This window comes from Glycine max, chromosome 10, assembly GCF_000004515.6.
Source record: "Glycine max cultivar Williams 82 chromosome 10, Glycine_max_v4.0, whole genome shotgun sequence".
Taxonomy (NCBI): domain Eukaryota; kingdom Viridiplantae; phylum Streptophyta; class Magnoliopsida; order Fabales; family Fabaceae; genus Glycine; species Glycine max.
In genome coordinates, this window is record NC_038246.2 from 25,925,296 (window position 1) to 26,069,474 (window position 144,179).

The 144,179-nt window shown below is 41.4% G+C and overlaps 1 protein-coding gene, 2 non-coding genes and 2 pseudogenes across 3 annotated transcripts; 2 read left to right on the forward strand and 3 right to left on the reverse strand.

Annotated features, from left to right (window-relative positions):
* The first annotated feature begins 30,403 nt into the window (after positions 1-30,403).
* Positions 30,404-66,360, forward strand: LOC100815174 (uncharacterized; annotated as a pseudogene).
* A 3,317-nt stretch (positions 66,361-69,677) lies between these two features.
* Positions 69,678-69,783, forward strand: LOC112998232 (small nucleolar RNA R71). Its single transcript, XR_003263271.1, has one exon. It is a non-coding gene; the product is annotated as a small nucleolar RNA R71 (small nucleolar RNA).
* An 11,795-nt stretch (positions 69,784-81,578) lies between these two features.
* Positions 81,579-82,325, reverse strand: LOC102664761 (uncharacterized). Its single transcript, XM_006589893.1, has one exon. It carries the CDS (start codon positions 82,323-82,325, stop codon positions 81,579-81,581), a length of 747 nt encoding a protein of 248 aa, XP_006589956.1.
* Positions 82,326-87,882: 5,557 nt separating this feature from the next.
* On the reverse strand, positions 87,883-87,989 carry LOC112998202 (small nucleolar RNA R71). The gene has a single exon (XR_003263242.1). It is a non-coding gene; the product is annotated as a small nucleolar RNA R71 (small nucleolar RNA).
* A 39,033-nt stretch (positions 87,990-127,022) lies between these two features.
* The window catches only part of LOC112998138 (uncharacterized), a 271,594-nt pseudogene continuing 254,437 nt past the window's right edge, over positions 127,023-144,179 (reverse strand).

Sequence of the window (144,179 nt, forward strand, 5' to 3'; positions counted from 1 at the left end):
TGCCCACTTTTTTGCCATTTCAATAATGGAAAATGTAGCCAATGTTGCCTTCTCTCTCTTGATATTATGTAATATAAAATTGTATTATTCTATGCAAATGAATTGGACAAATTTTTTCATTGGCATTTATACAAGAAGAAAAAAAAAGTAATGAATTGAACTCTTTTTTCTAAGTTAAAATTGACTTATATAGTAGCTTTTATTAAAATTGTCTCATCCAATTTTTTAAAAAAGTAACATTTATAAGTTAATTTAAACTTGTAAAAAACTTAATTTAAACTAAGATTTAAAAAACTTATTTCTTTTTGTGTTTGTGGTGGTGAAGACTAGAATCAGAAATGGAGTTTTCGTTTATGGTGAAAATATGAGATTCACTTGCAGTTGATATTTTTTACATGACATCATTTTTTTCTGTCAGAGTAGCAATCCTTTCAGAATCTAGCTTCAATCTGATATTTTGTAGATTTTTGGGATTCTTTTTTTGTTTTTTGTTCATATCCTATTTGTAGCATTTTCTTCAGTGTTCTATTTGGATCATGTACAGACTAAATTTAGAAGAAATGGAAAAAACAGCCAAAAAAGAAAAATAGGCAGGATTTTTAGTGAGACAATTACATCCTTTCATTATTTCCACTTCCATTTTCAAACCTTCTCTCTCTGAATTCCACTGCACAAAAAGTTGGATGAAGAATTTTCCTTGAGAAATCGACCACCCCATGTCCTTATCACCTTTGGTAAATAAATTTCCTTTTGAAAAGTTCTTATTTCTTAACTTTTTTCTACATTCCATGTGATGAAGAATTTGACAGTCTGTTTCTTCGGATGGGGACCATTTCACAAAACTCCAAGCTTTCCACAAGAATACAGAAAACCACCGCATAATTTGTTTTCATAATTATAGGACCTTATGATATTAGTGAATGACTATTTGATATATTTTTTTCGTACCTCTGACGTCTCTGACTATAATAAAAAATTAGTACCAAACTTAATTCTTTTATGTCTGAAGAGACCTCAACCAACCCTACAAACACAAGATAGTGTTCCACTACACACTACATTCAAAGACTATCCACAACTGGAATTCATATGAGGCTGCAAACTAGATTTAGAAACTTACATTTAGTGCAACCTGACTTGCAAGGTCATCATAGCTAGGATTTCTATTACCAGGTCGAAATAATATATATTCTCGTGGGACAGGATAAGGCACCAAGTTTATGGCAGCTTCCAAGAAAATGCAATAGCCTGTTACTCCAGGAGGGTTATTGTCATTAGAAACAAACTCCTTGTAGCTTACTCGGTTAGGAACTGCTATTATCAGTGGCTTTCCATTGTTGGGGAACACCCAACCTCTTGGTTTAGCTGCAGTTTCTCCAGGCCATATAACACCATACAGTTGCTGGCTGCTTGTTGAAGTGTTAACTGGTTTCTTATACAAAATTTCTGGAGTCACAACTGAGAGACCTGAGTAATTAGACCAATAACCAATTTTGCGCATTCCAGATCTTCCAATATTCAACATATCATATGCTGGATGATTTCTATTCCTTTCAATATCAAAGTGAGCTGTTCCAGTTAGACCAGAGAAATTGGTGCTCAAAATTGTCTCAAGAAACAAAGGGCCATCATCAAAAACACGAAGCAAATGTAAATGCAACATGCTTCCATTTGTTTCGAGCAACGTAGGGTCAAAGGAGAAAGACACAACACCACCTTTTTTGACAAAAGCATCAAGAGCCCGGGCTACTAACCAAACAGTTTCATATGCATACAATGCATAGGAATTGAAGCTTGGAGTGTCCTTGGTTTTTAGTCTCTGCATCCTTGAGAGAAAACTCTTCTTTTCATTAAGATAATTATCATAAAAAATAATAAATTTATCATGGTTAATAACATGTTATTAGATAATACAATTAAAAATCTGTTCATAGTGTATTCTAATAAAATTTATAAAGATAGAGTAAAAAAAATATTTATTCTAAGTAAACGTAGACACCAAAGAACAACTGATAAAAGAGGGGAGATAAATTACTCATAAATATGTACTAGTATAATATAGTATAAGAATGTGACAAATTAAATAAAAAATATTAGGTGGTTATATCGCAATTTGGAATATAAAGATATCAACATTCAACACTCAATCATAAAGTCTTTCATCTTTCATTTTCCAACTTTACTGTCAAAGATTGCTAGCCCTACAAAAGAAATATAAAAATTCAAAGAAAATAATGTTTTCAATGGACTAGGGATATCAATCTTTCTAGGCTTACAAAGAGAGACGCGACTTACACATTATTTTCTTGGCTATCTCAACGCCCTAAAAAATAGAGATTAAAATGTGGGGACTGGAGGTAGAAAGTTGGCTACCCTTAAATAACTACAACCTTTCTTTACCTAATGAAGCTTGGCAAATATTTTGGCTGTTGAAGACATCAATAGATTAGACAAAGACATTGAATAGTTTGCTAATTTATTTCTATCCATCATTTGAATAGTTTGCATTTGAAATCATATACAAGATCAACATTGAAAAGTAAACGTAATTTCTTTCCATTTTAAAATATATTTAAATTATCCTTATTTTACTTACAATGAACCTTGTCGCAACCTACCTTTCGGCGGGAGGGCGACGCGTGACTCGCGGGTGCGTGTTCCAAGAAAGGAATACGCGCGGAGTCGCCACCAACGTTTATTTGAGGAAAACGTCAAAAAAACTGGAAAAGAAGTGGTCTACAAATTTTAGGTGAGAGGTTCGGGAGTTGTATTTAAACACGGGGAAGGTATTAGCACCCCACACATCCATCACAAGGGACGGTAGCCTTTAATCAAATGAGCAAATATGACTTCAATTTATGTTTTTCCCCTTTTTATGTTCTTATGTCTTTTTATGCCTTTTTATATTTTTATCTTTTTGTGGTCGACAAGGGTGTTTCCCTTTGCTCCTACGTATTCCTCAATTGCGATGAGAAAATCAGACTTACGTAGTTCTTTTGTGAACAAAGCGTTTTGGTTAAGTTATTTTTTATCCTTTTTTTGCAAGATATGTTTTTATTGAATGAAAAGGTCATTTAAGGCGTTGGACCATTAGATAATCTTTCGATTCTTTTGAAAAGTGAGAAAACATTTAGGCATTGGACCATTAATGATTTCTTTATTTCTGAAAGAGGTAACAAAGTTACATATTGGTTTTAGGCATTTTAGAAATCTATACTTAACCAATAAAAGCGGAAAAGGCCATTTCAAGGCGTTGGACCTTTGAAAATGACTTTTTTTAGGCGATGACAAAAGTTTGGTTTATGAATTGATTTTAGCCTTAGCTTCACTTTGGTTATTAGTCGATTCGATTAGGAAAGTGAAATCCCAAAGAAAAAACGTCCGATTGATTTTTTTGATTTATTTTACTAAAAGATATTTTTGATTATTATATTATTATTTTACCTCTTTTTGGTTTCCAACGTGGTTACGGCATGACCAAACGGTTAGATTTCATTTTAACGGAAATTTATTTTATTTTTTGATTAGGCGAGAAAATGACTTAAGTAAATGACTAAAGCACGTCAAAAGGGGGTACGGAAAGTAAATGAAATGAAAATAAAAGTACGCGAAAACAAATGAGGACCACTAAGGGTACATAGAATAAATTGAAAAGTTTGATTTCGAGAACTTACTGGTTGAAGACCGAAGAACGACGAAGAACGAACGAAGAACGGTTGAAAATCTTCGCGAAATCACCCACGGAAACATTATGGAAACGTTACGGAAGCGCCTCGACATGGATTTTCTTCACGGAAACAATTTTTTTCACTAATTTCAAGTGATCTCGAATTACCAGGAGGGCTGAACATTTTTTCCCTTCACCTCTCCCCTTATTTATAGGAAAATAGGGGAGAAGCTTGCCACCCAGCTCGCCCAGGCGAGCTAGGTTGCTTCCTCCAGAAGCAACCGCCTTCTGGAGGAATATTCTGGAAGGCCCAAGTGGGCCTGGTTGCTATTTGCACCCCCATTTTTACTAAATACACCCCCTTGCTATTTTTTGGTGATTTTTTTCGTAACGTTATGAAACTTTACGAATTTCGTAACGATGCTTGTTTTCTTTTCGTAATGTTACGAAACCTTATGGATTACTTAATCATCCCTTTTTTTGCCTTCCGGAACGTTACGGAACTTTACGGATTGCGCACTAACACTTCCTTTTAATTTCCGGCATGTCACGGAACTTCACGGATTGTGCTACAATGCTTTTTTTTTTTACTTCTGGCATGTCACAGAACTTCATGAATTGCCTAACGATGGGTGCCAAGTACCTCGAAGTGGCCAAACGAGGGTTGCATCCCAACAACGGATGGTCCCCGGACGAAATTAGGGTATGAAAGTTGCCCCTATTTACTTGCCTTTTACTGGAGATAAAAGGGAACTAAAGATAAGACACTAATTTCGTTCGAGCGAAACACCATTCAGCCAGTGAACCTCCCTGCCAGCGGAACCTGCAAAAATTTGAAAATGATCAGTACCGACACATCATCCTGATACTGTCGAATTTGTTCCTCTCGGTTGATACAAGACGCAGAACGACCATAATTTGTCTCTGCGTTTTGTTGGAAACGATTGAGCCTAGGCAGCGAGATACAAAATGACCATAATTTGTCTCTGCGTGCCGCCGGACACGATCACCTCTGGATGGCGAAAAGGTGCGCGGAATAACCGTAATTTGTCTCCGCCCACCTCTTGACTTACTATTTTTGAATGACAAAGGGCGCAAGATTTGTCTCTGGGTGTTTATCACCCAACTTGCGAAATCTGAATGACAAAGGGCGCAGAATTTGTCTTTGCGCGTTTATCACCCGCCTCGCTGCTCCTGAATGATAAAGGGCGCAGAATCTTTCTCTGCGCTTTTACCCGCTCAGCTTATTGTTCCTGAATGATAAAGGGCGCAAAATCTGTCTCTGCGCGTTTCTCTGCGTGTTTACCCACTTAGCTTGTCGTTCCTGAATGATAAAGGGCGCATAATCTGTCTCTGCGCGTTTACCCACTCAGCTTGTTCCTGAATGATAAAGGGCGCAGAATCTGTCTCTGTGCGTTTACCCACTCAGCTTGTAATTCCTGAATGATAAAGGGTGCAGAATTTATCTCTGCGCGTTTACCCACTCAGCTTGCTGTTCCTGAATGATAAAAGGCGCAGAATCTGTCTCTACGCGTTTACCCACTCAGCTTGTCATTCATGAATGATAAAGGGTGCAGAATTCGTCTATGCGCGTTTACCACCCAACTTGCTATCATGCTTTGAGTGTTATAGATAGCAAAGGAAAGTTTTAATCGGATAACCACTCGGGTATCTCAGCATGTCACGTGACTCCAGTGTCAGTATGACAGAAATTGTCTGCGCAGAAGATGACGTAAATCTCCGCGTGTCAATGGGCTTGTTGGCCACGATTGACAAAGGGTGCAGAAGACGACATTAGTCTCTGCGTGCTATCATTCTTTGAGTCTTAGAGATAGCAAAAGAAAGTTTAAACGGATAACCACTCGGGTATCTCTGCATGTCACGTGACTCCAGTGTCAGTATGACAGAAATTGTCTGCGCGGAAGATGACGTAAATCTCCGCGTGTCAACAGGCTTATTGGCCGCGATTGACAACGGGTGTAGAAGACGACGTTAGTCTCTGCGTGCTATCATGCTTTGAGTCTTAGAGATAGCATAAGAAAGTTTAAACGGATAACCACTCGGGTATCTCCGCATGTCACGTGACTCGAGTGTCAGCATGACAGAAATTGTCTGTGCGGAAGATGACGTAAATCTCCACGTGTCAACGGGCTTGTTGGCCGCGATTGACAAATGGTGCAGAAGATGACGTTAGTCTCCGCGTGCTATCATGCTTTGAGTCTTAGAGATAGCAAAAGAAAGTTTAAACGGATAACCACTCGGGTATCTCCGCGTGTCACGTGACTCCAGTGTCAGTATGACTGAAATTGTCGGTGCGGAAGATGACGTAAATCTCCGCGTGTCAACGGGCTTGTTAGCCGCGATTGACAAAGGGTACAGAAGACGACGTTAGTCTCTGCGTGCTATCATGCTTTGAGTCTTAGAGATAGCAAAAGAAAGTTTAAAGGGATAACCACTCGGGTATCTCCGAATGTCAAGTGACTCCAGTGTCAGTATGACAGAAATTGTGGGGGCGACCGACAAAAGTGAGGCTCTTGCTCCTACGTATCCTCTATGAGGAACTCAGACCTACGTAGTTCTGGATAACTTATGAGACTAAAAATAGTCTCGGTGTTTTCTTCACTAAAATGCGAACATGCTTTAGTAAAGAGACAAAACTTCCAACTAATTAGAGCAGCATATGCTTTTCGGATGAAAAACAATGTGTCTACCGGGGAAGGGGAGTATGCTGATGAAATTTTCTCATAACCATAAATGAGACTTTGGATGTTAGCATTTTGTTTCTAAATGACCATTTAGAGGAAACACTGGGTTCAACAAAAATAGTAGAAAATCACTCAAAGTGTATCAATCTCACACAGGTAAGTGTTTCGTCCTAATTCCGAACCATAGATATGTCATAACTTGATTTTGCAAATCATTTCCTATCAAATCAAAGATTACATGCGTGATCATGGATCAATAGGACTTTTCTTGGGAATGGGTTCTTTTGGTGGGAAATTTGGCTCTGAATGTTTTTGGCCTTTTCCTTTTCTGTTTTTGTTTAGTGCGGGGCGAAAAAGTCGCTGACACACAGGATTTTGGTTGGCAATCAAAGGGAGAGGGCCACTTTAGGTCATGGTTTCCTTTCTTTTCATATTTACTTTGGTGATAACTCTGTATTTGTTCAGACATTGTCTGGTCCAAAGACCTTTCTGCATATTTCTTCTGTTTTCTTCCGATCCTTGGTCGGGAATTTTCTTTCTTTTTTGCTTTCTCCCACTTTTTGATTGGGAATTTTCTTTCTTTTTTGCTTTCTCCCACTCTTCGATTGGGAATTTTCTTCCTTTTTTGCTTTCTCCCTTTCTTTGATTGGGAATTTGCTTTTTTGTTTTCTTCCGAGGGCAAGGATTGACATTCTCACCCTGGGTCAAGGTTTATGGTAAGTTGGGATTTTGGCTCAAGGCTTGTAGAACGGCTGGACATGATATATGTCAGGGTTTGGCCATCGATTCTGGGATAAAGGGGATGCCCCACATTATTTCCATGATACACATGCAACAATGATGATTTGGAAATTGTATGCAAAACTAGTCATGCATGCACCTATGCAGACACTCAAGTGTCAAACTTTTATGGTCATGTGATGCTAGGGCTCAGGATTCATTTCCTCTATTTTAGTCAACCCAGTGTTTCCAAAATACGTTCTTTTATCAACCTGTGCATTCATCCGAGTCTACTTTGGGTGTTTGAAAAAAAATTTCACAGCATTTCTCCTTCAGGTGTATACACATTTTTTCAAAAAATGGTTATGATAAGTGAATTCTTTCAAAGAAAAGTTGGAAGTTATCTCTTTTCAAAAGCATGTTGGTTTTTAAGCTAGACAACTTATTTTTCTTTTTTCTCTTTTCCTTTTTATCATGTGTTTATTTCTTTTCCTTGTTTGTTTTTTGTTTTTTTCTTTTCATGAGGTATTTTGCTACCTAAACATGTGTATATTTTTGTGAGGCATTTTTGCTATATACATGCATATCCAAGGTATCTTGCTACCTAAACATACATATATATGTTTTGTGAGGTATTTTTGCTATATACATGCATATCCAAGGTATCTTGCTACCTAAACATACATATATATATTTTGTGAGATATCTTTGCTACATACATGCATATCCAAGGTATCTTGCTACCTAAACATACATATATATATTTTGTGAAGTATTTCTGCTACATACATGTATATCCAAGGTATCTTGCTACCTAAACATACATACATATATATATATATATATATATATATATATATATATATATATATATATATATTATGAAGTATTTTTGCTACATACATGCATATCTAGTATTTTCACTACCTAAACATACATATATATATTTTGTGAGGTATGACTACCTTTCGAGCTGGTGCTTGTTTTATTTAAATTCCTAGGATCATGAGCAACTAGGTGTGTCCTACTATGATTTGAGAAACAAAAGTGATCAAATAACAAGCAGAGATTTAAAAGGTACTAGGTTGCCTCCTAGTAGCGCTACTGTGGTGTCTCGCCCTGCGCTTGCCTGGGGGTGCAGTACTTCTTGACGAAAGCTCGATTAGTAGGGGGGCCTGATGACCTTGCTGGGGGCGACAGACACTCCGTAGAACTGATAGAGGCTCGTAATCAGAGGTGGCAACTCCAAGACCCTGTTGGACTTCTTCGGGTCCACTGGGTGTCTTGTGGGCACGATCCCTGCAAATAGTAAATGGCATTAGAAATCAGTTGAACCATATGCATACTTACCTATGTCGCGATGACATGACCTTGCTGGGGGGAATGGGCACCTTGTAGGACTGATAGAGGCCCGTAACGAAAGCTGGAGACCCTAGGGTCCTGTTGGACTTCTCCGGGTCCACTGGGTGTCTTGTGGGCACGATCCCTGCAAATAGTAAATGGCATTAGAAATCAGTTGAACCATATGCATACTTACCTATGTCATGATGGCGTGATCTTGCTGGGAGGAACGGGCATCCTGTAGGACTAACAGGGGCCCGTTGGACTTCTTTGGGTCAACTAGGTGTCTTGTGGGTGCGACCCCTACAAATAGTAGATGACATTAGAAATCAATTGGAGATAATGCATACCTACCTATGTCGGGATGGCACAGACCAACTGATACTTCCGCAGGGAGAGATCGGCATTACGGTCGCTGGGCAGAACGTTGCTAAGTAGCAACGTCGTCCATATCTGTGTAATAGTGGTCATGTTGGTACGCATGATCCGCACTCGTCTCTTTGCAGCGGCATGGGTGAAATCTTGCCCCGATATGCATAGTAGCTGCGTGATAGCCTCCCTCTCTGGTTATGCTTGCACAGTTGGTCGCCCTCCAATATCAGGGGGTGGCCCAGAAACTGATTAAAGGAAACTACTGGCCCCTTAACCGGGAACGCGAGTCTCGGTTAAGCATTTAAGGGCAGAGGACCTTAAATTATCTTAAGGTGTGGATATGGAGCCCACTGAAAGTGAGGACGCGTAGCCCTCTAAAGGCGGGGGCGTGCAGCCCTCTGAAGTTCAGGACGTGTTGCCTTTTGAAGGCGAGGGAGTGTATTCCTATGATGGCGAGGACGTGTAGTCCTCTAAAGGTGAGGGCGTGTTGCCCTCTAAGGGCGAGGGAGTGTAGCCCTTTGAAAAGGGGGACATGTAGTCCTCTGAAGCCGAAGGTATATGACTCTTTAAAGGCGAGGACGCGTAGTCCTCTGAAGGTAAGGACGTGTAGTCCTCTAAAGGTGAGGGCGTGAGGCCCTCTGAAGGCAAGGACGTGTAGTCCTCTGAAGGTGAGGGTACATGACCCTTTGAAGGCGAGGACGTGTAGTCCTCTGAAGGCGAAGGTACATGACCCTTTGAAGGCGAGGACGTGTAGTCCTCTGAAGGCGAGGGCGTGTGGCCCTCTGAAAACGAGGACGTGTAGTCCTCTGAAGGCGAGGACATGTAGTCCTCTGGAGGCGAGGATGTGTAGTCCTCCGAAGGCGAAGGTACATGACCCTTTGAAGGCGAGGATGTGTAGTCCTCTGGAGGCGAGGACGTGTAGTCCTCTGAAGGTGAGGAAGTGTAGTCCTCTGAGGGTGAGGGCGTGTAGCCCTTTGAAGGCAAGGACGTGTAGTCCTCTGAAGGAGAGAACATGTAGTCCTCTGGAGGCGAGGGCATATAGCCCTTTAAAGGCGACGACGTGCAATCCTCTGATGGCGATACGTACTAGTACCCAAGGGTCCAACCTTATGAGTAAGCAAGAGATCGACTCATCAAGAGGGCCAATCATCCCAAATTCACAAGATTTGGGCATTAGATGTAGGAAATCTATGCAGTTAACATGATTTTTAGGGATGCAGATGCATGCAACCTTTGTCGTGAAATTTGGTAAGTGCGGACTTCATATGAAACAATGCAATGTAATGGAAAGTTGTACAATGTTCATGACATTCTTTCCCTATTTTGTGATTTTGATTTTGATTTTTTTTTTGGAAAACATAGATTGATCGTCCTTTTGAAAGAGGTGATAATTCATGCAACCTTATCCTATCTTTTGTAAATCTTTCTGGGAACTCCTTCAGAGTGTATGTTCTATTTGATTTAGTCACTTGACCATTTTGGAGTGACGACAATGGAGCCATTTGATGTTTAACCAATCCATTGAAATTCTCGAGTTTGTCCCCCCCCCCATTTTTTTTTTGTTTAAAAACATCGACGGGTGAGAACTTTTGATCTGCCCCTAGGTTCGCTCGAGGCTCATGCATGGTGCCCCTCATTGCCCCAGTGTAAGGCTTTGAGGTACCAATTGTTATCTTTCATCATGACCTTGTAGTTGGGAACCTATTGGGTGAGAACTTCTAATCAGCCCCTAGGTTCACTTGAGGCTTATGCACGATGCCCCTCACTGCCCCAGTATAAGGCTTTGAGGTACCAATCGTTGTCTTTCGTCATGACCTTGTAGTAGGGAACCTATTGGGTTAGGACTTCTAATCTACCTCAAGGTTCACTTAAGGTTTATACATGGTGCCTTTCATTGCCCCAGTGTAGGGTTCTGAGGTATCCATCGTTGTTTTGTTTTCACAACCTTGTAGGAAGGAAGAATGAAAAAGGCGATTGATTCTCGCAAAAAAATTTTCAAGGACGAGAAATAGTATGAAGGATTTTTTCAGTTGACGGGTTAAGTCAAATGGCTCCTATTCTTGATAACTCATTTCTCTCTAAAAAAGAAAAAATTTCTGGAATGATAAGATGGGGTCACATGAATGTCTATATTTTTACTTGAAAACACAATCAATCAAATGCTTTTTTCTTTTTGAACTTTTCGGCTTTACTCGTTGTTTACGGCACCCCACCAATGTGCAGGACGAGTAATCTCTGATTGAATGGTCTTGGAAGTTAACACTCAAGAGCACAGGTCGCTTTGAGCAAACAAACTAATGGCTTACACTCACATTCCGGTGGAAGTCGAATAAGCAAAGATGTGTTTGTGAGAAGATGAGAGAGACAAGGATGTCAAATTCATCTATTTTATCATTGTAACTGTGGTTTATAAAACTTGAAAATCCTGATGAGTCATTTAGAGACATCTAACAGCAGCTTTCAAAATTGCCCCATGTGTGGTGTTTTTTTGTCAATGTTAGGATTCACAAGCGATTCTCCTCAAATTTCAGCCAGCCCGCATCAATTTAGACTTTGCACCTTACGCTTCAGGGTCATACAATGCTCAATGGAATGCTCTGGGGCTCCTCCATTATAAGCACACATTGCGTTCAAGTCGTATCCTCGGAAAAATGGAGGTTGAGGAAACCTAGCAGGGGTTATGGCTACCATTGCAGTATCAAGTAGATAATGGAGCAAGTTAGCATAGGACACCAGAATTGGGGTGAATTCTACAGGCTTTTTGCTGCAAAATTCCTTCCTTGGTTGGTGTTTTGGTTTGTGCTAAAGGTGGTGTTTAGCATTGGTTGTGTGGAAGGTGGGTTTTGTGGTTGATTTAGGGATGGCCTTTGTGGATAACTGGGTGGTAGATAAGGAGAGGGTTTGTTATTGGCTGAGTAATGACATTGTTGGGCTGGTGGGAAGTTTGGCCATGTACGAATGGCAGTTGCAACATGGGTTTCTCCTTCATTCTCACCCTCTTCATTTTCCCCAGTTTTCTCATTTGTTCAAGCAGGATGATTAAATTTTCCTCTTTTTAGACCCACTTCGATCCTTTCGCTGGCGAAGACCAAATCTGTAAAACTTGAAGGTGTGTAACCCACCATCTTTTCATGGTAGAACACTGGTAATGTGTCTACTATCACGGTTATCATCTCTTTTTCCATTATTGGGGTGCCACTTGGGCTGCCAGGTCTCTCCACCTTTGGGCGTATTCTTTGAAAGATTTGTGCCCCTTTTTGCACATGTTTTATAGTTGCATCCTATCCGGAGCCATAACAGAATTGTATTGATACTGCCTAATGAAGGCAACCATTAGGTCCTTCCAAGAATGGACTCGGGAAGGTTCCAAGTTAGTGTACCAAGTAGCAGCTACCCCAGTAAGACTTTGTTGGAAGAAATGTATCAGCAGTTCCTCATCTTTTGCGTATGCCCCCATCTTCTGACAACAATCTTTAGATGGTTCTTGGGGCAAGTAGCCCCCTTGTACTCGTCAAAGTCTGGCACCTTGAACTTGGAAATGACCATGTTTGGGTATTAGGAACAACTCTTCTAGGTTATCAAAGGCATAATCTTCACCTCCTTCAATGGCCCTAAGCCTTTCCTTTAGATGATCCACCTTTCCCATTTCCGCCATAGCATGAGGGTTTTTAATCGTTGTGGAATGCAAGAAGTGTGGTTGTGGGTGATACTGAGGGCCCTCCAAAGTGTTTTGCAGGGGTATACCACCAACTGCTTGCCCTTCAGTGGCATATCCGAGGCAAGGCTCGAAGTCGGCTAGATTGTGGTGGGGCATTCCATGTGTCTCTCCCATGGGAGTGGAGTTATTGACATTCTCATTGGGAGTGTACGCCACATTGGGTGGTGTATAGTTGGAAGGCAAGCCATATGGCGTGAAGGCATGCTTGTTTTGAATTTGTACATAATGGGGGCCGCTCGTACTTCCCAAATCTTTGCCCACCATATCTGAGGTTGGATGATTCATTTGGTTGAGATCAAATGGGGGCATCGGGTTCACCCTAGCAACAGCGCTGGTAGCGGCAACTGCAACTGCATTGGCTTCCATTATCTTCTTCATGCTCATCATGGCCTCCATCATTGTGGCCATTTTTCCTTTCAAGGCCTCCGTGTCAGCCTTCATTTGCTCTTGCACCTCCTTTACTTCACCCATTACTCTAGCTCTAGCACAGGTTCGGTAAGGGTGCCACAAAGCGTGTTTTTTCGGTTTGATAATAATGATTAAGTTCATTTCTTTTCAAGGAAATAATGCAATGAGCAATGCAACCAATGAAAAGGATGGATGTATGCGAATGATGCACATTTGAAGTATTACAAATTTTTACGCAAGACATGGGGTTGAATCAATTTAGATCTTCAATATGGTCCATGACATCTTTGTCAAGGTGAAAATGGAAGTAACAAGGACATCAATAGTCCTAAATGTGTTTGGCAGTAGACGAAGTAGTGATGTAACCCGATCCATCTTTTGCCCTAATTTTTTTGCAAGATGGTTACTTCCATGCTTCAACTTGACTTGATGAACCTTTTTTCATAAAAGCATGAGCTTGGTTCAACCCCATAATCCAAGGAATGACAATTCTGATCGCCAATACTTCAACAACATTTCATAGGGATGAATGACTCGGGCATACTTTAAGCTATGCATGGAAAATGTAATTATGAAATTGAGATGCCCGAGGAAACATCATTTCCTAGTTAACCATGCATTAGGTACCATGTTCAATCATTTTTTTTTAAGTGAAACGGGTTTATGATCCCAACATGGTTGGCTTATGGTACCGAACACATGCAACTAAGAATGCTTCATGAATTTTCATGCTTCCCCCCTCTTTTTTTGTAGAGGGAAATGCAAGGATCATGCATGAGCGAACATGAAAAGAAATGGTATGCAATTTGTAGATCAAAAAAGTTTGTTGAACGCATATGCATGATGATGCAATGACTCATGCAAAATGTGAGGCTAGAATATGATAACGGACAAATGCAGGAACGATATTATGATGCCATGAAGAGATGCTTATGCGATGCATGATATGAATGCATTTACGGACACGAGAGCCTGGAAAATTATCTCTTCTTACTTGCGCATTTGGGGGCACAATGCCCTATGTGTACAGTTCATAAGGTGATATGGACCTTCCGACTTCACGTGACAAAGGACAAGACCAACATACAATGCATGCTAGAGATAAAATGCGGGAGTGACCTGATTCACACTGATCTTTGGAGTAAAAACATGGGAAAAACTCATTTTATTCAGAAGGTTTATATCTAGTTAAGATCTGAGTGACAACACAAACTTCCAAGCGGTTTCTGATTATATGGGCCATTAAGTCTATCATATGTTGACAATAGCCGAGATGTCCGTGGATTTCCTCGGGGGCAGAGTAGGTGTCCGCCATTGCTTTGGCCTTGTCTACCAATCGGGGAAGTTCTTGACTCCCGTTCAAGGTATGAGCAAGTCAGTCCATCCACATTGTTGCCTCTTGATGTAGCGAGTCGATCACCCTTCCTCTAGCCTCCTTTTCCGCGTACACTTGGGCATACTCGTCCGCCACTCTATGTTCGTGGGCCGTGGCTAGATTTAGTTCTTCTTGGTATCTACTGACGATGGCTAGCATGTTGGTCTCTGTTTCGCATAACCGCTGAGACAAGTTTCTTTTGGACCTTGAGCAAACCTTCAACTCATCTTTCAAGATCAAACTGTCTACTCGTGATTGGTCCATTTCCTCTCTCCGGAGCTTAAGCTCGTTGTTGCTGCCCCACAGAGCCCCTCGGAATTTGTTCCGGCCGTGTTCTTCCCTACGAGCCCTTTTTGTCTCAAGGCCTTGGTGGTAGCTATATTTACATCTCTTAGTTCGGAATTCTCCTTTCGGATCTTCAGAGCTGCTGATTTGAACCTTTCTTTGATTGTTTGGGCTTGCTCAAGTTCTGCCCTAAGGGCCTGCACCTCTGCGTCTTCCTCCGATGCCTCAACTTCCTCTCTTTTAGCGGTTCTCAAACTTGGAAGCCAATCCAAACCTTGCACGTGGGCTTTTAACCACTTACGGTAGCCACCGATGGGCCCATTGTTATTGCCCCTGAGTTCTTCGTCCTTCTTTTGCACAACCTCCCATGCCTTGCGTACCTTCTGAAGTGTCTCCATGTTGGTCTTATTGAAACCTCGTGAAATGACAGGTGCGAGCTCTTCCTCTAGTGGTGCCCCTCTCATAGGGTAACCAAGTTGCCTTATAGCAAGAACGAGATTGTAACTGATGCAACCTCTCGTCCCCATCAAGGGAACATTCGGAAATCCTCCACACGAAATAAGAACTCTGGTTCTTCCTTCTTTCCATCGGGGGAACCAGTTGATAGACGCTCCTTCTTTGTTTGCTAAGAGTTGATCCCAATTTGCCCCTTCTTTCTCTGTGCATGAATGGTGGCTTTCTGGCGGGCAAGCATGCCTACCTCTTGGCGAAAAAGATGTGAAACTAACCATACATAAAGAGCTGGAGTACAACAAACAATCCTTGTATTGCTCTTTTCACATCTTCGATCGAAGGTGTCATATAGGTTGGCTAGCATAGCGACAACCGGGATTTCCTTGTGGTTATGATAGGCAAGAAAAGCGTCGATCGCTGCTAGGTCCACCAACCCATCCACATTCGGAAAGAGGACTCCTCCGGAAATCAACAATGCGAGAATATCTATGAATGGGGCCCACTCGCCTTTACCTGCCAAGATTCTTGCTTTTGCCTCCAAATATTTTCTCGGTATTCCAACCACTCCATTTTCGACTTGCTTCCTGTGGTCTAATTCCTGCGCCAAGATTTGGACTATCTTGGAAATTCTAGCTAATGAGGGATAGAACCCTGAGAAGAGGTATGGTTTCCTTCCCCCTAGAGGGCATCCTAGGATCTCTTCAAATTCTTCTACCATAGGTGATAGCTGGAAGTCCCCAAAGGTGAAGCACCTCAACGGCTGATCATAATACTGGGCAAGGGAGGCAATGGCCTCTGTGGAGACTTCTACCATGGCTAGGTCCCAGATTTTACTGTAATCTTTGAGAAAAGCTTGCCTCTGGAGCTGACCCATCAACTGCCCTAACTCTCTTAGACTGGTGATCCCTAGGCTCTTGACCTTGACTTGATAGAACCTCTTTTTAAGTGAAGGCATTTGACTTGATCCCATGTTTTACTAAAGTGAACAAAAATCGGTGCGAATTAAAACTCCGACATCTATCATGGGTGGAATGGATGAATGCATGAAAAAATGCATATAACACAGAGGCAATTTATGAATACGGGAGCCCGAGAAATTGTCTCCTTCTTAGATACAACGTCTTGGGGTAGCAAAGTGCCCGGCGTATGTATTTAAGAAGGTGACACGGACCCTCCGTTGGTTTGACAACGAGAGGGGATCACAACAGAATCCGTGCATGATGCATATGCGAAAGGCACAACACGGGGATGTACATAGTACGACAATATTCACAAACAAATAAGCAAAAGGGTACGTGACACTTATTCATGGCAGTGTGAAAATGGCACGCAATGTGTCCGCTTCGTGCCCCTATTCAAGGGACCTATATGGGAGAGAGCTAAAAGGGTTTTTAGTGATAATCCGCAAGGTGGTCATATCTCTCTTGATGGTCTCTAGAGGTATCATCCTCTTCAAAGAATAGACTGCAGCAGTAGGGACTACTAACAACAATATGTTTTCAAAGAGAAAAACTCTAGATGAGGGTTCACTGTAATCAAGCAAGTCGGAGACCTAGTATGATCACAGATTCACCTCCACTCCTTATGTTCCCATGAACCCGGGTATAGGGCCCTTTTTCAACTCACCGTGTGTGCAAATAGTGTTGGTGTTTGTGTGCATCAAATGAATAAATATTTACCTCATGCATACATTTTAAAATGCACTAAAGGCATCAAAGAGTTATATAAACAAGAACATAAGAAAAATAAAGGGAAACCAACAAAGGAGGATGTCATGATAAAACATTGCACAAGATTAAATGGCCTAACTCTAAAAAAAATAGTCCCCAGTGGAGTCGCCAACTATCGCAACCTACCCTTCGGCGAGAAGGTGATGCGTGACTCGCGAGTGCGTGTTCTAACAAAGGAATACGCGCGGAGTCGCCACCAACATTTATTTGAGGAAAACGTTGGAAAAACCGGAAAAGACGTGGTCTACAAATTTTAAGTGAGAGGTTCGGGAGTTGTATTTACGCACGGGGAAGGTATTAGCACCCCACACATCCGTCACAAGGGACGGTAGCCTTTAATCAAATGTGCAAATATGACTTCAATTTATGTTTTTCCCCTTTTTATGTTCTTATGTCTTTTTATGCCTTTTATATTTTTATCTTTTTGTGGTTGACAAGGGTGTTTCCCTTTGCTCCTACGTATTCCTCAATTGCGATGAGAAAATCAGATCTACGTAGTTCTTTTGTGAACAAAGCGTTTTGGCTAAGTTATTTTTTATCCTTTTTTTGCAAGATATATTTTTATTGAATGAAAAGATCATTTAAGGCATTGGACCATTAGATAATCTTTCAATTTTTTTGAAAAGTGAGAAAACAGTAAGGCATTGGACCATTAATGATTTCTTTATTTTTGAAAGAGGTAACAAAGTTACATATTGGTTTTTGGATTTTTAGAAATCTATACTTAACCAATAAAAGCGGAAAAGGCCATTTCAAGGCGTTGGACCTTTGAAAATGGCTTTTTTTAGGCGATGACAAAAGTTTGGTTTATGAATTGATTTTAGCTTTAGTTTTACTTTGGTTATTAGTCGATTCGATTAAGAAAGAGAAATCCCAAAGAAAAAACGTACGATTGATTTTTTTGATTTATTTTACTAAAAGATATTTTTTATTATTATATTATTATTTTACCTCTTTTTGGTTTCTAACGTGGTTATGGCATGACCGAACGGTCGAATTTCATTTTAACACCCACTTTTACTAAATTCACACGGGATTCCACGTGCCGCATGCTACTCGGGTCAGAGCGTAAGCTAGTGATGCTTTCGACCTGGTTGCTATTTGCACCCCCATTTTTACTAAATACACCCCTTGCTCTTTTTTGGTGATTTTTTCCGTAACGTTACGAAACTTTACAAATTTCATAACGATGCTTGTTTTCTTTCCGTAATGTTACGAAACCTTACGGATTACGTAATCATCCCTTTTTTTACGGAATATTACGGAACCTCACTTAATTATGCAACGATGCCTCCATTTGATTTCCAGTGTGTCACGGAAACTTACGGATTGTGCATCAATATTTTTTTGGTTTTTCGGCATGTCCTGGAATTTCACAAATTGCCTAATGATGGGTGCCAAGCACCTCACAAGGACCAAAGAAAGGTCGCATCCCAACAACGGATGGTCCCCGGACGAAATTAGGGTATGACAAACCTCTTTACTGGTTGTACTATTTCAAAAACCTTAAACATGATGCATTGTTATTTGAGTATCATTGATCCAGCTGATAGTTTCCCCCATTGATGGTACAGATTATATGTCATCATCACGACATTTGTATTAGTGTGTCCCATGTAACTGCATCCCCGTACTCGTTGTCGTTTACACTGAGCATCTTTCGAGGTATGTCTCTATTTTTAAAAATATTGTGATTGTAACATGTCGTTGTTCAAATATCGGTATTGTTTCATGTTACTAGTTAGTTGCATTATGAGTGAACCTTAGTTGCCCGTTCGAGATTCGATACACCGATTAATACAGATGGTTTGAATTAATCGATGTATTGATTCTTAAATTGTCCGTTTGGACAGTTTGGGATGACATGTTTTTATAGTTGAATCATACGTAGAGGTAAATCATCTTTTGAATGATTTGAACAAATTTCGGTATACTGCATTTCACATTGTTCTTCGGGTGCATATTTGACTGCGGTGATTGTTCACACATTCACCGCTTTCATCTCGTGTACCTGAAGACCAATGCGAAATGCTGCCGAAATTTCATCAAATCACTCAAAAGAGATTTTACCTGTACGTTTGATTCAACTATAAAAAATGTCATCTTGAATGGGATAGGGCCACACCTTTAATGCAAAAAAGTGAGTTTAGCATGCATGACAAATAACTTATTGATTGTCATGAATAGAAAAGACGAAACATGGATCGAAGTTGGATGAAAGCAAAACGCATCAGTGACGAGTATGAGAACGGGGTGGAACAATTTCTACAATTTACTCAACTTAATGCTGAAAGTTTGAGGGGCAATTATTTCTGCCCATGTGTTAAATGTCTTGATGGTAGATGACAGTCAGTTGATGAAATCCGATCACATCTGATATGTTACGACATTATTCAAAATTACACAAAATGGATATGGCATGGGGAATTGGCCGACATTCCAACTGTTTCTCAATATCAGTCGGTACACGAAGACAGCGGAGAGCGTATAGAGGAAATGATCCATGATCTTGGACAAGAGACTTTTGAGCAAGCGCATGCACCTCTGTATGATACAATAGAACGTTATTCCAAGATGCCATTGTATTCGGGGTGCACATCTTTTACGCGGTTGTCAGCAGTCTTAGCTTTGGTAAACTTGAAGGCAAGATTTGGGTGGAGTGATAAAAGCTTCACTGAATTGCTGGTGTTATTGAAGAACATGCTTCCTGAACATAACACTTTGCCGAAAAATCATTACAAGGCCAAAAAGATTTTGTGTCCAGTGGGAATGGAGTAGAAGAAGATTCATGCATGCCCTAATGATTGCATATTGTATAGAAATGAGTATGCAGAACTACGGCAATGCCCCACGTGTGGGGTATCACGATACAAAGTGCAGCATGACGAATTAACTGATGATGCAAGAACAAAAAATTGTCGTTCTGCCAAGGTGTGCTGGTATCTTCTAATAATACCAAGGTTTAAGCGATTGTTTGCTAATGCACATGATGCAAAAAGCCTTTCATGGCATTCAGTTGATAGAAAATGTGATGGATTACTGCGACATCCTGCTGATTCTCCACAGTGGAAGACAATTGATCGTTTGTATCCAGAGTTTGGGGACGAGCCAAGGAACCTAAGGCTTGCACTTGCTTCTAATGGAATGAATCCTTATGGTAGCTTAAGCAGCAACCACAGTTCGTGGCCTGTTTTACTAATGATTTACAACCTTCCCCCCTGGTTGTGCATTTTGCGTAAATACATTATCCTGTGTATGATGATCGTGGGTCCAAGGCAGCCAGCGAATGATATTGATGTGTATCTTGCGCCGTTAATTGAAGACTTGAAAAAATTATGGGAAGAAGGGGTAGATGTGTGGGATGCAACTCTGCAGCAGACATTCAGGTTATGCGCAATGGTGTTTGGTACAGTTAATGATTTTCCAGCATATGGAAATTTAAGTGGATACAGTGTGAAAGGGCATCATGCATGTCCTATCTGTGAGAAAAACACAAGCTTCATCCAACTTAAGCATGGAAAGAAGACAGTATACACCAGACACTGAAGATTTCTGAAAGCTTTTTACCCTTATCGACAATTGAAAAAAGCTTTTAATGGAAGTTAGGAGAATGAAGGCCCCCCGGAACCATTAACTGGAAACCAAGTTCATGATAGGGTAAAGGACATTGTAACCGTGTTTAGGAAGTCCCAGAAGAAGACATCATCTCCCAACAACATCTGGAAGAAACAGTCAATATTCTTTGATCTTCCATATTGGTCTGATCTACATGTGCGTCACTGTCTAGATGTTATGCATGTGGAGAAAAATGTTTGTGATAGTTTAATTGGTACTCTTCTTAACATACAAGCTTCATCCAACTTAAGCATGGAAAGAAGACAGTATACACCAGACACCGAAGATTTCTGAAAGCTTTTTACCCTTATCGACAATTGAAAAAAGCTTTTAATGGAAGTTAGGAGAATGAAGGCCCCCCGGAACCATTAACTGGAAACCAAGTTCATGATAGGGTAAAGGACATTGTAACCGTGTTTAGGAAGTCCCAGAAGAAGACATCATCTCCCAACAACATCTGGAAGAAACAGTCAATATTCTTTGATCTTCCATATTGGTCTGATCTACATGTGCGTCACTGTCTAGATGTTATGCATGTGGAGAAAAATGTTTGTGATAGTTTAATTGGTACTCTTCTTAACATTAAAGGGAAGACAAAGGATGGTTTGAAATGTTGTCAAGACTTAGTTGACATGGGAATACGAGAGCAGTTGCATCCCATATCACAAGGTCAGCGAACATATTTGCCCGCAGCATGCCACACAATGTCAACAGCAGAAAAAATAAGTTTTTGTCAATGTCTGCGGAATCTCAAAGTTCCACAAGGATACTCTTCAAATATCAAGAGCCTTGTCGCCCTCAATGATCTTAAGTTGGTTGGCTTGAAGTCTCATGATTGCCATGTCTTAATGCAACAATTATTGCCTGTTGCGATTCGCGGCATCTTGCCTGACAAAGTTAGGGTTGCCATAACCCGTTTGTGCTTTCTTTTTAATGCCATATGTAGCAAAGTCATTAATCCTCAACAATTGGATGACTTAGAGAATGAGGCTGCCATTGTCATTTTCCAGTTGGAGATGTATTTCCCACAATCATTTTTTGACATCATGGTTCACCTAATTGTTCATCTTGTGAGGGAAATTCGGTTGTGTGGTCCGGTTTTTTGCGGTGGATGTATCCAGTTGAACGCTACATGAAAGTGTTGAAGGGATATACCAAAAATCAATACCGACCAGAAGCTTCCATTGTAGAAAGGTATGTTGCTGAAGAAGCTATTGAGTTTTGTTCGCAGTACATGGAAACAGTTGAAGCTGTGGGGGTACCGAAAAGTCATCATGACCGGACACGAGGAGGTCAAGGGACACGAGGCTTCAATGTTGTTACCATGAGTAGACAAGATGTGTCACAAGCGCATTTATATATCTTGAATAACATACAGGAGGTCGTTCCATACATACAAACTCACAAACAATATCTGGCATCTATTAACCCAAAATTGAACATGATGAAATTGTTGCAAGAGCATAATAGAACTTTCATAAACTGGTTTAAAGAAACAATCATGAGTGATGACAATTCTTCCAAAACATTAAGATTGTTAGCTATTGGTCCGAATCTAAATGTCCCCACTTGGAAGGGGTATGACATAAACAATTATTCATTCTATACAAAGTCTCAAGATTATAAAAGTAGTGTGCAGAATAGTGGGGTGATTGTGGAGGCTCATTCTGAGCACTTTTCTAGAGCATCTGATAACAACCCAATTGAAGCCTCAATGCCTTACTTCGGAGTTATTGAAGAAATATGGGAGCTTGATTATAATCAATTCAGAGTGCTAGTATTTAAATGTAAATGGGTTAATGTAAATACCGGTGTTCATAGAGATGAAATGGGATTCACTTTAGTAGACCTTAACAAGGTAGGTTACAAGGAGGAACCATTCATTATGGCAGAACAAGCCAGGCAAGTGTTTTACATCCAAGATCCAAATGATTGTAGATTATCAGTGGTTCTACAAGGAAGGCCAATTGGTGTTAGGGAACAAATTCATGATGCATCCCTTGACATTTCTGAGACTCCTTATTTTTGCATAAAAATGCCTTCAATATGTGAACAAGTAGAGGTGGATGACGTACATGCGATTCGTCATGATCATGCTGAAGGTTTATGGGAGAACATTGCTCCTTAACTGCGTTGTATCAATGTAATGTTACAATATTATGTTATTTGTTATTGAGTTATATGTAACGTTCATATTTATTTTGTGTTGCATGCATGCTATTTTTAATCCTACCAAATTAATCAAATTTTTTTTCATTTGGACAACATCATGGTGACACCACGAAGGTCCCCTCCACAGTCAGATGATAATACGAAGCCACAACCTAAGAAGACAAGACAGAGCACACGTCTTAGAAGGCTGACTTTAAGAAGTTTAGATCAGCCTAGACCAACAGTTACTGTGGATCCTACAACTGGAAGAGCATCAGGCTAAGAGAAGTAAAAGTTCCACAGATTTTTAGGGGTCGTAGCTCGAGAAAAGATCCCGATTGTCCACAGCAATTGGAAAAATGTGCCGAAAACTCTAAAGGACATGGTATGGGGGGAAATTTTGGTAAGTCAACTTAACAGTTTGATGTATTGAAACATTATGTTTATTTTCGAAAAAATGTTTACATGCACTAAAATTGACCTGATGAATATTTAATGCAGGCAAAATTTGATATCCCTGAAGCCGAAAAGGCCAAGAAAAAGGTAATGTCCACAGTGGGCACTAGATGGAGGAAATTTAAGTCTTCACTAACCACTAAATATGTCTATGATGACACACAAGGCAAACAGATAGAAAATGCTTCAGTCAAATATGGTATGGATAAGCAAACTTGGGATAAATTTGTTGCAAGTCGCAAGACCCCAGATTGGCAGGTTACATGTTTGTTCAATGTAGTTTAAATATGTTTAGAAATGTACATTTATAACAATTAAATACATGCAAATAATATATGGTCAATGACAGGAAATTCAAAAAAAGGCACAGGACAGTAAAAAAAACAATGACTGCCCCCATGTACTATCTCAGGGGGGGGGGGGTATGACTTGCTTGAGAAAAAATTGTTAGATGAGAAAACAAAGCAAAAACAACTGGAGGCACTGTTGAATGAGAATCCATTGTTTGATCTCGAGGAGCCGCCATCTCCCATTAAAAGGCATGTGAAGTGGAAAATGGCTCGAACCAAACGTATGGCCAGATGACATCAAAGGCGACACGAGAAATTTCGGATATAATTATGAGTTGCAACATCATTATAATCAATTTGAAACAAATTTTTGTTTGCTTTATAATTACTACCTCATTAACTCTTTCAATATGTCGTGCTTCTTATAGGACTCGTTAGAAGAGCAGACGACACAGGGTAGTTTTGTTCCCTATGGTCGGGATGACATCTTGAATACGGCCATTGTCAAACCGGAACATCCAAGTCGAGTTCGTGCAGCGGGATCTGGTATGACCCTTACTCAATTTTATGGTAGGGCAACACGTACCTCAAGTAGTTCCTCAGCAACACTAATGCAGCAATAGTGGGTTGACATTATTGGAAACATAAAGGAACAAGTAAGGAATGAATATGAAGAACAACACAAGAGGAGTTTGGAGGAATTTAAGAAGGAGTTGTCCAGTCAGATCTTCATTTAGATGTGTCAGATGGGATCACAATACTCTCCCCTTATTGAGGTGGATTTCCAGGCATTGGCTGCACGTCTTAGCACTAAAGGAAGTAATGTTGAAACTGCTGATGTTGACCCATTAGGCGACAAAAATGTGAGTTTAAAACCCACTATGGGGTTATACGTGCAATGACAACATACTACGGTGTTGGTGGCCTTGGGGAAAATATGTGAGGGGGGGTCTTCCATTCACAATGTCACTTATGCTGATGATGTTGTAAGGGTGAGTGTTGACAAAGTTATAGAAGGTGACGCTGAAGTGCCCTTCCCGACATCAGAGATTCAATATGTCAAGCAGGCTCTTCAAACATTCATTGCATGGCCAACAAATCTTGTGAAAAAAGTGTCACATGAGGTAAATTTGGTGTTATTATATTTGCAGCAATACATGTTGACATGAATATATGTTAGTTTGTGACATTATGTAAATTGTTGTTTACATTACACATTTAGGAGTCCCATACTAGTCCAATGAAACTTCCTGAAATAGATGAAAGGGGGACGAATGATTTTGAAGATGATCCATTGCGTCAACTGATTAAGAGCCTATATTACATGTACGACACACCCGTTGAGTTGAAGTGGGATGGCAGGAAATTTGGGCTTCCAAATGTTGATGTGTAACACCCGTTGAGTTGAAGCAGGATACAAATGTTTGAACATATCTATACTACAGTTATGGATGTTGTAAGTAAATTTACTATAATTCATTGATAAGTAGTATTTTGTATGGTATGCATGAGTATCAATTTTTATGTATTTTTTATCAAAGCAGGTTTTTGGATGAGTGGAGCTCAACTTTGGGTCATGCTTCCGTGTATGGATTCCTTGAGCCACAATCGATACACGATGCAAAGGACCGACGTGCTGAATGTGAGCATTACTTACAGGCATGGCTCAAGGAATCTCAACGAGAGGTGTACCTAGGAGCTTACTTAAATCAATAAGTAATATTAATTCAAATGGTTATAAATAATGTTAAAGTTCTATGTACCTAATACTTGTTTCTTGTAGGGGCCATTGGCAACTGGTAGTACTGTGTCCTGTGACCAATGTTGTTGCATGGTTTTGTTCGTTACGTAAGAAGCCTGATACTCATATCAAAACTGCAATTAACAAGTAAAGTTTTGTATTGTCCCTCATATCATGCAGTGTAATATTTTTTGTCAACCATTTCTTATCTTCGTATAGACGTTGATCATGCTATTATTATAAGCAGTGCAATGAAGACAACAAACACAACTGCGAATGGTACAAATAATCAACCAACTCCTAAGTGGATTGAAGTCAAGGTTAGTGATGCAATTAATGATTATTTTCCAGTATTGATCTTCAAATGATAACCTCAATACAATTGTTAGATCGAATTGTTATTGATATTGAATGTAGAGCCATGTTCAAAGTGGAGGGTATGAGGGTGGCTACTACGTGATGCATTGGATGTGGAACATCGTCAGTGGGGGTTTAAAGAATGATTGGAGCATGGTAAGTTCGGTTTAACAACTTTAAACTACTATTTCAGTAGTATTTTGATTGATTTTACATGTTCATTAAATACACCCTTTGTATTCTTAATATTTTGTAGTGGTTTCTTGATGGAACGGCGTTAGACAATGAAACAATTACAACGATTCGGCAGAAATGGGCAGCATATTTTCTTAAAGTTCAAAGCAATCAATGTACAAAGTCTTAGTTGACATAGGAAATTTTTTGGTTATTGTGAACATTACAGAGACAAATGTCACTATATTGGCCTGTATTTATTTGGAAATATATTTATCAAACTTTGTGTTTTGTTGTCTCTACAAAATTTTTGGGCTGAGAGAATGGAACTTGTTCTTTTAATTTCTTGTGATTAAGGGAAGATGGAAGGATATCACTTAATGTTAGACCCTTAGGTTTTCATCGGACCTTTTGAAGTAAATCAGAATTATATTATTGACAGCTCTATGGATGACCCTTAGGTTTTCATGAATTACATTTTTGCTATACCGCTGATTCTTTTTTTTTTTAATCGGACAACAGACATAAAATTCACAAATTTGTAACTCCTGTACATGCTTATTCTATTTTTATTGTAAAGAAGCAATGCATCTTATTGGCAATGAGATGTCTTTGCCTTTATCAGATTTAGAGTGAATCATGGGGAGGACAGCTACACAAGTCTTCCAAAACCAATTGACTCTGGTCAAGAGTTGAGAGTGGGGATGTTGTTTGAGTTGTACAAAAAGTTTTTAGCTATTGTAGGGGAAATAGATGTTGACTACTTGAATGTAAATTACAATCATGGGGCAGCACTGAAGATGCTTTTTAGTTGTCTTACTGAGCTCTTCTTGTTTTTGGTAACACGGTGACAGAGCATGTTGAGAGGAAACCAGATGTGGCCTTTGATGCGGTGAGCATTTCAACTTTTACAGATTGTGACTTGTTTAAACCACTAGTGACTTGTTTAATTACGTAGCAGAAGTTCATTTTTTCTGTATGACAAATTATATATATTCAGTTGGGCTAACGTTATAATTTACTATCATTCAGGTTTCAAGTTGGGGTGCCTATAAAAAATGTGACATATAAGCAGTGTCATTTGCAGCAACACATACACATGAAGCTCAAGTTCAATTTGCTCTTCAACGACGACTTCCTGCATTGGTAGGAGTTCTTGCCTCAATTAGGCTTCCTTACCCATCAAGATCCTTTGTGTGAATGTGTATGACTAGTACGAAGGAGCTCTATGTCAATGAATTCTTACCGTTGGGGGAGGAAAGTTACTAGCGGGAAGTTCTGATATTTGTTGTGATTATCTTATTGCACCCTTTCTACTGGTTCCTATTCTCTTATAAATTTGATATTTGTTGTGATTATCTTATTGTACTTCAGGTTAGGATTCATAAGTTCCTGGAAAAGACTAGAAGTCACTAGAGTAAGAAAACAAACGCTGGTGGTGACGACAGTATGGATAATGATAAATAAAAAATAAGGAAACATGTAAATGGTTTGATTAGAAGAGGAAGACTGAAACATGTCCAGATGCTACTGAAAGAGGAAGAATCTGGCCCTTGGGGTCGTGATATCCAGGCTAAGGTTGGTGTTAATGTCTGAGTGTAATTATCTTTAACTTTATTTTTTAAACTGGAATCTAATGAGTGAACTCTATGAATCTATGCAGCTGGGAAGTCAATTAATAGAATTATTAATTGAAACAACATTTGTACACTCAACAGCTAATCAGTCTGCTGATACTCCACCTCATATTCGACCTGCATTCAGTCATGCATTTAAAGCCATATCAAAGAACCCAGAGTGAGGCTTCACCTTTTTTTAAAAAAAATAAATGAATATTATGATTGGTTCAATAGTTTAGGCCTTGATCCTTAGCAACTAAATGGCACTATCAGATTAGAGAAAGTAGTTATTGACTGCTTATCTGAATATTATGATACTAGGAATCAATAATTATTATTTTAGGGACTGCCTTGATGTGATGCTTATTTATAATTCTGCCCCCCGAGCCACCCACACACATGCATTCTGACAGACAAACAGATGCCACATGCCTTCAAAGTTCAAATGAGAAAGGTAGGGTAATTACAGATGAGAATTGCTAAGTAAGTGTTTTGTTTGTTATTCTTTTAGATCACAAAATATGGATGTTTTTAGTTTCTCTCCCCCTCAAGTAATCAAATATGATTTTCCTCTCCAGCTGCCACCTTTTGCTAGGGGAAGTACAAACTGCTCATCAGTGTTTTAATAAGAGCATGGAATCAGGTAGTGTTGTTTGTTTGGATCGAAGGGTTATAGTTGAAGCAGTTGAAGCTTTACAGAAGGCTCAGGCATTTCAATGATTTTCTTTTATGTCGATGGCAAAATTTTGATTACTGAATTTTGATGCAGTTTATTTATATACTGTCAACTTGTGTGTCAATGACCGTTTTTTTTTTGAACTTGTATTAATATCATTATCAGTCTTATATTACTACTTTAGCTATTAGTCTGTCAGGGGGCAATTAATCTTCAATTTTGCTATTCTACCTTGCTTCACTTGTGATGTGTGCATGCTTTTATAAGATGTCTAATAAATATTACTATGTTTTAACACGAAGTGGTCAAGTGTATAAATAATGCTGCTGAGCTATTAAAAGAGAGGACTTTTGATGCAGCTATTAATGCTTTAGAACTAGTTTCTAAGGCATTGTCAATAAGTTTATACTCAGAAAATTGCTTCAAATGAAAGCAGAGGCTCTATGTTTGGTATTTTCTATTCCAATTATTTGCTCCACTCATCTTTATGCATTTTTATTAATTTTTGTTGTTGTTTTTTTGCTTAATTAATTTGGATTAGGGAGAATAAAAGGTGCGTTTTATTATTGTAATGTCTTACAGCTACAAAAGTATGATGCAGCAATTCACCTTTGTGAACAGAGTCAGCATCTTGCAGAAACAAATTTTGTCTTGGCAAGCAATACAGCGAATTCTGATAGTTCCTTATGTGATAGTTACTCAAGTGTAAAATTATGGAGGTGGTCATTGAAAGTAACATGTTACTTTCATTTAGGAAGGCTTGAAGCATCACTTAATGTTCTTGAGAAATTACAGCAAGTTGTGTCTGTCACTGACAGCTAATTCAATTGATTACTAAGCAAGGATAATTTTTCATTTTCCATTTCAATCAAGATACATTTTCTTTTTTCAACTGCTAGGGATGCCTTACGATCAATTCAATTATGTAGGTGTGTGGTTGATAACATTGAAGACTTGCTAACATTAGCTTCTACAATACGGGAACTTATGAAGAACAAGGTAATTTCAAAATGCCCTAACTAGAGCGAGAAGACATGTAAAATGGAAAAAATTAGAAGCTAACCAATATTTTATTTATATAATGATTTAATTTAAATTAACAATATAAAGATTTAATTTCTTATTGTACACATTTTCCTTCACTTTAAATGAGTTAAATTCCCAACTCATAATGCTTGGTCATGTTTTAGATGATCTTTCTTTTGCCTAATTTGTCACGACAATTATTCAATGGGACAAGTATATATAAGAAAAAAAAAAGGCACGTGCCTAGTGGCTGTGTCTCTCCAGTTTTGGGAAATGTTGTTATTGATTGGATTAGATTAGATAAGGGCCTTCATATAGGACTATGTCTTCCCATAACATGTTTAAGCAATTGAGTCTACACTTAGTTATTCAACTATGCTTATAGAGTAAGATCTTAAATCCAATATAATTTATATGACGTATTTGTGAAGGGTAATAATATAATCATTTGTGAATGATTTCAATTTCATCTGAGTTTGTTTTTTTTTTTATGAGAACATTATGAAAAAAATTAATCAATGTAAGCCCAGTTGGAGATTTTTCTAACAAGATTCTCTTGTAGGCTTTCTTTTGTCTTTTAACGATTTCGAAACCCAGAGAAAGTAAGTACCACCCCCAACCCATTCCTTTGCTGCTTTCTGCTCTCACTGCAACTACCCTTGTTCCCACTCTTTGTTTTTTTTTTCCCTTTGCTTTTCCCTATATATATATAGTTACTGTTCTCACGGAACAACTTGGCAGAAACATTTTAACAACTTCATAACATATTTGGAAGATGGACTAATTATGATGACATATAGTCCTTTTATAAGTAATTTAAAATGATAATCCATCTATAGGTGATTTACTTGGTTTATGTAAATTATGTCTTGGAAAATTCTTGTTATTTTATCTTCATCACTAACTTTATACAATGTGAGAATTTAGGCAAATAATATAGCCGAGGCCTAAGGTCAAGCTTTATAATTAGTAGTGACCATACCCGAATATAGAGGTCAGTGAAATCTCACAAGTGCATATCTTTGTTCTCATGTGAAACACATTGTTTGGTCCTAGCTAGCTTTTCCCTTGCCATTTTCTACCTAGCCTTTCAGAGATCACATGTAGTGTTCCCTTCATTTCATTTGGTAGCAATTTGAAAGATATCACTCTTTGAAAATGAGGGTCCTCTGTTTTTTCACTTTTTGCTAACAATTAGCATACATACACGAGCTACAAGCTTAGTCAACTCAACTAAGATTACGCTATGCAAAAGCTGCAATGTGTCTAATGTCTATGCTCGAGCCAAAGCTTCTTATTAGAAACTTTTGTGAGGTTTATAGATACAATACAATTTACAAACGTTTGTATAGAATAAGTTACTTAAAGTACTAACACGTATCCTAATGTGATATCAATACTCCACCAATATGAATATGAGAAGTATCCAAGCCTTTAAAAAAAATAGAATCCTTGTGCTCCTTAGATAAGAGGCAAAGTGAACAGGATGAAGCATCTTGTATATAACTTTTGTAATGTGTTTCTAAATCAAAGAGACATTTAGATCGTGATCTTGATAATCCTAAACCATGCAAGTCTAGAAAGTCAATTAGTTCTAGTTCATTATTTTCTTGCAAGTACAGCAAGATCTCATTTTGTGGCATTGAAGACCATCTATCAGATGACTTTTATGATGCAGGACAAGATCGGCTGTTTATGCCTGTTGAGTGTTATGAGCAAAATCATTGTCTTGCTTCTCGTGAAGTCATCCTTTTGGACAGGTTTTTTTTTACAATTATTACTCTTAGTAGTAGAGTAGCAGACTAGTAGTAATGGTAGCATATGATACACTAATTTTCTTCCTAATGTATTTAGATTGTTTGTTATCTTCTAGAAAAATTGATGAAGAGTTGGATGCTGTTATGCTAGCTGCTCAGGCATTGGTTTATAATTTGAAGAAGTTAAATGGTTTAAACAGATATGGGAACTAGGATGGGGTTGATAACTTGCAGATGGCATCACTGCTTGCACTCTTTGTATCTGATCATTTTGGTGGCAGTGATAGAAGTGGTATTGTAGAAAGGACACGGAAATCTGTGTCCGGTTCAAACTATAATAAGCCTTTTGTCTGTACATGCTCAGCTGGAAGCAGCACCAGTATAAGTTCTCCCACTGAACCAGTTGCAAACACCATAGAAGATATCACTCTTTCGAAGATGTCGGAAAAATCTCTTGACTCTATAAAAAAAGGCGAAATATGATCATAATTCCAATTGGCTCTGTGCAGTATGGTGTATGTAGACATAGAGCTCTGCTTTTTAAGGTGATCATTTTATTTTGGTGACTTTAAGGTGATCGGTTACTATGTTCATGCTAAGTTTTGTGTTGTAGCTTTTCATTTTTTGCGCCTTATGATCTAATGCTAGTTGATTTGTTTTACAGTATTTATGTGATCACATGGTGCCACCAGTTCCTTGTGAGCTTGTCAGGGGTTACCTAGATTTTTCACCACATGCCTAGAATATCATTCTGATTAAGAGGGGTGCTACATGGGTTTGAATGCTGATTGATGCTTGTCGACCTCTTGATATAAGAGAAGAGAAAGATCCTGAATATTTTTGCAGGTATGTACGTCCTGAGTCAAAAGTGGATGTGTAACACCTTTTTCTTTTTGCAAAACACAGTTTGGCTTGGTATTTGTCGCAACGTGCCCTTTTGCAGGCGAGCGAAGGCGAGGCTCACGGGTGCGCTTTCCAAAGGAGGAAAGATGCGCGGAGTCGCCACCAACGTTTATTTGTGGAAAACGTAGGAAAAACCGAAGGAAACCGGTCAAAATGAAAATTCTAAGTTCGGGAGTTGTATTTACGCTTGGGAAGGTATTAGCACCTCTCACGTTTGTCTCAAAGGACAACAGCCTATTTTTTAGAATCGTGGAAATTGTATTACCTTAACTTTTATTTCTTTTTATTTTTTGAGGTCGACAAAAGCGGGGCTTTTGCTCCTACGTACCCTCCATCGAAGAGGAAATCAGACCTACGTAGTTCTTTGTTAAGAGTGAATGAAGCGATTCTTTTTACTTGAAGGGCGATCATTTTAAGGCGTTGGACCTTAAAAAATGATCCATTTTACTTGGTAAGCAACTGAAATGATAAACTTTCAAAACCCTATTTTTTGTGGACGAGCTTGACTAGGCGAGTTGATTTTAGCCTTAGTTTCACTTTAGTTATTAGTCAATTCAATTAAGAATGAGAAATCCCAAAGAGAAAACGTCCGATTGATTTTTCGCTTTATTTTACTAAAAGGTATTTTTTGATTATTATATTATTATTTTACCTCTTCTTTTTATTTCCAACGCGGTTACGGCACGACCGAAAGGTCGGAATTCATTTTAACCGAAATTAACGGATGATACAATTCAAACGATCGGTGGAAATTTATTTTATTTTTAGATTAGGCGAGAAATGACTTAAATAAATGACTTAAGCACGTCAAAAGGGGGTATAAAAAGCGAATGAAAACGAGAATAAAAATACATAAAACAAAATGTGGACCACCACGGGTACATAGAATGAATTGAAAAGCTCGGTTCGAGGTACTTACCCGTTGAAGACTGAAGAAAACGAAGAACGAATGATGAATGTTGAAGAACGGTCGAGAATCTTCGCGTAATTACTCACGGAAACGTTACGGAAGCGCCTCGGCTTGGATTTTCTTCACGAAAATAATTTTCCTCAGCAATTTCGAGAGAATGAGAAGTGCCAAGAAGGCTGAACCCCTTCTCCCTTCACTCCTCCCCCTATTTATAGCAAAATAGGGGATGAGCTTGCCACCCAGCTCGCCCAGGCGAGCAAGGTTGCTTCCTCCAGAAGCAACAGCCTTCTGGAGGAAGAATTTGGAAGGCCCAAGTGGGCCTGATTGCTATTTGTACCCCCCTTTTTACTAAATGCACCCCCTTCTACTTTTTTTTGGTAATTCTTTTCGGTAACGTTACGAAACTTTACGAATTTTGTAACGATACTTATTTTCCTTCCGCAAGGTTACGAATCCTTACGGATTATGTATTTACTCTTTTTTAGTTTTGAAGAAGTTACGCAAACTCACGGATTGCGAAAAACACCTCCTTTCGATTTCCGTCACATTACGGAATTTTCACGGATCGCGTAAGCCTGCTTCCTTTTGATTTTTGGCACATCTCGGGACTTCACATATTGTGCAACAAAGGGTGCCAAATATCTCGAAGCGGCCAATCAAAGGTTGTGTATCATCAAATTATAATCCTCGGACGAAATTAGGGTATGACAGTTGCCCCTCTTTACTTACCTCTCATCGGAGATAAGAGGAAAGCAAAGATAAGACACTGATTTCGTCCATCCTGCCCTTTCCGTGATGACGATTCTCGTCTCTACTCTTTCTTTTTTGCTGTACAACACAAAAAAAAATACAAACAACAACAAGAACAACGAATATAATATACATATACACATATACACATGTTTGGCGAAGGAACCGATCCGGAAAACAACAGAAGAACATATTTCCCAGTCACCAGAGGCTCCGCGCTTGATAATGGGGGACACATGAACAGTGCTAGGCAATGACATTCATGGGGCTCTGAAAAAGGTGGAGAATGGAGGATTGCCTTGAGGGTCCGCACTTAGGCAATCATGAAACATAGCTCCAAACTCGGAGGTGGAGGACACATGAACAGCGCTAGGCAATAACATTCATGGGGCTCTGAAAAAGAGGGAGAATGGAGGATTGCCTTGAGGGTCCGCACTTAGGCAATCATGAAACATAGCTCCAAACTCGAAGGTGGAGGACACATGAACAGCGCTAGGCAATAACATTCATGGGGCTTCGAAAAAAGGGGGAGAATGGAGGATTGCCTTGAGGGTCCGCACTTAGGCAATCATGAAACATAGCTCCAAACTCGAAGGTGGAGGACACATGAACAGCGCTAGGCAATAACATTCATGGGGCTTCGAAAAAAGGAGGAAAATGGAGGATTGCCTTGAGGGTCCGCACTTAGGCAATCATGAAACATAGCTCCAAACTCGAAGGTGGAGGACACATGAACAGCGCTAGGCAATAACATTCATGGGGCTTCGAAAAAAGGGGGAGAATGGAGGATTGCCTTGAGGGTCCGCACTTAGGCAATCATGAAACATAGCTCCAAACTCGAAAGTGGAGGACACATGAGCAACGCTAGGCAATAACATTCATGGGGTTTCGAAAAAGGGGGAGAATGGAGGATTGCCTTGAGGATTCGCACTTAGGCAATCATGAAGCATAGCTCCAAACTCGAAGGTGGAGGACACAGGAACAGCGCTTGGCAATAACATTCATGGGGCTCTGAAAAAAGGGGGAGAATGGAGGCTTGCCTTGAGGGTCCGCACTTAGGCAATCATGAAACATAGCTCCAAACTCGAAGGTGGAAGACACATGAACAGCGCTAGGCAATAACATTCATGGGGCTCCGAAAAAAGGGGGAGAATGGAGGATTGCCTTGAGGGTCCGCACTTAGGCAATCATGAAACATAGCTCCAAACTCGAAGGTGGAGGACACATGAACAACGCTAGGCAATAACATTCATGGGGCTCCGAAAAAAGGGGTTGGCAGGACCGAACGGTCCACCGGGTTTTTCCACCTGAAAGGCAAACATGCTTTTTGTAAAGAAAAATAAATCATTCGCAAGAGCACCATATCTTAGAGAAACAATATACTTGTGCCAAGGGTAATCTTCCTTGTAACCGAGAATGAAGGGCAGGATGTCAACTTTTAGCTTTTAAATGATCATGTAGGGGAAACATCGGGCTAAACGGAAAATAAATAACTCATAGTGTATAAAACTCACACAGGCAAGTGTTTTATCCTATTCCCAAACCATAACTGCACCATGACTCTATTTTGCACACGACTTCCTATCGAATCAAAGATCAAACGTACGATCACGGACCAATAGGATTTTCTCGAGGGTGGTGTTTTTGGAGAGGAAGCTGGGTGTTTCGGTCTTTTCCTCTTTGTTCAGGTGGGGTGGAATATCGCCAGTCGAGAATGACTTTGAATGGCAATTCAAAAGGAAGAGACACCACAAATGGGTTTTCCTTTGCCGACAGTCACTTATTTTTGCCGAAAATTTATCTAGTCTGAAGATTTTCCATTCCCTTTCTTTCATTGATCGAGAATTACTCTGTTTTCCTCCGATCTCTTCCATTTTCACTTCCTTTCGATCTTCGATCGAGAATCCTTCTTTTTCTTTCTTTTTTACTGTTCTTTTTCTTTCTTTTTTTTTCATTTCTTCCTTTTATTTCCACTTCCTCCTTTCCTTTCTTTGGGCAATCGGGTTTCAGCATTCTATTTGCTCTCCCTTGAGGAGATTCCGCTGTCCTTTGCTTTGGGGGAAAGGATGAGGATTCTTTTGATAGGCCAAGGTTCAAAAAAACGTCTAAGGTTGTGTTTCAATGGGGTCTTTTATCGTGGGAACCCAATCTTGATATCTGGGGCAAAACAAATTTGGGTGTCAAGGTGTCGGTCTCGGGTCAAACTCCTATATTACTCCACAAGGCACACGTGACAATGATGATTTGAAAACAACGTGCAAAATTAGTGATGGCTACAGCCAGGTGGGCACTCAAGCATCTCGTTTATGGCATTGTGATACTACGGTTGGGAATTTACACAAACAGACCCAACGTTTCCCAATTATGTTCTTTTATCAGTTCAATGAATTCATCCATCCTTATCTCGGTTATATTCCAGAAAATAAACTCTTAGCATCAGTCCCTTGTTTCCAGAAGATACGTTTGCTCTTTACGAATGATTTATACTTCTTAACTATAACATGTCGACCTTCGCGGTCTTTCTTTCTTTTTCCTTTTTGTTTCATTTTTATATTTTCACTAAATTATACACCCATGGCCCTCTACGAGGAAAACTTTTCTTTGTACATCTACATTCTTATACATGACAAAAAATTTTCTGTATACGCATGGGAACTCTTTCTCTTTACGTCACACGGTCTATATACAAACCCTATTTACATTCAAAGATCTTTTTCGTTTTTCTCCAACACACACCTATGGCTCATACAAAAGTTTCTTTATATACATTCGTTGCTCACACACACAAGAATTTCTCTCCACGCATCACTTACACACACAAAAACCTTCTATACACATTTTCCTTTTACATACATGTATATATACAAAAACATTTTTTCTTTTCCTTTATATATGACTTTTATTCACAACGCTTCTTTCTTTTTATTGGAATTTTTGGTTCATTTTATTTTTAGGACGACGTTCCTAAACGAAAAATTCTACGCGATTCCGGAATTTCAACAGACACTATTGACAACAACGAAGTAAGCACTAATGCAATAGTCCAAACAAAATATATGCACAAAACAAATGACAATCGCGACATCAAAAAACAAACGTTAGTCCCTCAAGTCATGTAAATGATAAAGGATGAAACATAAAAGAACATGAATCTGGGGATCCCACGGTCATGTGGCTCCGCATGCCACCGGTCTCTTGGGACACGGTAACAAAAAGTGGGGTGGTCGACAAAAGCAGGGCTTTTGCTCCTACGTATCCTCAATTTGTGATGAGGAACTCAGACCTACGCAGTTCTTGACAACTGTGAGACTAAAAATAGTCTCGGTGTTTTCTTCACCAAAATGCGAACATGCTTTAGTAAAGAGACAAAACTTCCAACTGATCAGAGCAACATATGCTTTTTGGATGAAAAACAATGTGTCTATCGGGGAAGGAGAGTATGCTGATGAAATTTTCTCATAACCGTAAATGAGATTTTGGATGTTAGCATTTCATTTCTAAATGACCATTTAGAGGAAACACTGGGTCCAACAAAGATAGGAAAAAATCACTCAAAGTGTATCAATCTCACACAGGTAAGTGTTTTATCCTAATTCCGAACCATAGATATGTCATGACTTGATTTTGCAAATCATTTCCTATCAAATCAAAGATTACATGCGTGATCATGGATCAATAGGACTTATTTTGGGAATTGGTTTTAGGTGGGGAATTTGGCTTTGAGTGTTTTTGCCTTTTCCTTTTCTGTTTTTGTTTAGTGCGTGGCGAGAAAGTCGCTAGCGCACAGGATTTTGGTTGGCAATCAAAGGGAGAGGGCCACTTTGGGTCGAGGTTTCCTTTCTTTTTTGTTTACTTGGTGAAATTCTGTATTGTTCAGATATTGTCTGGTTCGAAGACCTTTCTGCATATTTCTTCTGTTTTCTTCTGATCCTTGATCGAGAATTTTCCTTTCTTTTTTTTTTTTGCTTTCTCCCACTCTTTCATTGGGAATTTTCTTTCTGTTTTGTGTCTTCTCCCTTTCTTGGATTGGGAATTTTCCTTCTCTTTGTGTTTTCTTCCGAGGGTAAGGATTATGGTGAGTTAGGATTTTGGCTCAAGGCTTGTAGAACGGCTGGTCATGATACATGTCAGGATTTGGCCAGCGGTTCGGGGATAAAGGGGATGTCCCCACATTATTCCCATGATACACATGCAACAAATGATGATTAGGAAATTTTATGCAAAACTGGTCATGCATGCACCCATGTGGACACTCAAGCATCAAGTTTTTATGGTCATGTGACACTAGGGCTCAAGATTCATTTTCCCTATTTTAAGTCAACCCACTGTTTCCAAAATATGTTCTTTTATCAAATCATGCATTCATCCGAGTCCATTTTGGGCATTCGGAAAATTTTCACAGCATTCACTCTTCAGGTGTATACACATTTTTTTCAAAAACTGGTTAAGATCACTAAAATCTTTCAAAGAAAAGTTGGAAATTATCTTTTTCACAAGCATGTTGTTTTTTAGCTAGACAACTTTTATTTTTTTTTATTTTTTTTTCTTCCTTCTTATTCTTTTCTTGCTCACTCTCTTTTTGCTCTCTTTTTTTTCATGAGGTATTTTGCTACCTAAACATACGTATATTTTTGTGAGGTATTTTGCTATATACATGCGTGTCCAAGGTATCTTGCTACCTAAACATACATATATATGTTTTGTGAGATATTTTTGCTATATACATGCATATCCAAGGTATCTTGCTACCTAAACATACATATATATATTTTGTGAAGTATTTTTCCTACATACATGCATATCTAAACATACATATATATATTTTGTGAAGTATTTTTGTTTACATACATGCATATCTTAGGTATTTTCACTACCTAATCATACATATATATATTTTGTGAGGTATGACTACCTTCCGAGCTTGTGCTTGTTTTATTTAAATTCCTAGGATCATGAGCAACTAGGTGTGTCCTACTATGACTTGAGAAAAAAAAGTGATCAAATAACAAGTAGAGATTTAAAAGGTACTAGGTTGCCTCCTAGTAGCGCTTCTTTAACGTCTTGAGCTGGACGCATGATGGCTTGTCGGTCACGGACCTAGTACTTTCCTTACCTTTGACTTTGGACTTGTTCGCCTATTGGTCGGTCATGGGTCGTAAGCAACGCTCTAACCTTTTTGTGGATGTGCTGAGGTGAACTCTAGAGGTGATGGTGGTGCATCTGTTGCCTGCTGCCGGCCATCCCCAGGCTGATGTGGTGTTTCTCCCTACGCCTGCCTGGAGACGCAGTACTTCTTGATGAAAGCTCGATTAGTAGGGGGCCTGATGCCCTTGCTGGAGGTGACAGGCACTCCATAGAACTGACAAAGACCCATAATTAGAGCTTGACAACTCCAAGACCCTGCTAGACTTCTTCGGGTCCACTGGGTGTCTTGTAGGCGTGATCCCTGCAAACAATAGATGAAATCAGAAATCAGTTGAGCGATGTGCATACTTACCTATGATGACGTGACCTTGCCGGGGGGAACGGGCACCCTGTAGGACTACAGAGGCCCGTAACCAGAGTTGGAAACCCCAGGGCCCTGTTGGACTTCTCCGGGTCCACTGGGTGTCTTTGTGGGTGCGATTCCTGCAAACAATAAATGGTATCAGAAATCAGTTGAACCATCTGTATACTTACCTATGTCACGATGGCATGACCTCGCTGGGGGAACGGGCACCCGGTAGGACTGACAGAGGCCCGTAACCAGAGCTGGAAACCCCAGGGCCCTGTTGGACTTCTTTGGGTCCACTGGGTGTCTCGTGGGCGCGATCCCTGCAAACAATAGATGACATCAGAAATCAATTGAGCCATGTGCATACTTACCTATGTCATGACGGCACAGACCAACTGATACATCTGCAGGGGGAGATTGGCATTGTGGTCGCTGGGCAGAATGTTGCCAAATAGCAACGTCATCCACGTAAGGGTGGTCATGTTGGTGCGCATGGTCTGCACTCGTCTTTTTGTAGCGGCACGGGGGAAATCTTGCCCTGGTATGCATAGTAGATGCGTGATAGCCTCCCTCTCTGGATGTGCTCGCACAGTTGGTCGTCGTCAAATATCAGGGGGGTAGCCCAAGAACCGTTGAAAGGAAACCGTGGCCCCCGTAACCGGGAGCGCAAGTCTCGATTAAGCATCTAAGGGCAAAGGACCTTATATTCTTCTAAGGTGTGGATATGGAGCACACTGAAAATGAGGACGCGTAGCCCTCTAAAGGCGAGGGCGTGCAACCCTCTGCAGGCGAGGATGTGCAGTCCTCTGATGGCGAGGACATATGGTCCTCTAAAGGTGATAGGTACTAGTACTCAAGGGTCCACCTTTATGAGAAAACAAGAGATCAGCCCATCGAGAGGGCCGGTCATCCAACAGAGGCCCATCGATAGGTACTAGTACTCAAGGGTCCATCTATGCAGTTAACATGATATTTAGGGATGCAGACGCATGCAACCTTTTTTGTGAAATTTGGTAACGCTGACCTCATATGAAACAATGCAATGCAATGGAAAGTTGTACAATGTTCATGACATTCTTTCCCTATTTTGTGATTTTGATTTTGATTTAATTTTTTTTGGAAAACACAGATTGATTGTCCTTTTGAAAAAGGTGATAATTCATGCAACCTTATCCTATCTTTTGCAAATCTCTCTGGGAACTCCCTCAGAGTGTATATTCTGTTTGATTTAGTCACTTGACCATTTTGGAGTGACAACAATGGAGCCGTTTGACGTTTAATCAATCTATTGAAATTCCAGGGCTTGTCTCCCCCCTTTTTTTCTTGTTTAAAAACATCGACGGGTGAGAACTTTTGATCTGCCCCTATGTTCACCTGAGGCTCATGCACGATGCCCCTCATTGCCCCAGTGTAAGGCTTCGAGGTACCAATTGTTATCTTTCGCCATGACCTTGTAGCTGGGAACCTATTGGGTGAAAACTTCTAATCTGCCCCTAGGTTCGCTTGAGGTTTTTGCATGGTGCCTTTCGTTGCCCCAGTGTAAGGCTTTGAGGTACAATCGTTGTCTTTCGTCATGACCTTGTAGCAAGGAACCTGTCATACCCTAATTTCGTCCGGGGACCTTTGCTTGATGACATGCGACCTTTGTTTGGTCCTGGTAAGGTGCTTGGCACCCATCATTAGGCAATTTGTGAAATTCCGGGACATGCCGGAAAACAAAAAAAATATTGATGCACAATCCGTAAGGTTTCGTGACACCCCGGAAATCAAATGGAAGCATCGTTGCATAATTAGTGAGGTTCCGTAACATTCCATAAGTCAAAAAGGGGATGATTATGTAATCTGCAAGGTTCCGTAACATTACGGAAAGAAAACAAGTATCGTTACAAAATTCGTAAGTTTCCGTAACTTTACGAAAAAAGAATCACCAAAAAAAAGGCAGAGGGGGTGTACTTAGTAAAAATGGGGGTGCAAATAGCAACCAGGCCCACTTGGGCCCTTCAGAAGATTCCTCCAGAAGGCTGTTGCTTCTGGAGGAAGCAACCCTGCTCGCCTGGGAGAGCTGGGCGGCAAGCATCTCCCTTATTTTGCTATAAATAGGGGAGGAAGTGAGAAGGAAAGGGGTTCAGCCCCTGAGGCACTTCTCTCTCTTTCGAATTTGCTTGGAAAAATTATTTCCGTGAAGAAAATCTAAGCCGAGGCGCTTCCGAAACGTTTCCGTAACGTTTTCCGTGAAGAATTTCGCAAAGGTTTCGACCGTTCTTCGACGTTCTTCATTCGTTCTTCATCGTTCTTCGATCTTCAACGGGTAAGTACCTCGAACCAAGCTTTTCGATTCATTCTATGTACCCGTGGTGGTCCACATTGTGTCTCGTGTATTTTTATTCTCATTTCATTTACTTTTTATACCCCCTTTTGACGTGCTTAAGCCATTTTATTTAAGTCATTTCTCGCTTAACCTAAAAATAAAATAAATTTCCACCGATCATTTGAATTGTATTATCCGTTAACTTCGGTTAAAATGAATTCCGACCGTTCGGTCGTGCCGTAACCACGTTGGAAATAAAAAAAAAGAGGTAAAATAATAATATAATAATAAAAAAAGTATCTTTTAGTAAAATAAAGCGGAAAATCAATCGGACGTTTTTCTCTTTGGGATTTCCCATTCTTAATCGAATTGACTAATAACTAAGGTGAAACTAAGGCTAAAATCAACTCGCCTAGTCAAGCTCGTCCACAAAAATAGGTTTTGAATTTTATCATCTAAATTTCTTACTAAGTAAATGGATCATTTTCAAGGTCCAACGCCTTAAAATGATCACCTCTTGAGTAAAAAAAAGAATCACTTGATAAGAAAGAACTACGTAGGTCTGATTTCCTCATCCCAATTGAGGAATACGTAAGAGCAAAGGGAAACACCCTTGTCGACCACAAAAAGAGAAAAATATAAAAAGGGTATAAAGGATATAAAGACATAAAAAGGGAACATAAAAATCAAAGTCATGTTTGCACATTCGATTAAAGGCTGCTGTCCCTTGGGACGGACGTGTGGGGTGCTAATACCTTCCCCGTGCGTAAATACAACTCCCGAACCTTTCACTTAAAAGCTCGTAGATCGCGTCTTTCCCGGTTTTTCCGACGTTTTCCTCAAATAAACATTGGTGGCGACTCCGCGCGTATTCCTTTCGTGGAACACGCATCCCGCGAGTCTCGCGTCGCCCTCCCGCCGAAGGGTAGGTTGCGATAGTTGGCGACTCCACTGGGGACTGTTTTTAGAGAGTTAGGCCATTTAATCTTGTGCAATGTTTTTCCGTGACTTATCCCTTTGTTGGTTTCCCTTCATTATGTTCTTGTGTATATAAACTCTTTATTGCTTTTAGTGCGTTTTAAAATGTATGCATGAGGTAAATATTTATTCATTTGATGCACACAAACACCAACACTATTTGCACGCACTGTGAGTGGAAAAGGGCCCTATACCCGGGTTCATGGGAACATAAGGAGTGGAGGTGAATCTGTGATCATGCTAGGTCTCCGACTTGCTTGATTACAGTGAACCCTCATCTAGAGCTTTTCTCTTTGAAAACTTATTGTTGCTAGTAGTCCCTACTGCTGCAATATGTTCTTCGAAGAGGATAATACCTCTAGAAACCATTTAGAGAGATATGACTACCTTGGGGGGGTTATCGCTAAATGCCTAGTTAGTTCTCTCCCTTATAGGTCCCTTAAATAGGGGCACGGAGCAAACACGCTGCGTGCCATTTTTCACACTGCCATGCATAAGTATCATATACCCTTTTGCTTATGTTCAGTGAATATTGTCATACTATGTACATTCCTGCATTGCGTCTTTTGCATATGCATCGCATATGGGTTCTGTCTTGATCCCCTCTGTAAACAAACCAACGGAGGGTCCGTGTCACCTTCTTAAAAACGTATGTTGGGGCACTTTGCTACCCCTAGACGTTGTATCTAAGAAGGAGACAATTCCTCGGGCCCCCGCATTCTTAGATTGCATCTGTGTCATATGCATTCCTTCATGCATTCATCCATTCCACCCATGAGATATCGGAGTTTTGATTTGCACCAGCTTTTTGTCTCACTTTAGTAAGCATGGGAACAAATCAAACCGGCAAGAGGTTTTACCAAGTCAAGGTTAAAAGCCTAGATACCACCAGCATCAAGGAATTAGGGCGGTTTATGGAACCTCTCCAAATGCAAGCCTTCCGCAAGACTTACGGAAAGATCTTAGAGTTGACCATAGCAGAGGTATCCATAGAAGCCATTGCATCACTCACCCAATACTACGACTAGCCTTTGAGATGCTTCACATTCGGAGACTTCCAATTGGTACCAACCATTGAAGAATTTGAGGAAATTCTAGGATGTCCTCTCGGGGGAAGAAAACCATACCTTTCCTCCGGGTGTCTCCCCTCTTTGAGCAAAACTGCAACTGTGGTCAAGGATTCAGCAAGAGGTTTGGACCGCATAAAACAGACTCGGAACGGCATAGCGGGCCTACCACGGAGGTACCTAGAAGACAAGGCGAGGGGTATGGCCAATCAAGGAGATTGGGTCCCGTTTATGGATGTGTTAGCTTTGCTAATTTTTGGGGTCGTCCTCTTTCCAAACGTGGATGGTTTGGTGGACCTAGCAGCAATCGACACTTTCCTTGCATACCACCATAGCAAGGAAAGTCCGGTGGTAGCTGTCTTGGCAGATTTATTTGACACATTTGACCGAAGGTGCGAAAAGAGTAGCGCACGGATCATCTGTTGCTTGCCCGCCCTCTGTGTTTGGTTGGTTTCACACTTGTTCCAGCAAGACACAAGGCATCCATGTCCGCTCCTGAGCCATCGCCCGTGTACTGAAAAAAGGAGAATAGATTGGGACCAGCTTTTGGCCGGGATAGGAGGTAGAACAATCAATTGGTTCCCCCGATGGAAGGAAGGAAAGGAGGGAGTTCTTTTCTCATGTGGAGGGTACCCAAACATTCCGCTGATAGGAACGAGGGGTTGTATTAACTACAATCCCGCGCTCGCGATAAGACAACTAGGGTACCCCATGAGGGGAGCACCGATGGAAGAAAGCATGTCTCCTTTCCTTGTGAGGGATTTCGGCGCACAAAATTTCAAGGAAAAGACTACTTTCGTCACCCTGTGGGGGACGTTCTGTTACAAGGTGATGTCCTTTGGACTCAAGAATGCCGGGGCAACTTATCAACGGGCCATGGTAGCTTTGTTCCATGATATGATGCATCAAGAGATCGAGGTCTACGTGGACGACATAATTGCTAAATCTAAATCCGAGGAAGAGCACCTTGTCAACCTGCGGAAGTTGTTCGAAAGGCTTAAGAAATATCAATTAAGGTTGAACCCCGCTAAGTGTACCTTTGGGGTCAAATCAGGGAAATTGCTTGGTTTCATTGTAAGCCAGAAAGGGATAGAGGTAGACCCCGAAAAGGTGAAGGCTATCCTTGAGATGCCGGAACCCCGTACAGAGAGGCAAGTCCGAGGTTTCCTGGGACGCTTGAATTATATTGCCAGATTCATATCGCAGCTCACCGCCATTTGTGAGCCGTTGTTCAAGCTCTTACGCAAAAACCAAACTGATCGCTGGAATGAGGATTGCCAAGAAGCTTTTGGAAGGATCAAGAAGTGCCTTATGAATCCTCCCGTGCTTATGCCACCAGTACCTGGAAGGCCTCTCATTTTGTACATGACAATCTTGGACGAGTCAATGGGGTGTATGCTAGGGCAACATGACGAATCCGGAAAGAAAGAGCGCGCTGTTTACTACCTAAGTAAGAAGTTCACGACCTGTGAAATGAACTACTCCTTGCTCGAAAGAACGTGTTGTGCTTTAGTATGGGCATCCCATCGCCTAAGGCAGTACATGCTGAGCCATACTACCTGGTTGATATCCAAGATGGACCCGGTTAAGTACATCTTTGAAAAGCCAGCTCTCACGGGACGAATCGCCCGGTGGCAAGTCCTGCTATCCGAGTTTGATATAGTCTACGTCACCCAAAAGGCGATAAAAGGAAGCGCCTTAGCAGATTATTTGGCTCAACAGCCTCTTAACGACTATCAGCCCATGCATTCTGAATTCCCTGATGAGGACATCATGGCCTTGTTTGAGGAAAAATTGGACGAAGATCGGGACAAATGGACCGTATGGTTTGACGGAGCGTCAAACATTCTAGGCCATGGCATTGGGGCAGTATTGGTCTCTCCGGACAATCAATGTATACCTTTCACAGCCAGGCTAGGATTCAATTGCACCAACAACATGGCCGAATATGAAGCATGTGCCCTAGCCGTCCAGGTAGCGATTGACTCCAATGTCAAACTACTCAAGGTGTACGGCGACTCAGCGTTGGTAATCCATCAGCTGAGAGGGGAATGGGAAACTAGAGATCCCAATCTGATACCCTACAAAGCCTATATCAAGGAATTGGCTAAGACCTTCAATGAGATCTCCTTCCATCATGTTCCCCGCGAGGAAAATCAAATGGCGGATGCACTTGCTACTTTGGCGTCTATGTTCCAGCTAACGCCGCACGGGGATCTACCCTACATTGAATTTTGGTGTCGTGGCAAACCCGCGCATTGTTGCCAAGTAGAAGAGGAACGGGACGGAAAGCCTTGGTATTTCGACATCAAGCGATATGTCGTAAGCAAAGAATACCCGCCAGAGATTGCCGACAATGATAAGAGGACATTGAGAAGGTTGGCAGCCGGTTTCTTCATGAGCGGAAGCATACTGTATAAGAGAAATCACGACATGACACTCCTGCGGTGTGTGGATGCCAGGGAGGCAAATCACATGATCGAGGAAGTCCATGAGGGCTCGTTTGGAACACACGCCAACGGGCATGCTATGGCCAGGAAGATCCTAAGAGCAGGTTATTACTGGCTTACCATGGAAAGTGATTGTTGTGTCCATGTGAGGAAATGCCACAAATGTCAAGCGTTCGCAGATAATGTCAATGCCCCACCACATCCTCTGAATGTCATGTCCGCCCCTTGGCCTTTCTCCATGTGGGGAATAGATGTCATCGGGGCCATTGAGCCCAAGGCCTCGAATGGTCATCGCTTCATCCTCGTAGCAATAGATTATTTCACCAAGTGGGTCGAGGCGGCTTCCTACACCAATGTCACGAGGGGTGTAGTGGTCAGGTTCATTAAGAAAGAGATCATCTGCCGATATGGTTTGCCAAGGAAGATTATCACAGACAACGGCACCAACCTGAATAACAAGATGATGGGGGAAATGTGCGAGGAGTTTAAAATCCAGCATCACAATTCCACACCCTACCGGCCAAAGATGAATGGAGCCGTGGAAGCGGCCAATAAGAATATCAAAAAGATTATCCAAAAGATGACCGTGTCATACAGAGATTGGCACGAGATGCTCCCATTCGCGTTACACGGTTACCGAACTTCAGTACGAACGTCAACTGGGGCAACGCCGTTCTCATTGGTGTATGGGATGAAGGCTGTGTTACCGTTTCAGGTAGAAGTCCCGTCATTAAGGATCTTGGAAGAATCCGGATTAAAGGAATCAGAGTGGGCTCAAACGCACTATGACCAGCTCAACCTCATTGAGGGTAAGCGCTTAACAGCCATGAGTCATGGGTGTTTGTACCAGCAAAGAATGAAGAGTGCATTCGACAAGAAAGTACGCTTGCGCAAGTTCCATAAGGGAGACCTTGTCCTAAAGAAAATGTCCCATGCTGTCAAGGACAATCGAGGAAAATGGGCCCGAACTACGAAGGTCCTTTTGTTGTGAAGAGGGCTTTTCCGGAGGAGCCCTGGTGCTTACCAACATGGATGGCGAAGAGCTACCTTCACCCGTGAATTCTGATGTCGTCAAGCGATATTATGCTTAGAATCTGGGGCAATTAAGGATGACGCTGCATGTTCTTTATCTTTATGCGTTTTCTGGATTTCCCCCAGGGATTTCCTGTCTGCTGTATCTCTCGTTACAATCTTTCAAAGAAATGAACGTGGATTCGAGGCTTTAGTCCTCACGTTGGTCAAACCTTGCGTTGATTTGTGATCACCTGAGCCCTTCCGCTCAGTTCATAGGATGCCCCAAGCGCTTAATTAAAATTGAACCTAAACCAACTTTCACTAAAATTTGCTGCATTTGAAAACATTCATGCATACGCATACGCATGCATATTGTTGTGGTAAAACAAGGGCAGGATCATCTTGAGCTACCTTCTGGGTGGGGACCAAACATGGACAGCAGAAACCAATCAAGGTAAGACAATGACGCGGTCAAGATTGGCCATACCTGGTTGTTTATTACTTGCAGGTACTTAGGAACGGATGCAAGTGGGGATGGGGTCACGACCAACTGATCGTTGCCCTTTCTCTGCGCTAGACAAGCAGAGAACGTTGCTGTAAGGCAGCCCCGTATCCTTTGTATTCGCAGTTTTCTTTTACTATTTGTTTGTTTTAAAAATAAGTAATCAACGCCTAATTCTAACTTAAGTAAGTTCAAGTTAGGCAAGACGCTAATCCATGAGAAAGGAGGGGACATGGTTAATGTTCCCCTCAAAAAAAAAAAAGTGCAGGTTAGCTCGCTTGGGCGAGCTGAGCTTGCCTGGGCGAGCCACCTCTGCACCAAAATATAAAAGTGACGAAAGGGGGGGGGGGCGTTTTTGCATTCAAAAACTTCTTTTCCCCCCTTTCAAAAGCCATACCCACGGGATTTACGAGTTTGCAGCCCTAGGGTCATCATTTTTCGCATTTTTTGATTTCGTTTTGCGCTTTTCTTCATCACCAACAAGTAAGTATTCCATCCCTAATCTTTCTAGCTTTTCATTGGTGTATTTTGATCTCCTTTTGGTGCTCTAAAATGTGGGAATATGCTCAAATATGTGGGGCAATTTTGGTTTGTTTTCTTGCTTGATTGGGTTGAATTGGGGGTTTGTATGGGATGGCCCTAGGCCTATAATGCATTTTGAAGCAATGGGACATGCCACATTGTCCCCGTTCTCTTGCTGTTGATGCCTAAACGCGCGCCCACCAAGTGTTCGCTGAAATGCCTCGATGGCATTAGCGCGTGATTTTTGTAAGGAAACAACCCATGGGGCATTTTGGTTTGCACATATTTTCCATTTTTATGGGACATGCATTCATTTCCGAAAGGGCTAGAGTGATTGCCCCACATATATCCTAGGCCTAGGAACCAAAGTTTTATGCAAAAGAACACAAGAGGAGGTGCATATTGGGTAAAGTTACCCTTTTTGGCCAGCAATCAGCTATGGGCCACGCTACAATAATTTCCCTACGCCTAGATGGTTAGGAATTTTGCTCATCATAAATGTGTAGGTTTAGAATAGGTAGCAAAATACCTTTGGCAATTTACACTTTGGGTATGGTAGCAAAATACTTGGATGTATGTACATATAATTTTTGGTAGTCAAAATGTCTCACAAAAATATATAAATATGTTGCATGTTATGTAAAGAAAATACCTTACAAAAATACCTTTTAATTTGAATACAATTTTAGTCGGCAAAAGAAAATATACTTGAATTTGCATGCGGCTTTAGGTAGTAAAAAACACTTGAAAAAAGCATGAAATGTAGCACCTTATTGTGTAGATAGCCAAGATTCATCACAAAGTTTGTATATGCATAGGTATTAGAAATACCAGAATGTGCACGTGTGCAATTTTTGGTAGCCAGAATGCTTTGAGTATGCATGTATGTAAATTTAGCCAAGGAAATGCATGTGATGTAGGTAGCAAATACACCTTGGAAGTACATACAAATAATCTAGGTAACGAAGGTGCCTTGATTGTGCATGGGTGCATTTTTCTTAGTTAGAAGAATATCTTGTGGGAGTGAATGTTCGTAAGGAAATATGTGCATGAGTTTGCTCTAAATTTACATTGATGTTTGTGTTTATTGAAGGAGGTTGTACGCCATTTTTGTCTTAAGAGTAGCATTCCTTGGTAAAACTAACTTTCCAAATGTTTGCCTTCGCAGGAAATGGCCCCGAGGAAGCTTGCCTCAAAGAGGTCCAGGAAGGATAAGGCGGCCGAAGGGACTAGTTCCGCTCCTGAGTATGACAGTCACCGCTTTAGGAGCGCTGTACACCAGCAGCGCTTCGAGGCCATCAAGGGATGGTCGTTTCTCCAGGAGCGACGCATCCAGCTCAGGGACGACGAGTATACTGATTTCCAGGAGGAGATAGGGCGCCGGCGGTGGACATCACTGGTTACTCCCATGGCCAAGTTCGATCCGGAAATAGTCCTCGAATTTTATGCCAATGCTTGGCCAACAGAGGAGGGCGTGCATGACATGAGGTCCTGGGTAAGGGGTCAGTGGATCCCGTTCGATGTAGATGCTATTGGCCAGCTCCTGGGATATCCGTTAGTGCTAGAAGAGGGCCAGGAGTGCGAGTATGGCTAGAGGAGGAACCGGTCTGATGGGTTCGATGAGGAGGCCATCGCTCAGCTGCTATGTATACCGGGGCAGGGTTTTGCCCGGACTGCTACGGGGAGGCGAGTGCGAATCATGTGCACCAACATGACTACCCTGACTCAGATATGGATGACTTTGCTGCTCAGCAACATCCTGCCCACCGATCATAATTCTGACCTCCCCCTGCCGAAGTGTCAACTGGTGTACGCCATCCTGACGCGGATGAACATCCATGTGGCTCAGTTAATCGCTGATGCCATCTATATTTTTGCAGGTATGGCGCCTACTAGGCACCTTTTGGACCCAGATAAGTCCAACAGGGCCCTGGGATTTCCCGCACTGATCACAGGACTCTGCCAGTCGTTCGGAGTCCCCGTGGCACCTACCAAGGTGATCGGCCGTCCATCACCCGGGCTTTTATTGAGAAGTACTGCACCCAGAGACAGGCTCAGGGGGATGCTCCACAGGCGCGGGCGCGCCACCACCACCTCATCAGGCTGGCCTGGCTGGGTCATTCGACATGGAGCAGTATTTACGGCATTTGGTTCGCCAGCAGGCAGCCAACCACCGGGCACATGTGCAGACCCATGATTGTCTATACCAGATGAGCCTCAGCATGCAGAGCCAGGGCTTCACTTCTTTTTCATGCCCTACTCCAGACCAGTTTAGGGCAGAGGTCGCATGGCCCGGGGATTGGCCTGAGGCCCAAGCAGGAGAGGCGCCCCCGGAAGTTCCCGGCGATGGAGAGGAGGCCCACGAGGACGAGGAGATGACCGATTTGCTTGACTTCTTGGGAGGGAGTGGAGCTTCATGGCTGGGAGATCCCCGGATTCATGTTTTTCTTTCATATTTCTTTTATCATTTTTATGTTATGACTTGAAAGACTAATGTTTGTTTTTGTTGTTTCGATTGTCATTTGTACAGCGCATACATTTTTGTTTGGATTGTTGCGTTAGTGTTTATATCATTACTATCAATGATGTTTGAAATTCTGGAACCGTGTAGAGTTTTTCGTTTAGGAACATCATCCAAAAATAAATAAATAAATAATAATAAAACAAACAAAAATCATGATAAAAATAAAAATAAAAAAAAAATAAAAGAAGAGAGCAAGTAAGGGAAAAAAGAGAACAAGTAGGAAAAAGAGAGGAAAAAGGAAAAGGAAAATAAGTTGTTTAGCTGAAAAACCAACATGCTTTTGAAAAGAGATGACTTCCAACTTTTCTTTGAAAAAAAATCACTGATCATAACTAGTTTTTGAAAAAAATGTTCGTTACACCCGAAGGGTAAACGCTGTGAAGTTTCCCCGGACGCCCAAAATGGACTCGGATGAATGCACAAATGGATAAAAGAACATATTTTGGAAACATTGGGTTGACTAAAATAGAGGAAATGAATCCTGAGCCCTAGCATCACATGACCATAAAAATTTGACACTTGAGTGTCCACATAGGTGCATGCATGACCAGTTTTGCATAAAATTTCCAAATCATCATTTTTGCATTTGTGTCATGGAAATAATGTGGGGCATCCCTTTTTATCCTTGAACCAAACCAAACCCTGACATGTATCATGTCTAGCCATTCTACGAGCCTTGAGCCAAAATCCTAACTCACCATAAACCTTGACCCAAGGTGAGAATGTCAATCCTTACCTTCGGAAGCAAAAAAGAAGGAAAGGAAATTTCCAATCAAAGAGAAAGAAAAAAAGAGAGGAAAGGAAATTCCCAATCAAAGAGTGGGAGAAAGAAAAAAGAAAAGAAAGAAAAGTCCCAACCAAAGAATGGGAGAAAGTAAAAAGGAAGGAAAGAAAGTTCCTCATCAAAGAAACTAAAAGAAATGTGCAGAAAGGTCTTTTTGACCAGACAATATCTGAACAATACAGAATTGTCACCAAATGAACAAAAGAAATAAAAGGAAACCATGACCTAAAGTGGTCTTCTCCCTTTGATTACCAACCAAAATCCTGTGCGTCAGTGACTTGTTCGCCTCGCGCAAAACCAAAACAGGAAAGGAAAAGGCCAAAAACACGCAAAAGCCGAAAAACCCACCAAAAGAACCCATTCCCAAGGGAAGTCCTATTGATCCATGATCACGCATGTAATTTTTGATTTGATAGGAAATAATTTGCAAAGTTAAGTCATGACATATCTATGGTTCGGAATTAGGATAAAACACTTACCTGTGCGAGATTGATACACTTTGAGTGGATTTCTTCTATTTTTGTCGAACCCAGTGTTTCCTCTAAATGGTCATTTAGAAACGAAATGCTAACATCCAAAATCTCATTTATGGTTATGGGGGGGTTTCATCAGCAGACTCTCCTTCCCTGGTAGACGCATTGTTTTTCACTCAAAAAAGCATATGCTGCTCTAATCGGTTGGAATATTTGTCTCTTTGCTAAAGCATGTTTGCATTTTAGTGGAGACAACACCGAGACTTTTTCAAGTCTCACAAGTTATCCAGAACTACGTAGGTCTGAGTTCCTCGTTGGAGGATACGCAGGAGCAAGAGCCTCGCTTTTGTCGACCATACCGCTTTTTGTTACCATGACCCAAGAGCTGGTAACCCACGGAGACACCTTACAGTTATCCGCACCTCGTCATTCAGTGACCCCAAGTGTGATTGATGAGAAGAGGCCAATATGGTCATCTGCGCCCTTTCCGGAGATGTCAGCATCTTCCGGTGGAGACTTTTTCAAGTCTCACAAGTTATCTAGAACTACGTAGGTCTGAGTTCCTCATTGGAGGATACGTAGGAGCAAGAGCCTTGCTTTTTTCGGCCGCCCCACAATCTCTATCATACTGACCCTGAGGTCATGTAACATGCGGAGACAAAATTTGGTCATTCCGCACCCCTTTGCCATTCAGACACAGTCGTGTCCGGTGGCACGCAGAGACAAAATTTGGTCATTCTGCACCCTTTTGTCATCCAGAGGCGGCGGGCCTGATGACATGCGGAGACAAGATTTGGTCATTTCGCACCCCTTTGCCATTCAGACACAGTCGTGTCCGATGGCATGCAGAGACAAAATTTGGTCATTCTGCACCTTTTGTCATCCAGAGGCGGCGGGCCCGATGACATGCGGAGACAAGATTTGGTCATTCCGCACCCCTTTGCCATTCAGACACAGTCGTGTCCGATGGCACGCAGAGACAAAATTTGGTCATTCTGCACCCTTCGTCAATCGCGGCCGACAAGCCCGTTGACACGCGGAGATTTACATCATCTTCCGCACTCACAAGATCTGTCATACTGACTTTTGAGTCACGCTGACGGGCGGAAATACCCGAGTGGTTATCCGTATAAACATTCTTTTGCTATCTGTAAGACAGAACGCTTGATAGCATGCAGAGACTGACATCGTCTTCTGCACCTTTTGTTCCCTCGGGAACGACAAGTCATTTGCATGCGAAGATTTTATGGTCACCCGCGACTCTCGTCAATCGAGAGGAACGAAATTAGTGTCTTATCTTTACTTTCCTTTTATCTCCAATAAAAGACAAGTAAAGAGGGGCAACTGTCATACCCTAATTTCGTCCGGGGACCTTTGCTTGATGACATGCGACCTTTGTTTGGTCCTGGTAAGGTGCTTGGCACCCATCATTAGGCAATTTGTGAAATTCCGGGACATGTCGGAAAACAAAAAAAATATTGATGCACAATCCGTACGGTTCCGTGACACCCCGGAAATCAAATGGAAGCATCGTTGCATAATTAGTGAGGTTCCATAACATTTCGTAAGTCAAAAAGGGGATGATTATGTAATCTGCGAGGTTCCGTAACATTACGGAAAGAAAACAAGTATCGTTACGAAATTTGTAAGTTTCCGTAACTTTACAAAAAAAGAATCACCAAAAAAAAGGCAGAGAGGGTGTACTTAGTAAAAATGGGGGTGCAAATAGCAACCAGGCCCACTTGGGCCCTCCAGAAGATTTCTCGAGAAGGCTGTTGCTTCTGGAGGAAGCAACCCTGCTCGCCTGGGCGAGCTGGTCGGCAAGCATCTCCCCTATTTTGCTATAAATAGGGGAGGAAGTGAGAAGGAAAGGGGTTCAGCCCCTGAGGCACTTCTCTCTCTTTCGAATTTGCTTGGAAAAATTGTTTCCGTGAAGAAAATCTAAGCCGAGGCGCTTCCGAAACGTTTCCGTAACGTTTTCCGTGAAGAATTTCGCAAAGGTTTCGACCGTTCTTCGATGTTCTTCATTCGTTCTTCATCGTTCTTCGATCTTCAACGGGTAAGTACCTCGAACCAAGCTTTTCGATTCATTCTATGTACCCGTGGTGGTCCACATTGTGTCTCGTGTATTTTTATTCTCATTTCATTTACTTTTAATACCCCCTTTTGACGTGCTTAAGCCATTTTATTTAAGTCATTTCTCGCTTAACCTAAAAATAAAATAAATTTCCACCGATCATTTGAATTGTATTATCCGTTAACTTCGGTTAAAATGAATTTCGACCATTCGGTCGTGCCGTAACCACGTTGGAATTCAAAAAAAAGAGGTAAAATAATAATATAATAATCAAAAAAATATCTTTTAGTAAAATAAAGCGGAAAATCAATCGGACGTTTTTCTCTTTGGGATTTCCCATTCTTAATCGAATTGACTAATAACTAAGGTGAAACTAAGGCTAAAATCAACTCGCCTAGTCAAGCTCGTCCACAAAAATAGGTTTTGAATTTTATCATCTAAATTTCTTGCTAAGTAAATGGATCATTTTCAAGGTCCAACGCCTTAAAATGATCACCTCTTGAGTAAAAAAAGAATCACTTGATAAGAAAGAACTACGTAGGTCTGATTTCCTCATCGCAATTGAGGAATACGTAGGAGCAAAGGGAAACACCCTTGTCGACCACAAAAAGAGAAAAATATAAAAAGGGTATAAAGGATATAAAGACATAAAAAAGGAACATAAAAATCAAAGTCATGTTTGCACATTCGATTAAAGGCTGCCGTCCCTTGGGACGGACGTGTGGGGTGCTAATACCTTCCCCGTGCGTAAATACAACTCCCGAACCTTTCACTTAAAAGATCATAGATCGCGTCTTTCCCGGTTTTTCCGATGTTTTCCTCAAATAAACGTTGGTGGTGACTCCGTGCGTATTCCTTTCGTGGAACACGCATCCCGCGAGTCTCGCGTCGCCCTCCCGCGGAAGGGTAGGTTGCGACAGAACCTATTAGGTGAGAACTTCTAATCTGCCCCTAGGTTCGTTTGAGGTTTATGCATGGGGCCTTTCATTGCCCCAGTGTAGGGCTTTGAGGTACAATCGTTGTCTTTCGTCATGACCTTGTAGCAAGGAACCTATTAGGTGAGAACTTCTAATCTGCCCCTAGGTTTGTTTGAGGTTTATGCATAGGGCCTTTCATTGCCCCAGTGTAGGGCTTAGAGGTACCAATTGTTGTCTTGTTTTCACAACCTCGTAGTGAGGAAGAATGAAAGAAGCAGTTGATTCTTGCAAAAAGAATTTTCCAAGGACGAGAAATATTTGAAGGATTTTTCAGTTGATGGATTAAGTCAAATGACTCTTATGTAGAAGCAAGATGTTTTGATGTCTTGATGATGCTAAAGGATCAAGTGCTTCTAAGTTTTATTCAAGACAAGAATCCAAGAAAATGTATGATCAAGTTGATCTCTAGAATCTTTAGGAAGAAGTTTCCAAATTGAAAACAAACAAAAGGTTTGACCAAAGAATTCTATCATTTCAAATTGAGATTTGCTCTCTGGTAATCGATTACCAGCAGTTGAAAATGTTTATAATAGTCACTAGAAATTTGAATTCAAAATTTATAACGTGTAATTGATTACACATGGATGGTAATTGATTACCAGCAGCTTATTGAACGTTTTAATTCAAATTTTTAAAACCTGTAATCGATTACATAAGTCTTGTAATTGATTACCAGAGGGGATTTTCAGAAAATAATTGCCAAGAGTCACACTTATTCAAATGTTTTATGAATGACCATCAAAGGTGACTTGGAAACACGAACTTAAAGGGAGTTTTCATTGCCCAAACAGTTTTATCCTCTCAAAAGATTAAGAGTTTTTCTGAACTAAAATGTTTTACCCTCTCAAAAAGATTCCTTGGTCAACCACTTACATATTCAATAAGGAATTTTGATCGATCTTCATTGTATAATCTATCTCTTTTAAGAGAGATTTCTTCTTCTCTTCTTATTTCTAAAAAGGGATTAAGAGACCGTGGGTCTCTTGTTGTAGGGGATTCTTGAACAAAAGGAAAGGGTTGTCCCTGTGTGGTTCAGACTTTGTAGAAGGAATTTTTACAAAGAGAGTGGAAAATCTCAAGTGGGTTGCTTGAGGACTGGACGTAGGCATGGAAGTGGCCGAACCAGTATAAATCAAGTTTGCATTCCTCTCTTCCCTTAAACTTCTTTTATTTATTGCTATTTATCTTTTGCTTTAAAGAAGTTTATTTTGAATTGTCTTTTGAGTAATTCATGTTAAGGGTGCATTGTTAATCCAAAAAGAGAGAGTGAAAGTTTAATTGAGGAATAGTCTTCGTATCTTAATTCAAACCCTTTTTTTTCTTAAGGTAACTGAGGTCATTTGTCCAACATCCTATTCTTGATAACTCACTTCTCTCTAAAAGACAAACTTTCCGGAATGATAAAATGAGGTCACATGAATGTCTTGAAAATACAGTCAATCAAATGCTTTTTATTTTGAAACTTATTTGTTTTGAACTTTACTCGTTGTTTTACGGCACCCCCACCAACGTGCAGGACGAGTAATCTCTAATTGAATGGTCTTGGAAGTCCAAACTCAGGAGCACAGGTCGATTGAGCAAACAGACCAATGGCTTGCACCCACATTCCGGTGAAAGTTGAATAAGCAAAGATGTGTTTGTGAGAGGATGAGGGACAAAGATATCAACTTTATCCATTTTAACATTGTAACTGTGGTTTACAATAATGGTACAAACTTGAAAATCCTGATGAGTCATTTAGAGACATCTAACAACAACTTTCAAAATTGCCTCGTGTGTGGCATCTCTTGTCAATGTCAGGATTTACACACGATTCTCCTCAAATTTCAGCCAGCATCAATTAGACCTTGCACCTTACGCTTCAGAGCCCTACAATGCTCAATGGAACGCCCTGGGGCTTCTCCGTGACAAGCACGCGTTGCGTTCGAGTCGTATTCTCGGAGAAATGGAGGTTGATGAACCTTGGCTAGGGTTATGGCTACCATTGAATTATCAAGTAGATATGGGAGCAAGTCAGCATAGGACACTGGAATTGGGGTGAATTCTACAGGCTTTCTCGATGCAAAATTCATTTCTTGGTTGGTGCTCTTAGTTTGTGCTAAAGGTGGTGTTCGTCATTGGAAGTGCGGTAGACAGACTTTGTGGTTGATTTAGGGATGGCCTTTGTGGATAACTGGGCGGTGGGTAAGGAGAAGGTTTGTTATTGGCTGAGTAATGACATTGTTGGGTTGGTGGGAAACTTGGTCGTATAAGAATGGCAGTCACAGCATAGGTTTCTCCCTCCTTCTCATCCTCTTCACTTGCCCCAGTTTTTTTTGCATTTATCAAAGCAAAATGATCAGATTTGCCTCTTTTTAGACCCACTTCGATCATTTCGCCAACGAACACCAAATCCGCAAAGCTTGAAGAAGTGTAACCCACCATTTTCCATAGTAGAATACTGGTAATGTGTCTACTATCATTGTCATCATTTTTTCGTCATTGAGGTGCCACTGGAGTTGCCAGGTTCTCCACCTTTGGGCGTATTCTTTGAAAGATTTGTGCCCCCTTTTTGCACATGTTCTGTAGTTGCTTCCTATTCGAAGACATTATACTGACACTGCCTAACGAAGGCAACCACTAGGTCCTTCCAAGAATGGACTCGGGAAGGTTCCAAGTTAGTGTACCAGGTAACAGCTACCCCAGCAAGACTTTCTTGGAAGGAATGTATCAGTAATTCCTCATCTTTTGCGCATGCCCCCATCTTCCGATAATACATCTTTAGATGGTTCTTGGGGCAAGTAGTCCCCTTGTACTTGTCAAAGTCCAGCACCTTGAACTTGGGAGGGGTGATGATATTGGGTTCTAGGAACAACTTTTTTAGGTTAGCAAATGCATAATCTTCACCTTTTTCAATGGCCCTGAGCCTTTCCTCTAGATGATCCAACTTTCCCATTTCTGCCATAGCATGAGGGTTTTTACTTGTTGTGGAATGCAAGAGGTGTAGCTGGGGGTGATACTGAGGGCCTTCCGAAGTGTTTTCAAGGGGTATACCACCAACTGCTTGCCCTTCAGTGGCATATCCGAGCCAAGGCTCAAAGTCGGCTAGATTGTGATGGGGAATTTCATATGTCTCCCCCACGGTTTAAGAGACATGTGCATGATCAGCTTGGGGTTGCTGGCTCTCAATGGGTATAGGAGTGGAGTTATTGACATTCTTATTGGGAGTGTACGCCACATTGGGTGGCGTATAGTTGAGAGGAAAGCCACATGGCGGGAAGGCGTGCTCGTTTTGAATTTGCACATCATGGGGGCTGCCCATACTTCCCAAATCTTTGCCTACCATAGCTGAGGTTGGATGATTCATTTGGTTGAGGCCAGATGGGGGCATCAGATTCACCTTAGCAACAGTGCTGGTAGCGGTAACTGCAACTGCACTGGCTTCCATTATCTTCTTCATGATCATCATGGCCTCCATCATCATGGCCATTTGCTCTTTCGTGGCCTCCATGTCGGCCTTCATCTTCTCTTGTACCTCCTCTACTTCACCCATTACTCTAGCTCTATCACAGGTTCGGTGAGGGTGCCGTAAAGCGCGTTCTTTTTCTTTTTTATAACAATGATTAAGTTCTTTTTTTTTTCTTTTCAAGGAAAGAATGCAATGAACAATGCAACCAATGAAAAGCATGGATGTATGCGAATGATGCACAGTTGAAGTATTATGAATTTTTACACAGGATATGAGGTTGAATCAATTTAGATTTTCAACATGGTCCATGACATCTTCGTCAAGGTGAAACTGGAAGTAACAAGGACATCGACAGCCCTAAATGTGTTTGGCAGTAGACGAAGCAGCGATGTAACACGATCCATATTTTGCTCCAAATTTTTGCAAGATGGTTACTTCCATACTTCAACTTGACTCGATGAACCTTTCCGTAAAAGCAAGAGCTTGGTTCAACCCCATAACCCAGGGAATGACAATTTTGATCGCCAATACTTCATCAACATTTCATAGGGATGAAAGACTCAAGAATACGCTTGCTATGCATGGAAAATGTAATTATGAGATTGAGATGCCCGAAGAAACATCCTTTCTTAGTTAACCATGCATTAGGTACCATGTTCAATCATTTTGTTTTTTAAGTGAAATGGGTTTACGATCCCAACACAGTTGGCTCATGGTACCGAATATAATCAACTAAGAATGCAGCGTGAATTTTCGCGCTTTCTTTTTTGTTTTTGTCTTGCAGGGGAAAACGCAAGGGTCACGCATGAGCAAACATGAAAACAATTAGTATGCAATTTATAGATCAAAAAGTTTGTTGAACACATATGCATGATGATGCAATGACTCATGCAAAATGCGATGCTGGACTATGATAACGAACAAATGTAGGAACGATATGTTCATTATGATGCTGAAGAGATGTTTATGCGATGCATGATATGAATGCATTTACGGACACGAGAGCCCGAAAAATCATCTCTCCTTACTTGCGCATTTGGGGGCACAGTGCCCCATGTGTGCAGTTAAGAAGACGATATGGATCTTCCGACTTCCTACGACAAAAGACGAGACCCACATACAACGCCTATGTGACAGCATGATGCAGATGCGTAAAAGCGCAACAGGGGGATTTACACAACATGGCAATATCCACAAATAATTACAAGCAAAGGCGTACATGACATTTAGGACTATATGCATGGCAGTGTTTAAAATGGCACACAGCGTGTTTCCTCCGTGCCCCTATTTGGGAACCTATAGGACAATATCTAGGGGTCTCTAATAACTACTCCCCAACAATTCATAACTCACACGGCTGTTTTCTAGAGGTATCATCACTCAAGATAATAACATTGTGGCGGTATGGAATACCAGCGACAACATATTATAAAGAGAGAAAACTCTAGACGAGGTTTCACTATTATCAAGCAAGTCGGAGACCTAGCATGATCATAGATTCACCTCCACTCCTTAAATTCCCATGAACCCGAGTATAGGGCCCCTTTTTTCACTCAAACCCGTGGGTGCTTAGAATGCAGTGTAAAAAATGCGAAATAGACAACAGTTATTTACATTTTACACAGTTCAACCAATGCACACATGAAGTTTCACAAATCCACAATTCCTTAAAATAGGCCTAACTCACATAATAGTCCCCAGTGGAGTCGCCAACTGTCGCAACGTGCCCTTTTGCGGGCGAGCGAAGGCGAGGCTCACGGGTGTGCTTTCCAAAGGAGGAAAGATGCGCGGAGTCGCCACCAACGTTTATTTGTGGAAAACGTCGAAAAAACCGAAGGAAATGGGTCAAAATGAAAATTCTAAGTTCGGGAGTCGTATTTACGCTTGAGGAAGGTATTAGCACCTCTCACATTTGTCTCAAAGGACAACAGCCTATTTTTTAGAATCGAGGAAATTGTATTACCTTAACTTTTATTTCTTTTTATTTTTTGAGGTCAACAAAAGCAGGGCTTTTGCTCCTACATACCCTCCATCGAAGAGGAAATCAGACCTACGTAGTTCTTTGTTAAGAGTGAATCAAGCGATTCTTTTTACTTGAAGGGTGATCATTTTAAGGCGTTGGACCTTAAAAAATGATCCATTTTACTTGGTAAGCAACTGAAATGATAAACTTTCAAAACCCTATTTTTTGTGGACGAGCTTGACTAGGCGAGTTGATTTTAGCCTTAGTTTCACTTTAGTTATTAGTCAATTCAATTAAGAATGAGAAATCCCAAAGAGAAAACGTTCGATTGATTTTTCGCTTTATTTTACTAAAAGGTATTTTTTGATTATTATATTATTATTTTACCTCTTTTTTGATTTCCAACGTGGTTACGGCACGACCGAACGGTCGGAATTCATTTTAACCGAAATTAATGGATGATACAATTCAAACGATCGGTGGAAATTTATTTTATTTTTAGATTAGGCAAGAAATGACTTAAATAAATGACTTAAGCATGTCAAAAGGGGGTATAAAAAGCGAATGAAAACAAGAATAAAAATACATAAAACAAAATGTGGACCACCATGGGTACATAGAATGAATTGAAAAGCTCGGTTCGAGGTACTTACCCGTTGAAGACTGAAGAAAACGAAGAATGAACGATGAATGCTGAAGAACGGTCGAGAATCTTCGCGTAATTACTCACGGAAACATTACGGAAGCGCCTCGGCTTGGATTTTCTTCACGGAAATAATTTTCCTCAGCAATTTCGAGAGAATGAGAAGTGCCAAGAAGGCTGAACCCCTTCTCCCTTCACTCCTCCACCTATTTATAGCAAAATAGGGGAGGAGCTTGCCACCCAGCTCGCCCAGGCGAGCAAGGTTGCTTCCTCCAGAAGCAACAACCTTCTGGAGGAAGAATCTGGAAGGCCCAAGTGGGCCTGATTGCTATTTGTACCCCCCCTTTTACTAAATGCACCCCCCCTTTCTACTTTTTTTGGTAATTCTTTTCCGTAACGTTACGAAACTTTACGATTTTCGTAACGATACTTATTTTCCTTCCGCAAGGTTACGAATCCTTACGGATTATGTATTTACTCTTTTTTAGCTTTTGAAGAAGTTACAAAAACTCACGGATTGCGAAAAACACCTTCTTTCGATATCCGTCACATTACGAAATTTTCACGGATCGCGTAAGCCTGCTTCCTTTTGATTTTTGGCACGTCTCGGGACTTCACATATTGTGCAACAAAGGGTGCCAAATATCTCGAAGCGGCCAATCAAAGGTTGTGTATCATCAAATTATAATCCCCGGACGAAATTAGGGTATTATAGTATTGTATAATGTTGTCATATTTATATAGCTTTCACTTGAGTTGGCTATATTTAAGATTAATTTTATTTGTCAATTAAGTTTAGTTATTGTTGGTTCATGTTGAAAGATAACTTTTGGTATTAGTTCTATTCACAATCCTGTTATAAATTTAGTATATGTTAAATAATCATCAATCATTTGGCATTTTAAAACTTCAATTGATTTTGAAATTAAATTTTATATCATAATGTAGCATGTAAAGAATATTGGTTATGGTTAAAATTAGCAAACTGAAACCAGCAAACCTGGATCCAATTTTAGTTAAAATATTTATATAGTATCTTCATGGAGCCTAATCTTGTATAAATTAATGAATATCATAGATTTCTCCAAACTCATTCTTAGCCTCGGTGCATGTTTGGATAAGGTTTCAAGCATATTTATGAAAGTTGGCATCACATTTTGTAATTATTTTGAAAATATCTTTATGGAACCCTGTCTAGTATGAAACTAAATGAATATTAGTGACTTTGAATATCATAGTTTTGTACTGTTGGATAAGGTGTTTAGTCAACATTACAATTGCAATGATTAATAAAATTTGGACCCAAATGTTTATCTTTGGTACTTGGTTGGCAGTGGCAGAATTCTTCATGTTAATTAAAATTTCTTACTATGGATTTATTCATCGTTTGAGAACTTTATTTAAATTTGACTTCTGTGAAGTTATATGGGGTTATTGAGTGTCTGACGACTTGGATTCCAGGTACATACCTCTTAATCGAACCACAATTCCTATATCATCTATAGGAAGTCCAGGTCCTGATTATTCTTTTCCATCTCTCACTACATGTGATGAACTTGAGACAAAGGCTTCAACTACTTTAGTTAAATGCAAATTTGGATCAGTTGAGGCTGCAACAAAGGTTTGTAATTAAGCATTATGGTCATGACTTGTTCCACTTTCCTTTTGTTATTTAAATTGTTGTGATTATTTGGATATAATATAAATATAATATGGTGCACTTTACACATATCTTGTGTGGTATTGTAGGTGCGTACTTTGGAAGAGCAGGGGAGTTTGGCAGACAAAATTAAAAACTTCGAATATAATTGTTTGAGAGAAATTAGAATTCTTGGTGCTTTAAAACACCCTTGCATAGTGGAAATGTACGGACACCAAATTTCATGTCAATGGTTTGTCTCAGCTGATGGTAATCCTAAACACCGTGTATTAAGATCTGCAATTTTTATGGAGTATGTGGAAGGGGGCTCCTTAAAAGTAAGATTTTCTCTACATTTCTTTGATATTATTAACACATTTTTGGTTGATTTTATTTAAATTCACACTCTATTTTCTTGCAGAATTATCTGGAGAAGTTGTTAGAAGCTGGTGAAAAGCATGTTCCTGTGGAGTTGGCTTTGCATATCGCCAAAGATGTCTCATTTGCTTTGTCAGAGCTGCACTCAAAGCACATAATTCATCGTGACATAAAAAGTGAAAACATATTGTTTGATTTGGGTAGGAAGAGAGATGATGGAACTCCCACTGTGAAGCTCTATGATTTTGATAGTGCAGTGCCACTAAGATCAACTTTACATGTGTGTTGTATTGCTCATGCGGGAACACGTCCTCCTTGTATATGTGTTGGAACACCTCGGTGGATGGCTCCAAAGGTTATGCGGACTATGTATAAAAAAAATCCTATGGATTGGTAAGATCCTCTTTCTACTAATCAGCCATTTATTTTGAGTTTGAAATATATGAACAATGTCAATAATGGTGTTACTGACATTTAATTTTCAAAAGTTAAACTATAGGTCCTGGTCCTTTGATTTTGAAAACATCTGTGATGTTGGAAAAAGGTATTGTGTCTATGCATGCAAAATAATGGGAGGTAGTTCTCTATGATAAAGTCAAATATATATTGGAATAATGACTTCTCCCTTTCTTTCAGCAATTTCCTAGCTTTCTTCAACACTTTTCTTTTTCACTGTCCCTATTATTGTATTTCTCCATTTATCTCCCACCTATTCATGCACATAGTTGTGTACCCATTTTATGTAGTTATATTACATGCTGAGAAAAAAAAATGTAGGTATATTACATATGCTAATGGGTAGTGAACATAAACTTTGGCAAAATTAGAGGGAATGAAAGTGGGGACCCAGTCTTAGATTAGGAGGCGTTTAGTCTACAAAATCTTTTTTCTTCCCAGGAATCATGTTTCTTGGGAATGTCATATATATGTTTGGTATGTCTAAAATATTCCCTGGAATGAGAGACATAATTATTATAAAAAAAATTCCCCCTTCTTGATGGTAATTTGGAATTTCTATCCCCTCTCATGGGAAAGTCGTAGTGAAAAACATAATTAAAAAATGATTCCGGGGGAATGTTAGATTTTTATGAATGGTTTTTAAAATTATCATACAAAACATAGAAATTAACATTTTCAACTCAAGATTCCTTGGAAACTTAAAAGAATCCCTCTACCAAACACCTCCTTAGTTTCAAAATTGTTTTACAGTAATTTAGGTAAATTCATTATTCATTAAAGTACATGGCTGAAGTTGGATTATTTTGATTGTGCTTTTTAGATATTTTAATTTATGTGTTCGAGAAATTATTATGAGATTATCGGAGAGTAGATTAGTTTTATAAATAATTCGTTTTGATGTTACCAGCAGTGCATTCTTGAGTGTATTATTGATATATAATAATATCCTTGAAAGAGATACCTCAAAAGCAAATGATGTATATCTAACAGTATTCTTCACATGGATAACCAGTAAAACAAACTGATATTAATGGGGTTATAATTTGAAAAGTTGTCTTCTATTTTATTGATGTTACTATACTAGTATGTAAGCTGGTGCAATGCATGGGCCAATTTTTTGAAGAGAGTAACTAATTACTATTTTATTTTAGAACTGAATCATGTTCACAAAATGAAGACATAGTATTAGGAAATTTAAATGTTTTGTATATTCTATTGTTGAATAAAAACTATTTAAAAGAGAAAAAAACTAAAAATTTAGTTTTACATAATGTGAAAAGTTGTGTTTTAGGTTATTATACTGGAAAGATTAAGAGAACTGAGTTCATAAGATTTTCATTGTATGATACTATGATTTATGTGCTTTCCTGAGGATCTTGTGTGGGGCTAGCTTTGCTTCTCATTTGAACTTTATAGATAAATTTATTGTGTAATGTCTTCTTTTTGGATTCCCCTTTTATTCTAGTGTTCCAATCGCATCATGTGTTCCTTAGGACACTAAGTCACTAATTTGGATGGACATGTCATGTAATCCATAATTTGGAAGAGACCACAATTGCATTAGCTAAAATAATAAAAACATCAGTAATAATAAAATTATTTTAGGAATTTTGTTGTTTTGCTGCCTCTTAAAATTTAGCTAGTTTATCTTTGTAGTTAGTTCTAATTGCTGATGCATCCCCCCCCCCCCCCCGTTCTTGTTTTGGTTAGAGGTGCAAGTGCATATGTTGCTTCATGACTTTGGTCAATAATAGTTGTATAATTCGCCCCGAAACCAGATATAGTATCTTGGGTTGTAATTTATCTATCTTTATCTTGTGACAGGAAGCTAACATTTGGTTGTTTGGATGCTTGCTTTTGGAGATGCTGACTCTACAAATTTCATATTCTGGACTTTGAGATTCACACTTCCTTGATAGTCTGCTAGTATGGTCATCTTTTGTACCACTTTAGGTGTGCTTGTACTATTTGGGTTCATGTGCAACTCTAACCTACCTATTTTAATTAATTTTACTACAATGACCAATACAGATGGGTAAACGACCACAATTGACTGATGAACTGAGAGTATTGAGTTCAATGAATGGACCCACTATGATTCCATCCGGTGAAGAGCTGGAAAAATCATATGCTGGGGTAGACATGCTGAAATTCCTTGTTGATTTGTTTCATAAGTGCGTGGAACAAAATCTAAGCAAATATGTGTTCAGTTCAATCATAGTGCATGGACCCACTATGATTCCATTCATAATTTTTTTCCTTATCTATTTTAATTTAGAAATTTGTTTCAGCTCAATCGTGCTCCGTGGGTTATATGATAAAATTGGGCTCTAATTGGTCACTGAAAGTTGTGAGAAAGTGAATATTTCAAACTAATATGTGTTCCATACTTTAATTACGTTTGTCCTAAAATGAAACTCTGGTGGTTAGGATTTTGTTGTAAGAGTAATGATTGATCCAAAGGTGCTGGTTTAGTTCTGTTTTCTAGATTTTATTCTCTTAGATAAACAAAACTCTATGTTTTTCATGCCTCTTTGGTGGCTAATTTATTATAGATTATTCATTGGTCTTTTCTGGGGACCATTTGCTTGTGGTTTTTGCATGATTAATTTTGAAATTCTGTTGATCTATGATTTGGCTCTTGGTAGTGGTGGCCACTTTAAAGGCTCCATACCATCTTAGAAAGATAGTGTTTGAATATTTTCACATATGTGACTCTAGGCACCATGGTTTCTAAAATTGGATATGTGCTAAATTTTGCCGAGCCAGAGACTTTGCTTTCAGCTACTCTGATACATGTGGTTTGTAATATATAATTATATATAGGGATGCATGAGAGGCAATATGTGGCATGTCATGGGAGTGCCCAATGTTGTTGCTTCAAAGTTATCTTTGCTTACAAAGACAATCCCGGTTATAGCACGTGGCCTATTGAAACATGAGTCCAAAGTATCTGTCCTTCATTGTAGGTGATTTTGTGTTTTATCATTTTACTATTTTCATTTTGTGCCTAGTGCGGTTCTTATTATAACTTGTGAACCATTCCAAAAGTGTGTCATGAACTGAAGTCACATGTGTTGTGTAGTGTGAAGAAGCATGAAGCATATGATGCACCCATCTAATCCAAGGAAGAGTTAATTTTCCATGTTGGGTTTCGACAATTTGTTGGCTGGTACGATATTCAATCTGCAAGACTTTTTGGCATATAATGGATCTCTTTAGGGAAAAATATTTGGTAATTGCAATTTTTTTTTTGCAGGCCAATTTTCTCTAGCGAGTTCATAAATACAGACAAGAACAAGATGGAGAGGTTTCTCCATGTTGGGCATTTTTCAGTTGCTTCAATCTATGCACCAATTTTATTTCCTCCTCTTCCTATGATAATCCTAAAGAGAGATGGAGACAATGCTGCCCCTGCAGTGGCTGCTGTTGGCTCACTGAAAACTTTTGATAATCCTTAAGCGAGTTATTTTGACAGGGTATGTTTATTATTAACATTTTATGGTCTTTTTAATTGACATTTTTCAAATACCATTTCTGGGAAGAAATTCCAACATTTTATGATTGTTTATGAACATTGATGATTGAATTTATGTTTTGCTTATTTTAAGATTTTAAAATTATGTTGCGGTTATCCCCAAAGAGTGTTGAAACATAAAGCTTCTGTGAGACACATGTTTTATAATCCAGAGGATGTTAAATGGTTTGAGGTGAAAATACATTACCCAATGTCTAGATTCTTTAAATTATACTTATTGGATGGTATAGTGAAGTTTACTCCCTAAAAATTGTTTCACCCCTAATGAGATTTGTAATGTGGGTGGTGATTGCAGCCTGTTGAGCTTTTTTAAATAAATACAGTGAAAGATTCAAATCACATACATAACACATTTGAATGCCTGGAAACAGAGTACTCAAACAAAACATTTTGCAAATATTAGACTTTCAATGTTAAATCAGACGTAGCATTATAAGACGGTTATTATCAAATAACCAACCGTCTTTGAATGTCAAATCAGAAGGAGCATTCAAAGATGGTTATTATCAAATAACCGTCTTTGAATGTCGAATCAGACAAAACATTCAAAGACGGTTATTATCAAATAATCGTCTTTGATTGTCAAATCCGAAGGAGGATTCAAAGACGGTTATTACAAAATAACCGTCTTTGAATGTCAAATCATAAGGAGGATTCAACGATGGTTATTATTAAATAACCGTTTTTGAATGTCGAAGCAGATGCAACATTCAAAGATGGTTATTAGCAAATAACCGTCTTTGAATGTCGAAGCAGACGTCGCATTCAAAGATGGTTTTCAACTAATAACCGTCTTTGAATGATTATACTTTTCAAAGACGATTATTAAAATAACCGTCTTTAACGACACAATATACAACGACGATTGTAAACCGTCGTTAAAAGCCCTTATTAACCATCGTAAAAAGCCCATATTCGAGTAGTGTGGCTTAGCTCCATCCTCTAAAAGTATCTTATGCATGCAGGTAGGTGGGATAATACCAGGAATGGCTGCTAAAGTCCATCCAATGGCCTTCTTGTGCTTCTTGAGCACTAGCAACAACTTCTCCTCTTGCTCAGCAGCAAGGGAGGCAGAGATGATCACTGGAAATTTTTCCTTGTCTTCCAAGTAAGCATACTTGAGGTTTGCTGGTAAGGGCATCAACTCTAGTGTGGGTGGTGGCTGAACAGTGGGAGGAACCATGGTAAGAGAAGAAGAAGGTTCCTCAGCCTGTACCTTATAAAGCAAGTCAGAAGTATATGTACTTCCTGCAACATGGTTAGTGCATTCTGACTCTAAAAAATCAACATCAAGAGGTACAACACCCAGAAAATCAGAACCAGACTCAAATTCAGATTTATTCTCAACATAAAAATCAGATACAAGATCAAATTCGAACTCATATTCAGATTCAATGCATAAGGAATGACAAGTATGTAGATCAGATAAAAATGGATATTTCCTACCATGAAGAACAGAATCGAAATCAAACATATAATCATCAACAATCTGATCAATTATCTCAGCACGAAAAACAGAATGATCCTCAGATGGATGTTTCATGGCATTAAGAATGTTAAAATGAACAACAATATCACCCAAATTCCATAGACAATGTGCCAGCATCAACATCTATCTTGGTTCAGGCTGTTTTCATAAATGGCCTGCCTAAAATAATTTGAACTGAACCATGGGAAAATCCCTCTTCCATATTAAGAACATAAAAATCAACAGGAAAAATAAGTTCACCAACCCGAACCAGCACATCCTCTATGAAACCCGCGGGGTAAGCAACACTTCTATTTGCCAAATGAATCACCACATTTGTAGATTGCAAAGGTCCAAGGGATAAAGAATTGAAAATGGACAGAGGCATGACACTAACTGATGCTCCTAGATCTAGCATGGCATTCTCAAATTTACTGTTCCCAATAATGCAAGGTATACAGAAAGTACCTGGGTCCTTACATTTCTCAGGAATGTGAGGAACAAATTTACCTATCAATGCTAACACATTACTGCCCATGCTAATCCTTTCATTTCCTTTTAGCTTCCTTTTGTGGGTGCACTACTCCTTTAGAAACTTGGCATATCTTGGAATCTGCTTGATAGCATCTAGCAGAGGTATGTTCACCTCGACTTTTCTAAAGGTCTCCAAGATCTCCTTTTCTACTTCTTCCATCTTTTTGTTTGGAATGCTCTGGGTGGGAATAAAAGAGGGATATAAGGCTACGGTAAGTCATAATTACTAGAAGAAGGTCCACTTGCATGAAAATTTTTGTTACGAAGCTGTCTCTTTTGTGCAACTATCTCATCCTTTTTTTCAGGTGTAGAATGAAGCTTGACAAGTTCAGGTGTAGGTGCTGCTACTGGTGGAGACACTTGAATTTGGTTGCCAGACCTCAAGGTGATGGCACTCACATTTTTCGGATTATGCACAGTTTATGAAGGCAATTTGTTAGAATTTTGGGACTAAGCGTGATTCATCTGAGTAGCCATCTACCCCATCTAATTTGTCAGACTCTAAATGGAGGCTCTTGTCTCTTGTTGAAATTGCATATTATGGATGGTCATTTGCCTCACTAACTTTTCTAAGGAAGGTTGAGGAGGAGCCTCAGTTGCTTGTTGTCTTTGTTGTGACTGCTGTTGTTGTTGTTGCTATATTGGAGGAGGAACATATGGCTTGCTTGGACCAGCAACATTCTGAAAAGGAGGGACAGGCTGTTGTTGTTGTGGAGGACTTGTCCATCTCAGATTTGGATGATTCCTCCAACCTGGATTGTATCTATTGCTTGAAATGTCATAATTATTCTGTTGTTGTTGGTTTTGCTGCTGAGGAGGTCTATTATAAATGTTTGCAGCATAAGCTTCAGGTTGCTCATTGATTCCAGATTGCTGCAAAGAAGGACAGAGTATGGTGATCTGTAGAAGAACATAGACCACAGACTCTTGCAACAGGTATAGATTTCTGATTCATGGCAAGCTGAGTTACTAGGTTGACCAAGGCATCAAGTTTTCCTTCAAGCTTTTTATTTTCAGTAGATGAAGATGAATCTGTGGCCACCTCATGGACTCCTCTAAGAACAATAGCATCATTTCTTGCACTGAATTGTTGGGAGTTGGAAGTCATCTTCCCAATCAAATTCCTAGCTTCAGTAGGGGTCATATCACCTAGAGCTCCACCACTGGCAGCATCAATCATACTCCTCTCCATGTTGCTAAGTCCCTCATAGAAATATTGAAGAAGGAGTTGCTCAGAAATCTGGTGGCGAGGACAGCTTGCACACAATTCTTGAATCTTTCCCAATACTCATACAAGCTTTCTCCACTAAGTTGCTTGATGCCTGAAATGTCTTTTCTGGTGGTAGTGGTCCTAGATGCAGGGAAGAATTTCTCCAGGAACACCCTCTTAAGGTCATCCCAGCTAAAAATGGACTTGGGAGCAAGGTGGTATAGCCAATCTTTTGCCACTCCCTCTAGAGAATGAGGAAAAGCCTTTAGAAAGATATAATCTTCTTGGACATCAGGGGGCTTCATGGTGGAACAAACAATATGGAACTCCTTAAGATGCTTATGAGGATCTTCACCTGCAAGACCATGAAACTTGGATAGCAAATGTATTAGTCCAGTCTTGAGAACATATGGAACACCCTCATCAGGATATTGAATGCACAAGCTTTCATAAGTGAAATTAGGTGCAGCCATCTCCCTAAGAGTTCTCTCACGAGGTGGAGGTTGAGCCATGTTCTCAGTATGAAAATTAGTAGTGGAATGCTCAAAATCAGAATATTCAGAATCACCCTCAACAGAATGCTCAGAATGACCAGGATGCACACTATGCCTAACTAATCTATGAAAGGTTCTATCTATTTCAGGATCAAAGGGTTGTAAATCACCTGGATTGCCCCTAGTCTTGCACTATATGCAGCAAATCATGTATTTCTCAAACAAGCACCAGGGGTAAAAACGGGGTAAAACTAGGGGTAAAACTACAACTATACTCAAACGATATCCAAATGAGCTAAAAATTTGTGAGCAACACCCTAAAACATGTTGTTTCCCCTTGATTCACAAGCAAGTCTCTTATCCTAGGTTACGAGAATTTATCCTAAAACATGTTGTTTCCCCTTATTGAATTGAATTGCCAGAATCACTGCCACCCATGCTGACGACGAAGTCACACAGAAATGAAGGCATGATCAGAAAAAGAATACCTTGAAGGATCAAAGAAGGTGAATGAAGAAAAAAGGAATCATAAGCACACAAGGAAAGAAGATTTAAGAGGTAGGAAATCATAGTAACGGTGATCGAGGCCGTACCCGAATCAAATAAACATTAAAAATGTAGTATCTAGGAAGTGATCCCAGGTCGTCTCCCAACGCGCAATGGTCAACCAATCGTTCATAACAGATAGTAATATAACAGTAACGAATTAGGGGGGGTTTTTATTTTTGTAATTTAATCAGTGAGCAAATTTTAATTAGAAATTAACAAAATTAAAACATGTTGTTTCCCCTTGATTCACAAGCAAGTCTCTTATCCTAGGTTACGAGAATTTATCCTTAATTAGTTCTACCACTTAATCCAACCTTAAATTAAATTACTAAGTGAAAATTAACATAAGGCTATCATTATGTGATTAAGCAACACATACACGAATTAATCATGAACGAAACTGATCATTAAGCATGAACGTAAATTAAGCACAAAGACAATTAATCAAGCACTAAGCATGCATGGATTAATAGCAACAAATACAAAGTAATTGGTGAAGAGGAAAAACTGAGCAAAATTCAATAGTAATAAAAAAAACCTCAAAGAGAGTTGTGCTTGATCCTCAAGAGAAAACAACGATGGAGACTTAGCCTTCCATTAATCAGTAGAAAATGAAATTGCAGATTGAAGCAGAAAACAAAATTTTATTGCTATGTGAATAGTAAAAATTGGAATTGCAAAACCTAAAATTATTCTTTCTCCCAAAACAAAAAAGACTCCTAAAACTAAAACCTTGGTGCTGTTATATAGGTTCTCAGCACCAAAGCTTACAAATCTGTTTTAAGTCCAAGCTCATTAATAAAATAAAATATGGACAAGATAAGATAAGATTTGATAAAATAAAATCTAGATGAAATAAAATCTAGATAAGATAAGATAAGATAAAATCTAGATGAAATAATATCTAGATTAGATAAAATATAGATAAGATAAGATTTGGAAGAATAAAATTGTCTGCTCTCTTCAAGTCCAAGCCCAATTTCGGATTCAAGCCCAATTGCTTATAATTCTCCTGAAATTAAATTAAAAACACAAAATTAGTCCAGTAGGCCCAAATGATAAAATTACATAATTAATTTGAAAATTAAGGCTAATCAGTAATTAAAATGGTGACAAAAAGGGTTAAGAAATAGGAGAAAATGATGACACATCAAACAGTGACCTGAAATCAAGAAGATTTAAAGAGAAGGCGAACTCTTCGATAATTGATGCGAGCTAAAGTGGTGCCCTAAAATTTTACACCACAACCCACTCACCCATGCATCATGACTCTAGTACGTGCCCACTCCATGAGTTACACGATGCAAGAGTATTGCGCGTGCATCACACATGCCTACAACAACAGACAAAATGTAGCATCTTTCTTCAATGCAGCCTCCAACGATCAAAAAATGGCAGAGTTGTCAAATCCAAACTTCCCTCACTTGACACGTCAGACCTCGCCTGCAAACCCAAAAACATGTCCAACCCGGATAACCTGACAAAAGCATCTTGGACAATATTTATCCAGGCTCGGGGGCTCGACAAACTCGTCACCCTCCTACTTGTCAAGGCTACTACCTTGGACATCAGACAATCTTCAACACTAGATAACCTCTTTCGCACGCAAATTAGCCTAGAGCTTGAGGGGCTTATGTACTGTCCAGAGTCCACAAAATAAACAGATTATCTCTAACCTCTTAATTATTTGAATATATTGTAACCACTTTATCTCTTGGCAGGTATTCGATTATATACAAACTACACATTATCTGTAAGTACTAAATTATCTACTAGCATTTAACGCTAAGCTATATATTATCTCTAATTTTATCTATAAGCTACCGACTATTGTCTATAAGCCGATCATTATTTGCAAGGGCTATAACGGCCCCTACAAAAAAGGTCACACAGCTCCATTCCACTTCTATAAGTACCAGGTTCCTTCGAACCCTCTACAAACATCTCTAACACACATGCACACCTGCTTGCATACTCATGTATACATACTTTCTATCTTATTCTCCCAACTTATATAGTTACTCGAGCGTCGAAGTCCTTTATTTTGTAGGTTCCCCCTCTTTTTCTCCAATCAAAGGTCATTCTCAGCTGACATGCGAAGTCCAGGAGTCCACCTTAGCCACGTCCACCCTGCTGTGTGCTAACTCTGAATTTTGATAAGTACACCTTGCTTCACATAATAGCTCAAGGATATGAAAGATATATTCAAGTCAACCCCCTTCTCCAACTAACCTAAGTTGTGGGATAATAGCCTTTTCTCAATGCAGCATTCGTATTTAAAAAAAAATAATCTGGTGTAAAGTTTGTTTCCTCCAAACTCTTCAAATTATGAGTTGTGAAATGGTTTCTTTGGTCCTTTTACCAAAAAATCATCTTTGATTATTAGTTCATGTTGATCTTTTTATGGATTGATCTTGATTTTCTTTAGTTGGATGGTTGATTGGTGTTGATAAATCTTGATTTTCTCAAGTAGGATGTGACTTTGATGATGGTTTGTAAATCTCCAAATCTGATTTTGGATAGTCATTACTAGAAAAACAGGCTTCTACGATGCACATACGACATCGGTCGCTAGAAATTGTCTTAGAATGATAGGAGGTGGCATTTTTGTAATTATCATTTTGTAAACAATGAAAGTGGAACAAAAATCCTCTTAAATTAGAACATACAACGACAATGCTCAGTATCACCATCATAGAAATGATAAATCCACAATGTTTTCTACTAGCACCATCGTGGAATTCAAAGCCAATTAAATTAATGAAATCATGCCTATAGCTTAAGTCAGTTAGACAATGTCCCTATCGCCACACCATAGCTAACACATACATTCACAAACTTCCATTCCTTCCCGAAACTAACCTCACGTCTCCAGCACTCACTCTCTGTCGTATACCTCTATTTCAAAATCAGGCTGTCGAACAACGTCTTATGCCGCCATTTAGTTCAACATGACTATTGAAGGTTTGTTTTTAGGATCTCTTTATCGGGTCTAAGTTTAAATATTTATGGGGTTTTATGGGTTATGAAATGCTGAGGGCTGAATACACCATTTGAATGGGCTTGTTTAATGTACTTCCATTTCTTAATTTGAACTAATTCATGGTATTTCAGCCCTAGGTTTGCAAAACATGTAGTTGGTGTTGCAGTTTATACTCTGTTCATTTGTAACTAGAGCTCTTATTGTTCATTCCCTGGACAGGTAACATTATGAATTTAGATAGCACTATGTTCTTGTTCCTATTGGTGCATAAGACTGCTTCACTAAGACTTGATTTATACTCTGTTAAGCAGTCTTAGTTGTTTTTTGCGACTAGCGTTCATGCCTCAACAACCCGTGTCTCTTAATTTGATAATAGTCAACGTCCTTGGAGAATTATATATGAGTGCCTCTAATCACATTGCTAGTAATAGTGCTTTATTCTTCTCCACATCTTCTCCAAAATGTACACCTAATAAAATGAATGCTACCTTAATCTATTGATGATCAAGTTCCCTATTCCCTTTTATTTTGTAAAGAACCATTGTCTCATGTTGCCTATGGTTTAGGATGCACTTGTTTGGTTCATGAGGTTTCTCCAATTTTAGATAAGCTTATTGTTGAAATGTATTCTTGGATATTCTAGACTTCAAAAAGGATATAGTTGTAATTCTCTAGCCAATAAACGTACATGTTTGCAGATCTCACATTCTTGAAAACACTATATTTTTTCTCTTCTTTGAACAAGTCCCAATCTTATCGTCCAGTATTGTTTCTTGTATAGGGATAATCTAGGATGGCAACAAGTCATAATTTACTAGTTCAATTAAGGGAGAATAACACACATGATAGGTTCAAAAAATGTTTGTCACACATTTGATCATGTATCATGGCAACAAGTCATAATTGATATGTTAAACAATAGGGAAGAAAAACAACAGATGTTAATTAGGACCATTTCCATAAAATTGACTCATTACACCAATGACTTTAACAATGATGATTATAAAAGGTGCATGCATCTTGCATGTGAATCTAGTTTCCTGCTAATGCAATAATGCAAACAAGTATACATTTCGACTAAAGTGCTACCATGAAATGTTTATAAGGCAATTAAGAAAATGCAAGCTCACCAATTGCATCAAAAGTGGTTTTCCCATTGGAAAACCTTCCTAAAGGTCCACCAGGGAAGTCAATCCCATAAGTCAAGTAATCAGCCCTACCCAAAGATTGGAGCTGGTTGTTGTTCCCATTATCAACCAAAGAATCACCAAAAACGAAGTAGCATGGAGCTTGAGCCGCACCTTGAACACCACTCCACAAGCCAAGAGAAAAAACAACAACTATGAGTGCCAACATGCTTATTGTGAGATCCAAAGCTACCATTGGAGCAAGAAACAATGTGGCTTATTAGGGAGGGAGTGAATAATCTAGGTAGCTATGGAATATAGGGGCATGTGTGTGTGATTGAATGTGGAGGGTGTGACATGAGTAACAACATATATATAGCAGAGAGATAAGGCTCTATAGTACTCTATAGTGTAACTTTTACGGTCGGAAGTGTTGGTTAGGTGCATTAAATGGACGCGGATATAATATATGTGAGATTGAATGAAATGGCTCCATTACCAATTCCACCGTGCTACCCCTACCTCATTGATGAAATCTGATGACTGATGTGATCCAACTTTAATGTTGAGTTGTATGTTGCAGGGACAGAAATTTGAAGATTACACCGACTCGTTAATTAAACACTTAGGCATGGAATGACACTTTTATGTTTTTGTTTTGAGTTTAGATTAGGAATGTTAAATTTTCATGTTTAATTAGTACAAAAAAAATTTAAATTATTTTCAGGAATTTAACAATTGTGGAATGTAGGCGTAGTGGTACTTAGGAGTTCTTTCCCTTCTCGAGAAGAAAAATGTTGGTTGGCGATTGATTTATGTTATTAATATTGATCCAAAAGGAGAAGTTAATCTTCTTTATGTTAGACTAGTTTCCATAGGTTATACCCAAATCTATGGTCTTGACTATGGTGATAGTTTTTGTGTTGTGGCAAAAAAATGCTTTAGTAAGTCTTTTTGTTGCCATGTTGTCAATAAGTCATTGGCCACTACATTAGTTTGGCATAACAAATTGTATTTCTTCAACAAGAAGTTTAAGAATTTTATATAGAACTATCAACTGACTTTGTTGTTTAGGGGGACTTTGGATTGGTTTGCAAACTTTGATGTTCTCTTTATGGGGTCAAATAGTCCCCACGAGTTTGGTTTGGGAAGTTCAATTTTGTTGTTCAAAATGTTGGACTAAAACACTATGAAGCATGTAATTGAATCTTCTATTTCCTTACATCTCCCTTGCAAATGTGTTTGTCTTGTAGTTTATGTTGATGAGTGATGATATAGTTATCACGTGTAATGACCATATAGAAAATTCTTAGCAGAAAGAACACTTATTCAACCACTTGCAAACCAAATATCTTAGAAAATTAAGCACATTTCCATGGTATTAAGTGACTCAAACAAAGGATGGAATCGTCATTTCACAAAAGGATGTAAGCATTAGACATACTTAAAGAAGCGACTATCTTAAGAAATTAACATTGTTTACCCATTGATAGTCCCATGGATCCAAATCATAATTGTTGTCTAATCAAGAGCCTTATTCAAATCTTGAGATATCCAACATTGATTGGAAAATATAAGACCGACAAGAACCACTTGTGAGCTTATTTGGATCAAAGAATTCCTTTAAGGATTCAAGTTTTGTGACATCTAGCAGAGGAAGCAATATTGTGATTATGAAGCAGTCCTTCATCATCTTTTTCTTTGAGAAAAAGGTTCTGTTTGAAGAAATAATTATTGAATCTGCTAATTGTAATGGCCAAATTTTAGACATGTTGACAATCTTTAGGGACCTCAAACTCAATGTATTTCTTCTAAGCTTTCAAACATGCTAATTTTTTTTTTGGGGGGGGGGGGGGAAGTGTTGGAAACTGCAAAAAACCTATTGGAACTTGCTTTAGTTAAAGCTTAGCTTCATGTATAGTGCTTTAATTCATGTACTTAGTTCAAATCTACTGAGTCTCATTGCTAAAATCTCAAGTATCTTAGTTCAAATTTTTAACTCCTAAAATCTCAATGTCTCTATCATTATGACTTTTGTATTGCCCAATTACATCAATAGTTTTGACTACACTTAAGCTTTTATTTATATCTACATATGTTATAAAGGATTAAATGCTCTGCTGTAAGATACCATATTATTTTACAAACCACACTGCCGAAGACTTTGAGGTTTACAATTTTTTTCCTTATTTCTAGTTTTCAATTCTTAATAATTAGTTTTGGTTGTAGGTCTAAGTTTTGAAACTCAAACCTTAGGAAGTTAAGTCTTCATTAACGACCGATGTACTTCAGTGGATAGTTTTGTGTACAAATAAAACTTCCCTAATCGCACTCCTTGTTATTGTTTGTCAATATCTTTCCAGGTATGTATTTGTATGTTCAACATTTGTGATTAATACATGCTTGTTCATATATGCCTATTATTTTATATAACTAGTTATCATTGGGCATTGCTAGTAAACCTTAGTTTTCCATTTGAGATTCAATACAATGATTAATACATACAGTTTGCATTAATCGATGTATTGAATCTTGAATTGTTCGTTTGGAATGTTTGGGAAGACTCATTTTTTATAGTTGATTCATACATATGAGTTAATTGTCTTTTGTAAAATTTGAAAAAAATTTGGTATATTGCATTTTAATTTGTTTTCCGAGTGGATACTTGAATGTGGTGGATGATGACATGGCACCACTTTCATCTCGTGTACTTGGATACCTATGCGAAATGCTGCCGAAATTTCGTCAAATTTAACAAAAGGAAAAAAACTCATATGTATTAATCAATTATAAAAAATGTCTTCTTGAATGGTGTTGAAGAGTTCGTGCAATTTACTGAATGTAATGCACAATCTTTGTGTGGGAAATTCTTTTGTCCATATGTTAAATTTGAAAATGGGAGACGACAATCAGTAAATGACATAAGAGCTCATCTTATATGTAAGGGTATCATTCCGAATTACAAAAAATGGATATGGCATGGGGAACTACTAACCATGCCAACTGTCTCCGATGCTGACCTGGTTAATGTAGACATTGGACATGGTATAGAAGACATGATTCGTGATCTTGGGCAACACAATTTTCAACAAGCACATGCACCATTGTATGAAAAAATACAAAATGATTCAAACTAGCCTTTGTATTCGAGGTGCACAACTTTTACAAGGTTGTCATCAGCGTTAGCTTTTGTGAACATGAAGGCATGATTTGGGTGGAGTGACAAGAGCTTCACTAAATTGCTTGTGTTACTGGAAAAAAAATGTTTCTTGAAGATAACACGTTGCCAAAGAATCACTACGAGGAAAAGATTTTATGCCCAGTTGGAATGGAGTACCAAGAAATCCATGCATGCCTTAATGATTGCATTTTGTTCAGAAATGTGTGAGTGCCCCACATATGGGGTATCACGGTACAAAGTTAAGGAAGGCGAATGTAGTGATGAAGCAAGCACAAACACCAGTCGTCCAAAAAAGATCTGCTGGTATCTTCCAATAATACCAAGGTTTAAGCAATTGTTTGCTAATGCAGATGACCCAAAAAACCTTACATGGCATGCATATGGCAGAAAAACTAATGGAATTCTCTGACATCCAGCTGATTCTCCATAGTGGAAGACAATCGATCATTTGTATCCTAATTTTGGTGGCGAGCCAAGAAACCTTAGGCTTGGTCTTGCTTTGGATGGAATGAATCCATTTGGTAGCTTAAGCACTAACCACAGTTCATGGCCTATTTTGCTGATGATTTACAACCTCCCTCATTTGTTGTGCATAAAGCGAAAGTACATTATGCTTTGTATGATGATAGCTGGTCCAAGGCAGCCAGTGAATGATATTGATGTCTATCTTGCTCCCTTGATTGAAGACTTGAGAAAATTATGGGAATATGGGGTTGATGTGTGGGATGTGAATGTGCAGCAGACTTTCACCACCTTATGTGCTTTTGTTTTTTGTACCATTAATGACTTTCTAGCTTATGAAAATTTGAGTGGATATAGTGTAAAAGGACATCACGCATGTTCTATCTATTAGAAAATACAAGCATCATCCAACTTAAACATGGAAAGAAGACACTATATACGAGGCACCAAAGATTTCTCAAACCTTATCACCTGTATCGCTGATTAAAGAAAGCTTTTAATGGGAGTCAGGAAAATGAGACTATGCCAAAACCATTGACAGGAAAAGAAGTTTATGATTGGGTGAATGACATCACAACTGTCTTTGGGAAGACCCAAAAGAAAGCATCGTCTGAGCCAAACATATGGAAGAAAAGGTAAATATTCTTTGATCTTCCTTACTAGTCCAATCTTGATGTTAGACATTGTATTGATGTGATGCATGTGGAGAAAAATGTCTGTGATAGTTCAATTGGCACCCTTCTTAACATTAAAGGCAAGACAAAGGATGGTTTGAAGTGTCGTCAAGACCTGGTTGAAATGGGCATATGAGAGCAATTGCATCCAATATCACACGATCGGTGAACGTATATGCCCTCAGCCTGCCACACAATGTCCACAAAAGAAAAGAGAAGCTTTTGTGAGTGTCTACGGAGTCTAAAAGTCCCACAAGGATACTCTTCAAATATCAAGAGCCTTGTATCCGTCAATCATTTGAAATTGGTTGACTTGAAGTCTCATGATTGTCATGTGTTAATGCAACAACTATTGCATGTAGCGATTCACAATATCTTGCCTGACAAAGTTAGGGTCGCAATAACTCGTTTGTGCTTTGTTTTTAATGCTATCTCTAGCAAAGCCATTGACTCTTGACAATTGGATGATTTGGAGAATGAGGCTGCCATTGTCCTTTGTCAATTGGAGATGTATTTTCCTCCATCATTTTCTGACATTATGGTTCACTTAATTGTTCATTTGGTGAGGGAGATTCGATTGTGTGGTCCTATTTTTTTATGGTGGATGTATCCAGTTGAGTGATACATGAAGGTCTTAAAGGGTTATACCAAGAATCAATACCGACCAGAAGCTTCGATTGTTGAAAGGTACGTTGCTAAAGAATGTATTGAGTTTTGTTTGCAGTACATTGACACAGTTAAATCTGTCGGGATTCTTGAAAGTCATTATGACAAGACAGGTGGAGGTAAGGGTACACGAGGATACAATGTTGTCACAATGACTCGACAGGAGGTCTCACAAGTGCATCTATATGTATTAAACAACATAGCAGACATGATTCCGTACATAGAAGCTCACAAACAAATCCTCAGAGTTAGTCAACAAAAAATGAACATGATGAGGATGTTGCAAGAGCACAATAGAACTTTCTTTAACAGGTTTAGAGAATCAATCTTTGTTGATCACAGTGCTTCGAGAACATTAAGATTGTTAGTTGTTGGCCCATATCTCAATGTGCCGACATGAAAGGGATATGATATCAACAATTATTCCTTCTACACCAAGTCACAGGATGATAAAAGTAGCGTGCAGAACAGTGGGGTGAGTGTTCATGCTGATTCGGATCACTTTTGTAGTACATCATACAACAACCCGATTCAAGCGTCGATGCCTATTTGCATCTTGGTACTACTTGTTTTTGTGGATGTAAAATTTAACCAGCAAGTGCATCGGGTCGTCAAGTAAATAATTAAAACGGTGTGAACCGAGTATCGAACTCAGGGAACTTGTTTTACTTGGCAAAGCATCATTCAATAAATAGGCATTTGCGTAAAGAATTGATTATCATGAAGTAAAAAAAAGTAATTCTATTCTAAGTAAAAGCAGTAATTATGAGCAAGTGGGTGTGAAAACAGATATGTAAAAGCGTTGGGTCCTTGTACTAAGATACTTGATGCAATTAGGGTTTTTCTCTACTTGAAATTATTTTTGTGTTCTATGCTAAAGGCACAAATACCAAACACCGATGTCTCACGAGTTTGGCCTAATTCAAATTAATCTTCGTTCTCAGATGTCTCTTGTTGAACTTAGCCTAACAGAACAACATTACAATTACAGCATGATAAAAACTAAATTACTGCATTTCGTGTCCGACAGTTCGATAACCTAGCCCTGCCCTATACAGTTCTAAGGATGCAGTACATTTTCCAATGCTAAAGCTCCTAACCTTACACACAAATGGGTGATCAAGCCACAAGCATGCATAAGATAAGCACAGATAGAAACATTGAACACATAAAAACAACTTAAAATAGATAGTAATAATATTTACATCGAGCACTCAGCAGAATTTCCCAACAAAGGATTCTAGCCCTCCATTACAAGGGAGTACCTTTCACAAATAGGAGAAGGGTTTAAGAGAAAATACCAGATTACAAAGCAGTGGAGATGTCTCCTCCACCTCTAAGAACCTAGGAATCACTCCTAAAACTAAAATCTACCTAAAAGTTAGGACCTTTTTCTTCCTTGCTCAACTTTTCCTCAGTCTATTCAGACCTCATCTCTTCATTCTCTACAATTCAAGCTTAAAAAGGGATTTTTGTCCGCGAAGGCGCCATCTTCGCGCCATCTTCGCACTTAGCGCAAGTAAGTGAAATTTGGCTTAGCGGTATTCTCGTGCTAAGCGCAGAAGAGACAATCTTCTCGCTAAACGAGCTGATGACGCGCTGAGCACGTGATGACATGGCAGATTCTCTTCAATATTCATCTCACTCGCTAAGCGGCTGATGTCTCGCTTAGCGGTTGAGTCTCGCTAAGCGCACGGTCCAAGCTTAGCGAGACAACAGCTTTTGCACCATCTAACTCTTCAATACAAGCCTGCACTTCATCTTCCTCCTTCTTGGTCAGACATTCTACATGATTATTCAGTGCTTTTTCCAAAGGAGACTGTAGTACCATGGCAAGCTGCTAATTCTATCTCCCGTTCTACCTTCTTCACATCAAAATAGGCCTTCTGATCACTTGAGTGCTTCATTGCTTCAAATAAGTCGAATGAAATTTTCTGATCCTCCACACTCAGTTCTAACTTACCTTTCCCTATATCTATTACACAACTGGCGGTTGACATGAAAGGACGTTCCAAAATTATGGGGATTTCAATATCCCTCTCTATATCCATAACCACAAAATCTGTAGGGAAAGTAATATGTTTAACTCTGACCAAAACATCTTCTATCACTCCATACGGCCTGATGATGGAGCGATCAGCTAACTGCAGAGTCATTCTGGTTGGCATTATCTCTAGCTCTCCCATCCTTTGACACATAGTGAGCGGCATCAAATTTATGCTGGCTCCAAAATCAATAAGAGCCTTACCAACTGAGACTGCACCGATCGAGCATGGTATAGTGACACTGCTTGGATCTTTGTGCTTGGGTGGAAGGATGCGTTGAATCACAGCACTACAGTTTCCCTCCACTACAATTGTGTCACTGTGGATATACTTGCTCTTTCGGGTTAGCATATCCTTCAAAAATTTAGAGTAAAGTGGCATCTGTTGTAAGGCATCTCCGAAGGGCATGGTGATCTCTAGCTTCTTAAAGATGTCAAGAAAATGCGCAAGATGTCTTTCTTTGTCCTTCCTAGAAGGTACCAATGGATATGGCATTTCTTTCCCCTTAGATGGAGCTACCTCTTTCTTCTTTTCTCTGGACTGCTCACTCTTACTCTTTTTCTTTTCATCTTTTTTAGTTTTTTTCATTGTTTTCTTTTTCTTCTACTTTTTCTTTTTCTTTTTTTTTTCTCATCATTTATTTCATTCTCATTCTTGCTTATTGTATTCTCCTTCTCCTGGTCATCCTCTTCATCTTCAATCTCCTCAAGTTCACAAAAATTGTCCTCCGGTTCATATGCTAGTTCAGTTACCAGCTATTGTTTATCTCCATCCATTATCTTGTCCTTCTCTTCTTCAGCCATGGTTGCCATTTTTCCATGGGTCATCACAGCTTTACACTCTTCCTTTGGATTGTTTTATGTGTAGGCTCCAAATTTTGAGGAAGAGTGGTCAGCTATTTGTTTAGGTAACTATCCCACCTGGATCTCCAAATTTTTAATGGCTGACTCAGTACTCTTGTGATTTGACATTGAAACCTGCATGAATTGAGCAAGAGTCTCCTCCAACTTTGTTGTTCTCTCATAGAGGTTAGGTCCTTGCTGTGGCGGCCTATTTGATGGTCCACCCTGATCTTTATTGAATTGATTACCAGGGTAAGTCCTCCACTGATTTTGCTGCTAGTTGTAATGCTGGCCCTATTGGAATCCAGAAAATCCACCTGCATTAAAATTATGCCTTGGCTGGTTCCCCATATAATTAACTTCATGTGTTGATTCTTCAGTGGGAATACAACAGCCTAATTCATGAGCTCCACCATAAAGTGTGCAACCTGCAACCTGCAAAATAGAAGAAGGCGAAGGCTGACTAACATGTAATTGAGTTGCCAGCTTACTTAGTGTTTCTGTTAAAGTTTTGAGTTTCTTGGACAACAACTTATTCTACGCCAACAGAGCATCTTGTGATGAAAGCTCTAATAAACTCTTCTTGGTGGGATAGTGTGTTCTATCACGCAAGATAGCATGATCACTAGCAACCATATTCTCAATTAGTTCCATGGCTTCTTCAGGAGCTTTAAGCTTTAATGTACCCCCTGCAGAAGCATCTAAGAGCTGCTTAGATTATGGCCACAACCTGTCAATAAAAGTATTCAGCTGCATGGGCTTAGAGAATCCATGAGTAGGAGTTTTCCGTAGCAAGCTACGGAATCTTTCTAGTGCTTCACTCAAAGATTCATCCGGGAATTGGTGAAAGGAAGAGATGGCCAGCCTTTCCCTCTGCAGTCTTGGACTCTGGGAAATATTTCCTCAGAAACTTTTCCACATCTTCATCCCAAGTCCTCAAGCTATTACCTTTGAATGAATGCAGCCACCTCTTGGCTTCTCCAGATAGTGAAAATGAAAATAAGCTGAGCCTAACAACATCTTCTGGCACTCTAGCAATTCTGATTGTGTTACAAATTTCAATGTAAGTTGCTAGATGTGCATAAGGATCTTCATTGGGCAAACCATGAAATTGATTGCCCTGTACAAGCAGAATCAAAAAATATGGATATGTGATATTCTGAGCTTGAACCTCCGGCCGCGCAATACTAGTGAAAAATTACGGCACACTTGTACTTGAGTAGTCTTCAAGGGTTACTTGTCTAGGTTGCTCGTCAGACATTGTGTTGGCTTCAAGGAATGTTGTATCTGGAAAACTAGAAGATGACTCTGAAGACTGAGGTTCTTCAAGATTTGTTGTTGTTTCTATATCCTGCAAAAATTTCCTATGCCTTTATGCTCTGATCCTTCTACAAGTTGCTTCGATTTCCAAGTCTATTGGAATCAAATTGCCTGCAGAGGACTTTCTATGCATACACAACTAATCATAAACAGCAGTTAACCAATTCCGAAGAAAAATAAATTTTGTAGTAAAAAAATATTCACAAAAACAAAACAACGAATTAATGAATAAAGAATAAACACCTACAAATTGAACTAAACTTTTCCAAATAAAGAGAAGTTCCCCAGCAACGGTGCCAAAATACTTGTTCGCATCCTGGTACTACTTGTTTTTGTGGATGTGAAATCTAACCGGCAAGTGCACCTTCAAATTTTTCTCCTTTTTACATGGAACTGAAGTGAAATTTACATTAAATTCATATGGAAAGCTTCTACTGAGTAAATATAAAAACTAAACAAGAAATATTTACAATCCTACCAAAAAGAACCATAGATTGGGAGAAATATATACATTTTTGAAAACTTTTCTATACAAAAGTTAGTCATAAAAGACGACTAACAATGCCTTACTTTGGAGTAACTGAACAAATCTAGGAGCTTGATTACAGTGAATTTAGAGTGCCTGTTGTTAGTCGTCTTATACGTCTAACTTTTGTATAGAAAACTTTTACAAAATGTATATATTTTCTCCAATTTATGGTTCTTTTCCTAGGATTGTAAATTAATTTTTCTTTGTTTTTATTTGTACTCAGTAGAAGCCTTGTGTATGGAATTAATGTCAATTTCTCTTCAATTTCAGGCAAAAATGAGTTTTTTTGAAGAAGTGCTAAAGTTGATGTCTCGCCAAGCGAGCTCAATGCGCTTAGCAAGTGTCATCTGCTAAGTGAGGCATCAACGCGCTTAGCGGATATGAGGAATCTGGAAGGGAATCTGTCACGCAGGCACGCGCTTAGCGCGTCATCAGCTCGCTCAGCGAGTCTTTTGTCACCATCCAGGCTTAGCGCGAGTTTGGCGCTGAGCAAAAATTCACTTACTCGCGCTATGCGCGTCATCGAGGTCAGTGAGCCCTTTTTAAGTCTGGAATAGTTGGGCCGGAAAAAAGGGCGTTGAATAGCCGTCAGAGCTTGAAGAGTGAAATACACAGAGGCAAAGAACAGAGCAAAAAAACCAAGTTTTGATCTTTTAGGAAGATTTGTGAGTTTTTACGTGATTGTGAGATTCTTAGAGGTGGAGGAGACATCCCCACTCCTTTGTAAGCAAGCAATTTCTCTTAATTCCTCTTTTTCATTGTAAAAGGAGCTTCCATGCTATGGAAGGCTAAATCCTCAGTTGGGGATTCTTGCTGAGTAATCGATGCAAATTCTTTCCCTATCTAATTAAGCTTGTTTTATGTGTTCATTGTTTCTATCAGTACTTTATTATTGCATGTTGATGTGTCATTATTTTCTCCTATTTCTTACCCCTTTCTGTCACCATTTTAATTACTGATTACCCTTAATTGTCAAATTAATTACGCAGTTTAATCATTTGGGCCTACTTAACTAATTATGTGTTTTAATTTAATTTCAGAAGAATTATAAGCAATTGAGCTTGGATCCGGAATTGGGCTGAACCGGCTTGGACTTGAAGAAAGCATACAATTTTATTTGTCATCCAGTTTTATTTTATTTCATTTTTGGGCTGTATTTTTGTAATTGGGCCACCAGACCTTATTGGGCCCGATAATCAGATTTGTAAGCTTTGGGGCCTAATGACCTTTAGTGAGCCCAGTTGCTAGGGTTTTAGGTGGCCGATTACTGTTCACGTAGAGGGAGATATTGTAGGGTTTAATTTTTTAGTTTTCCGTGTTATTGTTCACGCGCATGGTATTGTTCATGTAGCAACTCCATTTTTGTTTTCTGCTTCAAATTCCAGTTTCGTTTTCTACTTTTAATGCTAGTTTCGTTTTCATTTCTGTCTTCTAATTTCAGTTCTTTTTTTGCGTTTGATTTCTTATTTGTTTCTGCATTTCGTTTCCAATTGCAATTTCATTTTTGGTTTCTATTGTAGATTCATTTTCATTTATGTGTTGCAATTAGTTTCCAGTTGTTGTGTTTCATTTCTGCTGTTAATGGAAGGTTGAATCTCTAGTGTTGTTTTCTCTTAAGGATTAAGCATAGCTCTCTTTGAGGTTGTTATTAATATTATATTCTGGTCATTTTTCCCCTTCACCAATTATTCTGTATTTGTTGCTGATATTAATCCATGCATGCTTATTGCTTGATTAATTGTCTCTATGCTTAATTAACATTCATGCTTAATGGATATGTGAGAGGAATTAATTGGTGTATGTTGCTCAATCACATGATGACAGCCTTGTGTTAATTTTCGCTTAGTAAATTAATTTCAGGTTGGATTAAGTGGTTGAACTAATTAGGGATAAATTGTCGTAACCTAGGATAAGAGACTTGCTTTTGAATCAAGGGAAAACATGTTTTAGTTCTGTTATTTTTTTAATTCAAGTTTGCTGCTGTTTAAATTACAAAAACAAACAACCCCCCCCCCCCCCCATTTCGTTACTCTTTTATTATTATATGTTATGAATGTTTGTTTGATCATTGCTCACTGGGAGACGACCTAGGATCACTTCCTAGATACTGCATTTTAATGTTTATTTGATTCGGGTATGGCCCCGATCAAATTTAGCGCCGTTGTCGGGGAGTAGTGGTCCAAAGGTTCATAATTATGTTTTTGTGTCTTTGTGTTTGTTTCTGTGTGTAGTTCTGTTGTTTAGTGTTGTTTGTGTGTTTCAGTTGTGTAGTGTTCTATTTTGTTTTTCAGTCTTGTCCCCTGTTCAGAGGTGAAAAATGATGTGAATAGTGTTATGAATAGTGTCAGATTTTTCTAATTAATTGGCGATTTTTGTTTTGATAGCTAGAGTTGTTATTTTTGGCTGATTTTTTGTGTGGTAGTTTTTTTTGATCCATATTTTGTGTGAAAAATACCAGAAGCACCTGGTGTGGCTGAATTTGTGAGATACAAAAAATTTGGGAACTTGTTTTTAGCAAAACTCAATATGACCATAACTTTTGTTCCGGTTATCAGAATGACTATTATATATGCATTTAGGATAGAAAAAAATTTCCCATGCAGCCCCAATCGGCTAGTGCCGGTTGCAGTACTCAGCGCTTAAGAAATCAGTTGTTTACTAAGTTTTTTTTTTAAAAGTATTATTGTCCTATTTTTCTAAACTTTTCTTAGGCAGTTTTATAGTTATACTTTGAATTTTTGTCTGAAAATTTTTGTGCTATCTTTTCATGATTTTAGGGTGTTGCTCACAAATTTTTAGCTCATTTGGATATCGTTTGAGTATAGTTGTAGTTTTACCCCTAGTTTTACCCTGTTTTTACCCCTGGTGCATCTTGATCATTTTGAGCATTCTGAGCATTCCATGCATTTAGTGCATTCCGAGCATTCTGTTGCTGGTGATTCTGAACATTCTAATTTTGAGCATTCGGCTGCTAATTTTCATACTGAGAACATGGCTCAATCTCCACCTCGTGAGAGGACTCTTAGGGAGATGGTTGCACTTGACTTCACTTATGAAAGCTTGTGCATTCAATATCTTGATGAGAATGTTCCAAATGTTCTCAAGACTGGACTAATACATTTGCTGCCCAAGTTTCATGGTCTTGCAGGTGAAGATCCTCATAAGCATCTTAAGGAGTTCCATATTGTCTGTTCCACCATAAAGCCCCCTGATGTCCAGGAAGATCATATCTTTCTAAAGGCTTTTCCTCATGCTCTGGAGGGAGTGGCGAAAGATTGGTTGTACTACCTTGCTCCCAGGTCCATTACCAGCTGGGATGACCTTAAGAGAGTGTTCTTGGAGAAATTCTTCCCTTTATACTGCCATCAGAAAAGACATTTCAGGCATCAGGCAACTTAGTGGAGAAAGCTTGTATGAGTACTGGGAAAGATTCAAGAAATTATGTGCAAGTTGTCCTCACCACCAGATTTCTGAGCAACTCCTTCTGCAATATTTCTATGAGGGACTTAGCAACCTAGAGAGGAGTATGATTGATGCTGCCAGTGGTGGAGCTCTTGGTGATATGACTCTAGTTGAGGCTAGGAATCTGATTGAGAAGATGGCTTCCAACTCCCAACAATTCAGTGCAAGAAATGATGCTATTGTCCTTAGAGGAGTCCATGATGGCCACGGATTCATCGTCATCTGCTGAAAATAAGAAGCTTGAGGGAAAACTTGATGCCTTGGTCAACCTAGTAACTCAGCTTGCCATAAATTAGAAATCTGCATCTGCACCTATTACTGTTGCAAGAGTCTGTGGTCTATGTTCTTCTGCTAATCACCATGCAGATCTCTGTCCTTCTTTGCAGCAATTTGGAGTCAATGAGCAACCTGAAGCCTATGCTGCAAACATTTATAATAGACCCCCTCAACAACAAAACCAACAACAGCAGAATAATTATGATCTTTCAAGCAATAGATACAATCCAGGTTGGAGGAATCATCCAAATCTGAGATGGGCAAATCCTCCACAACAACAATAGCAGCAACAATAGCCTGTCCCTCCTTTCCAGAATGTTGTTGGTCCAAGCATGCCATATGTTCCTCCTCCAATGCAAAAACAACAACAAAGACAACAAGCAACTGAGGCCCCTTCTCAACCTTCCTTAGAGGAGTTAGTGAGGAAAATGACCATCCAGAATATGCAATTTCAGCAAGAGACAAGAGCCTTCATTCAGAGTCTGACAAATCAAATGGGGCAAATGGCTACTCAGTTGAACCAAGCTTAGTCCCAAAATTCTGACAAATTGCCTTCACAAACGGTGCAGAATCTGAAAAATGTGAGTGCCATCACCTTGAGGTTTGGAAAGCAAATTGAAGTGCCTCCATTGGTAGCAGCACCTGCACCTGAACCAATCAAGCTTCATTCCACACCTGAAAAAGAGGATGAGCTAGCTGCACAAAAGAGAAAGCTTCCTGATCATGAGGGAGCTAACAAAAATTTTCATGCAGGTGGACCTTCTTCTAGTAGTTCTGACTTGCAGCAGCCTCTTATCCCTCTTCCATTTCCACCTAGAGCAATTCCAAACAAAAAGATGGAAGAAGTGGATAAGGAGATCTTGGAGACCTTTAGGAAAGTAGAGGTGAACATACCTCTGCTAGATGCCATCAAGCAAATTCCAAGATATGCCAAGTTTCTAAAGGAGTTGTCCACCCACAAAAGGAGGCTCAAGGGAAATGAAAGGATTAGCATGGGTGTTGTAAATTTGAATTTGAGTCTGGTTCTGATTTTCTGGGTGTTGTACCTCTTGATGTTGATTTTTTAGAGTCAGAATGCACTAACCATGTTGCAAGAAGTACATATACTTCTGACTTTCTTTATGAGGTACAGGCTGAGGAACCCTCCTTTTCTTCTACTACCCTAGTTCCTTCCACTGTTCAGCCACCACCCACACCAGAGTTGAAGCCCTTACCAGTAAACCTCAAGTATGCTTACTTGGAGGACAAGGAAAAATTTCCATTGATCATCTTTGCCTCCCTTGCTGCTGAGCAAGAGGAGAAGTTGTTGCTAGTGCTCAAGAAGCACAAGAAAGCCATTGGATGGACTTTAGCAGACATTCCTGGTATTAGCCCATCTACCTTCATGCATAGGATACTTTTAGAGGATAGAGTTAAGCCAGTGAGGCAGCCACATCGGTAACTCAACCCCATCATTCTAGATGTGGTGAAAAAGAAGGTGACTAAGCTTTGGCAAGCTAGAATCATTTACCCCATTTCTGACAGCCAGTGGGTGAGTCCAGTCCAAGTGGTTCCTAAGAAGACAGGCCTCTCAGTGATCAAGAATGAGAGGGATGAGCTTATCCCCACAAGAGTGCAGAATAGTTGGCGAGTCTGCATTGATTATAGGAGGCTGAACCAGACAACCAGAAAAAATCATTTTCCCCTGCCATTCATTGATCAAATGCTTGAGCGCTTGGCAGGTAAGTCTCATTACTATTTTCTTGATGGTTTTTCTGGCTATTTACAAATTCATATTGCTCCTGAGGATCAAGAAAAGACCACATTCACCTGTCCCTTTGGCACTTTTGCCTATAGGAGGATGCCCTTTGGCCTATGCAACGCCCTTGGTACCTTCCAGTGGTGTATGCTTAGCATTTTTAGTGACTTTTTAGAGAGTTGCATAGAGGTGTTTATGGATGATTTTACTGTTTATGGATCCTCTTTTGATGCATGTTTGGATAGTCTAGATAGAGTTCTTAATAGATGCATTGAAACTAACCTTGTTCTGAATTTTGAAAAATGTCACTTCATGGTAGAACAAGGTATAGTTTTAGGGCATATCATTTCCAGTAGGGGCATAGAGGTAGACCCTGCAAAGATAGTTGTTATTTCACAATTGCCTTACCCCTTTTGCGTGCAAGAGGTTCATTTTTTTCTTGGACATGCAGGGTTTTATAGGCGCTTTATCAAGGACTTTAGTAAAATGGCCCTTCCACTATCCAATCTGCTACAAAAAGAGGTGGAGTTTGATTTTGATGACTGGTGCAAAGAGGCTTTTGATTGCCTCAAGCATGTGTTGACTACCACCCCTATCATTCAGGCACCTGATTGGACAGCTCTATTTGAGCTGATGTGCGATGCATCCAATTATGCATTGGGGGTTGTCCTTGCTCAAAAGATTGACAAGCTGCCTCAGGTGATCTACTATGCCACCAGAACTTTGGATGCTGCCCAAGCAAATTACACTACCACAGAGAAGGAGCTATTAGTGATAGTTTTTGCTCTTGAGAAATTTTGTTCATATTTGCTTGGTACTCGTGTTATTGTTTATACTGACCATGCAGCTCTGAGGTACCTGTTGAAGAAGGCTGAATCAAACCCTAGATTGATCAGCTGGATGCTTTGGCTCCAAGAGTTCTATTTGGAGATCCGTGATCGGAGTGCTGTGCAGAACCTCGTGGCTGACCACCTGAGTAGGATTGAGCGTGCGTCTGAGGACTCACTCATTCAGGATGATTTTTCGGATGACCATTTGTACATTCTGTATAATATTTTTTATTTCTTCCTCACTCCTTGGTTTGCTAATATTTTGAATTATTTGGTTGCTTTTGTTTTTCCTCCCTTAGCATCTAAAGCTCAAACTGATAAAATTAAAAGTGATTCTAAGCATTATATTTGGGATGACCCTTATTTGTGGAAGTTGTGCAGTGACCAAGTTATTAGGAGATGCATTCCAGACCATGAGATTGACTCGGTCCTGCATTTCTGTCATTCTTCCGCACCAAGTGGACATCTTGGCATACAGAGGACAACTTGCAAGGTGCTTGACTGCGGTTTCTATTGGCCCACCATCTTCAAGGATGCATGGAGAATCTGTAGCACTTGTGAGCCTTGTCAGAGAACAGGCGGCTCACTTTCATAGAGACAGCAAATGCCTCAACAACCCATGTTGTTCTTTGAGGTGTTTGATGTCTGGGGTATAGACTTTATGGGGCCTTTCCCTGTCTCTTTTGGTTTTGTTTATATTCTCCTTGCTATTGATTATGTTTCAAAATGGGTGGAAGCCAAAGCCACCAGAACTAACGATGCTAAGGTTGTTGTGGATTTTCTTAAATCTAATCTGTTTTGTTGGTTTGGAGTCCCTAGAGCCATCATTAGTGATCAAGGCACCAATTTTTGTAACAGATCCATGTATGCCTTGCTAAAAAAGTATGGGGTCGTGCACATAATTTCCACACCTTACCACCCCCAAACTAATGGGCAGGCTGAGATTTCAAACAGGGAGATAAAAAGGATCTTGGAGAAGATTGTGCAACCGAACAGAAAGGATTGGAGCACCAGGCTGGATTATGCTCTTTGGGTGCATAGGACTGCCTACAGAGCACCCATAGGAATGTCTCCTTATCGGGTTTTCTTTGGCAAGGCATGTCATCTTCATGTAGAGATAGAGCACATAGCCTACTGGGCTGTAAAGACCTACAACTTCTCTATTGATCAGGCTAGAGAGGAAAGGAAGTTGCAACTAAGTGAGCTAGATGAGATCCGTTTAGAAGCCTATGAGAATTCCAAATTTTACAAGGAGAAGACCAAGAAGTTCCATGACAGCTTGATAGCTAAGAAGGACTTTGTGGATGGACAAAAAGTTTTATTGTATAACTCTAGACTCGGACTCATGAGTGGTAAGTTGAGGTCAAAGTGGATTGGTCCTTTTGTGGTGACTAATGTTTTTCCTTATGGTACAGTTGAGATCAAAAGTGAATCCACAAATAAGAGCTTCAAGGTCAATGGACACCGGCTGAATCCATTCCTCACAAATCCTTCCTTGGTGGATGTAGTGGTGGAGGATACCTCCTTACTTCACCCTACTTCTCTTCTGCCATGACTTAGGGACTTTTCTTTTTCTGTCTCCTTCTTTACTTTTATTGCACTTGTCCAAATTTATTGATTGTTCTGATTGCTCTTGATCTTATAATTGTGCTACATTGAGGACAATGTGTTGTTTAAGTGTGGGGGGGAGATTGTTCTTTGTTTGGGGTTTTCTAGGTTAATTTTGTTATTTTGGTTTTATGTTTAGTGTACAACATTGCATGTTTCTCTTTGAATTCTAGGTTATGTACAGGTAATGGGTAATTGTTTTTGAAATAAGAGTTTCGTGGCATTTTGTGAATTGAAATCCTTGTTTTTCTCTACATGTCAAGTTAGTTTTGAAAGGTTGAATTGAAAGTGATAGATTTACCATTGGTGAGATTTGAGCCATCATCATCTATTTTATTCGGTGTGTTTTGCCCCATTGATTGCCTGCACAATAGCCTTGGCTTGACTCTTGTTCATACTTTTTGGTTCACATGCATGTTGGGATATGATTTAGGCATTTTGTTCTTATAAGCCTCTAGCCAAATGAGCCTACCTTGAATTAATTCCTTTGATAGCCCCTTTAAGTCTATGTTCCCCTTTCCTTGTTTTGAAGCTCATTACAAGCCTTAAGTGAAAAACCATGATCTCACCCTACCCTTAAGGAATTTTGGAGCTTTGGAATTATTTTGGGAATAAGTGTGGGGGGGTATGTTTCATTGGAAGATGTTTTTTTTTTGCCATGCTTGATGATGTATTTTTGTCATGCTTGATGTATATACATATATTGCCTAATTGTTGCTTTATTTTTCAAATATTCAAAATGCTTTTGTCGCAACGTGCCCTTTTGCGGGCGGGCGACGCGTGACTCGCGGGATGCGTGTTCCACGAAAGGAATACGCGCGGAGTCGCCACCAACGTTTATTTGAGGAAAACGTCGGAAAAACCGAAGGAAAACCGGTCAAAAATGAAAATTCTAAGTTCGGGAGTTGTATTTACGCTTGAGGAAGGTATTAGCACCTCTCATGTTTGTCTCAAAGGACAACAGCCTTTAATCGAATGTGCAAACATGACTTTGATTTTTATGTTCCCTTTTATGTCCTTATATCCTTTATATTTTTTTTCTCTTTTTGTGGTCGACAAGGGTGTTCCCCTTTGCTCCTACGTATTCCTCAATTGTGATGGGGAAATCAGACCTACGTAGTTCTTGTCTATGCGTGAATCAAGTGATTCTTTTTTACTTGAAAGGTGATCATTTTAAGGCGTTGGACCTTGAAAAATGATCCATTTTACTTAGTAAGAAACAGAAATGATAAACTTTCAAAATCCTATTTTTGTGGACGAGCTTGACTAGGTGAATCGGTTTTAGCCTTAGTTTCACTTTAGTTATTTAGTCAATTCAATTAAGAATGAGAAATCCCAAAGAGAAATCGTCCGATTGATTTTTCGCTTTATTTTACTAAAAGGTATTTTTTTTATTATTATATTATTATTTACCTCTTTTTTTGATTTCCAACGTGGTTGCGGCACGACCGATCGGTCGGAATTCATTTCAACCAAAATTAACGGATGATACAATTCAAACGATCGGTGGAAATTTATTTTATTTTTAGATTAAGCGAGAAATGACTTAAATAAATGGCTTAAGCACGTCAAAAGGGGTATAAAAAGTAAATGAAAACGAGAATAAAAATACATGAAACCAAATGTGGACCACCACGGGTACATAGAATGAATTAAAAAGCTTGGTTTGAGGTACTTACCCGTTGAAGACTGAAGAACGAATGAAGAACGTCGAAGAACGGTCGAAAACCTTCGCGAAATCACTCACGGAAACGTTACGGAAGCGCCTCGGCTTGGATTTTCTTCACGGAACTAATTTTCTTCAGCTATTTCGAGAAAGAGAGAAGTGCCTAAGGGGCCGAACCCTTTTCTACTTCACTTCTCCCCCTATTTATAGAAAATTGGGGGAGAAGCTTGCCACCCAGCTCGCCCAGGCGAGCAAGGTTGCTTCCTCCAGAAGCAACAGCCTTCTGGAGGAATCTTCTGGAGGGCCCAAGTGGGCCTGGTTGCTATTTGCACCCCCATTTTTACTAAACACACCCCTGCCCTTTTTTTGGTGATTCTTTTTTCGTAAAGTTAAGGAAACTTACGACTTTCGTAACGATACTTGTTTTCTTTCCGTAATGTTATGGAACCTTGCGGATTACATAATCATCCCCTTTTTAACTTACGGAATGTTACGGAACCTCACTATTTGTGCAACGATGCTTCCTTTTGATTTCCGGTGTGTCACGGAACCTTACGGATTGTGCATCAATATTTTCTTTTGATTTTCGGCACGTCACGGAATTTTCACAAATCGCCTAATGATGGGTGCCAAGCACCTCAAAATGACCAAACACAAGTTGCATGCCACCAAGCAAAGGTCCCCGGACGAAATTAGGGTATGACAGTTGCCCCTCTTTACTTGTCTTTTATTGGAGATAAAAGGGAAGTAAAGATAAGACACTAATTTCGTTCCTCTCGGTTGATGAGAGTCGCGGGTGACCATAAAATCCCCGCATGCAAATGACTTGTTGTCCCCGGGGGAACAAAGGGTGCAGAAGACGATGTCAGTCTCTGCATGCTATCAGGCTTTTCGTCTTACAGATAGCGAAGAGGAATGTTTATACGGATAACCACTCGGGTATTTCCGCCCGTCAGCATGACTCAAAAGTCAGTATGACAGATCTTGTGAGCACGGAAGATGACGTAAATCTCCGCGTGTCAATGGGTTTGTCGGCCTCGATTGACGAAGGGCGCAGAAGACGATGTTAGTCTCCGCATGTTGTCAGGCTTTTCGTCTTACAAACAGCAAAAAAGAATGTTTATACGGATAACCACTCGGGTATTTCCGCCCGTCAGCGTGACTCAAATGTCAGTATGACAGATCTTGTGAGCGCGGAAGATGACGTAAATCTCCGCGTGTCAATGGGCTTGTCGGCCGCGATTGACGAAGGGCGCAAAAGACGACGTTAGTCTCTGCATGCTGTCAGGCTTTTCGTCTTACAGACAGCAAAAAAGAATGTTTATACGGATAACCACTCGGGTATTTCCGCCCGTCAGCGTGACTCAAATGTCAGTATGACAGATCTTGTGAGCGCGAAAGATGACGTAAATCTCCGCGTGTCAATGGGCTTGTCGGCCGCGATTGACGAAGGGCGCAGAAGACGACGTTAGTCTCTGCGTGCTATCAGGCTTTTCGTCTTACAGATAGCACAAAAAGTTTTGAAAGTGCGGACAACCACTTGGGTATCTCCGCATGTCACGTGACTCTAGTGTCAGCATGACAGAACTTGTGAAAGTGGCCGACAAAAGCGAGGCTCTTGCTCCTACGTATCCTCCAATGAGGAACACAGACCTATGTAGTTCTTGATAACTTGTGAGACTTGAAAAAGTCTCCACCGGAAGATGCTGACATCTCCGGAAAGGGCGCAGATGACCACATTGGCCTCTGCTCGTCAATCACACTTGGGGTCACTGAATGACGAGGTGCGGATAACCGTAAGGTGTCTCCGCGGGCTACCAGCTCTTGGGTCATGGTAACAAAAAGCGGTGTGGTCGACAAAAGCAAGGCTTTTGCTCCTACGTATCCTCAAATGAGGAACTCAGACCTACGTAGTTCTGGATAACTTGTGAGACTTGAAAAAGTCTCGGTGTTTTCTCCACTAAAATGCAAACATGCTTTAGCAAAGAGACAAATATTCCAACTGATTAGAGCAGCATATGCCTTTTTGAGTGAAAAACAATGCGTCTACCGGGGAAGGAGAGTCTGCTGATGAAACCCCCCCATAACCATAAATGAGATTTTGGATGTTAGCATTTCATTTCTAAATGACCATTTAGAGGAAACACTGGGTTCAACAAAAAAATAGAAGAAAATCACTCAGAGTGTATCAACCTCGCACAGGTAAGTGTTTCATCCTAATTCCTGTCATACCCTAATTTCGTCCGGGAACCTTTGCTCGATGACATGCGACCATTCTTTGGTCCTTGTGAGGTGCTTGGCACCCATCATTAGGCAATTTATGAAATTCCAGGACATGCCGAAAAACCAAAAAAAATATTGATGCACAATCCGTAAGTTTCCGTGATACACCGGAAATCAAAAGGAAGCATCGTTGCATAATTAAGTGAGGTTCCGTAACATTCCGTAAGTCAAAAAGGGGATGATTATGTAATCCGCAAGGTTCCGTAACATTACGGAAAGAAAACAAGTATCGTTACGAAATTCGTAAGTTTCCGTAACTTTACGAAAAAAGAATCACCAAAAAACAGCAGAGGGGGTGTATTTAGTAAAAATGGGGGTGCAAATAGCACCCAGGCCCACTTGGGCCCTCCAGAAGATTCCTCCAGAAGGCGGTTGCTTCTGGAGGAAGCAACCCTGCTCGCCTGGGCGAGCTGAGCTCGCCTGGGCGAGCTGGGCGGCAACCACCTCCCCTATTTTGCTATAAATAGGGGAGGAAATGAAGAAGGAAGGGATCCCAGCCCTTTAGGCACTTCTCTCTCTTTGGAAATTGCTTGGAAAAATTGTTTCCGTGAAGAAAATCTAAGCCGAGGCGCTTCCGAAACGTTTCCGTAACGTTTTCCGTGAGGAATCTCGCAAAGGTTTGAACCGTTCTTCGACGTTCTTCATCCGTTCTTCATCGTTCTTCGATCTTCAACGGGTAAGTACCTCGAACCAAGCTTTTCGATTCATTCTATGTGCCCGTAGTGGTCCACATTGTGTTTCGCGCATTTTGATTCTCGTTTTGTTTACTTTTTATACCCCCTGTTGACGTGCTTAAGCCATTTTACTTAAGTCGTTTCTCGCTTAACTTAAAAATAAAATCAATTTCCACCGAACGTTTGAATTATATTATCCATTAACTTCGGTTAAAATCAATTCCGACCGTTCGGTCGTGCCGTAACCACGTTGGAAATCAAAAAGAGGTAAAAAATAATATAATAAATTAAAAAATATCTTTTTAGTGGAATAAAGCGGAAAATCAATCGGACGTTTTTCTCTTTGGGATTTCTCATTCTTAATCGAATTGATTAATAACTAAAGTGAAACTAAGGCTAAAATCAACTCGCCTAGTCAAGCTCGTCCACAAAAAAAGGCTTTTGAAAGTTCGTCATTTCAAATTCCTCACTAAGTAAAATGGATCGTTTTTAAGGTCCAACGCCTTAAAATGATCACCTCTTAAAATAAAAAAGAATCACTTGATAAGAAAGAACTACGTAGGTCTGATTTTCTCATCCCAAATTGAGGAATACGTAGGAGCAAAGGGAAACACCCTTGTCGACCACAAAAAAAGGAAAAATATAAAAAGGGTATAAAGGATATAAGAACATAAAAGGGAACATAAAAATCAAAGTCATGTTTGCACATTCGATTAAAGGCTGCCGTCCCTTGGGACGGGCGTGTGGGGTGCTAATACCTTCCCCGTGCGTAAATACAACTCCCGAACCTTTCACTAAAAAGTTCGTAGATCTCGTCTTTTCCGGTTTTTCCGACGTTTTCCTCAAATAAACGTTGGTGGCAACTCCGCGCGTATTCCTTTCGTGGAACACGCATCCGGCGAGTCACGCGTCGCCCTCCCGCCGAAGGGTAGGTTGCGACAGTTGGCGACTCCACTGGGGACTGTTTTTTAGAGAGTTAGGCCATTTAATCTTGTGCAATGTTTTGTCATGACTTACCCCTTTGTTGGTTTCCTTTCATTATGTTCTAATGTATATAAACTATTTGTTGCTTTTAGTATGTTTAGAATGTATGCATGAGGTAAATATTTATTCATTTAATGCACACAAACACTAACACTATTTGCACACACTGTGAGTGAAAAAGGGCCCTATACCCGGGTTCATGGGAACATAAGGAGTGGAGGTGAATCTGTGATCATGCTAGGTCTCCGACTTGCTTGATTACAGTGAACCCTCATCTAGAGCTTTTCTCTTTGAAAACTTATTGTTGCTAGTAGTCCCTACTGCTGCAATATGTTCTTCAAAGGGGATGATACCTCTAGAAACCATCAAGAGAGATATAACTACCTTGGGGTTTATTGCTAAAAGCCTAGTTAGTTCTCTCCCTTATAGGTCCTTTAAATAGGGGCACGGAGCAAACACGCTGCGTGCCATTTTTCACACTGCCATGCATGAGTATCATATACCCTTTTGCTTATGTTCGGTAAATATTGTCATACTGTGTACATTCCCGCATTGTGTCTTTTGCATAGGCATTGCATATGGGTTCTGTCTTGATCCCTACTGTAAACAAACCAACGGAGGGTCCGTGTCGCCTTCTTAAAAACGTGCGTTGGGGCATTTTGCTACCCCTAGACGTCGTATCTAAGAAGGAGACAAATTCCCCGGACCCCCGCATTCCTAGATTGCATCTGTGTCATATGCATTCCATCATGCATTCATCCATTCCACCCATGAGATATCGGAGTTTTGATTTGCACCAGCTTTTATCTCACTTTAGTAAACATGGGAACAAATCAAACCGGCAAGAGGTTCTACCAAGTCAAGGTCAAAAGCCCAGATACCACCAGCATCAAGGAATTAGGGCGGTTGTTGGAACCCCTCCAAATGCAAGCCTTCCGCAAGACTTACGGAAAAATCTTAGAATTGACCATAGCAGAGGTGTCCATAGAAGCCATTGCATCACTTACCCAATACTACGACCAGCCCTTGAGATGCTTCACATTCGGGGACTTCCAATTAGTACCAACCATTGAAGAATTTGAGGAAATTCTAGGATGTCCTCTCGGGGGAAGGAAACCATATCTTTCCTCCGGATGTCTCCCCTCCTTGAGCAGAATTGCAACTGTGGTCAAGGATTCCGCAAGAGGTTTGGACCGCATAAAACAGACTCGGAACGGCATAGCGGGCCTACCACGGAAGTACCTAGAAGACAAGGCAAAGGGTATGGCCAATCAAGGAGACTGGGTCCCGTTTATGGATGTGTTAGCTTTGCTAATTTTCGGGGTTGTCCTCTTTCCAAATGTGGATGGTTTGGTAGACCTAGCAGCAATCGACGCTTTCCTTGCCTACCACCATAGCAAGGAAAGTCCGGTGGTAGCTGTCTTGGCAGATCTGTTCGACACATTCGACCGAAGGTGCGAAAAGAGTAGCACACGGATCATCTGTTGCTTACCCGCCCTCTGTGTTTGGTTGGTTTCGCACTTGTTCCAACAAGACACAAGACATCCGTGTCCGCTCCTGAGCCATCGCTCGTGTACTGAAAAGAGGAGAATAGATTGGGACCAGCTCTTGGCCGGGATAGGAGGTAGAACAATCAGTTGGTTCCCCCGATGGAAGGAAGGAAAAGAAGGAGTCCTTTTCTCATGTGGAGGATACCCAAACATTCCGCTGGTAGGAACGAGGGGTTGTATTAACTACAATCCCACGCTCGCTATAAGACAACTAGGGTACCCCATGAGGGGAGCACCGACAGAAGAAAGCATGTCTCCTTTCCTTGTGAGGGATCTCGGTGCACAAGGTTCCGAGACTATACAAAGAATCCATAAGGCATGGGAAACCCCGTTAAGGAAAGATAAAGAGCTTAGAGGCGTTCGTAATGGCATCATTGGTGGGTACCACGAATGGCTGAAAGTTCGCATACGAGGTTTAGATTGGCTCGCCAAGTTAAAAGTCGTCAGCGAAGAGAATTTTGAAGCACCGGAAGAGGACGAGGAAGTCCAAGCTCTCAAAAGCGAGTTAGGAAAGGCAAAACTCGCCAAGAAGAAGTTCAAGTTGGCTGCTACACACGTTCGGAAGGAGTGTGCCGGGTTACGGGAAGAGAATGCAATTACCGCAAGAGCCCTTGAACGAGAGACCAAGAGGGCTCGCAAGGAAGAGTATGGCCGGAACAAATTTCGCGGAGCTCTATGGGGTAGCAATAGTGAACTCAAGTTGCGAAGGGAAGAAAGGGACCAGTCGCGAGCACATAGCATGGTTCTGAAAGAGGAGTTGATTGCTTGTTCAAGGTCCAAAAGAAGCTTGTCTCAGCGTTTATGCGAGACAGAGACCAACATGTTAGCTATCATCGCCAAGTACGAAGAAGAGTTGGGTCTAGCCACGGCCCACGAGCATAGAATCGCGGATGAGTATGCCCAAGTATATGCGGAAAAAGAGGCTAGAGGAAGGGTGATCGACTCTTTACACCAAGAGGCAACCATGTGGATGGATCGGTTTGCTCTTACCTTGAACGGGAGTCAAGAACTTCCCCGATTGTTAGCCAAGGCCAAGGCGATGGCAGACACCTACTCCGCCCCCGAAGAGATTCATGGGCTTCTCGGCTATTGTCAGCATATGATAGACTTAATGGCCCACATAATTAGAAATCGTTAAGAAACTTGTATGGTCTCTCAGACCTTGACTAGATATGATTTCTTTTTTTATAAAATGAGTTGGTCCCATGTTTCTACTCCAAAAAGCTTGTGCAAATCAAATCACTCCTACATCTCATCTCTAGCATGCATTTTCTTTCTTTACCCACTCCTCACGTTTGGTTTTTTAGGGAAAACACCATAACTAAACGCGCCGCAAGGGATCCCTATCGCACCAGATCCAAATCTAGAACGATGGGTGATCAAGAGGAGACACAGGAACAGATGAAAGCCGACATGTCGGCTCTGAAAGAACAAATGGCCTCCATGATGGAGGCCATGTTAGGTATGAAGCAGCTCATGGAGAAGAACGCGGCCACCGCCGCCGCTGTCAGTTCGGCTGCCGAAGCAGACCCGACTCCCTTGGCAACTACGCACCATTCTCCCTCAAACATAGTAGGACGGGGAAGGGACGCACTGGGGCACGATGGCAGCCCTCACCTGGGATACAACCGAGCGGCTTACCCTTATGGATTGCCGCCCAACTATTCACCACCCATCTTGCAAGAAGATGCGGGCCACATTGCTTCTCCCGTCCATGGAAAAGAGCCTCCTCAGCAGCCCGACGAAGCCCATAAAGACCCTCAAGATTATGCTCGGAGGGAGGTCGAGTTTTATCCCCCGATCCCCGAAGGGCCGGCACCAGGCACGTTGTCCCAACCCAACATCGCAGCATCGCCAATAGTTTTGTCTATGGAAGAGCCGCCCCCGGCAACTGAAGAAAGGAGGAAGCTCGATCTCCTTGAGGAAAGATTGAGGGCTGTGGAAGGATTTGGGGACTATCCGTTTGCAGACATGACGGATCTTTGCTTAGTACCCGATGTTGTTATTCCCCCAAAGTTCAAAGTGCCGGACTTCGACAAGTATAAAGGGACGACTTGTCCCAAAAACCATCTCAAGATGTACTGCCGTAAGATGGGCGCTCATTCTAAAGATGAAAAGCTGTTGATACACTTCTTTCAGGATAGCTTGGCCGGAGCTGCGGTAGTGTGGTACACTAATTTGGAAGCTTCCCGTATCCGTACTTGGAAGGATCTGATTACCGCCTTCCTAAGGCAGTATCAGTACAATTCTGATATGGCTCCTGACCGTACTCAACTGCAGAATATGTTTAAGAAAGAGGGTGAAACCTTTAAAGAATATGCGCAGCGATGGAGGGATTTGGCGGCACAAGTAGCTCCTCCCATGGTTGAGAGAGAGATGATCACCATGATGGTAGACACTCTGCCAGTGTTCTACTATGAGAAGTTAGTAGGTTACATGCCGTCCAGCTTTGCGGATCTGGTGTTTGCCGGGGAAAGAATCGAGGTGGGATTGAAGAGAGGAAAGTTTGATTACGTTTCCTCCACAAACGTGAACGCCAAAAGAATCGGGGCAACAGGGGCAAAAAGGAAGGAAGGAGATGCCCATGCCGTCTCTTCAACACCCGCATGGGTCAAACCCCAGCAAACACCTCATGGTACCCATCAGTACGCGCAACATCATCCAAGCTTCTCGGCTCATGCTGGGAACGCCTCTAGCTCAACACCCGTGCAGCCTAAAGCACCCACCCAGAGGGAAGCTCCCCAAGTTCCAACTCCGAACGCGACTCGACCAGCCGGTAATTCCAACACGACAAGGAACGGCCCTCCGAGGCCGTTGCCGGAATTCACCCCGCTCCCAATGACGTACGAAGATCTTCTACCATCCCTCATCGCCAATCATTTGGCCGTGGTAACTCCCGGAAGGGTCTTCGAACCCCCTTTCCCGAGGTGGTATGACCCTAATGCAACTTGCAAGTACCATGGGGGTGCCCCGGGGCATTCCATCGAAAAATGCTTGGCCCTTAAATACAAGGTCCAACATCTAATGGATGCCGGATGGCTGACTTTCCAAGAGGATCGGCCCAATGTGAGGACCAACCCGCTCGCCAATCATGGAGGGGGGGCAGTTAATGCAATTGAATCCGATAGGCCCCACAGGTCTAAACCGTTGAGAGATGTGGCAACCCCTAGGAGGTTTATCTTTGAGGCCCTACAGAAGGGAGGTGTAATTCCCCATAGTGGGTGTAAGGAGGATTCCTGTTTGCTACATCCCGGCGAGATGCATGACATGGAGACGTGTTTGGAAGTAGAGGAATTGTTACAACGGATGATAGACCAAGGTCGACTAGAAGTCGGCATTAAAGGAAAAGAAGAGCCGCATATATGCATGCAATCTACGGAGGGGAGCGGTATTGCGAAGCCCAAACCCTTGGTGATATACTTCACTAAAAGTGCAGCCTCGCAAAAGCCCGGGCACCCCTTAATGGCCAAACCTGTTCCTTTCCCGTATCAAAATAGTCACGCGGTCCCGTGGAGATATACACCTCCGGGGAAGAAGGAAGAAGAAGTCACTGACGTCAGCTCGCTGTCAGCTAAAGTAACAAATATCACGGGGCTGAGCGGTGTGACCCGTAGTGGTCGTGTGTTCGCACCTCCGGACCTACCAGTCCAACCCGCCGACGTCAAAGGAAAAGGAAAAGTGGTGGAGGAACAAGATGGCAAAGCACCCCACGCTTCGAGTAAAGATATGCCGGCAAAGGGGCCCCCAGAGAAAAGGGATGGTAGAAAGGAGGTGTCGCTAGAAGAAGCCAGCGAGTTCCTTCGGATAATTCAGCAGAGCGAATTCAAGGTTATCGAACAGCTCAACAAAACCCCGGCTAGGGTCTCGCTGCTAGAGTTACTCATGAGCTCCGAGCCTCATCGGGCTCTGCTAGTAAAAGTGCTGAACGAGGCTCACGTGGCCCAAGATATTTCGGTAGAAGGTTTCGGAGGGCTGGTCAACAATATCACTGCCAACAACTATCTTGCCTTCGCCGAAGAAGAAATCCCCGCCGAGGGGAGAGGGCATAATAAGGCTTTACACGTATCAGTCAAGTGTATGGACCATATCGTGGCCAAGGTACTCATCGATAATGGTTCCAGTTTAAACGTGATGCCTAAGAGCACTTTGGACAAGTTACCATTCAATGCTTCCCATTTAAAACCAAGTTCAATGGTGGTTCGGGCCTTCGACGGCACTCGCCGAGAGGTTAGGGGAGAGATCGATCTCCCAGTACAAATAGGCCCTCACACCTGTCAAGTCACTTTCCAGATAATGGACATTAACCCCCCCTACAGCTGCCTGTTGGGGCGCCCGTGGATCCACTCAGTGGGAGTTGTGCCTTCTACACTCCACCAAAAGCTGAAATTCGTAGTGGAGGGGCACTTGGTCATCGTATCAGGCGAGGAAGATATCTTGGTAAGCTGCCCATCCTCCATGCCTTATGTGGAAGCCGCAGAAGAATCGTTAGAAACCGCTTTCCAGTCTTTTGAGGTGGTCAGCATTTCCTCCGTGGACTCCCTCTTTGGGCAACCTTGTCTGTCCGATGCGGCGGTAATGATGGCCCGAGTTATGTTGGGGAACGGTTATGAACCCGGGATGGGTTTAGGCAAAGACAATGGCGGCATAACTAGCCTGATAAAAACCCAAGGAAATCATGGGAAATATGGTTTAGGCTATAAGCCCACTCAGGCGGACATGAAAAGAAGCACCGCGGGAAGGAAGGACAGTGGTCAGAGCTCGCGTTGGAGACAAGAAAGTGAAGGAAGCCCGCCCTGCCACATAAGTAGAAGCTTTATAAGTGCGGGTCTGGGAGACGAAGGTCAAGTGTTCGCGATATGTGAAGATGATGTTCCAAGTACTTCGGATTTGGTCCGACCATGCCCTCCTGATTTCCAGCTGGGAAATTGGCGGGTGGAGGAACGCCCCGGCATTTACACAACAAGCATAATGTAAACCTTTACGGTTTTAAAAGCTCTATAGTTGGGCCTAGGCTTTAGAGTTTTCATTTTGTTAAGGCTTTGTGTCTTTTGTCTTTGAATTTATAATACAAGGATCTTTCTTCATCTGTTCCTGGTCTCTACCCATTCTCATTCATTTGCATGTTTACTTCTTTTTCTGAAACGGCAGATCCGATGACGAGTCCCCCGAAGGTACTAATACCTGGGACCCGTCTATCAATTTCGAGCAAGAAACGAACCAAACGGAAGATGAAGGAGATGAGGAGGTGGGACTTCCTTCGGAACTAGAAAGGATGGTTGCCCATGAGGACCAAGAAATGGGGCCTCATCAAGAAGAAACAGAGCTAGTAGACTTGGGAATTGGCAGTGGAAAGAGGGAAGTAAAGATAGGTGCAGGCATTACCGCACCTATCCGTGAAGAATTAATAACCCTGCTAAAAGACTACCAAGACATCTTTGCTTGGTCATACCAAGATATGCCCGGTTTGAGTTCTGACATTGTGCAGCACCGATTGCCTCTGAATCCCGGGTGTTCCCCAGTAAAACAGAAATTGAGGAGGATGAAACCCGAAACGTCCTTGAAGATAAAAGAAGAAGTGAAGAAGCAGTTTGACGCTGGATTTCTGGCCGTCGCTCGGTATCCAGAATGGGTTGCCAACATCGTACCAGTTCCTAAAAAGGGTGGGAAAGTACGAATGTGTGTAGATTACCGGGACCTGAATCGGGCCAGTCCCAAGGACAATTTTCCGTTACCACACATCGATATCCTCGTAGATAACACGGCCAATTTCGCTTTATTTTCCTTCATGGATGGTTTCTCTGGTTACAATCAGATAAAGATGGCACCCGAGGATATGGAAAAGACTACTTTCGTCACCCTGTGGGGAACGTTCTGTTACAAGGTGATGTCCTTTGGACTCAAGAACGCCGGGGCAACTTATCAACGGGCCATGGTAGCTTTGTTCCATGATATGATGCATCAAGAGATCGAGGTCTACGTGGACGACATAATTGCTAAATCTAAATCTGAGGAAGAACACCTTGTCAACCTGCGGAAGTTATTCGAAAGGCTTAAGAAATATCAATTAAGGTTGAACCCCGCTAAGTGCACCTTTGGGGTCAAATCAGGGAAATTGCTTGGTTTCGTTGTAAGCCAGAAAGGGATAGAGGTAGACCCCGAAAAAGTGAAGGCTATCCTTGAGATGCCGGAACCCCGTACAGAGAGGCAAGTCCGAGGCTTCCTGGGGCGCTTGAATTATATTGCCAGATTCATATCGCAGCTCACAGCCATTTGTGAGCCGTTGTTTAAACTCTTGCGCAAAAACCAAACTGATCGGTGGAATGAGGATTGCCAAGAGGCTTTTGGAAAGATCAAAAAGTGCCTAATGAATCCTCCTGTGCTTATGCCACCAGTACCTGGAAGGCCTCTCATTTTGTACATGACAATCTTGGACGAGTCAATGGGGTGTATGCTGGGGCAGCATGACGAATCCGGGAAGAAAGAGCGCGCTGTTTACTACCTAAGTAAGAAGTTCACGACCTGTGAGATGAATTACTCCTTGCTCGAAAGAACGTGTTGTGCTTTAGTATGGGCGTCCCATCGCCTAAGGCAGTACATGCTGAGCCATACTACCTGGTTGATATCCAAAATGGACCCGGTTAAGTACATCTTTGAAAAGCCAGCTCTCACAGGACGAATCGCCCGGTGGCAAGTCTTGCTATCTGAGTTTGATATAGTCTACGTCACCCAAAAGGCGATAAAAGGAAGCGCTTTGGCAGATTATTTGGCTCAACAGCCTCTTAACGACTACCAGCCCATGCATCCGGAATTCCCGGATGAGGACATCATGGCCTTGTTCGAGGAAAAGTTGGACGAAGATCGGGACAAATGGACTGTATGGTTTGACGGAGCGTCAAACATTCTAGGTCATGGCGTTGGGGCAGTGTTGATCTCTCCGGACAATCAATGTGTACCTTTCACAGCCAGGCTAGGATTCGACTGCACCAACAACATGGCCGAATATGAAGCATGTGCCCTAGCCGTCCAGGCAGCAATTGACTCCGATGTCAAACTACTCAAGGTGTACGGCGACTCAGCGTTGGTAATCCATCAGCTGAGAGGAGAATGGGAAACTAGAGATCCCAAGCTGATACCCTACAAAGCCTACATCAAGGAGTTGGCTGAGACTTTCGAGGAGATCTCCTTCCATCATGTTCCCCGCGAGGAAAATCAAATGGCGGATGCACTTGCTACATTGGCATCTATGTTCCAGCTAACACCGCACGGGGACCTACCCTACATTGAATTTCAGTGTCGTGGCAAACCCGCACATTGTTGCCAGGTGGAAGAGGAACGGGACGGAAAGCCCTGGTATTACGACATCAAGCGGTATGTCGAACGCAAAGAATACCCGCCAGGGATTGCCGACAACGATAAAAGGACATTGAGGAGGTTGGCAGCCAGTTTCTTCATGAGCGGAGGCACACTGTATAAGAGAAATCACGACATGACACTCCTGCGATGTGTGGATGCCAAGGAGGCAAATCACATGATCGAAGAAGTCCATGAGGGCTCGTTTGGAACACACGCCAACGGGCATGCTATGGCCAGGAAGATCTTAAGAGCAGGTTATTACTGGCTTACCATGGAAAGTGATTGTTGTGTCCATGTGAGGAAGTGCCACAAATGTCAAGCATTCGCAGATAATGTCAATGCCCCACCACATCCTCTGAATGTCATGTCCGCCCCTTGGCCTTTCTCCATGTGGGGAATAGATGTCATCGGGGCCATTGAGCCCAAGGCCTCGAATGGTCATCGCTTCATCCTCGTAGCGATAGATTATTTCACCAAATGGGTCGAGGCGGCTTCATATACCAATGTCACGAGGAATGTGGTGGTCAGGTTCATTAAGAAGGAGATTATCTGCCGATATGGTTTGCCAAGGAAGATTATCACGGACAACGGCACCAACCTGAATAACAAGATGATGGGGGAAATGTGCGAGGAGTTCAAAATCCAGCATCACAATTCCACACCCTACCGGCCAAAGATGAATGGAGCCGTGGAAGCAGCCAATAAGAATATCAAAAAGATTATCCAAAAGATGACCGTGTCATACAAGGATTGGCACGAGATGCTCCCGTTCGCGTTACACGGTTACCGGACTTCAGTGCGAACGTCAACTGGGGCAACGCCATTCTCATTGGTATATGGGATGGAGGCGGTGTTACCGTTTGAGGTAGAAGTCCCGTCATTAAGGATTTTGGCAGAATCCGGGTTAAAGGAATCAGAGTGGGCTCAAACACGCTACGATCAGCTCAACCTCATTGAGGGTAAGCGCTTAACGGCCATGAGTCATGGGCGCTTATACCAGCAAAGAATGAAGAGTGCATTCGATAAGAAAGTACGCTTACGCAAGTTCCATGAGGGAGACCTCGTGCTAAAGAAAATGTCCCATGCTGTCAAGGACCATCGAGGGAAATGGGCCCCGAACTACGAAGGGCCTTTTGTCGTGAAGAGGGCTTTTTCCGGAGGAGCTTTGGTGCTTACCAACATGGATGGCGAAGAGCTACCTTCACCCGTGAACTCTGATGTCGTCAAACAATATTATGCTTAGAAGCTGGGGCAATTAAGGGTGTCGCTGCATGTTCTCTATCTTTATGCATTTTCTAGATTTCCCCCCGGGGATTTCCGGTCCGTTGTATCTCTTGTTACGATCTTTCAAAGAAATGAACATGGATTTGAGGCTTTTAGTCCTCGCGTCACCTTGCGTTAATTTGTGATCGCCTGAGCCCTTCCGCTCAGTTCATGGGATCCCCCAAGCGCTTAATTAGAATTGAACCTGAACCAACTTTCCCTAAATTTTCTGCGTTTGAAAACATTCATGCATGCGCATACGCATACGCATGTATATTGTTGTGGTAAAACAGGGGCAGGATCACCTTGGGCTACCTTCTGGAGTGAAGACAAAACATGAATGGCAGAAACCAGTCAAGGTAGGGTAATGATGCGGCCAAGATTGGCCATACCTGGTTGTTTATTACTTGCAGGTACTTAAGGATGAACGCAAGCGGGGATGGGGTCACGACCGACCGATCGTTGCTCTTCTCTGTGCGAAACAAGCAGGGAATGTCGCTGCAAGGCAGCCCCGTATCCTTTCTATTTTGTAGCTCTCTTTTACTATTTGTTTGTTTTAAAAAGGAAAAGAGTAATAATAAGATAAGTAATCAACGCCTGATTCTAACCTAAGTAAGTTCAAGTTAGGCAAAATGCTAATCCATGAGAAGGGAGGGGACATGGTCAATGTTCCCCTCAAAAAAAAAAAAAAAAAAAAAAAAAAAGTGCAGGTTAGCTCGCCTGGGCGAGCTGGGCTCGCCTGGGCGAGCCACCTCTGCACCAAAATATAAAAATGACGAAGGGGGGGACGTTTTTTTCATTCAAAAACTTCCCCCCCTCGTTCAAAAAAGAAAGCTCACGGGACTCACGGGTTTTGCAGCCCTTAGGTCACTTGTTTTTGCGTTTTTGATTCCGTTTTTGCTCTATTATTCGTCTCCAACAAGTAAGTACCTCATTCTTGGGCTTTCTAGCTTTCCATTGATGTATTTTGGCGCTCTAAATTGCATGTGTTTGCTAAGAAACGTGAGGGATTTATCCTCAAATTGTTGCTTGTTTTTGTTTGAATTGAGGGGTTGTAAGGGATGGCCTTGGCCTAGGGTGTATTCTGAAGTAATGGCGCATGCCACATTGTCCCCATTCTCTTGATATTCATGCCTAAACATGCGCCCACCAAGTGCTCGGTGAAATGCCTCAACGACATATGAGCATGGTTTTGTGAGCTTTGGGTTGTGGGACTGTTTTATATGTATAGGGACAGCATGAAGGATTTAAAATGAGTGCCCGAATGCAATTCTAGGCCTAGGAACCCAAGCTTTTAATTTCAATACAAGAAAGCATGACTTACGCCTAGGAATCTAAGTTTTGGTTTTGAATGAAAAAAGGCATGAATATTAGGACATGTTTGAGAGGTTGTTATTAGAATTTAAATTTGGCTGCCCCATGAGGAATACCTTGCACCTAGGTAGCATGGAAAATACCTTTCAACGGTATGTATATATGTAAATATATATAGCATGGAAATGCCTTGCAAAATGTTGAATAAAATGCCTTGCAGAAAGTTGAATAAAATGCCTTGCATAATGTGAATATATATAGCATGAAGTGCCTTACAAAGTGTTGGATGGGTAGCGTAAAAGTGTTTTTCAAAATATGTGTATTTGTGAGTAGGTAATAAAAGAAACCTTCCAAAAAATGTGTATATATATATAGGATGTAGCATGAAAAGGTTTGTCAAAAAAAAAAAAAAAAAAAAAAAAAAAAAAAAAAAAAAAAAAAAAATGTACATGGATAGGTGTCGTAAAATGCTTCACACAAAATTTTTATGTGTGCAAATACGTATGTGTCATAAAATAGCACGACCCCAATATGGTTATTTTTTAAAGTGCATGTTGACACTCGTGCCATGAGAAGTATTGTTTGGTCCTTGTTTGTAATGATTGTTATATTTCTTGAAAACTAACTTTCCAAATGTTTGCCTTCGCAGGAATGGCCCCGAGGAAGCTTGCCTCAAAGAGGTCCAGGAAGGACAAGGCGGCCGAAGGAACTAGTTCCGCCCCGGAGTACGACAGTCACCGCTTTAGGAGCGTTGTACACCAGCAGCGCTTCGAAGCCATCAAGGGATGGTCGTTTCTCCGGGAGCGACGCGTCCAGCTCAGGGACGACGAGTATACTGATTTCCAAGAGGAGATAGGGCGCCGGCGGTGGGCACCACTGGTTACTCCCATGGCCAAGTTTGATCCGGAAATAGTCCTTGAGTTTTACGCCAATGCTTGGCCAACAGAGGAAGGTGTGCGTGACATGAGATCCTGGGTTAGGGGTCAGTGGATCCCGTTCGATGCCGACGCTATCAGCCAGCTCCTGGGATATCCGATGGTATTGGAAGAGGGCCAGGAATGCGAGTATGGCCAGAGGAGGAACCGGTCTGATGGGTTCGATGAGGAGGCCATCGCCCAGCTGTTATGTATACCGGGGCAGGATTTTGCCCGGACTGCTGCAGGGAGACGAGTGCGAATCATGCGCACCAATATGACCACCCTGACCCAGATATGGATGACGTTGCTCCTCAGCAACATCCTGCCCACCGATCATAATTCCGACCTCCCCATGCCTAAGTGCCAGCTGGTGTACGCCATCCTGACACGGATGAGCATCCATGTGGCTCAGTTGATCGCTGATGCCATATATATTTTTGCAGGTATGGCGCCCACTAGGCACCCTTTGGACCCAGATAAGTCCAACAGGGCCCTGGGATTCCCCGCACTGATCACAGGACTCTGCCAGTCGTTCGGAGTCCCCGTTGCACCTACCAAGGTGATTCGGCCGCCCATCACCCGGGCTTTTATTGAGAAGTACTGTACCCAGAGACAGGCTCAGGGTGATGCTCCACAGGCCGCAGGCGCGCCCCCACCACCTCATCAGGCTGGCCAGGCTGGGGCATTTGACATAGAGCAGTATTTACGGCATTTGGTTCGCCAGCAGGCGGCCAACCACCGAGCACATGTACGGACCCATGATTGTCTGTACCAGATGAGCCTTAGCATGCAGAGCCAGGGCTTCGCTCCCTTTTCATGCCCTACTCCAGACCAGTTCAGGGCAGAAGTTGCATGGCCCGGAGATTGGCCCGAGGCCCAAGCAGGAGAGGCACCCCCAGAAGCTCCCGGCGATGGAGAAGAAGCCCACGAGGATGAGGAGATGGCTGATTTGCTTGACTTCTTGGGAGGGAGTGGAGACACGTGACTGGGAGATCCCCAGATTCATGTTTTCTTTCATATTTCTTTTGTCATTTTTTTATTCTATGTTATTGTTTTGACTTGAGAGACTAACGTTTGTTTTTGTTGTTTCGATTGTCATTTTGTACAGAGCATACATTTTGTTTAGATTGGTGCGTTAGTATTTATATATCATTACTATCGATGATGTTTGAAATTCTGGAACCGTGTAGAGTTCTTCGTTTAGGAACATCGTCCAAAGTATATATGTAAAATAAACAAAAAAAAAATCATGATAAAAGTAAAAATAGAAAAGGAAAGAAAATAAAATAGAAAAGGAAAGAAAATGAAATAGAAAAGAAAAGAAAGTGATAAGAAAAAAAGAGAAGGCAAGTAAGGAAAAAGGTGGAAAAAGAGAAAATAAGTTGTCTAGCTAAAAAACCAACATGCTTTTGAAAAGAGACGATTTCCAACTTTTCTTTGAAAAAAGTTCATTGATCATAACCAATTCTTGGAAAATGTGTCTACACCTGAAGGGTGAATGCTGTGAAATTTCCCCGGACGCCCGAAATGGACTCGGATGAATGCACAAATTGATAAAAGAACATATTTTGGAAACATTGGGTTGATTAAAATAGAGGAAATGAATCCTGAGCCCTAGCATCACATGACCATAAAAGTTTGACACTTGAGGGTCCGCATAGGTGCATGCATGACCAGTTTCGCATAAAGTTTCCAAATCATCATTTTTGCATTTGTGTCATGGAAATAATGTGGGGCATCCCTTTTATCCTTGAACCAAACCAAACCCTGACATGTATCATGTCTAGCCATTCTACAAACCTTGATCCAAAATCATGACTCGCTATAATCCTTACCCTCGAAAGCAAAAAGAAAAGAAAGGAAATTCCCAATCAAAGAGCGGGAGAAAGCAAAAAGAAAAGAAAGGAAATTCCCAATCAAAGAGCGGGAGAAAGCAAAAAGAAAAGAAAGGAAATTCCCAATCAAAGAGTGGGGGAAAGCAAAAAGAAAAGAAAGAAAATTCCCAACCAAAGAATGGGAGAAAGTAAAAAGGAAGGAAAGAAAGTTCTTGATCAAAGCAACTAGAAGAAATGTGCAGAAAGGTCTTTTGACCAGACAATATCTGAACAATACAGAATTGTCACCAAATGAACAAAAAAGAAGGAAAGGAAACCACGACCTAAAATGGTCTTCTCCCTTTGATTACCAACCAAAATCCCGTGCGCTAGCGACCCTTTTTCTCGCTCCGCACTAAACAAAAAAAAACAGAAAAAGGAAAAGCTAGAAAAATCAAAAGCCAAAAACACACAAAAGCCGAAAGAAGAAACCACCAAAAGAACCCATTCCCAAGGGAAGCCCTATTGATCCATGATCACGCGTGTAATTTTTGATTTGATAGGAAATAATTTGCAAAGTCAAGTCATGACATATCTATGGTTCGGAAGTAGGATGAAACACTTACCTGTGCGAGATTGATACACTTTGAGTGGATTTCTTCTATTTTTGTCGAACCCAGTGTTTCCTCTAAATGGTCATTTAGAAACGAAATGCTAACATCCAAGATCTCATTTATGGTTATGGGGGATCCCATCAGTAGACTCTCCTTCCCTGGTAGAAGCATTGTTTGTCACTCAAATCATATGCTGCTCTAAATCAGTTGGAATATTTGTCTCTTTGCTAAAGCATGTTTGCATTTTAGTGGAGAAAACACCGAGACTTTTTCAAGTCTCACAAGTTATCCAGAACTACGTAGGTCTGAGTTCCTCATTGGAGGATACGTAGGAGCAAGAGCTTTGCTTTTGTCGGCCGCCCCATAAATCTTTGTCATACTGACCCTGAGGTCATGTGACGTACACCCTTTTGTCATCCAGAGGCGGCGGGCCCGATGACAAGCAGAGACCAAGTTTGGTCATTCTGCACACATGATACGCGGAGATACCTTACGGTTATCCGCCCCCCCTTTGCCATTCAGGCACAGTCGTGTCCGTTGGCAAGCAGAGACCAAGTTTGGTCATTCTGCACACATGATACGCGGAGATACCTTACGGTTATCCGCCCCCCCTTTGCCATTCAGACACAGTCGTGTCCGTTGGCAAGCAGAGACCAAGTTTGGTCATTCTGCACACATGATACGCGGAGATACCTTACGGTTATCCGCCCCCCCTTTGCCATTCAGACACAGTCGTGTCCGTTGGCAAGCAGAGACCAAGTTTGGTCATTCTGCACACATGATACGCGGAGATACCTTACGGTTATCCGCCCCCCCTTTGCCATTCAGACACAGTCGTGTCCGTTGGCAAGCAGAGACCAAGTTTGGTCATTCTGCACACATGATACGCGGAGATACCTTACGGTTATCCGCGATAATAATGAATATTATGTCCTTCGTGTCCGTTGGCAAGCAGAGACCAAGTTTGGTCATTCTGCACACATGATACGCGGAGATACCTTACGGTTATCCGCCCCCCCTTTGCCATTCAGGCACAGTCGTGTCCGTTGGCAAGCAGAGACCAAGTTTGGTCATTCTGCACACATGATACGCGGAGATACCTTACGGTTATCCGCCCCCCCTTTGCCATTCAGACACAGTCGTGTCCGTTGGCAAGCAGAGACCAAGTTTGGTCATTCTGCACACATGATACGCGGAGATACCTTACGGTTATCCGCCCCCCCTTTGCCATTCAGACACAGTGGTGTCCGTTGGCAAGCAGAGACCAAGTTTGGTCATTCTGCACACATGATACGCGGAGATACCTTACAGTTATCCGCCCCCCTTTGCCATTCAGACACAGTCGTGTCCGTTGGCAAGCAGAGACCAAGTTTGGTCATTCTGCACACATGATACGCGGAGATACCTTACGGTTATCCGCCCCCCTTTGCCATTCAGACACAGTCGTGTCCGTTGGCAAGCAGAGACCAAGTTTGGTCATTCTGCACACATGATACGCGGAGATACCTTACGGTTATCCGCCCCCCCTTTGCCATTCAGACACAGTCGTGTCCGTTGGCAAGCAGAGACCAAGTTTGGTCATTCTGCACACATGATACGCGGAGATACCTTACGGTTATCCGCCCCCCCTTTGCCATTCAGGCACAGTCGTGTCCGTTGGCAAGCAGAGACCAAGTTTGGTCATTCTGCACACATGATACGCGGAGATACCTTACGGTTATCCGCCCCCCCTTTGCCATTCAGACACAGTCGTGTCCGTTGGCAAGCAGAGACCAAGTTTGGTCATTCTGCACACATGATACGCGGAGATACCTTACGGTTATCCGCCCCCCCTTTGCCATTCAGACACAGTCGTGTCCGTTGGCAAGCAGAGACCAAGTTTGGTCATTCTGCACACATGATACGCGGAGATACCTTACGGTTATCCGCCCCCCCTTTGCCATTCAGACACAGTCGTGTCCGTTGGCAAGCAGAGACCAAGTTTGGTCATTCTGCACACATGATACGCGGAGATACCTTACGGTTATCCGCCCCCCTTTGCCATTCAGACACAGTCGTGTCCGTTGGCAAGCAGAGACCAAGTTTGGTCATTCTGCACACATGATACGCGGAGATACCTTACGGTTATCCGCCCCCCTTTGCCATTCAGACACAGTCGTGTCCGTTGGCAAGCAGAGACCAAGTTTGGTCATTCTGCACACATGATACGCGGAGATACCTTACGGTTATCCGCCCCCCCTTTGCCATTCAGACACAGTCGTGTCCGTTGGCAAGCAGAGACCAAGTTTGGTCATTCTGCACACATGATACGCGGAGATACCTTATGGTTATTCGCACCCATTCTTTTGCTATCTGTAAGACAGAACGCTTGATAGCATGCAGGGGCTGACACAGTCTTCTGCACCTTTTGTTCCTCCGGGAACAACAAAGTCATTTACATGCGGAAATTTCATGGTCGCCCGCGATTCTCGTCAACCGAGAGGAGCGAAATTAGTGTCATACACTGATTTTCGGGGACCTTTGCTTGATGACATGTGACCATTCTTTGGTCCTTGTGAGGTGCTTGGTACCCATCATTAGGCAATTTGTGAAATTCTGGGAACAACAAGTCATTTGCATGTGGAGAGTTTATGGTCACCCGCGACTCTCGTCAAAACGAGAGGGACGAAATTAGTGTCTTATCTTTACTTTTCTTTTATCTCCAATAAAAGACAAGTAAAGAGGGGCAACTGTCATACCCTAATTTCGTCCGGGAACCTTTGCTCGATGACATGCGACCATTCTTTGGTCCTTGTGAGGTGCTTGGCACCCATCATTAGGCAATTTATGAAATTCCAGGACATGCCGAAAAACCAAAAAAAATATTGATGCACAATCCGTAAGTTTCCGTGATACACCGGAAATCAAAAGGAAGCATCGTTGCATAATTAAGTGAGGTTCCGTAACATTCCGTAAGTCAAAAAGGGGATGATTATGTAATCCGCAAGGTTCCGTAACATTACGGAAAGAAAACAAGTATCGTTACGAAATTCGTAAGTTTCCGTAACTTTACGAAAAAAGAATCACCAAAAAACAGCAGAGGGGGTGTATTTAGTAAAAATGGGGGTGCAAATAGCACCCAGGCCCACTTGGGCCCTCCAGAAGATTCCTCCAGAAGGCGGTTGCTTCTGGAGGAAGCAACCCTGCTCGCCTGGGCGAGCTGGGCGGCAACCACCTCCCCTATTTTGCTATAAATAGGGGAGGAAATGAAGAAGGAAGGGATCCCAGCCCTTTAGGCACTTCTCTCTCTTTGGAAATTGCTTGGAAAAATTGTTTCCGTGAAGAAAATCTAAGCCGAGGCGCTTCCGAAACGTTTCCGTAACGTTTTCCGTGAGGAATCTCGCAAAGGTTTGAACCGTTCTTCGACGTTCTTCATCCGTTCTTCATCGTTCTTCGATCTTCAACGGGTAAGTACCTCGAACCAAGCTTTTCGATTCATTCTATGTGCCCGTAGTGGTCCACATTGTGTTTCGCGCATTTTGATTCTCGTTTTGTTTACTTTTTATACCCCCTGTTGACGTGCTTAAGCCATTTTACTTAAGTCGTTTCTCGCTTAACTTAAAAATAAAATCAATTTCCACCGAACGTTTGAATTATATTATCCATTAACTTCGGTTAAAATCAATTCCGACCGTTCGGTCGTGCCGTAACCACGTTGGAAATCAAAAAGAGGTAAAAAATAATATAATAAATTAAAAAATATCTTTTTAGTGGAATAAAGCGGAAAATCAATCGGACGTTTTTCTCTTTGGGATTTCTCATTCTTAATCGAATTGATTAATAACTAAAGTGAAACTAAGGCTAAAATCAACTCGCCTAGTCAAGCTCGTCCACAAAAAAAGGCTTTTGAAAGTTCGTCATTTCAAATTCCTCACTAAGTAAAATGGATCGTTTTTAAGGTCCAACGCCTTAAAATGATCACCTCTTAAAATAAAAAAGAATCACTTGATAAGAAAGAACTACGTAGGTCTGATTTTCTCATCCCAAATTGAGGAATACGTAGGAGCAAAGGGAAACACCCTTGTCGACCACAAAAAAAGGAAAAATATAAAAAGGGTATAAAGGATATAAGAACATAAAAGGGAACATAAAAATCAAAGTCATGTTTGCACATTCGATTAAAGGCTGCCGTCCCTTGGGACGGGCGTGTGGGGTGCTAATACCTTCCCCGTGCGTAAATACAACTCCCGAACCTTTCACTAAAAAGTTCGTAGATCTCGTCTTTTCCGGTTTTTCCGACGTTTTCCTCAAATAAACGTTGGTGGCGACTCCGCGCGTATTCCTTTCGTGGAACACGCATCCCGCGAGCCTCGCGTCGCCCTCCCGCCGAAGGGTAGGTTGCGACAATTCCGAACCATAGATATGCCACGACTTGACTTTGTGAATTATTTCCTATCAAATCAAAGATTACATGTGTGATCATGGATCAATAGGACTTCCCTTGGAAATGGGTTCTTTTGGTGGGTTTTTTCGGCTTTTGATTGATTTGATTTTTTCTTTTTTGGCCCCTTTTTTTTTGGCTTTTTTCCTTTTCTGTTTTGGTTTAGTGCGGGGCGAAAAAGTCGCTAGCGCATAAGATTTTGGTTGGCAATTAAAGGGAGAAGACCACTTTAGGTCGTGGTTTCCTTTCCTTCTTTTTGTTCATTTGGTGACAATTCTGCATTGTTCAGATATTGTCCGGTCCAAAGACCTTTCTGCATATTTCTTCTGTTTTCTTTCGATCCTTGATCAGGAGCTTTCTTTCCTTCTTCTTCTTTTTTTTTTTTTACTTTCTCCCATTCTTTGATGGGGAATTTTCTTTCTTTTCTTTTTGATTTCTCTTTGATTGGAAATCTTCCTTCTTTTCTTTTTTGCTTTCTCTTTCATTGGAAATTTTCCTTCTTTTCTTTTTTTGCTTCCGAGGGTAAGGATTGACATTCTCACCCTGGGTCAAGGTTTATGGTGAGTCAGGATTTTGGCTCACGGTTTGTATAATGGCTAGACATGATACATGTCAGGGTTTGGTTTGGTTCAAGGATAAAAAGGGATGCCCCACATTATTTCCATGACACAAATGCAAAAATGATGATTTGGAAACTTTATGCAAAACTGGTCATGCATGCACCTATGCGGACACTCAAGCGTCAAACTTTTATGGTCATGTGATGCTAGGGCTCAGGATTCATTTCCTCTATTTTAGTCAACCCAATGTTTCCAAAATATGTTCTTTTATCAATTTGTGCATTCATCCGAGTCCATTTTGGGTACTCGGGAAAATTTCACAGCATTCACCCTTCAGGTGTACACACATTTTTTTTTCCCAAACACTAGCTATGATCAGCGAATTTGTTTTCAAAGAAGAGTTGGAAGTCATCTCTTTTCAAAAGCATGTTGGTTTTTCAGCTAGACAACTTTTTTTTCTTTTTTTCTTTTTCCCCTTTTTTTTTCTTACTTGCTCTCTCTTTTTTTTTATTTTTATCATGATTTTTGTTTGTTTTATTTTTTGGACGATGTTCCTAAACGAAGAACTCTACACGGTTCCAGAACTTCAAATAAACATCATCGATAATAATGATATAAGCATTAACGCAACAATCCAAACAAAAATGTATGCGCTGTACAAAAGACAATCGAAACAACAAAAACAAACATTAGTCTCTCAAGTCAAAAAAAAAATAACATAACATAAAAATGATAAAAGAAATATGAAAGAAAACATGAATCTGGGGATCTCCCAGTCATGTAGCTCCACTCCCTCCCAAGAAGTCAAGCAAATCGGCCATCTCCTCGTCCTCGTGGGCCTCCTCTCCACCGTCGGGAGCCTCTGGGGGTGCCTCTCCTGCTTGGGCCTCGGGCCAATCCCCGGGCCATGCGACCTCTACCCTGAACTGGTCTGGAGTAGGGCATGAAAAAGAAGCAAAGCCCTGGCCCTGCATGCTGAGGCTCAGCTGGTACAGACAATCATGGGTTTGTACATGTGCCCGGTGGTTGGCCGCCTGCTGGCGAACCAAATGCCGTAAATACTGCTCCATGTCAAACGACCCAGCCGGGCCAGCCTGATGAGGTGGTGCTGGCGCGCCTGTGGCCTGTGGAGCATTACCCTGAGCCTGTCTCTGGGTGCAGTACTTCTCAATAAAAGCCCGGGTGATGGGCGGCCGAATCACCTTGGTAGGTGCCACGGGGACTCCGAACGACTGGCAGAGTCCTGTGATCAGTGCGGGAAATCCCAAGGCCCTGTTGGACGTATCTGGGTCCAAAGGGTGCCTGGTCGGCGCCATACCTGCAAATAGATAAATGGCATCAGCGATCAACTGAGCCACGTGAATACTCATCCGTGTCAGGATGGCGTACACTAGCTGACACTTCGGTAGAGGGAGGTCGGAATTATGATCGCTGGGCAGGATGTTGCTGAGGAGCAACGTCATCCATATCTGGGTCAGGGTGGTCATGTTGGTGCGCATGATTCGCACTCGCCTCCCTGCAGCAGTCCGGGCAAAATCCTGCCCCGGTATACACAGCAACTGGGCGATGGCCTCCTCATCAAAACAATCGGACCGGTTCCTCCTCTGGCCATACTCGCACTCCTGGCCCTCTTCCAGCACTAAAGGATATCCCAGGAACTGGTTGATAACATCTGCATCGAACGGGATCCACTGACCCCACACCCAGGATCTCATATCGCGCACGCCCTCCTCCGTAGGCCAAGCATTGGCATAAAATTCGAGGACTATGTCTTGGTCGAATTTGGCCATGGGGGTAACCAGTGATGCCCACCACCGTCGCTCCCGGAGAAATGACCAACCCCTGATGGCCTCGAAGCGCTGCTGGTGTTCAGCACTCCTAAAGCGGTGGCTGTCATACTCGGGAGTGGAACTGGTTCCTTCGGCCGCTTTATCCTTCCTGGACCTCTTTGAGGCAAGCTTCCTCGGGGCCATTTCCTGCGAAGGCAAACATTTGGAAAGTTAGTTTTACCAAGAAATGCTACTCTTAAAACGAAAATGGCATACAACCTCCTCCAATAACACAAACATCAATGTAAATTTAGAGCAAACTCATGCACATACTTCCTTACGAACATTCACTCGCACAAGATATTCTTCTAACTAAGAAAAAAAATGCACCCAGGCACAATCAAGGCACCTTCGTTACCTAGATCACTTATATGTACTTCCAAGGTGTATTTGCTACCTACATCACATGCATTTCCTTTGCTAAATTTACATACATGCATACTCAAAGCACTTTGGCTACCAAAAATTGCATACGTGCACATTCTGGTATTTCTAATACCTATACATACACCAACTTCGTGATGAATCTTGGCTACCTACACAATAAGGTGCTACATTTCATGTTTTATTCAAGTGTTTTTGCTACCTAAAGCCGCATGCAAATTCAAGTATATTCTCTTTTGCTGACTAAAATTGCATTCAAATTGAAAGGTATCTTTGTAAGGTATTTTCTTTACATAACATGCAACATATATATATTTTTTGTGAGCCATTTTGGCTACCAAAAATTACATGTACATACATCCAAGTATTTTGCTACCATACCCAAAGTGTAAATTGCCAAAGGTATTTTGCTACTTATTCTACACCTACGCGTTTATGATGAACAAAATTCCTAAACATCTAGGCGTAGGGAAACTATTATAGCGTGGCTCATAGCTCATTGCTGGCCAAAAGGGTAGCTTCACCCAATATGCATCCACTCTTGTGTTCTCTTGCATAAAAACTTTGGTTCCTAGGCCTAGGATATATGTGGGACAATTACTCTAGCCCTTACGAAACTGAATGCATGTCCCAAAAAATAGAAAACATGTGCAAACCAAATTGTCCCGTAGGTTGTTTCCCTACGAAAATCACGCGCTAATGCCATTGAGGCATTTCACCGAACACTTGGTGGGTGCGCGTTTAGGCATCAATAGCAAGAGAACGGGGACAATGTGGCATTCCCCATCACTTCAAAATACATTATAGGGATAGGGCCATCTCATACAAACCCCCAATTCAACCCAGCCAAGCAAGAAAACAAACCAAAATTGCTCCACATATTTGAGCACATCCCCACAATTTAGAGCACCAAAAGGAGATCAAAAATACACCAATGAAAAGCTAGAAAGCTTAAGGGTGGAATACTTACTTGTTGGTGATGAATAAAAGCGCAAAACAGAATCGAAAAATGCGAAAAGTAGAGATCCTAGGGCTGCAAACTCGTAAATTCCGTGGGTATGGCTTTTGAATGGGGGGGAAAGAAGTTTTTGAATGCAAAAACGTCCCCCTTTCTTCGTTTTTTATATTTTGGTGCAGGGGTTGCTCGCCCTGGCGAGCTAACCTGCACTTTTTTTTTTTTTAGTGGAAACATAACCATGGCCCCCCTCTCTTTTTTTTTTTTTTTTTTTAGTGGAAACATAACGTTCGCCTACTCGAACTTACTTAAGTTAGAATTAGGCATCGGTTTACTTATTTAAAACAAAAAATAGTAATAATCACTGTGAATTCAAAGGATACTGGGCTGCCTTGCAGCGACGTTCTCTGCTTGTCCAGCGCCGGGAAGAGACGACGATCGGTCAATCATGACCCTATCCTCCATTTGCGTCCGTTCCTAAGTACCTACAAGTAGGAAACAAACAATGTGCGGCCAATCATGAACGGGTTATTGTCTTACCTTGGTTGGTTTTCTGCTGCTTTAACTTTGTCTCTACCCCAGAAGCCCTCCGGAAAAAGCACCAGGGCTCCTCCGGAAAAAGCCCTCTTCACAACAAAAGGCCCTTCGTAGTTTGGGGCCCATTTTCCTCGATTGTCCTTGACAGTATGGGACATTTTCTTTAACACAAGGTCTCCCTCATGGAACTTGCGCAAGCGTACCTTCTTGTCGAATGCATTCTTCATTCTTTGCTGGTACAAGCGCCCATGACTCATGGCCGTTAAGCGCTTTCCTTCAATGAGGTTGAGCTGGTCATAGCGCGTTTGAGCCCACTCTGATTCCTTTAATCCGGATTCCGCCAAGATCCTTAATGACGGGACTTCTACCTCAAACGGTAGCACAGCCTCCATTCCATATACCAATGAGAACGGCGTTGCCCCAGTTAACGTTCGTACTGAAGTTCGGTAACCGTGTAACGCGAATGGGAGCATCTCGTGCCAATCTTTGTACGACACGGTCATCTTTTGGATAATATTTTTGATATTTTTATTGGCCGCTTCCACGACTCCGTTCATCTTTGGTTGGTAGGGCGTGGAATTGTGATGCTGGATTTTAAACTCCTCGCACATTTCCCCCATCGTCTTGTTATTCAGGTTGGTGCCATTGTTCGTGATAATCTTCCTTGGCAAAACATACCGGCAGATGATCTCCCTCTTAATGAACCTGACCACTACACCCCTCGTGACATTGGTGTAGGAAGCCGCCTCGACCCACTTGGTGAAATAATTTATCGCTACGAGGATGAAGCGATGACCATTCGAGGCCTTGGGCTCAATGGCCCCGATGACATCTATTCCCCACATGAAGAAAGGCCAAGGGGCGGACATGACATTTAGAGGATGCGGTGGGGCATTGACATTGTCTGCGAATGCTTGACATTTGTGGCATTTCCTTACGTGGACACAACAATCACTTTCCATGGTAAGCCAGTAATAACCTGCCCTTAGGATCTTTCTGGCCATAGCATGTCCGTTGGCGTGCATTCCAAACGAGCCCTCATGGACTTCCTCGATCATGTGGTTCGCCTCTTTGGCATCCACGCACCGCAGGAGTGTCATGTCGTGGTTTCTCTTATAGTATGCTTCCGCTCATGAAGAAACCGGCCGCCAATCTTCTCAATGTCCTTTTATCATTGTCGGCAATCTCTGGTGGGTATTCTTTGCTTACGACATATTGCTTGATGTCGAAATACCAAGGCTTACCATCCCGTTCCTCTTCTACTTGGCAACAATGCGCGGGTTTGCCACGACACCAAAATTCAATGTATGGTAGGTCCCCGTGCGGCGTTAGCTGGAACATAGACGCCAAAGTAGCAAGCACATCCGCCATTTGATTTTCCTCGCGGGGAACATGATGGAAGGAGATGTCATCAAAGGTCTTAGCCAATTCCTTGATATAGGCTTTGTAGGGTATCAGCTTGGGATCTCTAGTTTCCCATTCCCCTCTCAGCTGATGGATTACCAACGCTGAGTCGCCGTACACCTTGAGTAGTTTGACATTGGAGTCAATCGCTGCCTGGACGGCCAGGGCACATGCTTCATATTCGGCCATGTTGTTGGTGCAGTCGAATCCTAACCTGGCTGTGAAAGGTACACATTGATTGTCCGGAGAGACCAATACTGCTCCAACGCCATGGCCTAGAACATTCGACGCTCCGTCAAACCATACGGTCCATTTGTCCCGATCTTCGTCCAATTTTTCCTCAAACAAGGCCATGATGTCCTCATCCGGGAATTCGGGATGCATGGGCTGATAGTCGTTAAGAGGCTGCTGAGCCAAATAATCTGCCAAGGCGCTTCCTTTTATCGCCTTTTGGGTGACGTAAACTATATCAAACTCGGATAGCAGGACTTGCCACCGGGCGATTCGTCCTGTGAGAGCTGGCTTTTCAAAGATGTACTTGACCGGGTCCATCTTGGATATCAACCAGGTAGTATGGCTCAGCATGTACTGCCTTAGGCGATGGGATGCCCATACTAAAGCACAACACGTTCTTTTGAGCAAAGAGTAATTCATTTCGCAGGCCGTGAACTTCTTACTCAGGTAATAGACAGCGCGTTCTTTCTTTCCGGATTCGTCATGTTACCCCAGCATACACCCCATGGACTCGTCCAAGATTGTCATGTACAAGATGAGAGGCCTTCCAAGTACTGGTGGCATAAGCACAGGGGGATTCATGAGGCACTTCTTGATCCTTCCGAAAGCCTCTTGGCAACCCTCATTCCAGCGGTCAGTTTGGTTTTTGCGTAAGAGTTTGAACAACGGCTCACAAATGGCGGTGAGCTGCAATATGAATCTGGCAATATAATTCAAGCGTCCCAGGAAACCTCGGACTTGCCTCTCTGTACGGGGTTCTGGCATCTCAAGGATAGCCTTCACCTTTTTGGGGTCTACCTCTATCCCTTTCTGGCTTACAATGAAACCAAGCAATTTCCCTGATTTGACCCCAAAGGTACACTTGGCAGGGTTCAACCTTAATTGATATTTCTTAAGCCTTTCAAACAACCTCCGCAGGTTGACAAGGTGTTCTTCCTCGGATTTAGATTTGGCAATTATGTCATCCACGTAGACCTCGATCTCTTGGTGCATCATATCATGGAACAAAGCTACCATGGCCCGTTGATAAGTTGCCCCAGCATTCTTGAGTCCAAAGGACATCACCTTGTAACAGAATGTCCCCCACAGGGTGACGAAGGTAGTCTTTTCCATATTCTCTGGCGCCATCTTTATCTGATTGTAATCGGAGAAACCATCCATGAAGGAAAATAAAGCGAAATTGGCTGTATTATCTACGAGGATGTCAATGTGTGGTAAAGGAAAATTGTCCTTGGGACTGGCCTGATTCAGGTCCCTATAATCCACACACATTCGTACTTTCCCATCCTTCTTAGGGACCGGTACAATATTGGCGACCCATTTTGGGTACCGAGCGACGGCCAGAAAACCAACGTCAAATTGCTTCTTCACTTTTTCTTTTATCTTCAAAGATGTTTCGGGCTTCATCCTTCTCAGTTTCTGCTTTACCGGGGAACACTCGGGATTTAGAGGTAATCGGTGCTGTACAATGTTAGATGTCAAACCAGGCATATCTTGGTACGACCAAGCAAAGATGTCTTGGTAGTCTCTCAGCAGGGTTATTAATTCTTCACGGATAGGTGCGGTAATACCTGTGCCTATCTTTACTTCCCTTTTTCCACTGCCAATTCCCAAGTCTACTAGTTCTGTTTCTTCTTGATGAGGCCCCATTTCTTGGTCCTCATGGGCGACTATCCTTTCTAATTCTGGGAGAAGTCTCACATCCTCGTTCCCTTCATCTTCCGTTTGATTCGTTTCTTGCTCGAAGTTGACAAGCGGGTCCCAGGTATTAGTACCTTCGAGGGACTCGTCATCGGATCTGCCGTTTCAAAAATAAAGAAGTAAACATGCAAATGGATGAGAATGGGTAGAGACGTAGGAACAGATGAAGAAAGATCCTTGTATTATAAATTCAAAAACAAAAGGCACAAAGCCTTAACAAAAGAAAAACTCTAAAGCCTAGGCCCAACTATAGAGCTTTTAAAACCGTAAAGGTTTACATTATGCTCGTCGCGTAAATGCTGGGGCGTTCTTCCACTCGCCAATTTCCCAACTGGAAATCAGGAGGGCATGGTCGTACCAAATCCAATGTACTCGGAACATCATCTTCGTATATCGCGACCACTTGACCTTCGTCCCCCAGACCCGCGCTTATAAAGCTCCTACTTATGTGGCAGGGTGGGCTTCCTTCACCTTCTTGTCTCAACCGCGAGCTTTGACTACCGCTCTTCCTTCCCGCGATGCTTCTCTTTATATCTGCCTGAGTGGGCTTATAGCCTAACCCATACTTCCCACGATTTCCTTTGGCATTTATCAGGCTAGTTATGCCGTCGTTGTCTTTGCCTAAACCCATTCTGGGTTCGTAACCGTTCCCCAACATAACTCGGGTCATCATTACTACTGCATCGGACAGGCAAGCTTGCCCAGAGAAGGAATCCACGGAGGAAATGCTTACCACCTCGAAAAACTGGAAAGCGGTTTCTAATGACTCCTCTGCGGCCTCCACATAAGGCATAGAGGATGGCCAGCTCACCAAGATGTCTTCCTCGCCTGATACGATGACCAGATGCCCTTCCACTACGAATTTCAACTTTTGGTGGAGTGTAGAGGGAACAACTCCCACTGAGTGGATCCACAGACGCCCCAACAGACAGCTGTAGGGGGGTTAATATCCATTATTTGGAAGGTAACTTGGCATGTGTGAGGGCCTATCTGTACTGGGAGGTCGATCTCTCCCCTAACCTCCCGGCGAGTGCCGTCGAAGGCACGAACCACCATTGAACTCGGCTTTAGGTGGGAGGCATTGAATGGTAATTTCTCCAAAGTGCTCTTAGGCATCACGTTTAAACTGGAACCATTATCGATGAGCACCTTGGCTACGATATGGTCCATACACTTGACTGATACATGCAAAGCTTTGTTATGCCCTCTCCCCTCGGCGGGGATTTCTTCTTCGGCAAAGGCAAGATAGTTGTTGGCAGTGATATTATTGACCAGCCCCCCAAAACCTTCTACCGAGATGTCTTGGGCCACGTGGGCCTCGTTCAAAACCTTCACTAGCAGAGCCCGATGAGGCTCGGAGCTCATGAGTAACTCCAACAGCGAGACCCTGGCCGGGGTTTTGTTGAGCTGTTCGATAACCTTGAATTCGCTCTGCTGAATTATACGGAGGAACTCGCTGGCTTCCTCTAGTGACACCTCATTTTTACCATCCTTTTTCTCCGGAAGACCTTTCGCAGGAATATCTTTATTCGAAGTGAGGGGTGCTTCGTCATCTTGTTCCTCCACCACTTTTGCTTTCCCTTTGACATTCGCGGGTTAGACTGGTAGGTCCGGGGGTGCAAACACACGACCGCTACGGGTCACACCACTCAGTCCCGTGATATTTGTTACCTTAGCCGACAGCGAGCTGACGTCGGTGGCTTCTTCTTCCTTCCCCCTCGGAGGTGTATATCTCCATGGGACTGCGTGGCTATTTTGGTACGGGAAAGGGACAGGTTTAGCTGCCAATGGGGTGTCCGGGCTTTTGCGAAGCTGTGCCCTTGGTGAAGTATATCACCAAGGGTTTGGGCTTTACAACAGTGCTCCCATACGTGGACTGCATGCATATGTGCTGCTCCTCTCTTCCTTCACTGCCAACTTCCAGTCGACCTTGATCTATCATCCGCTGTAACAATTCCTCTACTCCCAAACACGTTTCCATGTCATGCAGCTCGCCGGAATGCATCAAACAGGAATCCTCCTTACGCCCATTATGGGGAATCACTCCTCCCTTTTGTAGGGCCTCAAAGATAAACCTCCTAGGGGTTGCCACATCCCTTAAAGGTTTAGACCTGCGCGGCCTATCGGACTCAACGGCATTAACCGCTCCCCTTCCATGATTGGCGAGCGGGTTGGTTTTCACATTGGGCCGATCCTCTTGGAAAGTCAGCCATCCAGCATCTATCAAATGTTGGACCTTGTGATTAAAGGCCAAGCATTTTTCAATGGAATGCCCCGGGGCACCCCCATGGTACTTGCAAGTCGCGTTAGGGTCATACCACTTTGGGAAAGGGGGTTGGAAGACCTTTCCGGGAGTTACCACAGCCAATTGGTTGGCGATGAGGGACGGAAAGAGGTCTTCATACGTCATTGGGAGTGGGGTGAATTCTTGAAATGGCCTCGGAGGGAAGTTCCTCATTGCGTTGGAATTGTCGGCCGGGCGAGTCGTGTTCGGAGTTGGAACTTAGGGAGCTTCCCTCTAGGTGGGTGCCTTAGGCTGCACAGGTGCTGAACTAGAGGCGTTCCCGGCGTGAGCCGAGAAGCTCGGGTGATGTTGCGCGTACTGATGGGTACCATGAGGTGGCTGCGGGGGTTTGACCCACACGGGCGTTGAAGAGACAGCATGGGCATCTCTTTCCTTCCTTTTTGCCCCCGTTGTCCCGATTCTTTTGGCATTCGCACTCGTGGAGGAAACGTAATCGAACTTTCCTCTTTTCAATCCTACCTCGATTCTTTCCCCGGCGAACACTAGGTTCGCGAAGCTGGACGGCATGTAACCTACTAGCTTCTCATAGTAGAACACTGGCAAAGTGTCTACCATCATAGTGATCATCTCTCTCTCGACCATGGGAGGAGCCACTTGTGCTGCCAGGTCTCTCCACCGCTGTGCGTATTCTTTAAAGGTTTCGCCCTCTTTCTTGAACATATTCTGCAGCTGGGTGCGATCGGGAGCCATATCGGAATTATACTGATATTGCCTTAGGAAGGCAGTAATCAGATCCTTCCAAGTACGGATACGGGAAGCTTCCAAATTAGTGTACCAAACTACTGCGGCTCCGGCCAAGCTATCTTGGAAAAAGTGTATTAATAGCTTCTCATCCTTAGAGTGTGTGCCCATCTTGCGACAGTACATCTTGAGATGGTTCTTGGGACAAGTTGTCCCTTTATACTTGTCGAAGTCTGGTACTTTGAACTTCGGGGGGATAACAACATCGGGTACTAAACAGAGATCCGTCATGTCTGCGAACGGATAGTCACCAAATCCTTCTACGGCCCTCAATCTCTCCTCGAGGAGATCGAGCTTCCTCCTTTCCTCAGTTGCCGGGGGCGGTCCTTCCATGGACAAAACTATTGGTTGTGCTGTGAGGTTGGGTTGAGGCAACGCGTTGGGTGCCGGCCCTTCGGGGATCGGGGGATAGAACTCGACATCCCTCCGGGCATAGTCTTGAGGGTTTTCGTGGACCTCGTCGGGTTGTTGAGGAGGCTCCCCTTCAAGGACGGGGGAAGCAAAATGGCCCGCATCGTCTTGCAGGATGGGTGGTGAGTAGTTGGGCGGCAATCCATAAGGGTAAGCCACTCGGTTGTATCCCAGATGAGGGTTGCCGTCATGCCCCAGCGTGTTCCTTCCCCGTCCTACTGTGTTTGAGGGAGGATGGCGCGCGGTAGCCAAGAGAGTTGGGTCTGCTTTGGCAGCCGAACTGACAGCGGCAGCGGTGGCCACGTTTTTCTCCATGAGCTGCCTCATTCCTAACATGGCCTCCATCATGGAAGCCATCTGTTCTTTCAGAGCCGACATGTTGGCTTTCATCTGTTCCTGTATCTCCTCTTGATCACCCATCGTTCCAGATTTGGATCTGGTGCGATAGGGATGCCTTGTGGCGCGTTTAGTTATGGTGTTTTTCCCTAAAAAAACCAAACGTGAGGAGTGGGTAAAGAAAGAAAAAATGCATGCTAAAGATAAAATGCAGGAGTGATTTGATTCGCACAAGCTTTTTTGGAATAGAAACATGGGACCAACTCATTTTATTTCAGAAAGTCGTATCTAGTCAAGATCTGAGAGACCATACAAGTTTCCTAGCGGTTTCTAATTATATGGGCCATTAAGTCTATCATATGCTGACAATAGCCGAGAAGCCCATGAATTTCTTCAGGTGCGGAGTAGGTGTCCGCCATTGCCTTGGCCTTGGCTAACAATCGGGGAAGTTCTTGACTCCCGTTCAAGGTAAGAGCAAACCGATCCATCCACATGGTTGCCTCTTGGTGTAAAGAGTCGATCACCCTTCCTCTAGCCTTTTTTTCTGCGTATACTTGGGCATACTCGTCCGCGACCCTATGCTCGTGGGCCGTGGCTAGACTTAACTCTTCTGGGTACTTGGCGATGATAGCTAGCATGTTGGTCTCTGTCTCGCATAAACGCTGAGACAAACTCCTTTTGGACCTTGAACAGGCAACTAACTCCTCTTTCAAGACCATGCTATATGCTCGCGAGTCGTCCCTCTCTTCCCTTCGCAGCTTGAGTTCACTGTTGCTACCCCACAGAGCTCCGCGAAATTTGTTACGGCCATACTCTTCCTTGCGAGCCCTCTTGGTCTCTTGTTCAAGGGCTCTTGTAGTAGTTGCATTCTCTTCCCGTAATTCGGCATACTCCTTCCGGATGTGTGTAGCGGCTAACTTGAACTTCTCCTTGGCAAGTTTCGCTTTTCCTAACTCGTTTTTGAGAGCTTGGACTTCTTTGTCTTCTTCCGGTGCTTCGAAACTGTCTTTGCTGAGGACTTTTAACTTGGCGAGCCAATCTAAACCTCATATATGAACTTTCAGCCATTCATGATAACCACCAATGATGCCATTACGAATGCCCCTAAGTTCTTGATCTTTCCTTAACGGGGTTTCCCATGCCTTATGGATTCTTTGTATAGCCTTGAAATTTTGCGTGCCGAAATCTCTCACAAGGAAAGGAGACATGCTTTCTTCCATTGGTGCTCCCCTCATGGGGTACCCTAGTTGTCTTATAGCGAGCGCGGGATTGTAGTTGATACAACCCCTCGTTCCTATCAGCGGAATGTTTGGGTACCCTCCACATGAGAAAATGACTCCCTCCTTTCCTTCCTTCCATCGGGGGAACCAACTAATTGTTCTACCTCCTATCCCGGACAAGAGTTGGTCCCAATCTATTCCTCTCTTTTCAGCACACGAACGATGGCTTTGGAGCGGACATGGATGCCTCGTGTTTTGCTGGAACAGGTGTGAAACCAACCAAACACAGAGAGCGGGCAAGCAACAGATGATCCGTGCGCTACTCTTCTCGCACCTTCGGTCAAATGTGTCAAATAAATCTGCCAAGTTAGCTACCACTGGGCTTTCCTTGCTATGGTGGTATGCAAGGAAAGCGTCGATGGCGGCTAGGTCCACCAAACCATCCACGTTTGGAAAGAGGACGACCCCAAAGATTAGCAATGCTAACACATCCATAAACGGGACCCAATCTTCTTGATTTGCCATATCCCTCGCCTTGTCTTCTAGGTACTTCCGTGGTAGGCCCGCTATGCCGTTTCGAGTTTGTTTTACGCGGTCCAAACCTCTTGCTGAATCTTTGACCACGGTCGCAATTCTGCTCTAAGAGGGGAGACACCCGGAGAAAAGATATGGTTTTCTTCCCCCGAGAGGACATCCTAGAATCTCCTCAAATTCTTCAATGGTCGGTACCAATTGGAAGTCTTCGAACGTGAAGCATCTCAAAGGCTGGTCGTAGTATTGGGTGAGTGACGCAATGGCCTCTATGGATACCTCTGCTATGGTCAAATCTAAGATCTTTCCGTAAGTCTTGCGGAAGGCTTGCATTTGGAGAGGTTCCATCAACCGCCCTAATTCCTTGATGCTGGTGGTATCTAGGCCTTTAACCTTGACTTGGTAAAACCTCTTGCTGGTTTGATTTGTCCCCATGCTTACTAAAGTGAGACAAAAAGCTGGTGCAAATCAAAACTCCGACATCTCATGGGTGGAATGGATGAATGCATGAAGGAATGCATATGACACAGATGTATTTTAGGAATGCGGGAGCCCGGGGAACTGTCTCCTTCTTAGACACAACGTCTAGGGGTAGCAAAGTGCCCCAACGTATGTATTTAAGACGGTGACCCAGACCCTCGGTTGATTTGTCTATAGAAGGGATCAAGACAGAACCTGTGTGCGATGCATATGCAAAAGGTGCAATACGGGAATGTACACAGTATGACAATACTTACTGAATATAAGCAAAAGGGTATATGATACTTATGCATGGCAGTGTGAAAAAATGGCACGCAGCGTGTTTGCTCCGTGCCCCTATTTAAGGGACCTATAAGGGAGAGAGCTAACTAGGCTTTTAGTGATAACCCCCAAAGTAGTCATATCTCTCTTGATGGTTTCTAGAGGTATCATCCCCTTCGAAGAACATACAGCAGCAGTAGGGACTACTAGCAACAATATGTTTTCAAAGACAAAAACTCTAGATGAGGGTTCACTGTAATCAAGCAAGTCGGAGACCTAGCATGATCACAGATTCACCTCCACTCCTTATGTTCCCATGAACCCGGGTATAGGGCCCCTTTTTTTTAACTCACAGTGTGTGCAAATAGTGTTGGTGTTTGTGTGCATCAAATGAATAAATATTTACCTCATGCATACATTTTAAAAAATGCACTAAAAGCAACAAAGAGTTTATATACACAAGAACATAAGACAAATAAAGGGAAACCAACAAAGGATAAAGTCATGATAAAACATTGCACAAGATTAAATGGCCTAACTCTCTAAAAATGGTCCCCAGTGGAGTCGCCAACTGTCGCAACGTGCCCTTTTGCGGGCGGGTGACGCGTGACTCGCGGGATGCGTGTTCCATGAAAGGAATACGCGCGGATTCGCCACCAACGTTTATTTGAGGAAAACGTCGGAAAAACCGAAGGAAAACCGGTCAAAAATGAAAATTCTAAGTTCGGGAGTTGTATTTACGCTTGAGGAAGGTATTAGCACCTCTCACGTTTGCCTCAAAGGACAACAGCCTTTAATCGAATGTGCAAACATGACTTTGATTTTTATGTTCCCTTTTATGTCCTTATATCCTTTATATTTTTTTTCTCTTTTTGTGGTCGACAAGGGTGTTCCCCTTTGCTCCTACGTATTCCTCAATTGTGATGGGGAAATCAGACCTACGTAGTTCTTGCCTATGCGTGAATCAAGTGATTCTTTTTTACTTGAAAGGTGATCATTTTAAGGCGTTGGACCTTGAAAAATGATCCATTTTACTTAGTAAGAAACAGAAATGATAAACTTTCAAAATCCTATTTTTGTGGACGAGCTTGACTAGGCGAATCGGTTTTAGCCTTAGTTTCACTTTAGTTATTTAGTCAATTCAATTAAGAATGAGAAATCCCAAAGAGAAATCGTCCGATTGATTTTTCGCTTTATTTTACTAAAAGGTATTTTTTTGATTATTATATTATTATTTACCTCTTTTTTTGATTTCCAACGTGGTTGCGGCACGACCGATCGGTCGGAATTCATTTCAACCAAAATTAACGAATGATACAATTCAAATGATCGGTGGAAATTTATTTTATTTTTAGATTAAGCGAGAAATGACTTAAATAAATGGCTTAAGCACGTCAAAAGGGGGTATAAAAAGTAAATGAAAACGAGAATAAAAATACATGAAACCAAATGTGGACCACCACGGGTACATAGAATGAATTAAAAAGCTTGGTTTGAGGTACTTACCCATTGAAGACTGAAGAACGATGAAGAACGAATGAAGAACGGTCGAAAACCTTCGCGAAATCACTCACGGAAACGTTACGGAAGCGCCTTGGCTTGGATTTTTTTCACGGAATTAATTTTCCTCAGCTATTTCGAGAAAGAGAGAAGTGCCTAAGGGGTTGAACCCTTTTCTACTTCACTTCTCCCCCTATTTATAGAAAATTGGGGGAGAAGCTTGCCACCCAGCTCACCCAGGCGAGCTCAGCTCGCCCAGGCGAGCAAGGTTGCTTCCTCCAGAAGCAACAGCCTTCTGGAGGAATCTTCTGGAGGGCCCAAGTGGGCCTAGTTGCTATTTGCACCCCCATTTTTACTAAACACACCCCCTTGCCCTTTTTTTGGTGATTCTTTTTTCGTAAAGTTATGGAAACTTACGACTTTCGTAACGATACTTGTTTTCTTTCCGTAATGTTACGGAACCTTGCGGATTACATAATCATCCCCTTTTTGACTTACGAAATGTTACGGAACCTCACTATTTGTGCAACGATGCTTCCTTTTGATTTCCGGTGTGTCACGGAACCTTACGGATTGTGCATCAATATTTTCTTTTGATTTCCGGCACGTCACGGAATTTTCACAAATCACCTAATGATGGGTGCCAAGCACCTCAAAATGACCAAACACAAGTTGCATGCCACCAAGCAAAGGTCCCCGGACGAAAATTAGGGTATGACAGCTGTCAAATGCTATTGTTCAATAAAAAAATAGAAAAAGAATGAAGTTGAGTAAATGAGGTCTTGTTTTGAGGACTTGGACTGGTTTGAGGAGTTGGTTGATTTTGTTGATATTGGAGGTTTTGGGTTTACTTTTTATGCTTAATTTTTAGTTTTGGTTTTGGGTTTACTACTTTTGCTTAATTTTCACTTATTCCCCATTGCTCCTCTATTCCTTTGGGTTTTAGCTACTTATCCCATACTTTCCTCTACCTTGTCCCTGGCCCTATTCCAACCTTAAAAGACCTTTTGATCCTCATGTGCGTGTGTTTGTGGTGTTTGGTTGTCGATTTTAGAGTCTTGCCAAGTCTATGTGGTGTTTGTTTTCATGGGTGCTCTGAGAGTAAACAGTAGCCTAGACACTTGAGAGATAGAGTACATATTTTGTAAGGCTTTATCACTTTTCGTTCAATTCTTGAGCTGATTGACTACCTTGCCATGTTTGAGGTGCTTGGATGATTTTCATGACTGTCTTGATTCTTCAACTCTTTACGTGTTGGGTGTTGCCCATTCCTTTCATTCCTTGAGATTCATTGAGAAATATGTAAATGTTTTTGTGTTTGTTTGTCTCTCTTTAATGTCTCTGGATTTGTTCCTTGCTCTACTTTGTGATTTTTCCCAGGAATGCAAAAGGCTAAGTGTGGGGGAATTTGATGTGTCATTATTTTCTCCTATTTCTCACCCCTTTCTGTCACCATTTTAATTACTGATTAACCTTAATTGTCAAATTAATTATGCAGTTTTATCATTTGGGCCTACTTGACTAATTGATGCAATCCTCCCTAGGAAGGGACCAATCACTAGAACCATGAGCAAGAGGCTCCAAGAAGATTGGGCTAGAGCTGCTGAAGAAGGCCCTAGGGTTCTCATGAACCTCAGGGTAGATTTCTGAGCCCATGGGCCAAGGTTGGGTCCAATTATCTTTGTACTTATTAGACTAGGATGTCATTATATTTGGTCCTTGTATTTAGGGCTCCATATTGTAGGTAGGGTACCCTAGAAATATAGGATTTTTTCAGCCCTTGTATTTTAGGGCACCTAGACTAGTTTTTGTACTAGGGGTAGTTTTGTAATTTCACATGCACTAAGTGGATATTTGATGTGTGTGGTTGGAAATAAATTTAATTGAATTGGTAGAATCCCAATCCAATTAAATTTTAGAGGGGGAGGTGAGCATTTGCTTACTACACCCCATTGCCACATCATGTAGTCACACTTTGTGCATGTCCTTCATGCTTTTCATGCCTCATGACATCTAAGCACACTTAGTGGAGAATCTTGGAATTGATCTTGGATTAGTGGGCTGAACCATAACTAAAATTCACTAATCATAATTAGTGAAATTTTGGCTCCAAAGTTTGGCTCCACAAATTCAAGTGAAATTTGAATTTCCCTCCAATTTTGTGTGACACTTAGGCTATAAATAGAGGTCATGTGTGTGCATTTTTTAAAACTTTGATCATTTGAATATTAACTTCAGATTTCAGAGCTCTTTTAGAGCACAAAATTTTGTGCTCTTCTCTCCCTCTCCCTTCATTCATCTCCTTCTTCCTCCAAGCTCTTATCCATGGCCTCCTATGGTGGTGATCTTCTTCTAGACTCATCTTCTCCTTGAAGTGGCATCTCCTCTCTCTCTTCCTTCTCCATTCCGCTGTCATTCATCTTCCAAGAAGCAAAGGAATCCATTGATGAAGAAGATCCTAGGCCTACAAGCTCCAATGGAGCTTACATCACTAATTCTATATTTTAATTTAATTTCAGGAGAATTATAAGCAATTGGGCTTGGATCTGGAATTGGGCCTATTTGTCGTCTAGTTTTATTTTAATTCATTTTTGGGCTGTATTTTTGTAATTGGGCCACCAGACCTTATTGGGCCCGATAATCAGGTTTGTAAGCTTTGGGGCCTAGTGACCTTTAGTGAGCCCAGCTGCTAGGGTTTTAGGTGGTCGGTTACTGTTTACGTAGAGGGAGATATTGTAGGGTTTCATTTTTCAGTTTTCCGTGTTACTGTTCACGTAGCAACTCTATTTTCATTTTCTGCTTCAAATTCCAGTTTCATTTTCTACTTTTAATGCCAGTTTCGTTTTCATTTCTGTCTTCTAATTTCAGTTCGTTTTCTGCCTTTGATTTCCTATTCATTTCTGCATTTTGTTTCCAATTGCAATTTCATTTTCGGTTTCTGTTGTACATTCATTTCGTTTCTATGTTGCAATTAGTTTCCAGTTGTTGTGTTTCGTTTCTACTGTTAATGGAAGGTTGAATCTCTAGTGTTGTTTTCTCTTGAGGATTAAGCATATCTCTCTTTGAGGTTTTGTTATTAATATTATATTCTTATAATTTTTCCCCTTTACCAATTATTCTGTATTTGTTGATGATATTAATCCATGCATGCTTAATGCTTGATTAATTGTCTTTGTGCTTAATTAACGTTCATGCTTAATGGACATGTCAGAGGAATTAATTGGTGTATGTGTTGCTTAATCACATGATGACAACCTTGTGTTAATTTTTGCTTAGTAAATTAATTTCGGGTTGGATTAAGTGGTTGAATTGATTAGGGATAAATTGTCGTAACCTAGGATAAGAGACTTGCTTTTGAATCAAGGGGAAACAACATGTTTTAGTTCTGTTATTTTTTTAATTCAAGTTTGCTGCTGTTTAAATTACAAAAACAAACAACCGCCCCCCCAATTTCGTTACTATTTTATTATTATATGTTATGAACATTTATTTGATCATTGCTCACTGGGAGACGACCTAGGATCACTTCCTAGATACTGCATTTTAATGTTTATTTGATTCGGGTACCACCCCGATCACATGCTTGTAGCTTGATCACCCATATGTGTGTGTACTGTTAAGGGCTTTAGCATTGAAAGATGTATTGTCTCCTTAGAACTTGAGAGAGCAAGATTAGGTTACCGTATGTCTAGACACGGAGTGCGGTAATTCAGTTTCTATTATGTTGTGATCATAAAGTTGTTCAATTAAGCTAAGTTCAACAAGAGACATCTGCGAACGAAGTTTAATTAGAATTAGGCTAAACTCACGAGACATCGATGTTTAGTACTTGAGCCTTCAGCATAGAACACAAAAACATCTTTAATTAGAGAAACATCCTTAATTGCATCAATTTGCTTAGTAAGAGGACCCAACGCCTTTAGATATCTATTTTCACACTTGCTCACGTTTATTGCTTTGTAATTAGAATAGAACATACTTTTGCTTTCAGTCAGTATCATGATTTATGTTTGCAAATTCCTGCTTATTAAACAAACCTTTGCCAAATGAACAAGTTCCCTGAGTTTGATACTCGGTTCACACCGTTTTAATTATTTACTTGATCACCTGGTGCATTTGCCGGTAGATTTCGTATCCACACAAACAAGTAGTATCCCGAAGCGCGAATCAATTATTTTGGCGCAGTTTCCGGGGAACTTTTTCCATTTGGAAAGTTTAGTTCAATTTGAAAGCATTAATTCATTATTCTTTGATTTATTAATATTTGTTTTTGTAAGTATTTGTTTAGTTTAGAATTTATTTTCTTCTTGAATTGGTTAACTGTTGTTCCTGTTAGTGTTTGCATACGTAGATCTTATGCAGGTGAGTTGGTTCCATTGGATTTAGAAATTGAAGCAACCTTTAGTAGAAACAACACAGAGAGAAAAAGAAAGCTTTTGCATGACAGAACAGTAGCATCAATCCTTGAAGAGGCTCACTTTTCTGAGTCATCATCTTCTAATTCACCTACATCCAGGGAATCTCAAACAGTAGAATTTGAAGCCAAAGTCATGTCTAAAGAGCAACCTCGACGAGTGACCCTGGAAGATTACTCAAGTACATCTGTGTTGCAGTTCTTTACTAGCATTGCACGGCCAGAGGTTCAAGCACAAAATATAACCTATCCACATTCATTAATTTAGTTGATTAAGAACAATTTGTTTCATGGTCTGCCAAAAGAAGACCTGTATGCACATCTAGCCACTTATATTGAAATTTGCAACACTGTCAGACTGGCTGGCGTGCCTGAAGATGCTGTTAGATTGAGCTTGTTTTCATTTTCCATGTCTGGAGAGGCAAAAAGATGGCTCCATTTATTTAAAGGTAATAGTCTTAAGACTTGGGATGAAGTGGTTGAAAGATTCTTGAAGAAATACTTCACAGAGTCCAAGACTGCTGAAGGACATCCCAACCAAAAGAAGCGTGCTGGAACTTTCATCATAGGATGCATTGTTGGCACAGAACAAGTTGCTATCCAAGCAAATTGAAGCTTTAACTGAAACACTAAGTAAGTTACCAACTTAATTGCATCTTGGACAACCTTCACCCTTTTTTTTTTTGCAGGTTGTGTTATATGTGGTGGAGCACATGATTCTGGTTGCTGCATTCCCACAAAAGATACAGTACATGAAGTGAACTATATGGGGAACCAGCCAAGACCAAACTTTAATGCAGGTGGGTATTCTGGATTTCAACATGGCTAGCAATATAATCAACAACAGGGACAGTGGAGAACCCACCCTGGTAATCAGTTCAATAAAGACCAGGGTGGGCCATCTAATAGGCCACAGCAACAAGGGCCTAGTCTCTATGATAGAACGACAAAGTTGAAAGAAACTCTTGCTCAATTCATGCAAGTATCCATGTCCAATCAAAAGAGCACAGATTCAGCCATCAAGAATCTAGAAGTCCAGGTGGGACAATTGGCAAAAAAACTGGCAAACCGACCGTCAAGCAGTGTTGGAGCTAACACAGAGAAGAATCCGAAGCAGGAGTGCAAGGTTGTTATGAATAGAAGCAAAATGGTGAGCATGAATGAAGGTGAGAAGAGGATAGGTGAAGAAAAACAATAGCTGGTGACTGAACCAGAAATTGACCCCGTGGTAGAACCTTTGAGTGAGACTGAGGAAGAAGTGGAAGCAGAAGATGATCAGCAGAAAGAGATACCAATAATTATGTGTGAAAAAGAAAAAAGTGAGAAGAAAAAGAAAGAAAAAGAAAAAGAAAGAGAGAAAGAAAAAGAAAATGAGAGAAATGGAGAGAAGAAAAAGACCAAGAATGAGCTGGCTAGAGAAAACAGAAAGGAGGCAAGTCCAAGCAAAAGGGAGGAGGTGCCATATCCATTGGTACCAACAAAGAAAGACAAGGAACGACATCTGGCTCGTTTCCTTGATATCTTCAAGAAATTGGAGATTACTATGCCCTTTGGAGAAGCTCTTCAACAAATGATGTTGTACTCTATGTTTTTAAAAGATATGCTCACACGAAAGAATAATTACATTCACAGTGAAAACATCATTGTGGAAGGAAACTGTAGTGTTGTAATTCAGAGGATTCTTCCACCGAAGCACAAAGATCCTGAGACTGTGACTATTCCATGAGCAATTGGTGAAGTTTATGTTGGCAAGGCTCTTATTGATTTGGGAGCGAGTATTAATTTGATGCCGCTTTCCATGTGTTGGAGGCTTGGAGAGTTGGAGATAATGCCGACTAGGATGACTTTACAGTTAGCAGATCGCTTCGTCACTAGACCCTAGGAGTGATAGAGGATGTTTTGGTTCGAGTCAAACACCTTATCTTTCCTGCTGATTTTATGGTAATGGACATATAGGAAGATACATATATTCCCTTAATTTTGGGACGTCCGTTTATGGCTACTGTAAGCTGTGTAGTAGACATGGGAAAGAAGAAGCTAGAAATGGGTATTGAAGACCAAAAGATTAGCTTTGAGCTATTTGATGAAGAAAGGACACGGTTGGACCAGAATGTTTGACTAGAGGTGAAGGAGAGCAAAGAGAAGGTTCTAAAGGAGAGAACCAAGATTGATCTGGGCTGACAAAGACTTTTGCGTCAAGCTAATGACGTTAAAAGAGCGTTTACCGGGAGGCAACCCAACCCTTTTTAATTCTATTTTTCTTGCAGTTAAGTTTGATTGCTTGTGATTGTTTGAAATCAGCATGTTCAGTATTGGAAAAGGGGTTAAAAATCTTTTGTGAATTTGTGGACAGAAAAGTAACATGAAAAAAAAATTTGTTGTCCACTCGCTAAGCGCACTCCTCGCGCTAAGCGCCATCTTCTTCACGCGCTAAGTGAGCTGTTGTTTGCGCTAAGCGCATTGATCCCTGATCATTGGTTGTATGGTCCAGCTAAGTGCGTGACCTATGTGCTAAGCCCACAAAACTCTCTGTCCATAAAATTTTTGGAATTGGGCTAAGCGAGTCGTCTCGCTAAGCGCACAAGTATGGTTTCGCTAAGCGCGCTGACATGCTAAGCGCTATTCTTCTCTGTCTGATTAATTTTGAGAATTGGGCTAAGTGAATGCTCTCGCTAAGCCCAATTCCTTCTCTATTTGGAATAGCGCTAAGCGAGACGAACACGCTAAGCATGGGCCACTATTGCATTCAACGATCATTTTATTCACTAAGCACGGCTTTGGCCCGCTAAGCGAGAGTTGCAGAACTCGCCCAGCACGTACCTTCGCACTAAGCCCAATAACTTCTCCTGAATTTCATAATTTTGTATTGGGCTTAGCGAGCAAATCCGCTAAGCGCATGAGCTTTAAAACTCAAATGTTATTGTCCCAACCTACCCTTCAGCGGGAGGGCGACGCGAGGGCTCACGGGTGCGTCTTCCATGGGAGGAAAATGCGTGGAGTCGCCACCAACATTTATTCAAGGAAAACGTCAAAAAAACCGAAACGTGTGGTCTACAAACTTTAAGTGTGAAAGGTTCGGGAGTTGTTTCTACACACGGGGAAGGTATTAGCACCCCACGCGTCCATCACAAAGGACGAAAGCCTTTAATCAAATGTGCAATATCATGTCTTCAATTTGTTTTATTTTCCTTTTTTATGTTTTTAAGATTTTATGGGCCTTCTGTATTTTTTATCTTTTTGTGGTCGACAAGGGTGTTTCCCTCACTCCTATGTATCCTCAATTGCGATGAGGAAATCAGACCTACGTAGTTCTTTCATAACTAAACATTGGTTAAGTTGTTTTGATCTTTTTCCGCAAGAACGATTTTAACCAAACAAAAGTCATTTAAGTCGTTGGACCATTAAATGATCTTTTGATTCTTTTGAAAGGAGAGAAAACATTAAGGCATTGGACCATTAGCAATCTCTTGGTTTTGAAAGGAGAGAAACGTAAAGGCGTTTGGACCATTAACGATCTCTTGGTTTTTGAAGGGAGAGAAGCGTTAAGGCATTGGACCATTAACGATCTCTTGGGGAGGTCGACAAAAGCGGAGCTTTTGCTCGTACGTATCCTCAATTGTAATGAAGAAATCAAACCTACATAGTTCTTGTGAAAGTGGTGAAGTTATGGGTTGATTTTATGCTTTTGAACGGTCCATGTTAACCAATAAAAGCAAAGAGGACTGTTTAAGGCGTTGGACCTTAAAACGGTTTTAAGTGACTTTTGCAGACAAAGCTTGATTTGTGAGTTGATTTTAGCCTTAGTTTCACTTTGGTTATTAGTCAATTCATTCAAGGAAACTTCCAATGAAAAACGTCCGATTGATTTTTTTATTATTTTCTTCAAATATATTTTGATTATTTTATTATTATTTTTTTCAAGATATTTTGATTATTTTATTATTATTTTGCCTTTTTTTATATAACTAGGTTACAGCGTGAACGATCAGTTGGATTTTATTTTAATAGTGATTAAACGAGATTACAATACAAATGATCGGTTGAAATTCATTTTATCAATTATTAGGCAAGAAAACGGCTTAAATAAACGGTAAAAAGCTCGTTAAAAATGGAAGAAAAGAAAATTGAAAGAGAACGAGATGAAGATGAAAGCAAACAAAACAAGAAATGAATTGAAAGTCTCGGATTTGAACACTTAACGGTTGAAGAACGAAGAACGGACGAAGAACGGTGAAGAACGACGGAAAATCTTCACAGATTTGCTCACAGAAACATCTCGAAAGCATTACGGAAGCACTTCGACTCGATTTTTCTTCACGGAAACATGTTTTTTCACCCAAAATAGCCGAAATGCATAGCCTAGGGGTCATGAACATTTTTGAAACAGCCCCCCTCCCCTATTTATAGGGAAAAAGGGAGGTGTTTGCCGCCTAGAGGCTTCTTGAGGAAGATTTCTGAGCGCACCCCAATTAGTAAATTCACCTCCTTTTCGTACTTTACAGAAAAGTTACGAAAGAGTTTCGAACTTGATTTTCGTCTTTTTTCTCTTCCCTTTCACCAATATTAAGTGAAATATGCTAACCCGAGGTTTTTGGCAATTTTACGGAAGCCCCGGATGCCATTTTTTAACAAAATGGAGGTGGTTGCCGCCCAGAGGCTTCTTGTGGAAGATTCCTGAATGCACCCCGTAATTGATAAGTTCACCCCACCTTCTAGAATGTTCTGGATGAAGTTTCCTGAGTGCACCCCCCATGTTTGATAAGTTCACCCCCGCTTTTGTGTTTTTGTCCGGTTCCTCCCCGAAACATCTCGGAACTTTACGGATTCCACCACGATGGGTGTTAAACATTTTGAGGTGGTCAAACGAAGATTGCATGCCGATAAACAATGGTCCCCGGACGAAATTAGGGTATGACAGTTGCCCCTCTTTACTTATCTTTTATTGGAGATAAAAGGGAAGTAAAGATAAGACACTAATTTCATTTGAGCTGAATCTTTACCCTACCGGCTACTAGCGCAAATCCAAGCAGTAAAACCCATGAAGACATGAAGACATTGAAATTCCTTCTTTTCTCGTTTAATTCATTTTCATTTTCATTTTCACTCTTCTCTTTTTTTAAAGAAAAAAAATGCGTACAAACAATGGACGTCGAGTCCTACGAAGCACTTTGGAAAAATATATTGAAGTTTTTGAGGTGAAGACATTGTTGTCTTCGAAATACAAATGAAGACATTGTCTCCTTTTGAAGGCATTCAATGACTGAAGACATTGCCATTTTTGAAATGTAGATGAGGACATTGTCACCTTTGAAGGTATGCAATGACTGAAGACATTGTCGTCTTCGAAATTTAAATGAAGACATTGTCGCCTTTTGAAGGCATGCAATGACTGAAGGCATTGTCGTCTTCGAAATGTAGATGAGGTTAATTGTCGCCTTTTGAAGGCATGTAATGACTGAAGATATTGTCATATTTGAAATGTGTGAGGACATTGTTGCCTTTGAAGGCATGCAATGATTGAAGACATTTTTGTCTTTGAAATGTGTGTGACTACCGTATAGGGCGTCTTCGCATGCTACCTGACTTCTCACAGGTCGGGTTAGCATAAATGTGTGTACGGATAACCCTTGGGTGTCTCCGCATGTCATCGAACTTGATCGTCTTTGGTTAGCAGAGACGAGTCTTGCGCGCCATCGGACTTGAACGTCTCTGGATGACAAAGGTAAAATCTGCAACAATCTTTAACATGATTAGAAGTGGATGACCATCATCATCTCGATATCATCTAACTTGTTCGTCTCTAGATGATAAAAGGGACTTCGATAGTCTTCAGATAGGAAGGGTGCGGGCGACCATATGTTGTCTCCGCGCATCATCGGACTTGTCATCTCTAGACGACGAAGGTCTGGATAACCATGAGGTATCTCCACATGCTATCGGACCCCCGAGTCACGATAGCAGAATTGAGACTTTTCCGCGGTCTCGGCCGGAAGATGCTGACATCTCCAGAAAGGGTGCAGATGACCACATTGGTCTTTGCGTGTCAATGGGCTCGCTTGCCTTTAGTTGACGAAAGGTGTAGCTAACCATAAGGTGTGCCTGCATGCTATCGAACCCTTGGGTCACGATAGCGAAATTGAGACTTTTTCGCAGTCTCGGTCGGAAGATGCTGACATCTCCGGGAAGGGTGCAGATGACCACATTGGTCTCTGCTTGTCAATCGGACTTGGGGTCTTCAAATGACGAGGTGCGAATAACCGTAAGGTGTCTTCACATGCTATCGGACTCTCGGGTCATGATAGCAGAATTGAGACTTTTTCGTGGTCTTGTCCAGAAGACGCTGACATCTCCGGGAAGGATGCAGATGACCACATTGGTCTCTGCTTGTCAATCGGACTTGGGGTCTCCGAATGATGAGGTGCGGATAACCGTAAGGTGTCTCCGCATGCTACAGGACTCTCGGGTCATGATAGCAGAATTGAGACTTTTTTGCGGTGTCGGCCAGAAGACGCTGACATCTCTGGGAAGGGTGTAGATGACCACATTGGTCTCTGCGTGTCAACGGGCTCGCTTGCCTCTAGCTGACAAAAGGTGCAAATAACCATAAGGTGTGTCCACGTTTTATCGGACCCTTGGGTCACGATAACAGAATTGAGACTTTTTCATGGTCTCCACCGGAAGACGTTGACATCTCTGGGAAGGGTGCAGATGATCACATTGGTCTTTGCTTGTCAATCGGACTTGGGGTCTCCGAATGACGAGGTGCGGATAACCGTAAGGTGTCTTCGCATGCTCCCGGACTCTCGAGTCATGATAGCAGATGTGGGGTGGTCGACAATAGCGGGGCTTTTGCTCCTACGTATCCTTAAGATGAGGAACTCAGACCTACGTAGTTCTTGCAAACTGTGAGACTAAAATAGTCTTGGTGTTCTTTCACTAAAATGCAAACATGCTTTAGTAAAGAAACAAAACCTCCAGCTGATCAGAGCAACATATAATTTTGGAGAAAAACAATGTGTCTATTGGGGAAGGAGAGTATGCTAATAAAATTTTCTCATAACCACAAATGAGATTTTGGACGTTAGCGTT

Coding starts and splice junctions, on each gene's coding strand:
- LOC102664761 (XM_006589893.1), bottom strand. CDS start 82,325: ATGCCATATCCATTGGTACCTTCTAGGAAGGACAAAGAAAGACATCTT.